The 103,622-nt window shown below is 41.3% G+C and overlaps 1 protein-coding gene across 3 annotated transcripts; it reads left to right on the plus strand.

The window, feature by feature from the left end:
• Window positions 1-16,321: 16,321 nt before the first annotated feature.
• On the plus strand, window positions 16,322-75,458 carry lrrc2 (leucine rich repeat containing 2). 3 transcript variants are annotated; one of them, XR_010020656.1, is made up of 10 exons: window positions 16,322-16,454; window positions 31,423-31,577; window positions 34,006-34,231; window positions 35,726-35,882; window positions 44,977-45,113; window positions 54,863-55,008; window positions 58,811-58,963; window positions 67,058-67,191; window positions 71,981-72,296; window positions 74,652-75,458. XR_010020656.1 is itself a non-coding variant. In XM_063069190.1 (9 exons), the coding sequence occupies exons 2-9, from the start codon at window positions 31,453-31,455 to the stop codon at window positions 72,028-72,030; spliced, it is 1,128 nt and encodes a 375-aa protein (XP_062925260.1). In that variant the 5' UTR covers window positions 16,322-16,454; window positions 31,423-31,452; the 3' UTR covers window positions 72,031-75,456. The 3 variants fall into 3 exon arrangements, 2 of the variants coding, with proteins under 2 accessions (XP_062925260.1, XP_062925261.1); XM_063069190.1 differs by having other exon boundaries at window positions 71,981-75,456; XM_063069191.1 differs by lacking the exon at window positions 31,423-31,577 and having other exon boundaries at window positions 16,347-16,454; window positions 71,981-75,457.
• The last annotated feature ends 28,164 nt before the right edge of the window (window positions 75,459-103,622 follow it).

A 103,622-nucleotide genomic window follows, 5' to 3' on the forward strand; every position in this document is an offset into this window, starting at 1 on the left:
GTGCTGTGCTGCAGGATAAGACCATAAGATATAGGAGCAGAACTAGGCTATTTGACCCATCGAATCTGCTCATCATGACTGATCCTATTTTCTTCTCAGCCCCAATCTCCTTCCTTCTCCCCACATCCCTTATGCTCTGACCAATCAAGAATCTATCAACCTCTGCCTTACATATGCATAAAGACATGGGCTTCACAGATGCCTGTGGCAAAGAATGCCCCAGATTCGCCACCATTTTAAAGAAATTCCTCTTCATCTCTATACTAAAAAGACATCCCTCTATTCTGAGGCTGTGTCCTCTGATCTTAGACTCTCCCACCGTTAGAAACATGCTCTTCACATTCACTCTATTAAGGCTTTTCACTATTTGATAGGTTTGAACAAGGTCACCCCACATTCTTCTGAATTCTAGTGAATACCGGCCCAGAGCCATCAAACACTCTTCATATGACAAGCTATTCAAACCTACAATCAGTTTTGTGAAACTCCGTTGAACTCTCTCCAGTTTCTGCACATCCTTTCTGAGTTAAGTGGCCCAGACCTGCTCACAATACTCCAAGTGAGGCCTCACCAGTGCTTTATAAAGTTTCAGCATTACATCCTTGCTTTTATACTCTCGTCCTCTTGAACTGAATGCTAGCATTGCATTTGCCTTCCTCCCCACAGACTGAACCTGCAAATTAACCATTAGGGAATCCAGCATAAGGACTCCCAGGTCCCTTCGCACCTCAATTTTTTTTGTGTATTTTCTCTCTATTTAGAAAATAGTCAACCCTTTCATTTCTTCTACCAAAGTTCATGAACATACATTTTCCGACGCTGTATTCCATCTGCCATTTCTTTGCCCATTATCCTAATCTGTCTAAATTCTTCTGTAGCCTCTCTACTTCCTCAAAACTACCTGCCCCTCCCCTACCTTCATACCATCTGCAAACTTTGCAACAAAGCCATTAATTCCATCTTCCAAATCATTGACATATAACATAAAAAGAATCGGTCCCAACACAAACTCCTGTGGAACACCACTAGTCACTGCAGCCAGCCAGAAAAGGCTCCCTTTATTCCCACTCTTTGCCTCCTGCCAATCAGCCACTGCTTTATCCATGCTAGAATATTCCCTGTAATACCATGGGCTCATAGCTTGTTGAGCAGCCTGGTGTGATACCTCATCAAAGGCCTTCTTGAAAATCCAAGTACACAACGTCAGTTGATTCTCCTTTGTCTATCCTGCTTGCTATTTCTTCAAAGAATTCCAACAGATTCTTAAGGCAAGATTTTCCATGCTGACGATGGCCTATTTTATCATGTGTCTCCTGCAATTGGCTGAGAAACTTTTGGTAATAGCTACAAGGTAGAAGTACACATTGATCAATCAACTTCTCAGACTATCCATAAATCTTCAGGAAGCAGTTAATTGTATTATATAGTTCAAAGCAGACAGTGAACTCCTAACATTTGGATGCCATTAAATTAGATATAACCTTACAATATGGTTGAAAATGTTTTTGTATTTTTTGTGAGATTTTGTATTCATTACAAATACTTTGAGCTGACTGAAATACCGGCTCAGATATTGAAAGGTCTCCTTCTGCATTGGAAATTTCCATGGTTCCAAGAATATTAAGCATTCCACAACTGGATTTCTTGACATAACTTCCTGTTTGGCTTCCTATCAGTGATAGTGGCTCAGGGAACCAATTACGCAGATTACTGTGCTTAATGCCAAACTTGAACAGCGAAGGAAGCTTATCATTCAAGAGGGCAAATGGATTTGGAAATATGCATTGCAGGCCAAATCAATTGCTGATTTGAAAAAGATTTCTATTGCTGTGCAAGAGAGAATGCATGGTGTGTAATTAAACACTTTTACAGGGTTTTGGTTATGGGATTTCCTACATCAGCCATGAATCCTATTCGAAAAAAATTCTGTCTGATGGAACTGGGATGGCAATTATTTGAATGCATTCATCAGATTAATGCTCAGTACCTGAAGAATAACTAGAACTTCAAATCTTAGGAACCCAGGATTCGCATGACACTACAGATATACAATGCCATTAAAATGATTACATAATCTATCCTATCTCCCTCTATCAACCATCAATGCAACCTAATTCCCAGCCTTCTTCTCACCAATTTATAATCAACAGCATCTCTGGGACTGATCTGCTGGCTTCTGACTTCCCCTGCTGTCTGCTGGATTCAACCCTTGCAGATCAGTTAGGTACTCACCTCCAAATGTGTCTATTAAAACCATTTGTCGATACATCCAAGGCTGATTTGGGTGGCCTTTCTTGTTTCCAAATGCTTCTCCTTTGTCTACTTTGAAAGGTAAAAGTAGCTTCAATATTTTGTCTCAATTATTTTTAAAACGATTGAGGTGATATACTCCCACTCTTTACACAAAGCATTTAGTATCTGCCGCTTTGTTTCCTATTGAAGCTGTTATTATAGTAAAACTTACTTTAATTTAAAAAATTAAATCTATTTGTAAAACATACAAGAAATTCAATACGAAAAATGTCCTTCTCCACATTCATAGTATTACGAAGTCTGTAGATTCATTGTATCCTTAAACCCCAATATTAGATTAGATTATGAGGACACTCAGTCCTCTTTTTATTGTCATTTAGAAACGCATACATGCATTAAGAAATTATACAATGTTTCTCCGGAGTGATATCACAGAAAACAGGACAAACCAAAGACTAACACTGACAGAACCACATATTTATAACATATAGTTACAGCAGTGCAAAGCAATACCATAATTTGATGAAGAACAAACCATGGGCACGGTAAATAAAGTCTCAAAAGTCCCGAGTCGATCGACTCCCGAGTCCCTGATAGCCGGCGGCAAAAGGGAGAAACTCCCTGCCATAAACCTCCAGGCACTGTCAACTTGCCGATGCCTTGGAAGCAGCCGACCACAGCCGACACTGAGTACATCTGTCCAAAAACTTCGAGCTTCTGACCAGCCTCTCCGATACAGCCTCCTGAGCGCCATTCTCTGCCGAGCGCCTTCAACCTCGCCCCGGCTGCTGAAACACGCAACGCCAAGGATTACGGGGCCTTCAGCTCCGGAGATTCCGGTTACCACACAGTAGCAGCAGCAGTGAAGCGGGCATTTCAGAAGTTTTCCGGCTGTTCCCCCGTGCTCTCACGTCTGTCTCCATCAAATCAGAATTGTGCACGGTCCCCTACTTGACAGACAACAGATATCACGCGTGCTGCCGTCGCGCCGCCATCTTCTCCTCCCTCCCGGGAGGAGGGATATTTACAATATTTTGTAAATATATTGTATTTACAAAGCATCAATGCCACCCATGTGATTTCTTTGAACCATATATCCATGAAGTCTCTGAAAGGCTATGACACTGGACCTAGACAGTGATGGCAGGACCTTGGATTGCAGTCCTTCTCCGCCTAGTCTTGGTGTTGGCTTCACCCAGCTTCAGAGCTTCCCACTGCAGGCGGAATGTTCTAGTTGGCAGCATTGTTAGAACAAAGCATTTAATAACTGTAATGAGGAGCTGATGCTGCACACTATATGCCACGGAAAGACAAATCCTCTTCTATGTGGGGTATCCAGAGTAAAGGAATTTTGTCACAATGGACTTAGCTAATTGAAAGGTTGCAAAGATAAGTTAAATCTTCCAGCCTTCAAGCTGATGGGGGTGCTCCCAATATTGCAGGCCCAAACCGGTGCCACAGTCCAGATGAAGTTTTGACCTTGAATATCTTTTGTCCATTTTCCTCCACACAGCTTTTTGTTTTTTTTTGCTCCAGATTCTAGGACCTGCAGTTTCTTGTCATTATATTCTTTCACCAATGTGTGTGTGTTGCTGCAAAGATGAATTTTGTCATTGCTCAATTGAACCACTAGATGGACATCTAGGTAAAATCTGATTAAATACCGAGAAGCGGTTGGTCTCAAAACTGAGTGATCAAGTTGCTTATAACCGTAAATTCAAAGTTAATCTTGAGACAGAAGATAGATTTTAACCGAGTATACTTTGCTCATTCTATCAAAATAAACCACAGTTTCTGTATGAAAAATGGATTGTATTGTAAGTGGTGCAGATGGTGGCACTCTTGGCCATAAGGAGGTTATCAAAATCCATTCCAGAGAGTTGAGCACATTGTCTAGTTTAATATTCTGATGTAGCAGGGAGGGAATATAGGATGTGTAAAGGCACTAATCTTCAAAGGAAATATTAAACTGAACTTCTACTTGTGATATAGGGGAATGCAAAGAAAAACTCCCACAGAAGTATTTCAAGGAAGAACAGTGGAACTCACCCAGTGTGTGGTCAGTAATTGCAAACTTGTTTTAGAGCAATTCTTATCATCATTCACTTTTTATCACAGCTTCTATACTTTGTCTTTACTATTGTAGTCCTAATTTTAAGATGTGACATCCTTTCTGTTTTGATAGGTTAAGTTATTCACATAATTCTATTATTTGATGCACCTAATCTTTACCATATAACCTTTTGTCATGTTGGATGTGATGTGTCCACAGCACGCACTGAACTTATTCCAATCTGAAGTTGTTGCATTAACCGATATTAATGCTTTTTTCTCCTTGTGGTTCTCCCTGAAATGTCGCCTCTAATGTTGGTTGCCCTGTGATGTATATGTGTAAATATAGTATATCATTTCTTCGTTTGCCTTAATCCTGAATATGTAGACTGCAAACTCAACTCTGTGCATCGTCATTCTAGAGCAGGAGTAGTATCCTTTATTAATACAGCTGCTGCTTTCTGTATTTTCTCTAATATTCAGGACAAGCATATTTGCTGTCAGTCTTGGCTCAGAGCTTTCGCTCTTGGTTTAAGCCTCCCCCCCCACCACCCCCGATAAACATTTTGGTGGAGTGCTGCATTATCAAACTGTGTTCAGTGCTACCTTTATTTAGACATCATGTGAGTGAACCAGGAGTTCCAAAGCGGTGTCTGCTTTAATATACTCCTGATGCGAAGTGCCCAGAATGTTATCTTTGTAAAAGTATAAAAGTTCATACCAAACTTCTGATGCAAGTAAATATAATTGTCCCACTATTATACCAATCAGCAAGCAATGCCATTTTGAGTTCATATACTCTCCTAATTCCTTACTGTTAAACAAATGTTCTGTAGCAGAAAAAAGACTCATTCTGCCCCATGACCCGACCACCAAAGTATCTGTCCTATCCATGAGATACATTCATCTTTCATGAATTAACAGCTGACTGATTGCTTCTGGCATTTACCGTAGCTCTATACTCTTTTGGCACCCTCCTCAGTTATTTCAGGTCTTAAAATTCTACAAGACGTCATGTGGTGGATGTTGAGCTGCTGTCTGGCCCTTCCTATTTGGAAGTGTGCAAGCACCCTGTGCTGTGTGAATGAAAGGAAACAGTAAAGGTACTTGAGTATAGGCAATAGGCTCGAGAGTTTGGCAGCAATTGACATCCCTGCAGAACAGTCCCTCAGTTATCCTACTAATCCTTTAAGGACGGATTTCTGAAATGCTCCCTTTTGAACACTAGTGGCCATAGTCATGAAATATTATAACTTTGTGTGACAGTGAGTCGTGTTGCATGGCAGACATCTAAATTTCCACTGCACCTTCAAGATGCTGAGAGGCTTCTGCCTGCGCTTCAATAGAAATGGGGACACTGACATCAAAGACTGGATATGGTCCATAGAGCGTTGCAAGAAAAGAAGGGCTCTGAATTCTGTTCAAGACCTCTGCATATTTCTCCAAATTGAAGCTGGTTTTCAGACAAGCTTCATTACAAATATCCATCAATATTATTCTGTACGTTACCCCATCAGTCTTCTTTTGAATCCTTTTCAATGGCCTCGTAGATAAGTTTCTAATGACTTCCTATAAATGTCGAGCCATGTTAACACTGACTAACTATAATTAGCAGTGAATGTGAAATTAGTCTGTTGCCTATGTTCAGCTGAGGTGCACATCAATCCTGGCAAAGTAATACAATCCTCTTTACAAGCTCTGTTAAATTCTGTATTGTTAAAGCTTGTTCTGACTGAGCCTGACATGTACTCAGAACAGGCAAAAGTTAAGGAAATTATAATCCAGTTCTAACAGTCAGCAAAGCTCTTGAGCTCAATGCTTGCCGTGGTAATTAAATAAAGCAGAAAATGGGGAAGTGGTTGGAGGAAGTGTTACTACTCCTTTGCTGATTTGTGAATTTACTGAATTTACGGATTTTGCTTCCACTATGAAGGGAGACCATGTCTGACTCTGATATTGACAAACGAGGTTTCTATTTTGTGCCCTGTGTTCACTGAATGCAACACACAGGAATTATTATAATTTTTAATTAGAAAACATTTATTTCACATTAGAGAAATGAAGAAAATCCCAATCCGAAAGTGTGAATGCAAATTGAAGATGAAGAACTATACCTTTATCCACGATTTAAGAAAAATGAAAATGGGAAAGCAGAAGATAATAAATTATTAACCTAACATCTGTTGTCAGGAAATTACTAGTCTGCAATTAGGAACAAAGGAGCTGAGTATCTAAGGAAAGTTTCAGCAGTAACATGCCAAAGTTATTGTGATAGCAGTATAATGTAAATCATGCTGAATGAATCTACCTTCATTGACCAAAGGAGTGGACAAGTTTACAGTTGCTATTTATATGGACTTCCAGAAGGTAATTGTTACATCCCCCTTAGAAGTCAAGTCATGCTGGATTCATAGAAATGAGGGGAAATCATTCAAGTGACTGGGATACTGCCCGGACAGTGATTAGGAGCAACACTCAAATCAGCAGAAAGTGATTGCTTAATTCCCGTTGTTGTAAATTAATTTGGCAATGGACCAGAGAGCTACAAACCCAACCTGAGGAGTCATTCTTGCAAATTCAGCCAACACTGCAACACCTAGAAAAGCAAACTAAAATCTAAAAACTCCAGATGTTGGAAATCTGAAATAAGAGCAGAAGGTTCCGGAAATGCTCAGCAAATCAGACAGCATCTGTGGAAAAAGAAAGAGAGTTCCCAGCAGTTACTGCTTTTATAATTTTAAGAATTGCAATGTAGGGGATAGTCTCCTTGGTATGGCTATACTGTAGACCAAGGTTTCTCAACCAGGGTTCCATGAGAGAGCATGATTAAGGAAAATTAAACATCAGTTTTTGAACTTTGCGCTAGCGCACACAGTGGTGGGCAATGACCAAGCAGCCCTGTTAGCAATCTCAGCCTATTACGGCAGTGCACAGTAGGACCGTATTTATTCTCAGTTTTTCTCTTTCTCTTTCAATATTTTTATTAGTTTCTGCATAGAAGAATACAGAGTACAAGAAGATATATAAGTCAAATAGTACCAAATACATTGTATTAAAAATACAGTTACAATCACAAAGCCCTATATTCATAAAAATTAAATTAAATTGTAATATTGAAATATAAAATTCTCATTTTTTAATGTGAGATGGGGAGGCCATCGATGGCTGGTGAGCACTGTAATGCACAGCGGGGACGATGGTAAGCTGATGAGGAGCGTGAAATGGGTTTTCAGAGCTTTGCAAGGACTTGTCCAACTTGGGCTGTGGCATCAGCCTCTCCCTCCTGAATTACCTCCCCCAACTTCCCCTTGCACACTACCGACACATTTATAGGAGTGAACAAACTCTGCCAGTTAGTAGAAAATTGGAAGGAAATTTTCATTCTAAGGACAGTCATGTATGGCAATTTTTGAAGTGGAGGTGTGAGATGGAAGAGAACAATTCTAGGCCTAGGCCTACAGATAACTCTGACAAGGTTAACGATGACAAATTACAATCTTCTGAGTCATTTCACTGCACTAGTGTAACAACAGCCACAAAAGTCTGTCTTTATTTTTACCAAAACTAAAGAAGTTTATTTACACAACAAATTTACAAAGTACAAACATTAAGTATTTACAAGACAGTGAACAAATTCAAATTGAAATATGAGTACTACTGTCTATAAATAGTCGATTCTCTGGGGGCCCAGCACTCCTGGAAATTAGCCACTGTACCCATTGCAACCGCATGTTCTCTCTCCAAGGACAGCCGGGCACGAACGTAACCTCAAAAGAGGGACAGGCAGTCGGCCGTGGCAGAGCCCTCGATTGTCTGCCGCCTAGACCCATGAATAGCCATGTTGGCCAGGCCCAGGAACAAGCCCCCCAATAGATGCTCCTCGCTACCCACCCCCTTCCATACTGGCTGCCCGTACCTGAGAATCGAGGGGCTGAAATGCAATCAGAACCTGAGCAACAGCCCCTTCAGACACTCAATCAGGCACTGCAACCTCTCACATGCCATACCAGTGTGGTACACTAACTCCCTCCAGGCCACAGAATGGACAGGTAGACGGGGTATCAGTGAACCTGCTTAAAGACCTGTTGCACGGGACTGCCCAGTGCGATACCTTCCACCCCAGGTCCCCAATGAACAGGGGAAGGACCCATAATAAAGAGATTTCCACTGGGGACCTCCTCCACTGCCAGATGTAAAACGGATCGGCAAGGTGAGTCTGGTTGGCAGACGAAGCAAAGAAGTGAAAGGTGTGCAGGAGCAGCCCACACAAGAGCATCACAGAGGGGCACGGTGGGCATCCCTGCGAGACAGCTCACATTATGTGGGACACTCCCCACGTGGTATCCTGAGGCCTGGGCCCGATAGGCAATTTCAGCCCATCAGGTGGTGGCCCCTCCACTTCCCCGAGTCTGCTGGGCACCCAGCAGATCCCCCTCGCAGCTAGAGCACCACCTCACCATCTGGATGAGACTAGACCCCATACCCTCAACAGCTCTCAGTAAAAGTGAGGCAGTCTGCTCAAAGCGGCGTGGCTGGAAGCCGCGTGCCCTTCCTGCAGGCAGTGTCCCCGGCGGAGGAAGCTGGTGGCCAGCTCATGCCATCTCGGAGGGTGGTCGCTGTACAGGTATCTCTGCAGGGTCCTGAGACAGAGAGCTGCCAGCTGGGTGTGCACACACACCAATGACTGACCACCCTCCACGAACAGAAAGCTCAGGACCACAGCAGAGACCCAGTGCCTGCTGTTGCCCCAGAAGAAATCCACCAGCCTTTTCTGGGTCCTGGAGACAAAAGTAGTAGGTGGGACTAAAGTAATCAGTTGGTACCACATCTTTACAATTAAAGTTACTTATCAGTGGGTTTTACATGGATTGGTGATCCAAGTTGTCCTATTCCATTGTGTCTAGTCTGTGACAAACAACTTACAAATATAGCAATGGCTCCAGCAAAACTGAAAAGACATTTAACTACAAATCGCAGCCATATGACATATAAAAGTGCTGATTATTTCAAATGGCTATTGGAATCTCAATGTAAACAGTTTAAAGATTTTGAAAATAAAGTCACAGTCAGTTAAAAGATTTCAGGAAGCAAGTGCTTTCATAGTTCTCTCGAGAGTGTTTTTAAAAGACTGTGTGAAAACCTGTCTGACAACATGGATTCGACAGCACAGCAGGTTTGGCAATTGTGCTCGTGAATATGCACGTGTCGGTTAATTATTACAAGGGGTGATTGATAAGTTCGTGGCCTAAGGTAGAAGGGGTCAGTTTTAGAAAACCTAGCACATTTATTTTTCAACATAGTCCCCTCCTGCATTTACACACTTAGTCCAGCAGTCGTGGAACATATGGATCTTGGACCTCCAGAAAGTGTCCACAGCACGGGTGATTGATAAGTTTGTGGCCTAAGGTAGAAGGAGATGAGTTATACAGCTCTTGTTACATGGACATGCAGTTCAACTCTTTGAGTGATTATGCAGAAAGTTTGAAGTTAGCAACTCATCTCCTTCTACCTTAGGCCACAAACTTATCAATCACCCCAATGAGTTATTAACTGATATGTTATTAACTTCAAACTTTCTGCATAATCACTCAAAGAGTTGAACTGCTTGTGCATGTAACAAGAGCTGTATAACTCATTTCCTTCTACCTTAGGACACGAACTTATCAATCACCCCTGCTGTGGACACTTTCTGGAGGTCCAAGATCCGTATGCTCCACAACCGCTGGACTAAGTGTGTAAATGCAGGAGGGGACTATGTTGAAAAATAAATGTGCTAGGTTTTCTAACACGGACTCCTTCTACCTCAGGCTATGAACTTATCAATCATCCCTCATATTTCATTGTGATAGTATTTAACTCCATTCATTCTGTCGTAGTATTTGTCGAGACTTGAGCAAAGCAATGCTCCACTGCCTGCATTCAGCCTTGCTTGAGAAATTGGACTGTCGAGTCAACTGACTCCGAAGACCAGCGGTATTCATTTTATATTTAGTTGTTCTTTTCAGCCGCAGTGTAGGTCTTATTTTGCATTTGAGAGTTTTAGTTAACAGCCCTGTTTGGCCTAGCATTTATTGTTTTAACACTGTTCTCATTAAAGTCTGTGAACTATCTAGGGAGGCCAGACGTCTGGCTTTAGGCCGGACAGTCTGGCTTTTGAACACTCTGTCCTCTGTCCGGCGCCACCTCGAGATGGACGTTCATTTGTCCTCCTTTTTTGGCTCTGCCTAAAAAGCTTATATAAATTACCTCAGATATACTTAAAACAGTGGGAACTGAAAACTATAACAACCGTTAACGTATTTTTATTATATGTAGTTGCCGTTGTCAACAGTGCTGATGACGCAGAGTACGGGTCACGTCAGCACATCCGAGAGGGTCAGTCTGCCCAAGACTGTCACTGCAGTGGAGAGTGGTTGACTTTTTTGTTCTTGTTTCAAGCCCCTAAAGAAATGCCGAAAAGAAAGACTATATTTAACCATGAATGGGCCAAAGAATTTGGATTTATTGCTAAAAGCAGAAAAGGTGACTTTCATCTTTTTTGTACACTATACCGTTGTGATGTGGAGATTGGCAGTAAGGGAGACAGTGCGGTTGAACGACACGCTACCTCAGATAAACATGAAGTTAACACTCGTACTGCTGGTACATCATCATTGTTATCATTTTTCTCCCCAGCTCGATCAACTCAAGATGACAAAATCTTGGCTGCAGAACTGTAGTGTATCATGCTGTGAAGCATCATCAGTCATACAGAAGTGTTGATTGTGGAGTAAAAGTTGACAAAGAAATATACAGTGACTCATTGATAGTATTGATAGTGAAAGGTGTAACATGCAGGAAAATTAAAGCAAGAGCTCTGTGTGAAAATATTCTAGCACCGTATTCTGTACAAAAGCATGTGGAGTATATCAAAGAACATGGCTTGCCCTTTTCAGTAGCAACTGATGCTTCAAACAAAGGTGCAACAAAGTGTTTCCCAATACTTCTGAGATACTTTCATTTTGAGAAGGGAGTGCAAAATGTGTAACTTGACTTTTACAGCGATAACAATGAATCATCAGAGGACATAACAAATCAGCTACTGGTTAAGCTAGAGACGGCAGGTCTGGATCTGAATGAAGTGTCTGCATACACTGCTGACAGTGCAAGTGTAAACTATGGAAAACACAACAGTGTTTATCAAAAACTAAAAATGGCTCAAAAGAACACTACTGCTGCAAATTGTCTGGCCCATATTTTGTACAATGCAACAAGATTTGCTACAGGAAAACTGGAAAATGATGTTGAAAATATTGTGCTCAAAGTGTACAACCATTTCAGCATCTCAGCTAAAAGAACAGCACAGTTAAAGGAATTCTGTGAATTCGTGGACGTTGATAATTGTAATCTGTTACGGCATGTTGTGACTAGATGACTCTCTCTTTTGCCATCTATTGACAGAATACTTAAGTGCTGGGAAGTCCCAAAAAGTTAATTCCAGAGTCTAGGTGAGGAGGAGTGCCCCAAGGTACTGTGGAAGTGCTTTGGAGATGAAGGAAATGCCTGTGTATCGTGAGAGATCTATTTCTTCTTCCTCAGTCACACTCTTAAATTGTTCTCAGACACTATTGAAGCACTAGAAGTCAAGTCATTCAGCATAATTTCAGTACTTAAGCTAATGGCTGAACTAAAAAGCAAACTTGAGAGAAGAGAAAAGGACTGTTTTTTGGCTTTGCAGTGAACACCAAGCTTAGCCAGCTTACCCCTGATGTGTCTAAGAAATGTGAAGCAGACTTCATTGTTTTCTATGAAAGAGTCATAAAGTACTTAAGTGACAGGTATGACTTCTCTGAAAACAGCTTTCATAACAAAAGTGTCAAAATTGAGCCTAATAAGTGCCATACCTTTTGGAGAATTCTGTGATGCAGTCAAAGCTTGTAACCTTCAAGATATTGATATGGATGAATTATGACAAGTATGGGATTGTGGAGGCAATTATCAATACTCCTGAGATGGTAGATAGCCATAGTGAAGAACGTTATCACACATCCCACCTCTGCCGGAAGTCTCCCACAAACTGATGGTGCTACCTCCCTGAAATCAGTTTTTGCAGGGTGGGATGTCTGCGTTATCTCAAGCTGTTTAGTAAATCTGAGGTCTCTTTTACAAACCTGAAGAAGGTGAGTGCTTATATCTTCTCCATTCCATGCAGCAATGCTCACACAGAACAAGTTTTTTCGATGATGACCTCAGCTTGGAGAAACAAGAGAAACCGTCTGCAAGTTGACTCAGTCAAAGCAGAGATCCAAATATGTAAAAACTTCTCAGAAGAGTGCCCAGCCATGTACAAAAAACTCCTGGCCAACAGAAAACTCCTGGAGATGGCAAGTAAAGGGCAGAAATACAAAAAATAGACAGCCATACCTGGCAGTCCATGATAGGCCTAAGTAGGCTACTTCCTTTAGTTTGTGAAGTAAGTTAATTTGGTTAGCATATCTGCTTCAGCAGGAGTAAAAATGAATATTCATTTCTTTCAGTTCTTTATTTATACTGTATGTATGAATGCATGTATGTAATATGCAGAATGATGAATCATTGAATAGGAAAATGGCTCTGGCAGAAAATCACTGATTAATGATGAAATAGCTAGGTTTTTGCTGGATTTATATAGGCAACAAAAAGTATCATTAGAATTTTTGTTTAATGTTTGCATTTGCTGTTTTTACAATATGGTTTAAATTTTATTTAAAAAAATATTTTTTTAAAAAAACACAACTATATATATATTTGGTAACCTATGACCATGTATGCAATGTCCTCCTTTTTGGAAATTTGATAATGGCCACCCTAGAACTATCGACCCACGTCAGTGTCTCTCACTCCGCACTTGGGCCATGTCTGAACTGGGTGACAACCTGGACAAAGAGCACACCAATCTCCTGCTACATACAGAAATCTGGTGACTTAGCAGAGGAAGAGTTATCAACAGTGTGTTTGAGCCGAAAAGTGAATTGCAGGGGTACTTTCAAGAAAACAGTAGGCCAGATTTTGCTGAGTGCTTTGAAGATGGAGAATGGCTGCAGAAACTAGTCTACTTAACAGAGATTTTTCATCATATGAAGCAGTTGAACAAGTCTTTGCAAGGCCCTGGAGAAAATGTTTTGACTTCGAGATTTCTTGAATTTAAAAGAAACTGAATTTTTGGAAAAATCATGTTGCAAAAGGAAATCTTGAATACATTGCTGCTTAGGCTTGAGAGTGAGGAAAGATATCAGAAGGTCTTGAGTCTTATTGAAAATTACCTGGAAGAACTGGAGAACAAAATTGAACAGTATTTTTCCTCCCTTTCAACACAAGTGTATGACTGGGACAGGACCCTTTCTCTGAATCTTCTGCTCAGCCTGAGAACTTGACTTTGAGAGAAGAGGAAGAACTTTGTGAGCTGCAGTCTGATTATGCACTCAAAATGAGATTTACTGACCTGCCCCTGGACAAGTTCTGGATTTTTCTGAAAGAAGGGTATCCAGCCATAAATGGGAAAGCAATGAACAATTTTGCTGCAGTTTTCAACATTTTACTTGTGTGAGCAAGCTTTTTCTTCTTTAACAAACATCAAGAGCAAGGATAGAAATTGTCTCATTTCAGTTGAAGGTGAAATCTATGTGTTCTTATCTCAAGTTCAATGTAGAATTGAGAAATTTATTGTTTGCCTTATGAGTTTTTAAAATTTCTGAAATAGAAAGAAAAAGTAATTTCAAGAAAGGTACGCTAAGCTTAGCTATCTGTTTTTTTTAAAGAAAGAATGGCTAAAAATTCATCTTCTACTCAAAAGTGCATTGACAATTATTTTTAGATTATTATATCTATAACTTACTAATCACGCTAACGTACTGTGAGCTCTAGATATAATCATTTTTATGCAGGAGTTGCCTCAGACCTGAAAATTATTTCAAGGGTTCCTCCAGGGTAAAAAGATTGAGAAAGGCTGTTGTAGACCCTCTAAGTAGGAACATGAGAAGCTGAAATGTCAAAAAATTGCATGTAGTTGTGAGACTAGTAGGATAGTGCTGGTGGGAGATTTCAATTTTCCATGTAGTGACTGGGCTACCGAGAGTCCAAAGGACCTGGATAGGGTGGAATTGATGTGGTGCATCTGAGCCAAATTCCGTAGAGAAGGGCCCAGAGTTCAAGCCTGAAACCCAGGGTCATGTCATTGGCTAATTCAGGGATCAAAGCCCAAACATTGATTGTAAGTCTGGAAGTTGAAGCCTGATCGCCGAAGCCGGGAGATTGGAGACTGGAAGCCTGTCCTGGAGTTGGAGGACTGTTTGTTTGTGTGTGTGGGTGAGAGGGAGGAAAGAGACTTGTTCTGATGTTGCTTGTAGTGTTGTGTTCAACGTTGTTCTGCCGAGCGTTGTGGGCAGGCTATGTTGCCACCGGAGTGTGTGGCAACACTTGTGGGCTTCCCCTGACACATTTCACTGTAGGCTTCATTGGATATGTGATAAATCAGTCTGAATCTGGATCAAAGCTCCGTGAACAAAGCAGTCAGAGCATATGTGTGAGGTAGTATTCATCTTCAGACATCCATAGATCTCAGCGAGGGCAGTGAATGTGGTTTGAGTATTGTGCCTTGATGTTTCAAAGTAAATTGAGCCAGTAAAACCTGGTTAGCCTCTGAGCAGAAATGGGTTACTGTGTCTCATACCATTGAGGCTGAAAATCTTATAACAAATGAATTGGCATGTTCCACTCTCCGCGCCAGAGGAAAATCCAAGATCAAATTCAAATTTAATTATCATTCAATGATACATCGAATGAAACATTGTTCCTCTGGGGCCAAGGTGCAAAACATACCCAGCACATTCAAAATAGTCACACAAAAAAAAAATATAACCCAAGTCCCTAAGCAACGTGTCTCACAAATTGATCGTGCACTTCCAGGCACTGCGCTGACACACGCTATCCAGCCTTTCACTCCACCAATCGAACACTGGAGGCAGCACTGTTGGGAGGGGACAGCCCCAACCAAGCACAGACACCACGCTACACCACCTCTGGTGCCTCCTCTCCTGGACTGCAGCAGCAGGCAAGTCTGCAGCTTGAGGCTTAGTCCTTACTAGAACCAAAGCCACACAGCTCACCCGCCATCTATCGTGCCGCCAAGCAAAGGAACCAGGCCAGCAGCACCTTACATTACTAAATTCCAACAGGGTCTTGTGATAGCAAGAGAAACATCCAAGACAAGCACCCACGGTCCCACGGTTACTCCACATGCTATCTTCTCACACCAAGTCCAGTGCCTTCTTGTAGCAGGCAGCAACACAGTCTGTATCCAAGCCCATTCCTCCACCAACAAGCAGCTCACTGATGGGGCAGACCTGCAGTACCCGAAGTTCTAGGAGCCCAGACATTTACCAAAGAGAAAAGCACCTTCTGTGACCACTGTGTCCAAATGTACTGCTATCTTATCAGAACATGTTAGTGAAAGTAAAACCCCATTAAAAAATAGAGTCAAATTTCATGAAGGGGACAAACACTCCCTGAAAATGAATATAATAGTGCTTACTTTATCACTTTTTTGAAGAGTTGAATAAATACATTAACAAGAGTTGACATTACTCTTTGAGCCAAAATTAATCTAAAAGTTGAAGAGACAAATTTCTCCTCTGGTGAAATTGAAACAAAATGTTGCCAAGTGAGACTTCGGACAGTCACTTACATAGACACCTCAAGCCCCAGAATGCTGGCACAACACTAAGCAATGGTTTCTCACAATGGAGCATCACAAAAGGTATGAAAGGAAGTGGACAAAGATGCCAATTTAATTAGGCCAGTTCCAGATAGGTTACGGCAAGAAAAGACATCAGAAAACAATTGTTCCTCAGTTTGATGTCCACATTTTAGCTGAATGACCTTTGATGTTCTCTGCTTTTATGCACATGTTCTGAATGTTTCATAGAACACATGTATCTGGTATACAGAGTACAGATCACATAAACAGAATACAAAAATAGTACATTACAGCATTGACGGGTAGAGTCACACTGGTCGTTTGGCATCTCTGCAGGGGATGTTTGTCAGAGAACATATAAACACAGGAATACACGAGAAAATTGAACTGAAACAAATAAGTGTGGAACTTTTAGCAAGCAAAGCACTTCAGTTTGGTAAGTGAAAGTCTTACGAGTCAAGTTGATATTACATTTTGTTGTTCAGGATGTCAATGACTTGGGTATGTTCTATTTCATTCCAAGTTTGGCCTAATTCAAGGCATTGAAATATAGCAGATCGTGTTGTGTGCTCAATCAATTATTGAAATCAAGAAAGAGAATTGATATTAATTGAAATGGGATTATCAATTCCCTAGTCTTTATTTTACTTGTTAATTGTATCAGAATTAACCAAAAAAAGGCCTGTGATAGGAATCAGTCTAAACTGAAACTGAAGGAAAATTGGTTGAATCAGATTTACATGTGTTGACTTGAAAAGAATGGAGGAGAAGGCTTTCAATTCTACTGGAATATATTCCACTCCTTTTTTGTTAGATTTTTAATATATTAATTGCACCAAAACAGCTGGACTAAGAGTTCATGGCATTATCCTGGGATATGTGTGCATATCTAGGGAAAGTAATCATATTGCCTCAGAATGTGCATCTGTCTATGCAGTTAATGATAATCTTATAATGAATGAGATCCCAGAGTGGTTACAAGACCTATTACCTCCAAATTTAAGTAATGGTTTCTTTCTACTTTATTTATGTAGAGATGCAGCGCAGAATAGGCCCTTCAAACCTTTCGAGTCACACCACCCAGCAACCCCCTACAACACCGATTTCATCCTAACCTATTTACAGAATAATCTATAACGACCAATTAACCTACCCAGTTAATCAGAGGACTCAGAGGAAACCCACGCATTCCATGGGGAGAACGTACAGAGACTCCTTACAGAGGACGCTGGGATTGAACTCCTAACTCCGACGCCCTGAGCTGTAATAACGTTACGCTAACCACTACACTACTATGGTCAAAACTTTTTTATTCTCTCTTCCTCCCTATATCTTACTCTGTTCACTTGCTGGCGTGCAGTTAGAGAGTTCCATGTGAACAAATGACCTTTCTTTCCAGTGTGCATTGTAAAAGAAAGATTCTGCGTTTGTAGAGCACGTTTCTCAACCCCAAGCAAGGCACAGTTGCATCCATGAGATAAATCATATATTTCTGACTTTGAAGTTGTTGATTAAGTGATGTATAACAGCCAGAAAGAAATCATCTGTCCTTTGAGAAGCAAACCCAAGATTTTTAAGGGGAAGGTTCGTCTTTTGTTTAATGTTTTGTCTGACAGGCAATTCTGCACCACAGCAACACTCTTTTTATTCGTCTGACATGTTAGACCAGATTGCGTGTTTAATTTTCTAAGGTGGAGATTTTGTAGCCAGCTTCCTGGCTGGAGGTATAAACAAAGTTTGCCACTTGTTTGATATGTACTATCAGTGTTAGTAGACCTTTCATTCTCCTGTTATCCAGGGTAAACCATTCTGGTAATCTTCACTGCACGATACGCCAATGCCAGGAGCAGCCTCATCATTTATACATGGTTGTCTTTGTTAACCTCACTATGGCCTTTGATTCTGCCAATCAGAAGGAGCAGTAGAGCATCTCCCTCAAATCTGACTGGCCAAGTAAAAATCACGTCCATCCTATATTTGCTTCGTGGTGGCTTACAAAGTGAGATCCTAACCAAATGGCCCACAGCAGATCAAATATCAGTGCAGAGTAACAGCACGCCTGGTCCTATCATGGCCTCAACTCTCCTGCTATTGTTCATCACCACATCTCACCTCCAACAAGCATTGGTCCTGTTGGGATGATCTACTTGACCAATGAGAAACTATTCACCCTACAAAGCTTCCACTCCCGAGCCAAAGTTATCCAAACCTCAGGAAATGAGCTTCAGTATGCTGACTACACTTGTGCATCTGTGCTTTTGGAGGTGATCCTCAAGTTTCTGTCAACTATTCACTGAAGCAAAGGTGGGAATGGGCCTTACACTATAATATCTGCAAAAAGGTTTTTTAATCCATCTGCCAACTCTTCCACAATAAAAAAGACCCATAATGAGGCTCGGGAAAATGTATGAGAAAAGGGTATTGAAAATCAATATATCAAACCTGATGAAAGCTCATAGACTACAGAGCAGTAGTGGTCCATGTGCTCTGAATGCTTCTGAAACTTTGTCTACTTACAACAGGCTCCTCAAGGTACTGGAGAGATCCAATGACATTGATTCCACAAAATCCTTCAAAATCACTGTCAGCATGTGAACCAGGCTGGCACCCAGTACTCAGACCCTCATTACTCTCATTTGACTTTGTCAGGCAGGTCATACCATCCTTATGCCTGACACCAGACTCCTGATACAGACATTCATTTCCATGTCATGGTAAGACATTTCTAAGTGGACAGAGAAAAGGATGTTCTCATAATCTCCTTTCCTTAGTGAAACATCCCCACTGATTTCTGGAAATCTCTGATCAAAATAGAGGAACATCTTTCACAATGGCAAAATACAGACAGATCTGAATTTCAAAATTTCCCAGTGAAAAGTCCAAATGAATAGCAATGAGCTGAACATTCAAAAAATGTACATTTGGAAAATTACTATTGGCCTTTGCCATTGACATAGCTAACATTCTTCGATCGATGACGAAAGAAATCTTCCGATTTATGTGATTATCCATTTGTGTGCATTTGGGAAACTTTATCAGGGATACATTTGACTGTTTTTTCATGCCTTTCTGTGCAATATAAAATTACTATTAATTTTTGTCCTCTTCCACATCTCCTCCTCCTTAACATTGTTTCTTGCCCTTGCTCTAACGTGACAACTTTCTGATATAGAATGTGCTGATGAAGAAGTGATAGATAGTAGATAGTACTGGATTCAATTGTAACCATTATAACAGTTAAAAAAAAGCAAAAAAAACCCCTGCATTTTCATGATACCGAAAATAAAAATACTCAGTAGACCAGTTAGCAGCTATGAGGACAAGATGGAGTCAACATTTCAGGTCGATGCACTTCCATTGAAATAATTAAAATGGACCTGGAAAATAATATTTATAGGAGTGTGAAGACAGTTGGCTGTCATTTCAGAGACCTTGCACAATGGGTTTATTTCCTCCTTCTGTCCAATCAAATTCATTACGTTTTCTCTACCTTTCATTCTTCTGGTACCGCCACCTTTGGTGCTTCATTTCATTTCCTGAACATCTGTGTCTCCCTCTCTGGGAATAACTATGCACAGATATTTACAACAAGGCTGCAGTGTGTTATATTGGTTTTATATCTTCTCACACTGCCATCAGTAAGAACTCCAATTACTTATTCATGTTTCTCTGAATCTGCCAATATAAATGATACCTCCTAGACTTAAACTTCAAACCACAATTCCTTTTCACACCAATAATATCCCTCTGGTAAAGTATCTCAGTAACTCTCTCCTCTGTTCTTGCACTTCCTTCTCTGTCCGAGCTCCACATTAGTCCCAGCTGTTCACTCCCTTCACCCCATTAGCCTCCACATTTGAGGGATGTTTATTTCCCATTATCCCCACTTGTTGCTAATGTCATCATCAAATAATCTTTCTCTTCTCCCTTCTTTCATCACTTCATGAGATGTTGGTTCTCTGTTCCCTTATCCATAATAGCCACTCCTCTTCTCCAAGGATATCAGGCCAGAGCCTCTTTCTTTCCATAGTTTAAGGACTAAAATGTCCTCTAAGTAAAACAATTTAGTTGTAGTTCTGAATAGTTTTGCCGGACACCTTTATTCTGTGCACAGGTATGATTCTACATTTAATTGTTTGCCATTTCTCCATCCCAAGTCTATGCCAAGCCATCTCTGATCACTCTGATCTGCGTACATCCCATGGCATTGCTTCAGTGCCATGGGCAACAACTGTTCTGCCTTCTGTCAGACACCTTACAATCTTCTAGGTGCGCCACTTATTCTAATAGCATCACAACTTGAGCTTTGCTCTGATTTTCTCTGGAGCCACAGTTGCTGGCAAATCAGAGATGCATTCTGCAGAGCAACATTGAACTGAGGTTTGGGTTGGTATATGGCTGGCATCATGTTGTCTGAATGAATGTGGATATGCATTTAGTCATAGAGTCATAATTATACCACATAGAAACAGGCTCTTTGACCCAACTTGTCCACGATGCTCAAGCTGCCTACCTGAGCTAGTCCCATTTGCTAGTACTTGGCCCTAAGCCCTCTAAATATTTCCTATCCATGTACCTGTCTAAATATCTTTTAAAAGTTGTAATTGTACTTGCATCTACCACTTCCTCTGGTAGCTCCTTCCATGTACCCAACTTTTTGTAAAAGTTATCCCTCATGTCCCTATTAAATCTTTCTCCTTACATCTTAAACATATGCCCTCTTGATTTATCACCCTTTATCCTGGGAAAAAGACCATGACCTTATCCATGTCCATCATGATTTTATACACAATGGTGCTAGAAAGTTTATGAACCCTGTAGAATTTTCTCTATTTCTGCATAAATATGACCTAAAATGTGATCAGATCTTCATATAAGTGGTAAAACTAGATAAAAAGAACCCAATTAAATAAATAACACAAAAACGTTATACTTGTTAATTCATTTATTGAAAAAAATGATTCAATATTACATGTTGGAAAAAAATTTAAAAGAAGAGAGTTTTATCTTCAGCAGTTTGATCGAGGCACAACTGCGCAGGGGCATGGATGTCAGCAAGTTAGTCTGGCAGGAAGAATTTAAAAAGAAGACAGCTTTATAGAGCGTGCGCCAGAGTAGAGGGAGTCAGAGTAGGAGGGCTTTGGCTCAACAGGGCTTCAGTGAAAACGGGTCGAGGCGAGGCAGGTTACTGTGAAGGGTAGGAATAGGAATAGGAAGTATGTCTGTGAAGCTGGTGTCCTGTACTGGGTGTCGGATGTGGCATGTCCGGGAGACTCCCAGCCTCCTGGACAGCCATATCTGTGCCAGGTGTGTCGAGCTGCAGCCCCATTGGGACCGGGTTAGGGAACTGAAGACGCAGCTCGATGACCTTCGTCTGGTCAGGGAAAGTGAGGGAGGTGATAGAGAAGAGCTATAGGCAACAAGTCACACTGGGGCCTCAGGACACAGATAAATAAGTAACAGTCAGGAGAGGGAAGGGCAAGAGTCAGATACTAGAGAGTACCCCAGTGGCTGTCTCCCTTAACAATAAGTACTCCTGTTTGAGTAATGTTGGGGGAGACAACCTACCTAGGGGAAGCAACAGCGGCCGTGCCTCTGTCACAGAGTCTGGCCCTGTGGCTCAGAAGGGTAGGGAAAGGAAGAGGATAGCAGCAATGATAGGGGACTCTATAGTTAGGGGAGCAGACAGGTGATTCTGTGGGCACAGGAAAGAAACATGGATGGTAGTTTGCCTCCCAGGTGTTAGGATTCGGGATGTTTCTGATCGCGTCCATGATATCCTGAAGTGGGAAGGTGAACAGCCAGAGGTTGTGGTACATATTAGTACCAATGACATAGGTAGGAAAAGGGAGGAGGTCCTGAAAATAGACTACAGGGAGTTAGAAAAGAACCTGAGAAGCAGGACATCAAAGGTAGTTATCTCAGGATTACTGCCTGTGCCATGTGACAGTGAGTATAGGAATAGAGTAAAGTGGAGGATTAATGTGTGGCTGAGGGATTGGAGCAGGGGGAAGGGATGCAGATTTCTGGATCACTGGGACCTCTTTTGGGGCAGGTGTAACCTCTAAAATAAGGATGGGTTGCACTTGAATCTGAGGGGGGATAATATCCTGGCAGGGAGGTTTGCTAAGGCTATTGGGGAGAGTTTAAACTGGAATTTCTGGGGGCTAGGAACCGAACTGAAGAGATGGAGGAACAGGCAGTTGGCTCACAAATAGAGAAAGCTCATAGGCAGTGTGAGAGGGAGGATAGGCAGGTGATAGAGAAGATAGAATGATAGAGTGATAGAATCCATCACTCAGACTGATGGTTTGAGATATGTCTATTTTAATGCAAGAAGCATCACGAATAAAGCAATGAGCTAAGAGTGTGGATCAGTACTTGAGCTATCATGTTGTGGCCATTACAGAGACTTGGATGGCTCAGGGGCAGGAATGGCTACTTAGAGTGCCAGGCTTTAGGTGTTTCAGAAAGGACAGGGCAGGAGGCAAAAGAGGTGGGGCCATGGCACTACTGATCAGAGATAGTGTCATGGCTGCAGAAAAGGAAGAAGTCATGGAGGGATCTTCTACTGAGTCTCTGTGGGTGGATGTTAGAAACAGGAGGGGGGTCAATAACTCTACTGGGAGTTTTTTATAGACCACCCAATAGTCACAGGGACATCGAGGAGCAGATAGGGAGACAGATTCTGGAACGGTACAGTAATAACAGGGTTGTCATGATGAGAGATTTTAATTTCCCCAATATTGATTGGCATCTCCCTAGAGCGAAGGGTTTAGATGGGGTGGAGTTTGTTAGGTGTGTTCAGGAAAGTTTCTTGACACAATATGTAGATAAGCCTACAAGAGGAGAGCCTGTACTTGATCTGGTATTGGGAAATGAACCTGGTCAGGGGTCAGATCTCTCAGTGGGAGAGCATTTTGGAGATAGTGATCACAATTCTATCTCCTTTGCTATAGCATTAGAGAGGGATAGGAACAGACAAGTTATGGAAGTGTTTAATTGGAGTAAGGGGAAATATGAAGCTATCAGGCAGGAACTTGGAAACATAAATTGGGAACAGATGTTCTCAGCGAAATGTACAGCAGAAATGTGGCAAATGTTCAGGGGGTATTTGCGTGGCATTCTGCACAGGTATGTTCCAATGAGACCGGGAAAGGATGGTAGGGTACAGGAACTGTGGTGTACAAAGGCAGATGAAAATCTAGTCAAGAAGAAAAGAAAAGCTTATGAAAGGTTCAAAAAACTAGGTAATGATAGAGATCTAGAAAATTATAAGGCTAGCAGGAAGGAGCATGACAATGAAATTAGGAAAGCCAGAAGGGGCCATGAGAAGGTCTTGGCAGACCGGATTAAGGAAAACCCCAATGCATTGTACAAGTATGTGAAGAGCAAGAGGATAAGCAAGAGGAGAGAATAGGACCAATCAAGTATGACAGTGGAAATGTGTGTATGGAACCGGAGGAGGTAGCAGTGGTACTTAATGAATACTTTGCTTCAGTATTCACTACAGGAAAGGACCTTGGCAACCATAGGGATGACTTACAGCAGACTGAAAAGCTTGAGCATATAGACATTAAGGAAAAGGATGTGCTGGAGCTTTTGGAAAGAATCAAGTTGGATAAGTCACCAGGATCGGACGAGCTATACCCCAGGCTAATGTGGGAAGTGAGGGAGGAGATTTCTGAGCCTCTGGCAATGATCTTTGCATCAGCAACGGGGACAGGAGAGGTTCCGGAGGATTGGAGGGTTGCAGATGTTCTTCCCTGATTCAAGAAAGGGAGTAGAAATAGCCCAGGAAATTATAGACCAGTGAGTCTTACCTCAGTGGTTGGTAAGTTGATGGGGAAGATCCTGAGAGGCAGGATTTATGAACATTTGGAGAGGCATATTATGATTAGGAATAGTCAGTATGGCTTTGTTAAAGTCAGGTCGTGCCTTATGAGACTGATTGAATTTTTTGAGAATGTGACTAAACACACTGATGAAGGTAGAGCCGTAGATGTAGTGTATATGGATTTTAGCGAGGCATTTGATAAAGTACCCCATGCAAGGCTAATTGAGAAAGTAAGGAGGCATGGGATCCAAGGAGACATTGCTTTGTGCATCCAGAACTGGCTTGCCTACAGAAGACAAAGTGTGGTTGTAGACAGATCATATTCTGCATGGAGGTTGGTGACCAGTGGTCTGCCTCAGGGATCTGTTCTGGGACCCCTTCTCTTCATGATTTTTATTGGTGACCTGAATGAGGAAGTGGAGGGATGGGTTAGTAAATTTGCTGATGACACAAAGGTTGGGGGTGTTGTGGATACTGTGTAGGGCTGTCAGAGGTTACAGCAGGACATTGATAGAATGCAAAACGGGCTGAAAAGTGGCAGATGGAGTTCAACCCAGATAAGTGTGAGGTGGTTCATTTTGGTAGGTCAAATATGATTGCAGAATATAGTATTAATGGTAAGACTCTTGGCAGTGTGGTGGATCAGAGGGATCTTGGGGTCCAAGTCCATAGGACACTCAAAGCAGCTGCGCAGGTTGACTCTGTAGTTAAGAAGGCATACGGTGTATTGGCCTTCATCAACCATGGGATTGAGTTCAGGAGTTGAGAGGTAATGTTGCAGCTATATAGGACCTTGGTCAGACCCCAATTGGAGTACTGTGCTCAGTTCTGGTTACCTCACTACAGGGACAATGTGGAACCTATAGAAAGGGTGCAGAGGAGATTTACGAGGATGTTGCCTGGATTAGTGAGCATTTCTTATGAGAATAGGTTGAATGAACTTGGCCTTTTCTCCTTGGAGTGACGGAGGATGAGAGGTGACCTGATAGAGGCGTATAAGATGATGAAAGGCATTGATCGTGTGGATAGTCAGAGGCTTTTTCCCAGGGCTAAAATGGCTATCATGAGAGGGCACAGTTTTAAGGTGCTTGGAAGTAGGCACAGAGGGGATGTCAGGGGTAAGTTTTTTTATGCAGAGAGTGCTGAGTGTGTGGAATGGGCTGCTGGTGATGGTGGTGGAGGCGGATACAATAGGGTCTTTTAAGAGACTCCTGGATAGGTACATGGAGCTTCGAAAAATAGAGAGCTATGGGTAACCCAAGGTAATTTCTTTCTTTCTTTCTTTCTTTATTAATCTTTTTATTGATTTAAAAGGAACATAAATACAAACAAGAGGAGAATTATCTCAAATATATATATCAATAACAATACAAACAGAGATTGAGATAGACATTATCAACATCAGACATAGTGTTAAGCTAGTATATAATATATAATAAAAAAGAAAACAGCAATTTTCCTCTTATCAGTTCATGAAGAGGAAAGAAAAATCTTTGAATTTTAAATGAAGAAAAAAAACCACTACACTATACAAAAAAAACAAAACAAAAGGGACTGGGCAGTCCATTCTGAGGATACGACCAAAAAAAAAGACTTTCTGATCAAATCTAAAACTTCAAAAAAAAATGGAAGCGTTCTACATCAAATTAAATGAAAATATTGAATAAAAGGTCGCCAGATTTGCTCAAATTTAAAGGACGTATCAAATGCTCGACTTCTTATTTTCTCTAAACTGAAACAGGACATAATGGAGGAAACCCAATAAAAGACTGTAGGTGGATTAGAATCCTTCCACTTCAATAAAATGGCTCTCCTAGCCAATAAAGTCGAAAAGGCCATCATACGTTGAGCGGAAACAGGAATATTTCCTGCTTCGGAAGGTAATTTCTAAATTAAGTACATGTTCTGCACAGCATTGTGGGCCAAACGGCCTGTATTGTGCTGTAGGTTTTCTACATTTCTGTGTTTCTATATTCACTCGAAAAGTGAAATAGAGAACTAGTTTAAATTTGTTTTGAGGTGAAGCCCCTTTGTTGAATGAGAATAAAAAAAAAATTTAGTTAATATGTTTGCCTTGCAAAAAGTTACGTTGAAGACCAATTGAGGACAATTATAGCAGAGTTGAATAATTTAGCACTGGTGAAAAATCAAATCCGGACCTTCAGTTGCAAGGCTGTATCTCCATGAGTGATCTCCATGTGCTGTAATTTTAAACATTTTTTTTGTTTTGTCACTTGCGTCTTCTGTAACCCCTAAGATATGCTATCACTTTGAAACAAATCCATACAAACTCTAATTTTAAAAAAATGTATACCAACTTTTCATTCAAAAACTTGTTTATGTTTTCCTGGCGATATTACATCCTCTTCTGAAAGGATTAATTTCTTGTTAACTCCATTCAGATATCTGTTCAAATCAACATGGTTATAATAGTGAAGTTGAGATGGTGACCATCAACAACTTGTATACATTTACAGAGATGAAACTGTTTGGCCGATCCAGTCCAGAGCCCCCGTTCACACAAATTCATGCTGGTTAGCAGCTCAGAGTTAACTCCTCAGCAAATCCAGCCAGCCTTAATTTTTGTAATCCAGATTACCCAGATTAACAGCAATGCCGATCCAACTCAGTTCATCATATTCAGCAAAGATCCAGGGTTCAGAATGGATCTTTCCTGCTCAGGCATCAGCTACATGAAGATGACCAAGCCAGAACTCTGAGCAGAAACATTTGGCCAAGGCACTGGTGTTTCTGTCCATTCCATCTTCGTGAGGTCAGCCTGCAAATGAACTGCCAACTGACGAGCTGACATTCACAGAAGAGTATTAACCTTGGGATCGAGTTACAGCTGGAAAGTTAATTGTAGAAATATTCTATCAAATGTTAACAGTTTTACTTGAAAGAGAAACATTAAATATCCTGATATTTATCTTAATTTAAATCATGCATCTCTAAGAAAATGATTTACTATTAAGTATTATTGACCTTACATAGTTCAGAGTTCAAAGTTCAAAGTGAATTTATTACCAAAGAATGTACTGTATATGTTACCATATAGCACCTTGAGATTAATTTTCTTGCAAGGAAAAAGAAATACTACAGAATTATATGAAAAAGCTATACAGTAACAGACAAAATTGAAAAACAACCAAGAGAAGACAAACTGTAAATAGTTTTTTTTACTGAGAATGGGTTGTCAAGAATCCGTGAAAGTGAGTCTATAGTTGGCAGAATCAGTTCAAAGTAGCGGTGAAGGAGGTTATCATGGACAGAAGATTGGCTGACTGGCAGGGAGCAAAGAGTGAGAATAAAGTGGTCCTTCTCTGGTTGGCGGCTGGTGAATAGTAGTGTTCTCCAGCGTTTGGTGTTGGGACCGCTTCTTTTCACATCAGATGTCGTTGACCAGGATGATAGAATTGATGGCTTAGTGATCAAGTTTGAGGATGATACAAAGGTAGGTGGAGGGAGCAGTTGGACTTGGACAGATTAGGAGAATGGGTACAGAAGCGGCTGATGGAATACAGTATAGGGAAGTGTATGGTCATGCACTTTGGTAGAAGGAATAAAGGGATAGACTTTTTTCTAAATGGGGAGAAATTTCAGAAATCAGAGGTTCAAAGGGGTTTGTAGACCTAGTGCAGGAACCCACAAATGTTAGCTCCCAGGTTGAGTCGATAATAAGGAAGGCAAATGCAATGCTAGCAATCATTTCAAGAGGACTAGCATATGAAAGCAAAGGTATAATGTTCAGGCTTTATGAGGTATTGGTCAGAATGCACTTGGAATATGGTGAACAGTTTTGGGTCTCCTTTCTAAGAAAGGATTTGCTGGCATTGGAGTGGGTCCAGAGGAGGCTTACTAGAATGATGAGTGAAAGGGTTAACATATGAGGAGTATTTAGTGGCTCCAGGCCAACGCTTGCTCAAGTTCAAAAGAATGAGGGGGGGGCCTAGATAGAGTGGATGTGGAGAGGATGTTTCCTATAGTGAGGTGTCTAGGACCAGTGGGCACAACCTCAGAATAGAAGTACGTCCCTTTAGAACAGAGATGAGGAGGAAGTTCTTTAGACAGGGGGTGGCGAACCTGTGCATTTCTTTGCCATGGAGGGCTGTGAATATTTAAAGTGGAGGTTGACAAGCTCTTTACTGAGTCAAAGGTGCCTTGAATGTGTCAAAGGTTATAGTGAGAAGAGAGGAAAATAGGGTTGAGAGGGTAGTAAATCAGCGACGATGGAATGGTGGAGCAGACTCAATGGACCAACTGGCCTACTTCTGCTCCCATGTCTTATGGTCTTGTCCATGCCAGTTCAGGAGGCAGATGGTTATAGGGTAATAACAGTTGCTGAACCGAGTGGTGTAAGACCTAAGGCTTCTGTAACCTCCTGCTCAATACCAGTAGCATGAAGAGGGCACGGCTTGGATGTTTTTTGATGATGGGTGCTGCTTTCTTTGGCTGCGCTCCATGTAAATGTACTAATTAGTGCAGTGCCAACACAACCATATGCTTCAGTGATTTTGACTATTAAAGATCTTACAACAGACGTGATGTGGGTGGTCGATGAACCATCATTGATTAGGAGACCTCCCTTCTTTCTGAAAAGTTCCTTGGATATTTTACATCTACTTTCTCCAGGGAAGTCCAAGTGAAGAGCTGCAGATTAATATCCCCCAAACTACACTAATGTATCAGGTTGGCACAGTAGCATAGCAGTTATTAAAATCTATTACAGTGCCAACAACCTAGGTTTAATTCCACTACTCTCTGCAAGAAGTGTGTGTGTTGTCCCCATGATGGTGTGTGTTTCCTCTGGGTGTTCTGCTTTCCTCCGACATTCCAAAGATGTTTGGGTGGGTAGGTTAATTGGTCACACGGGTGTAACAGGCGGCGCGAGCTCAATGGGCCGGAAGGAAAGACCTGTTACTATGCTGTATCTCTAAATATTACACAATTTTGTAAATTCAAATTTAGGTGTTGTGGCTTGGGAATAACAATTTGGTCACAAATTAGGAAGGACTGAGTTATGGGAATTCTATCAGATGAAGCAGCTTAGTATGTTTTCACTGGTTGTTATTGGAAGGGTCAAACACAGTTTTTGGTGACTGTTTTGCAGAATTTTTCCATTCAGTCTGCAAGGACCCTGAGCTTCCAGTTGCCTATCACTTTAATTCTCCATCACATTTCCATTCTCTCCTCTCTGTCTTTGACATTCACACCGTTCAATAGATTAGCTGTAAGCCTGAGGAATGGCATCATTTGACTAGACACATTTGAATCCTCAGAACTTAACATGAAATTGATCATTTCAGGTGTCCAGCCTTTACAATGTGGGAAGTCCTAGTGTTTGGTCAATGACCTGAAATGTCTTCTATTTTTCTTTCTCTTACCCTGTAGATGTTTCCTGGTATGTTCTTTAAATTTCAAGTCTCCAGCATACAAAGTGTTTTGCTTTCCCAAGTTTGTATCTTGCAGTTTCATCATTACTTTCTCCTGCTTCCTCTGTTTTCATTCACCTCCTTCTGCTTAAATCTCCTCTAGGCGTTGTCCACCTGTGATTGAAACCCTTCATTGACACCTCCCAGTCATTTGTGTCATTTAGACTCCCTTGATTCTCCCCCCCCCCACCACCATACATATCTCCCTTGTTCTCTCCAGCCCTTCTTCTCTACAACTTAAACCATATTTTTGATATTTGAATTGTCACGGTTCTATTACATTGAACATGTATCGATCTCCACAGAAGCCTGAACTGCTGAGCATTTTCTGTTTTTAATTTTAGATCTGGGGTTCCCAACCTTTTTTTTTGCCAGGACCCCTACTGTTAACTGTGGGGTCCATGGACCCCAGATTAGGAGCCTCTGTTTTAGATACTGAGGATTTTACCCTATTTTGAATGAATCCAGAATAAGGAGGGATAATCATAAATTTAGCCCATTTGTGAGAGAACAAGGAAGAAATTCATCACAAAAAGAGTAGAAAACTGATTTTTTTCCCCTCATAAATGGCTCAACTGAAGCTTTCATTTCTGAGCTTGAGGGCATTGGAGATCTGGAGCAAATGTAGTTGAGACACAGATGATCCATAATTTACTTTACTAGTGAAAAAGAGTTGAGAAACTGCATTTTTGTTGTAACATTTGTATGTTCCAAAGTCAACGTAGCATACAGATACTAAAAAGAAACGGGTTCCTCAACCCGTGATGACCATGCCAACCAGCAGATACCTACCTATATACAGTAAACCCTATTTACTGCCAACCAGCAAGTACCTATCTATATACAGTAAATCTCATTTACTGCCAACCAGCAGGTACCTATCTATATACAGTAAACCCCATTTACTGCCAGCCAGCAAGTACCTATCTATATACAGTAAATCCCATTTCCTGCCAACCAGCAGGTACCTATCTATGTACAGTAAATGCCATTTACTGCCACTTGATCCGGGGTATGCTTTGGCAATTCAAGTTTGTATACTTCACCTCCATCAGATCCCCCCTCTGCCTCCTCTACCAAGTTCAGCCTATGCAGTTTCTTTTCTGAAACATACTATCCTAGGATGTTGAGTCTCTACTGTATAACTCTATGCTCTTCCATTAGCATGGTGACCAGAACTGTACACAGTCTGGACTCAGGCTTGAACTTACAAAGACAGGTCTACTGATGTGAATGATCATATATGGCTATGTACCCTGGGATAGTACAAAGAGAGCATGACTCAAGGTGGACAACGATAAAGCTATTATTTAACCTGAAAAATTAACTTTGCGTCTATTCCCACAGAAGTGGCCTGACCTGCTGAGTATTTCCAGAAATTCGTAGTTTTATTTCAGTGATTACCACTTTAAAAGTACAAAACAATTTTTAAATGCAAATCAGTCTAACAAATGCCCATAACCATATCTTACCTAATTGTTCTCTGAAGGTAAAATGCTTGTTATAATGTAAATGTGCATTACAAAAACTTGTAAAATAATCAAAACAGTTTTGAACACATGTTGAGCCCAAATCTCTCACTGTTATTCAGGTATAAAACTCTAATCCTTAGGATATAATACAGGAAAAAGTTTGAGAGCCTATGGTGAATATAAAACTTTTGCAGTATTTTATAAGACCTATTTGTCAATGTTGATATTTTGACTTGAAGAGTCCAGAAATTGATTGTCTTAGAGTGAATTTACTTTACAGGTGTAACATTGTTGGAATGATTTCTGATTCATATTGAGCTAAACTTGCAATAGGAATCAGATCATGACTTAAGGTCTCTGTGGTCAAGCTAAGCAAGACTCACCAAGTCATGAACTTTAGTGCGCATCGGGTAATGCAAGATTGGCAGATACTCCAAATGGCAAGACTGCTTTAGGGTAAATACCAGTATGGAGTAGAAAAATCAGAGAAGAAAGGAGAGTTTTTTCAAATACAAATTCTAAGAAGCTAAAGTGACCACTTCAGCGGAGTATGTTTTTGTCATAAATATGTTTAATCACGTTCATGGAAGGGCCTTGCTCCTGATTGCTCACTTGCGTTTGAATCCGAATTGTTCAATCCTTTTCGTATTGTTCTAACTGCAGAGTGTACAGCAACAATTGGAAGACTCCAAAATGGCTCCTGTTGTAGTTGGTTTTGACCTGTCTTCTGTAAGATGTGTTTGGGAAGGAAGAATAAAAAAACATAAAGAGCGGCAAAAAAAAGAGAGGGAAAGGCAGGAGAGAAGTGCATTAGTGAAGTAAGTTCCTTTGGTGGTTTACGTTAAAGTAAACTGTACTGTATTGCTCTTTAAACAATGTTCAAATTCTTTATTAAAATCAATTCAATAGTAACATGGTCATGATCTGCATTGCTAACTAAAAACATATTTTCTGTTTCTCTTTCTTTCCCTGCCCATTTCTGCTTTAAGCACGGATGACTCTCTCAGTTACTCCCTGCTTCATTCATCCCTCTCTACCCATCTCTCTCTGTCCTCTGGCACTTTCCTCTGCAACCAAGGCAGGTGCAACCCCATCATCACCACCTTTCAGGGACCTAAACAGCCTTTCCAGATGAGGTAGATGTACCTCCTCCAATCTGTTCAGTTTTATTCAGTGTTTCTGATATGGCCCCCTCTACATTGTCGAGACCTAGCACAGACTGGGCAACATCTTGGTTGAACATCTGTGCTCAATCCACAGAGGCTCCCAATTGCTAGCCATTACAGTTCCCCTCCCCATTCCCACATTAATCCATAAGTCTCTCGCCTCTTCCAGTGCCAGGGCAAGGCCAACTTGAACTAGGAGAACACCACCTTATTCTACATGGATAGTCTAAATCCAATGACACGAACATTGAATAGTCCAAATTCAAGTAACCCATACTCCTCTGTTCCTTTCTCTCTCCTGATTCACCCAACCTTTCATAATGTCTTCTTTCCATATCCCTACCTCCTACCCCCCCACTATCTGGGTTCATCTGTCTATCATCCATACACACTACCTACTTGGTCCCCTATGCTCACATTCAGCCCCCTGTTACTGTTTCTATTTACCCAGCATCTCTCCCTTATCTGCTTCCATTCATCAACTTCCTTTCTTATCAGATTCCATAATCTATGGCCCTTTGCTATCTCAAGTAATCACCTCCCATCGTCATCTCTACCCTTACCTCCAACAAATGGTTCCACCTGCCTATCACCCTTCCTCAATTGGATCTACCTATCGCTTGCCAGCTCCTGCCTCCCCTCTACACTCTCAGTCCTCAGTGGGGGTCTTGATTTGAAACTTCGACTATCCCCTTTTCCTCCACAGGTGCTGTTCGACTCACTGAGAATCTTATTTTAATCTCTCACTGATGGAAGTTTGAAAGGATTAATGTTTAATTGTTTAAAGCCATTCGCTTACAGATTAAAGGCATTTGTTGAATTATGACGCTATGGAGCTTTCATTAACATATCTTAGACAGAGGAACTATTTTGATTAGATCCCGAAAATGGAGACAGAGCTCATGATGTACAATTGGCCTGTCATCATTCATAAGGTTATAGCGTCAGAGTGACACAACATGAAAATAGGCTCTTAGGCCCAACTCTTCCATGGCAACCATGGTCCCCACCAACCTAGATCTGCCCATGTTTGCTAAATACTGTATCCCTATAAACTACTCCGATCTAAGTACTTATCCAAGTGTCTTTTAGATGTTATGTACATATAGGGGGATCTTATTGAAACCTTTCGAATGTTGAAAGGCCTAGACAGAATAGATGTGGAAAGGATGTTTCCCATGGTGGGGGAGTCTAGGACAAGAGGGCACAGCCTCAGGATAGAGGAGCGTCCATTTAAAACAGAGATGCAGAGACATTTCTTTAGCCAGAAGGTGGTGAATTTCTGGATTTTTTTTTATTACCACAGGCAGCTGTGGAGGCCAGGTCGTTGGGTGTATTTAAGGCAGAGCTTGATAGGTTCTTGATCAGATGCAGCATCAAAGGTTACGGAGAGAAGGCCAGGGAATGGGGCTGAGGAGGAGAAAAAAGGGTCGGCCATGATTGAATGGCAGAGCAGGCTCAATGGGCCAGGTGGCCTAATTCTGCTCCTATGTCTCATGATCTCATATATGTACCATCCTCTGTGTGAAGAAGTTGCTTCTTAGATCCCTTTAAAGTATTTCACCTCTCACCTTAAGTTTATGTTCTCTAGTTTTTAGTTCACCTTCCTGGACAAAAAAAGACTATGTATGTTAGCTCTATCTATACCCCTGGTGACCTCTTCAAGGTCACCCCTCAACCTCCTATGTTCCAATGAATGAAGTCCTTGGCAGCTCAGCCTCTCTCTATAACCTAGACCCTCAAGTCCTGGCAGCATCCTTGTCAATCTTTGCATTCTTTCCAGTTAAATGATGACTTTCCTGTTACAGGATCGCTAAAATTATACCTGTTTTATTACAATGCAGGCTCTAATAGGCGGAGAGGTGAAGGGAATGGAGCTTGTGGCAGGATCAAAAGATAGTCATTTTTCTGTTATTTATGATCAATGTGGCAGCAGTATAACTTGTACTATGCGTGTACACATATGCCACATCAGAACTAATTTGCCAACAGTCACACATCTGTAATTAAGCCTTAAAATTTGCACTAATTTATATAAATAATACAAGACTCAATTTCATTTGATTATCTCTTATTTAAGGATCAATGAGGAATGGACACAGAGACTTGAACGTAGAAGAAGAGCCATTAAGAATTACATTGAGCGGGGTAAAGATGGAAAGAATGGTGAAATGCACATTCAAATGCAACACTTAAAAAGCAAACTTGGAAAGAACACTCAGCTCCTAAATTTTCTGGACTTGACAACAAACACCATAACAAAGGACAAAAGATTTATTTTTGAACTGCAAGGAATGGAATGGAAGGTTTGTGTTGAACAGAATTTACTTCCTATTGAACAGTGGATTGATTTATTTCTGTATCCAGCTACAGAATGGGATGCAATAGAATAGTCAAAAGAAGTTCCAAGTTAAATCAGGATTAAGGCAACTCCAATAATCTGGGTAAACAGAATCCACTGTTTAGTATATATTGGCTGCATAATTTTTCCTTTAACATATGACTATATATGCGCACTTTTCGAGAAATAAGAAATTTGTACCACAGCATCTGTAATCTGTTAGGCAAAGTTTCTACATATGCCATCTGAGTAGAGGGTCTGTTCTGTCTTAATATTGTTGATGCCACATTTTGACTGTGCTGGATAGTAAGACCATAAGGCCATAAGATATAGGAGCATAATTAGGCCATCTGGCCCATTGGGTCTGCTCCACCATTTCATCATGGCAGAATCATTTCCCTCTCAGCCCCAATCCCCACCCCCCCTTCTCCCCATATCCTTCACGTCCTGACTAATCAAGAATCTATCAACCTCGCCCTTAAATATACTTAATGATTTGGCCTCCACAGCCACCTGTGGCGCGAATTCCACAGATTCATCACCCTCTGTCTAAAGAAATTCCCCCTGATTTCCATTCTAAATGGAGATCCCTCTATTCTGAGGATGTGTCTTCTGGTCTTAGACCTGTTCACCGTAGGAAACATCCTTTCCAAATCTACTCTGTCAAGGTCTTTCAACATTCAAAAGGCCTCAATTAGATCCCCTCTCATTCTTCTGAATTCCAGTGATGATGCTTTGAACCATAATCAGACGGTAACAGTAACTGGCCAATGGTTTATTATTGTCTCGTACTGAAATACAGTGAAAAACTTTGTTTTGTGTGACATCCGGGCTGATCATTTCAATATAGGCACATCAATTAATTGTCGAGTACAATGAGAAAAACAATAGTAAAATACAGAATATACTGTTACAGCCACAGAGAAAGTGCCCTGTAGGCAGACATAGGTGCAGGAGCTATGATGTTGTAGATAACGTCCAGACATTTAGCTGAACCACATGGAGTTATTGCATCAATGTCAATTCAGCAATTAACTGTACTTGCATTCTTACTTGGCTTCACAGTTTACTGAAATGATTAGAATATATCCCTTGCTTTCGTTGGCTCAGGTAAGGAGAACAAATTAATGAAGGTGCAACATTAGGGAGACTGTAGTGAGAATGTAGCCATTTAACATTAATTCGGAGTTAGGGGAAATATTCAAATTTAAGGAGTTAAAAATATCATAAAATATTTTTGATATTTTATAAATGTTAACATAACGCACCCTTTAAGAAATAAGGCTACTTACTGGAGAATTATGAGCAGACATAGCTGTCATTTACGGGGCTGGCTATTCCACACAATTAGCACATCATACTGCTTCAAGGAAATGAACCAATTGCATCCAAATCATTGCCAGACAGTTCAGAGGTAGTTTACTTTCTGATGTGATTGTACCTTATGTACCTATGGCAGGAGCTTCCTGATTCCTTAATGGAGAAGACTTATCTCAGAGAGTGGCATATTAAGAAAACAAGCATAGAAATCATTCCATCATTCATTACCATGTTCCAGGATCTGATTGTAATGGATTTATCCCGGAATTGTATCAAGGAGCTTCCAGCTGAAATAGGTAAAAAAAACCACTAACATTTTGCTGAGGAACTGGGTTTGAATCTGTTCTTAAATTCAGGTTTATACATACATGGTAAGTTGGGTGCCTGTCACTTTAAATTATATACTTCTGTGAAGTAAACACTGAAGTTAGTCTATTTATTTATGAATTACTCAAATATAATTCACGCAGGTTGTATAACTAGAGATAGAGTCTGCAGATATTAGAACCTAGAGCAATGAACAGGAACCTGGCTGGTTAAATAGCTTTGGGTTGTGCGGAGTGGGGTGCGTTGGGGAAGGTTTGCTGGGAAGGAAATGGCAGCATTTCAGGTTCAAATCCTGCATCAGGATTGAGTGTGGAGAGTGAAGAGAGCCAGTATAATGAGGAGAAGGGGAGTTGTGAGACTGGGGCCTGTCAGTAAATGGTGGACTGAGGAGGGGTGAAGAATGACGGGGCAGAGGGTGCTCGACAAGGGAGGGAAGGGTGAAGCTGGGAATCACAGGTAGGTGGATGAGGAGGTGGAGCCAACAGTAAAACAGCAGATGGAGACAGGTGGGAGAGAGGAGGGAGGAGGTAGAGACAGCTGCCGCCCCATGATAAGAAGGAATGCAAAGGGCTCGCAGTACGGAAGGTGATAATAGGAACCATTAGGGCAGAGGTGAAGAGCAGATGAAACCAGATAGGTTAGAAAGAAGTCCAGTGGATAAAATATGAGGGTAAGAAATGGGTGGAACAGGGGGATATGGGGATGATGGGGAGCCTGAGAGGAAATGGGAAAGGGGACAAAACAGGAAGATCTGGAGGTAGACTGGGAGGAGAGGGGAAGGGGGTAAACACAGGAGGGAATCATTTCCTGACATTGGAAATTTAATGTCTACAGCATTGGGATATAGATTGGAACGTGAGGTGGAATATGTAGTGTCATTCCTCTAGTCTGCATTGGGCCTCACCCTGGTTGTGGGGAAGAAAGGGGAAAGACAGGTGAGTTGGGTTTAGGAACAGGAAGTGGAGTTGAAAAGGCATGCATCTGGGAGTTTGGGGTGGCCACTGGAGACAGAGTACTGCCACTTTTCAGATTGATTGCCTAGTCTATGCATGGTCTGGCTGATGTGGAGGAAACCACAAGGGAAGAACCAAATGCTATAAACAAGGCTGGAGCAGGGGCATGTGAATCCTTGCTTCTCGTAGGAGGGCTGTTTAGGCCCATGGATGGTTGTGAGGGATCTGCCCATCATCCTTCACCCATCCTCAGTGATCCTTATCTCACAACCTTCCCTTCCCTTCCCCTTCTCCCCTTCTGCCTTCCTCCCTCCACATACTCAGTCCTGATGCTGGGTAACTTTGACCCAAAATATGAACTATTCCTTGGACCTGTTGAGTTCCTCCAGCAGATTATTGAATCAGGTGGCTGGGCTTTTCTCACTTGCCAAGAGAAATACATACTCACTTTTTACATTCTATTCTTTTAATGCAGCAAGGGAAGGAGCATAAAGGAGTCTACAAACAGCTTCCTCAGTGGAGATCTATCTATAATGCCATGCTACCACTAAACAGTAAGGAATAGAGGTCACTAATTTTCTCATGAGTCATTGATGTTAGTTCTCTGCTCCTCTAAAGCAGGCAGGTTTATGTCTGCTTTGAATCAATGTAATTTTATAGAGACCATGAACATGTAGGAATATTTCTATTACTCCCATTTTCAACTTGGTTCTTTCTTGCATTAACCTACCGGAGAGGAGTAAAAGTATCTCCCATAACTGGGTGCAAAAACGAAAAAGAGAGAATACTGAGTGTATTCAGCAGGTTAGACAACACTTTGGAAAGAGAATCATGTATCACGTCAATGCTCCTTTCACTGTGACAGCTGTTTTCCAGGTATCGTTTGGCATTGGATATTTCCTGATTATGTTATAATTGGATATATAGGGTAGGCTCTTAACACCGTTCCTGGTACCAGGCTTTTCCAGACTACTTGCAGAGGATGGAAATTTGTGGAGCAAATCTGTTGGACAATAGATTGAATGAACATAGATGATTGATAGTGAAGATTGGAGGGGGTATTTGGAGTGAGGACTATCAGCTTAGCGGATTTGGAGGGAGAAGGATGGGCAAAGAAATGAATGATAATAGAGGGGTTATTAGTTGCTGGGAATATAACTGGAATACCCAAGGAAATGTCTGTAAAGGTTGTCATGGGCAGAGAGAAGACTTCTGAGGTCCCAAAGAGGTAATTAGGTGGCGAGACGTGTTTGGGGAAAGATGCGGGTGCTCTTATGGAAACGATTGACATCAGAGTATGAGGAGCAGATGCTGAAGAGACGATCTTGGAAGGATGTCTGAGGAGATGATTGTGAAGGATCAAAAAGTTATGACAGAAGGTCAAGGGGAATTTTGAGGAGGGGCTTGTGGAGAAATCAAAGAGGGGCATTAAGACATCAACGAAGGGAAGGGGGTGGGTTTGGATGGGACGTTCCTTGTCCTGACAAATTCCCCTTGTGCAGTATTGGTGGTTAGGGAACTCTGATTTTATATTCAATGAATAGCATCGGATCACAATGACATAGCGTTCCCCTTGTATTTCAGGTGATATAACTCAGTGTTACCCAATGGATACAACCTACTATTACATGGCACAGGTCATTGTACTTCCCCTACGTATACTCATGTAACAAACATCTGCCACCATTCATTAACATGATAATTAAAACATTCACTGACAACAATGTCACCCACCCCCCCCCCCCCACAATTCATCTAACCTTCTCACAGTCAAGTGCACAAATGAATGCTGTGTGAATATAAGAATGGCCAGGCTTTATCCATTACTCAATTTTTATATACTAATCAGATATGCAATTTGCTGCTCCCAGTTCCCATTTGGTTACCTGAATTAGAAAATAGTGATTTTGGAAGTTTATTTATTACATTTCATATACATATAATGCCCTGGTTAAGATTTTTACTGCTATGCTGTATGCATTTCATTTTAGCAGTTCTGTAAGAGCAGTCTGTTCTGCTTTTAGATGTTTGGATTTGAGCTAAAGATAAGGGGCTATGTTGTTCAACTTAGGAATGTTGTGTCAGCCAATCAGAATGGTGGAATTGAGAGAAGGTTCTAGAGTACGCTGGGCTGAGAGGTTTTGGAGACAATACTGGCGTGGGTTGAGGTATCTTTAGCGGGAGCTGGGGGAAGACAGGAGGGAAGGTGGCTGAGGATGCTGTCCCTGTTGCACAAGGTGCTCTGTGCAGATGAATGGCTTCAAGGAGGAAGGACCATCACTCCTGTGGGAGACCCATTTGGTCAAGGTAGATTTCGAGTGACAGTTGGAAGGTGGTGTGTGCTTTCACATAGACCATGAGTCCAGTGCATGGGTTAAAGACAGCTTCAAGATGAGCTCCAACTTATGTGCACACTTGGACAGGATTAACTGTAATGGGTCCATTTTAATTTTTTCCCTTTCTTTTTCCTATTAACTGTTTAGTAAAGTTGACATTTGTAATTATACGTTCTTTATAATTGTATGCAGTGTACGATGTGTTATTTCTTTCCGGTAGCTAATTACATGAGGGCAGTATTTACACATTATTTGCACAGATCGGGGTTCAGGTGGTTGAAATATCCCAACTTCCCAGTTTTGGAGGGACGCAAGTCATACTAACCCTAGGCAGGAACTGGATACTGATTGTGGATGATCAGCCATGATCACAGCGAATGGCGGTGCTGGCTCGAAGGGTCAAATGGCCCACTCCTGCACCTATTGTCTATAGACGTACAGAGTTTGAGAAAGGTGGTTTTCTCACCGCTGAGTCCAGTGGCTGTTAGTGAGGCATCTTTAGAGATGCCTGGTAAAAAGGAGTTTCATACAGTACATGTAAAAGAAAGCAATGAGATTCAGGAGGAATAGTCCTTGTGTAGGATTTAAGGATTTTCCAGTATACTGGCTTTCCATCAAGAAGAAAAATTTCATGGCTAGAATTTCTCCAATATACATTTCTGCATGGTGAAGAGGCACTACTGATCAATATGGTACAAAGCCCTGAGTGTGTGATATCCCATGTGCACAACACTCAGAGTGTTGTGTGTGCTAGAACAGATTTTGCATGAGTAACTATTCATAAAGGAACTTTGTCCATGATCTCCCACCGTTGCATATGTGCAAGTCCATGTGTGCCATGAACAGCCTGCTACTGGAATAAGACATATGGATTCCATTTGTGCTTGAGTTGGCTCCAAATAGCCCAAGGTTCAAGGTTCAAGGTACATTTATTGTCAAAGTATGTATGCAGTATACAACTCAGAGATTTGTCTTCTGTGGTAGCCATTCAAAGAAAAACATTAAAAACCCCCACGCGCAAAAAATATCACGAAGAAGGTCAAATCCCCAACATGCAAAAAACTACAAACAAGTCACACAAACAGAAACAAGAAAGATCGTGTGGAAACATAGAGTATAAGACACAAAATGAAAGAGTCCAAGAAAGCCACAGGCCAATTCATAAATCGCAGACCCAGAACTTCGGTAGCATCCTCCAACATTACGGGAGAGAGAGAGAGAGAGAGAGAGAGACCACCCAGACGCGGGGGCCTTCCCCCAAGAGCAGGGAGCGAGCAACCGTCGCACGCTGGCACCCTCCTCCAGCAGCAGAAAGAGAGAGAGGCTGGCAGATGGCACTGAACACTCACTCACCTTGATGTCTCAACCTTCCTCGATGCTTTAATCGGTGAGATTGGTGAAAAGTGGAGCTGATCATAGGCTCGAGCCTCGTTTCTAAGCTTCCAGGCCTCGTGGCTGTTCACCCCCTGGAATCTGCTCCGAGACAGCAAAGCCCCAGATAGCGCAATCGATCTTCAAGTTGTAGATCACAGGCTCTAACAGTCCCAGAAACACATTTAAAATAGATAGAAGGCGTAGAAGAAGTGAGATAAGCACTTTAGTGGACTATCTGGAAATACTGGAACATTGGAGCAAGTCAGTCCTCGGCAGCAATCCCAACATGCACTCAGTGGCCACTTTATTAGGTACACCAGGAAGGGGAAGAAATACGATCTAAGTGACTTTGATAGGGAATGACTGTTGGTGACAGATGGGCTGGTTTGAGTATCTCAGAAATTGTTCATCTCCTGGGATTTTCAACTGTCTCCAGAGTTTGCAGAGAATGGTGCAAAAAAACAAAAAAAAAATGCAGTGAGCAGCTGTTCAGTGGGTGGAAATGCCTTGTTAATGAGAGAGATCAGAGGAGAATGGCCAAGCTGAGAGGAACTCAAGTAGCCACGTGTTACAACAGTGGCGTGCAGAAGAGCATTTCTGAATGCACAATACATCGAACCTTGAAATAGATGGGCTCCATAGCAGAAGACCACACAGGGTTCTTCAGCTGTACCTAATAAAGTGGCCACTGAGTGGCAGCTGCACATTGAGTTCAGCAGGTTTGCAGTTCTCTGGGGTGCCAATCTTTGATGGATGGTAGGAGAATCATACAGAATGTTCATTTTTCATCTGTTATTCTGTATGGTGAACATTAATGGGACAGTCCCACATGGGGACCTGAAGCCTAATTAAACTCTGGTGAAGAGCAAAGATCTAAATACTTATCCTATTCTACCAGGGGACAGTGAAAAACAAAGAGAAGCAAAAGTTCCTCTTCCTTAATCTTAAGGAACTAATTGTCGCACCACACTCGTATGACCACTTTCCCACGGACCAAGGCTTTTATCCACACGCACAAAACGCTGGATGAACTCAGCAGGTCAGGCAGCATCCACGGAAATGAACAAACAGCCAATGTTTCAGGCCAAACCCCTACTTCAGGACTGGAAAGGAAAGGGGAAGACACCAGAATAAAAAGGTGGAGGAAGGGGAATAAAGATAGCAAGAAGGTGATAGGTGAAGCCAGGTGGGTGGGAAAGGTCAAGGGCTGGAGAAGAAGGAATCTGATAGGAGAGGAGAATGGACCATAGGAGAAAGAGAAGGAGGAGGGGCATCAGGGGGAGGTGATAGGCAGGCAGAGAAGAGGTAAGAGGACAGAGTGGGGAATAGATGAAGAGTGAAGCGGGAGGGAATTTTTTTTTTAACCAGGAAGAGAGATCAATGCATACCACCGGTTGGGGCTATCCAGACAGAATATAAGGTATTGCTCCTCCACCCTGAGGGTGGCACAAGAGGAGGCTATGGGCCGATATGTTGGAACGGGAATCAGAATTAAAATAATGGGCCGCCAGGAAGTTCCGCTTGTGAGGATGGAGCAGAGGTTCTCAACGAAGCGGTCCCCCAATCTACCACGGGTCTCACCAATGTGAAGGGGGCCACATCGGGAGCACTGATAACTAACTGCTTTAGATTACATTCCAAACCACCCAGTTAAGATATATTTATCTTACATTTAAAATCAAGTTTTGTATAGTCAGAGATTAATTAAAATACTTGTGCTGGTTGAATTATAGGGGACAGCATATTGACAGAAAATAAATGTGCAATTACTATTTAGTTCAGATCTTTACTGTGTCCCTTTGATTTTTGTTTTAGAGCTTTCTCTCCAACATGAGCTAATAACAGAATCAATAATTCCCTTTCCCTCAGGCTAAATCTGCCAGCAGTAGATAAATGCAATGTTGCAATACAATGAGGCTATCTATCTCACATTTAATCATTTATGTTTCATTAATATCAGTTAATTAAATACATCATTAATCTAGCAAATCTCCACTATATTGGAATGAAATGCACAGTTGATATATCATCTGAAGTTGAGTATTCCTTTCCTTTTAATAATTTATTTCCCTTTTGCTTTAATTATTGTGTAGATTTTTGATACTTATTTTCTGTAGTCAAGGCATGGCATACTCACTTCTTTAAACCATTGAATTGCTATGATATTTAATTTTACTTACTTGTATATTCTGTACTTGAGTGACCACAAGACATATTTTCCAATCACGAGGTGTATGTAGTGACGCAAATTTATTCATATCTCTTTGTGGCCGAAACACTAACTTATTTAATGAAGATTATTTTTGAACTGACCTTTTAGATACCTGGAATTGTGAAAAGCATTGCACAATTCAAGTATTTTGGGAGCTTTTAGAACAGTTGTTCAATGTGTCACTCAGTTCTAATTATTTAATCTTTGCTTCATCGTGTGTTTATTGACGTCTCTGTTGTAATTCTTATAAGATCAAAGCCAATCTAATATTTTCCACTCTCCCTTCATTCACTCATCAAGCAACACAAGTCAAGTGTGAACACAGCAAGTGCTTCATGTGCAAAGATGCAAGCCACTCTTATTTTGACCACAAAATAAATTTTCCTCTAATTGCAATGTTTTTCATATAAACAAAGTAACGCAAAAATTACTTTCAACCCATGATAGAAATAAAATATTTGATTGTTTATAAAGAATAATAAATTACCATTTTAATGAAGTGTGTAGAAGTGCCTTCAGTCAATATTTATCCCTCACATAAAATCACTGCATAAAACTTTGTGTGGTACTGTGCTGACAGTGAGCTGGGAAGACTGTAGAGAACCTTTAGTTCACTGCAGTGTGCACGGCAGCATGTTCTGGACTCTGAACACTGCAGCACAGAAATCAGGAATATGTTGAGTATACGCAGAACCGACTTTTTGCCCTGTCTCTGGATTCACCACAATCTGAGGGGCCTGAGACACTTCATATCTGTTGCCTCTGCTTTACAGCAGTCATAGCTGGTTCCTCACTGACCTTCCGTTAGAAGGTAAGCTTTTAACATTATTTTTCTTTATTTCATTTTATGCTTATGTTATTAATTAGCTAACAGCAATTTTACATTCCGACATGTCCATCCGTGGCCTCCTCTACTGTCACGATGAGGCCACACTCAGGTGGGAAGAGCAACATGTTATATTCCATCTGGGTAGCTTCCAACCTGATGGCATGAACATCAATTTCTAGAACTTCTGGTAATGGCTCATCCCCCTCCTTCTCTATTCCCCATCCCTTTTTCCCTCTCTCAGCTTATCTCCTTGCCCGCCCATTGCCTCCAGTTGGTTCTCCTCCCCCTTTTTCTTTCTTCCATGGTCTTCTGTCTTCTCCTATCAGACTCCTCCCTCTCCAGCCCTGTATCTCTTTCACCAGTCAACTTCCCAGCTCTTTACCTCAGTCCTCCCCCTCCCAGTTTCACCTATCACCTTGTGTTTCTTTCTCCCCTCCCCGACCAGCTAACTCTGACTCCTCGTCTTTTTTTCTCCCATCCTGCTGAAGGGTCACAGCCTGAAACGTCGACTGTTTACTCTTTTCCATGGATGCTGCCTAGCCTGCTGAGTTCCTCCAGCATTTTTGTGTGTGTCACATACTTTTAAATTTAGATGTAATACATTTGTACATTGTTTTCCAATCTTTTAAGATACTTTTTCAACTTTTCCCAATTGTCTGGTCTTGACTAACATTTACCCTGACAGGGTCCTCTGATGGCACAGGGTTCCATTCCACCATCTGCCAAATGGTCACTGTTTGCTTGCCCAGTGCTCCACACGGAAGAGAATTAGCAGTGCTACCAGGAGCCATGCTGGTGGCTGCAAACACTGAGTTCAGACATGAAGCTGATGTAGGTAGTGACTGCGAGGCGTGGCCCATCAGTGCCCAGCTCACTTTCCTGCCTTGGTCATTGTACTTCATGGGACTTTTCAGAGCCAACTTTGGCTCATACATTCCTGGAATAGTAACTACACTTCATGCAGTACTTTCTCGGATGTAAATCTCTTTAAAATGTCTGAGAATGTTGCGTATCTACCTGAAAGCACGTGGGCATCTCTGAAAGACAGCACCTTAGCATTGCACTGAAATATCAGACTAGAGCTGTGTGCTTCAGTCCTTGGTGTGTCTAAGCCCTCAACCTTTCAACTCAAGGGTGATCATGCTGGTACTCAGTTTGTCACTGACACCAAAGTGTCACATGATGCATGCCTTCTGGTAGGAATGTTGGAATGAAGGGAAGGAATTTGGAAAAGAGAAAAAATACTAAGAGTAAATAAAATTTTGCTGTCTGGTTCTTAGCAGACTTCCCAGTGCAGTACTTTTTTACATTTACACAGATTTAAGGTGCTGAAAGCCAAAATGTCTGGTGTTTTGACAGGCAAGATGACCAAACTGAAAGAGCTAAATGTTAGTTTCAACAAGCTTACGTCCATTCCACCAGAGCTTGGGAACTGTGAGAACCTGGAGAAACTGAATTTAGCAAGTAACCTGAAGCTGGAAGAGCTCCCATTTGAGGTAATACTTTTACATTATGCCTATACATTAACGATCGGTGTGACTCTTAATCATGTCACTGGTATTGTTGAATTCATGCCTGTTGTTTGTTTGCATCTACAGAAGCATTGATTTGTTCAATTGCTCATTTAAAGTGTATCATTGTGGAACTATTCAACTTGGTCAGCATGGTTGAATTGGGCCTGTTTCTGTGCTGTGTAACTTCACAACTTTAGTATTTGTTACTCTGATTTCCAGTGAAACATAAAAACAGGAACTCAAAGATTTAATTAATTGATCTATGCCACATTTATTACCTTCAAAGATGTGTAATTCTCCAAAAATTGGTAAATGGTTCATTATTGTCATAGTACTGAGACACAGAGAAAAATATTATTTCGCATGCCATCCATACAGGCAATTTCAGAGCACAAGTTCATTGAGGTAGTACAAAGGGAAAAGCAATAACAGAATGCAGAATATAGTGCTACAGTTCTTAAAGAGTGAATCGCCGATAGACAATAAGGAGCAAGGCTTTGACAAGGTGAATTGTAAGGTCGAGAATTCAACTTTATCGAACAAGCGGTCTGTCCAAGGGTCTTATAACAGCAGGATAGAGGCCTGTGTGTGTGTGTTTTCAATCGTTTGTATCATCTGCCCAATGGAAGATGGGGTGGTGTGGCAAGGAGATGTTGTCTGGGGTGAGAGACATCTTTGATTATGTTGCCTGCTTTCCAAAGGCAAAGGAAATGCAGACAGAGTCCATGGGGGGGCGGGGAGGTTCGTTTTTGTGATGCAGTCCACAATTCTCTGCAACTCTGTGATCGAATGTGGAAGTTCAATGTCTAAATAAGCACAACAAAATTCAAAAAGAATTAAAATAACTCAAAGCTTTTTAAAACATTTCTAACATTGTTCCAAGTTATTTCCCATTTCCTACCTTTGTATCCTTTCCAAAATTATTTGACATTTGGCCTCTTCCAATTTGCCAACAACACCTTTTTTGAACCTTTCTGATCAGGTCTTCGCTCTGTTCAAAAACTACATTTCCAGTGCAACATAATTAAATCCACAAAATCTTGCTTTTACCCATGTTATTTCTTTTCTTTTATTCTCAAGCATGTATAATTCTCCAATAATCTTAGTGCAGTGGTTTTTTTAACCATGATTATGATCTGTGTTGAGAAGTCTTACTGGTTTCATTTTGTGGACACAGCTCACTCTGGCCGGCTCAATAGATGTGCATTGAAGGGCTCTTGCCAACTACTAACAGCTGAACCTGTCAATACCTGGCAGGATTGAGTGTGTTGGCAAGAGATTTGAGCTCCTTGGAGGTTATTTTTGTAGGATGGCTTTGTTGTGGTATTGAGTGTGTGCGGGTAAGGCGGAAGGAGCTACAGGGTCTGCTCTTAGTTTCATCTGGCATGGAACTTGGAACTGCGACCTGGGGGCATTGGTGGCCTTGCAACTCTCAGACTGGGAGAGGGACTTGTCCAGTGCCTGGGAGGTCGGTGGATGGGATAGGGCTATCTACCAACCTACCAGGCATTACAGGTCCAAATCCTGCATCAGGACTCATCAGTACATCCTGATGCAGGGTTTCAGCCCAAAATGTCAACAACTCCTTTCCTCCCTCAGATACTGATTTACCTATTGAGTTCTTCCAGCAGAGTTTTTGTTTCCCTATGGTTAAAAAGAATCTGCCATCAGATTTCTGAATGGACTTTGAACCCATTAATGCTACCTCGCTACTCTTTTTCTCTTCCTGAACTACTTAAATGATTTAACTCTTTGAATATATACATGCTTCTTATGGTAATTTACATTTTTTAAACAGGTGTAATTCTCCAAAAGTCCTAGAACAGTACTTCTTTAACCATGATTATGATCTGTGTTGAGAAGTCTTACTGGTTTCATCTGCGGACACAGCTCACTCTGCCCTGCTCAATAGATGTGCGTTGAAGGGCTCTTGCCAACTACTAACAGCTGAACCTGTCAGTACCTGGCAGGATTGAGTGTGTCGGCAAGAGCTCTTTGTAGGTTATTTTTGTCGGATAGTTTTGTTGTGGTATTGAGTGTGTGTTGGTGGGACGGAAAGGACTAGAGTTAGTTTCAACTGGCAAGGAATTTGAAACTGGGACCTGGGGACCTCATTGGCCTTGTACTCTCTCAGACAGGGAGGGAGTAGTTGTCCAGTGCCTGGCGGGCTGGTGGATGATACCGGCTGGATGTTGGTGAGTCAGTTATAGGGGTGGGAAGAGACGAGGGAGGGCAGTGGAGAGAGAAAGGAAAGGAGAATTCTAGAGAAAAGGGTGTTGTTAAATTTGGTCCAGAGTGAGTCTGCCTGCAGGAACACACACACCACTATCCTGAGAGCCGGGTTTTCTTGGTTTCAAGTTTGTTTTATCCCGCATTTTCATTTTCACAGCGCAGCATTGACCAGTTTTCTTCCTCCCAAGCCATTAAATACCTGCAAGGACTCATTCAGATGGAATTCTCACTTAGTAAACTGAATCCTCAGTGACATTATCTTCAATAGTTGAAGTGCTGAAGCAGCTGAATGCCCAACAATTGATTATATTAGTGCAAATAATGGTAACTAAGCTGTTGAAACTCTGCAAGGCTGAACACAAGGATAATAGGGTACCAGAACAGGATTGGGAAACCAGGTCATACGTTAACAGAATGGAGACACAAGAAACTGCATATGTTGAGATCTGAAGCAACAAACAGTTTGATGGACGAACTCAGCAGTCAAGCAGTATCTGCAGAAAAAGGGAATTGTTGGCTTTACTGGTCAAAATCCTGCATCAGGACTCGTCAGGGTTTCAGTCCAAAATGTCAATGATAATTCCTTTCCTCCCTCAGATACTGATTTACCCACTGAGTCCTTCCAGCAGATTTTTTGTTTCTCTGTTGTCAAACAGAGTCTGGCATCAGATTTCCGAATGGACATTGAACCCATGAACAATACCTCACTACTTTCATTTTTCTTTTCGCACTACTTGATTAACGTGTTAGATATATATATGTGTGTGTGTGTGTGTGTGTGTGTGTATATATGTGTGTGTGTGTGTGTATATATATATATATATATATATGTATGTATGTGTGTGTTTGTGTGTACATATATATATGTGTGTGTGTGTATATATATATATATATATATACACTAATTGTAATTTACAGCTTTTATTATTAAGGATTGCAATGTAGAGTACTGCATAACTACAAATTTCATGACATGTGCCAGTGATGTTAAATCTGATTCTGATTCTGAAACAGAAAGCAGGTCTTGACAAGAGATGAGCTGTTTTGCTGATGCCCTGATATCAAGAGGATTACGAATCCTTGCACTATATTAATACAGATCATAGGTGTCCATTAAGTATTTTATAAAGGTTCTTCTGTAATATCCAAATGGTAATGGTTCCCTGCAGGGGGCAGTTACATACATTTTCCAAAACCAACATTATATTTGAAAGCAACACACAAAATGCTGGAGGAACTCGGTAGGTCAGGCAGCATCTACGGAAATATTGTTCTGGAAATGTTGCTCTGGAATTCCAGCATCTGTGGAATCTCTTTTGTTTATTACATTCTAAACATGCCTGTCATTTTGGAAAATGTTCTCACCGTTGCAATACATTAATATTGTTTCTGACACTTGTTACCATTATACAAAAAGCAGAAAGAGACACAGAACAGTGTCAGAGTATACATGGGAAGCAACGGAGAAAAAATGGGTATGAGGTACTGTATATGCTTCTGACATCTGTGCCCACAGTACTCAGTGGTAATCACTCCCTTAAATGCAGTGGTGGCAGCGAATCAAAGGGACATCAAAAAAGCCCTGATAGTCTTTCATTGCTTTTCAGACAAATAACTATCCAATGAGTTTTTGAAGGGGCTACTGGCACATTTGCAGAACATTAGAAGAATCCAATGGGTCAAGTTGCATGCATGGAGGCAAAAAAATGTAAGGTGATGCTTTGGATCGAGACACTACAGATTCGAGGGGGTACATAGATGATTTTCAGCATATAACAATGTCTCAACTTAATGCAGTAGATCAGATCAGAAGAGGGGCAAGCACTACCTCACCTGAAACTGCTGATTAGATCCCTGGTTGGGGGTGAGGGGGGAGGTAAGGGGACAGGAACTTCCTTTGGTTGCGAGGGTAAATGCCAGGGAAGGGGAGGGGAGGGCTGGGTGAGGTGGATGAGCAGGCCAGGTGGTCCCAAGGAGACCACTCCTGGTAGCAAGCAGGTAGGTGGGTGAGAGGGAGAGGGGGTTCTGGAGAGAGAAGGGGGAGATGTGACAGGTGGTGGCTGGCACTGGAGTAGATAGAAAGGCCAGGAAGACATTGCGTTGGATGGGGAGGCAGGTGGGGCGAAAGGTGAGGACTAAGGTCAAAATTAGAATCTCAGAATCAGGTTTAATATCATTGGCATATGTTATGAAATGTGTTGTCAGGAAAAAGAACAATCTATTGCTGTTCTTTCTGGGGTGACGGGGAGGGGGTTGTCAGAGCTGACACACAGGAAGTGGGGCTAACGCATGGGAGGGCTCCATCAGCTCAGGTAGATAGGAAGCCACACCTCTGGAAAGGAAGACATCTCAGAAGGCCTGGAGCAGAAAGCCTTGGGTTGACAGCAGATGTGGCAGGGACAAAGAAAAGAGGTGGTATCTTTACAGGAGGTCGGCTGGGAGAAGGTAGCTGTTCAATTCAATATGTTTATAGATTTTAGTGGCTAGTCCACCGTCTGAGTTGGAGATGAAGGTATCCAGAAATTACCAAGGCAATCGTGAGACAGGGTGGAAGCTGGTGACGAAAGTGATGAACTTGATGAGCTCTGCATGAGTCCTGGAGGCTACACCGATACAGGTTTCAATGTAGCAGGGAATGAGTTGGCAGGGTTGTAGGCCTGGGGGGTGGAGTGTGCCGGAATTGGTTTGGAACAAGAGCCGTTCACATAGCCAACAGAAGGACTGTAGCTGGGGCCCATGTGAATGCCCATGGGTACACAGTATGCTTCTATGTAGAAAGTGGGAAGAGTCAAAAGGGAAGGTAAGGGCAAGTTCGGCCCAGCAGATGAGAGTGTTACTGTGCAAGTGCTGGGCAGAAACCGAGCCAGGTTACCTCACTGATCAAACACATAGAAAAGTGAATTTCAACACAGCCTGGCTTCATTTCCAAAAATATTTGCAGGCAACCAAAACATCTGCATCATACCCACACCATCCCTTGTCTCAAGACGAAAGTTGCACTTTTCACTACAACGGGACTCGGATCAACTCTGTACCAAGGCAAAAAAAAAAACAAAATGCAGTTCTGCAGTCTCCAGCCTTTCTCCACCTCCTTCACAGACTCATGTTGATTTATTCACCTCTGAGCTTTATTTTGTAGGTTGTCGTGGTGACAACATTGTTCTCCTTGACTAGGTGTGCCACTGGGATTTGTGCCTGAGTCGAGTGTCCTGCGTTTGACCGACACGTAGAGCTTCTAGCGTCTTTCACTCCTTCACAACTAAGGTGTGTCCACCCTGCAGAGTTTAAGGTGAAACAGAGGAGGGTGCGTCTGATGAGACAGAGTACGTTAGCACATGAACAGGTTGCGTTCTTGATAAAGGTAATCTGTTTTCAGAGGGACATCTCATAATTAGTCTTGGCTGTCGAACCCTAGCATCCAGTCTTTACAGGTCATGTTTTAAATGAAAATGCTGAGCATAGATCGGACATAAATCAGTGCAGACTGCATCCAAAAATATGCATCTGGATACCATGGAGGAGGCAAGTGACAGCAGTGTTGGGTGGATTTACAGAGCTACGGGCTATCATGGTGCATTTGATGTTCACATGTTTGCAAAAGACCTTAAAGGTTTTCACAATGCTCCAACTGGACTGTTCATCCCTGGTTTCCATGTGCTCAATAATAAAATCGAAAGAGCCATTACTCACAGCTCATTGAGGGTGGGGGCAGTAGCGGGGGGACTTCAGTTGCATGAATCTTGAGACAAAAAGAAAATGGTGGATATACACTGCCTGTGGTGAGGGAAACAAATCAGCATTTCAGGTCAGCGACGAGCTTCCGATGTTAATGCGTATTTCTCTCTATTATGGGGCAGTAAGAGAAGAGCATGCCTTAACACATTGGTTTGCTATATCGCCAGACACCTACACACCCCCCACCTCCCAATTTCCCAGTTCCACGCAGTGCCCTACTGCTACCATGATTCCAGATGTGACCAGTCCTGAGGACTGTGGGGTGGTGCATCTTGGGAGATCAGATAGAGGGGTAGGGTATTTACACTAAAAGGTCGGGTGCTAAGAAACATTGATGAACCAAAGAACCTTGGTTGAATCCCAAGTCCATAGTTCTCCAAAAGTGGCAACACTGCGAGATATGGTGCTAAAGCAGTCATGCTTTATTTTATTTAGTGATGCCATGCTGCCCCCATCAACCCCTAATAGACGTGATTAACCCTAACCTAATCATGGGACAAGTTACAATGACCAATTCACCTACCCGGTATGTCTTTGGACTGGAGGAGAAAACCGCAGGACTGTCGGAGGAAATCCACACATTCCACGAGAGGATGTACAGAAGACTCCTTACAGAACGGCGCCAGAACTGAACTCCAAACTCCAGAATGCCCCAGGCTGTAATAGCGTTGTGCTAACCTCTACACTACCGTGATCCTTTTAATGTAACATCTAGAAAGCAGAAAAAGAATGACGATATGCTGTTGTGAATTGGCCGAACCAGAAATAATGCAACTTTGTGCACATTTTTGAATGCCTTGCTGCCCCCTCAGAAAATACGATCCTAGCAGTTCTTTAATGGCATTAAACTATCCCCACTGATATCAGGATTTCAGCATTTGTTTCAGTAGAATTACAATAGGTTCATGTAGAATTATAGCGATCTATTTAAGTCAGACTCAATACAAATTTAAGAGCATGCCCTATAATACACACATCAATAAAAGGAGACAAGGAATAATAAGTTATTTTATGTAAAAGAATTCCCATAACCCACACACCTAAATTGAAAAAGGAAGCAAGGCACCCTCACTACCTAACTGTAATGTCAGCTACTGATAAAGCATTTGTTTTTGTTTACTTTGTATTTTGAATCCTAAGTCAAAGTCATATACAGGAGCACATATATGCACAGGTATAATGAAAAACTTATTTACCAAAGCATCATGGCACATAGCATTAGGTGTGTAACATTGACAAGAAAATCCCAAATTAAACATACTGTGAATTAGACACACATTTTTACAAGAAAGCACACAATTAGAACAAAAAAAATCCCTTTGTAATCCAAAGTGATCCAGTGGTTACCATGTTGGTGTTCTACACGTAGGTAGTGATTAGAGTTGTGAAGCTTTGTTCAAGAATGGGATGATTGAAGGGAAGTAGCTGTTCTTGGACCTGGTTGGTGTGGGACTTTAGGCACAATGTGTTTTAGGGATTTAACCATAAAGCGATTTTAATACAAAATCAATAACTTTGTAAAGAAGCATGGGAATAAAAACCAAAGTAGAGAATACCAAAACACTGACTCAATTTAAGTCAACCTTCAAGCGTTGAATGTACAGATTCCATTAGATTTTGCTGGGTATGATTAGAGTTGTATCATTGCACTGAATTGTTTATTATTAAAATAAAATTTAAGCCAAGATTTTCCTTACAAACACAGCCCACCAGAGTGGTGCAAATAACTTCTTTAGATTCTGGTGAGTTCTGATTACGTCAAGAATTTAAAAAAAGGAATGAAATTATAATGCATCCTGCCCAAAAATACATTTACCCAGGTGTTGTAGATTGCCCCCATCAAATAGGAAGAAATTTTCTTCCTAGCCACCAAAATATTCTGCTTGTTAAAAACATAAGAACATAAGAAATAGGAGCAGGAATAGGTAGACCATCTGGCCCACACTCTGTTATTCAATAAGATCATGGCTGATCTGGCCATGGATTGAGCTACATCTACCTGCCCTTTCCCCATAACTCTTAGTTCCCTATCTATGCAAAAGTCTATCTACCTGAGTCTTAAATATATTTAATGTATTCCCCACTGCGTCCCTGTCCTGGTCTAGGAATACCAATACCCTTGAATGGAATAGCCCACAAAAAGTAATGGATACAGTCCAGGTAAAGCCCTCCATATCACTGAGTGTCCATCTACACGGAGTGGATACAGTCGCAGGAAAGCAGCATCCATCATTGAGGGCTCCCTCCATCCAGGCCATTCTGTCTTCTCACTGCTGCTATCAGGACCCCCCACCACCAGATCCAGAAGCAGTTATTACCCCTCAACCATCAGGCTCTTGAATCAGAGGAAATAACTTTACTCACCCCAACATTGAACTGATTCCATACCCTATGGACAACCTATGGACTCATTTTTAAGGACTCTACAACTCATGTTCTCAATATTTATCCCTTATTTATTATGATTATTACTATTTTTCTCTTCTTTATATTTGCACAGTTTATTGCCTTTGCATATTGGTGCTTGTCTATATTTATTAAGTGTGTTTATATCAATTCTATTATTTTCTTTATATTTACTGTGAACCCATAAGAGAATGAATCTCAGGGTAGTATATGGTGACATATATGTGCTTGATACTAAATTTACTTTAAACTTTGAGAATTCCATACATTCACTACTCTCTGGGAAAAGTAGTTGCTCCTCAACTCCATCATAAATCTATTCCCCAAAATCTTGAGGTTACCCTCCCCCCAGTTCTATTCTCACCCTCCATTTGGAAACAACTGTTCTGCCTTCATCTTATATAACTCTTCCAAAATTAGATATGTTTTTATAAGATCCCCTCTCATTCTTTTAAATACAGTGATTGTAACCCCAGGCAACACATTCTCTCCTCACCGTTAACCCCCTCATACCCCCTCATATTCAGAGCCAACCTTGCAAACCTCTTTTGTAAACATAAAACTTCACAGGAAAATAAGAGTGAAATTAGAGAAGTATTTGCCAGTAGTATTTTTTTTCTTTCATTAACATTTTCTGCCTTGTTGGTGCTGCCCAACCCCCCCCCCATGAATAAATAATAAAAGATTATTAGGAACAGGGGATGACCATGGACACCTCAAGTCTAGTCTGCCAGCAAGTCTAGTTCATAGCTTATCCATTTACCTAACTTTGGTTCATTGTGCTTGGTAGCCCCCACTTAACAAATCTACTTTGGGAAGATGCCAAACTATAGCTTGTGGTAACAGATGGACTCATTATAATAAGCATCTTGACTGTGGTCGCCACTGCTTCGTGTAGCAATTCAGTCCCCAGGGTCTAGTGATATAAATGTACAAGTGTATTTGTGGAAAAGGTGAAAAGAGAACATGAGTAAATGTGAAAAATTGCATTTTGAGGTAAGAGATGACACCAAAAATAAAGGAGGCTCCTGGTTAAAGCAGAAATATTGGCATTTTGACTTGTGAGTTCTGATTCTAGCTTGTACAAAGGCTAACGGTCCTCTTACCCTCAGACAGCTTTGTGGTTCACTTTTCTGTTGCATATATTTTCAAATGTTGTATCGACTCTTCCGGCAACAAAACCCCCATGGAGAAGAAGAGCATGACAATAGGTCTGAGGTTAATTTTTCACCCTAATTTCTAATAAAACGAAGAAAGCTTAATCAATATAAAAAAGCTAAATCTCTGTTCAGTGAGGTACAAGGTTTCAGGTATTAGTTTAATGTGATGTAACATAAGTTGAATTTTGTTTGTTTCAGCTGCGTGATCTGCAGAAACTCAGCCACTTAGATCTGTCCTCGAACCAGTTTCTGAGCATGCCCATTTGTGTTCTTCGGATGTCCAAGCTCAAGAGTCTGGATCTTAGCAGCAATAAACTGAAGGAACTTCCTCAGGATCTGAACAGGTATCTTCTTCACCAGAATCTACGAATGGTGCAAAACGTGAAGTGGCCAAGTATAGGACACAACTTATATTTGCCATATCTTGAAAGAAGATTTTCTCCATGAAATTACCTTCAGTGTAGCTTCAAACCCAGTCCAAATTAAACTAATTGCAGACTCGAGTAAATGAGCAAATCTACTGATTAGCAAGTTTCATATTACCTGCCCTTGGGATTGTAACTACTTACCATTACCCTGGCAGCCATTTCTTCCCACTGGGACCTCTGTACTTGTGCCAAGTTAAACCTGCCACAGGCTCAGCAATCTTGTCCCCCAACATGGGAGGTGAGAATTCAGGGCAAGTATACACCGTCCCAATGGACTCCATGCATTGTTCACCTGCACAGGTTATATTTCCTAGGACAAGCTGTTAACTCCCGAAGAAGGTTACAAATTAGTTGAGTTCAAGTGTCAAATTTATGTTCAGTTAAGTACATTAAATGCTGGCAACTCCCAGAGGATAGCTTATCTCCAGAGTCCAAACTATGCAGATTTGTTTTAAACCCTCTTGCTGAAGTTGTTTGTGAAATCTATCTGGGCAATCTCAACCCAGATTCTAAAAGGCATTTATTTTTTTTCCATTACAGTCAACCTCGTGTCAAATACCCATAATTTTTCTCCCACTGGCAATCTATTCCAAAGAAAACGAGCACCAATCCCTGCAGTGGTCACAAACTTCCAATTAGAAAAACATCCTCCCGCAGCTTGTCTCCTATCATCAGGCTAATTTTGGACAAATTAATTAGTTTGCCTTGTATTCTATGTGCCTCAATGTTTGGGCCAGCACCATGAGAAACCATGTCAAATGCCTTACCACAATCCGTATGTACCACCTTGCCTTTATCAGTTTTTTAAGCTACCTTTTTAACTCAATGACATTAGTGAGATAGGATTTATCCCTTTCCCAGATACACACAAAGCCATTCTGTCCATCTCAGATCAGATCCTATGTTTCCAGATGTACAGAAATACTACCCCTTCAATTTAGAGCTGCAGTGACCCAAGTCAATTCTAATTTCCAGAAAAGTTCTCAGTGGACTTTACACTTTCTGACTGTGACTACCTAGGTTTCCCCTAGAAGCCCTGCTTGCTCCACATCCCAAAGGTGCCTGGGCTGGTAGCTTAATTAGCCACTGTAAGTTGTCCCTAAGTTATAATATGTTCCTCAGAATAGGAGTTATGAAATTACCTCAACTTTCAACTTTCCTGCTGAGCTCCATGCGGAGTCCCATGCTGGACTGTACTTAAGAAAAAGTTCAAAATTCAAAGTAAAATTATTATCGAAGTGCATACAGTATACAACCCTGAGATTCATGTTCTTGCGGGCATTCACAGTAAATGCGAGAAACAAAATAGGAGTAATGAAAGACCACACCCAACAGGATGGACAGATAACAAACTTTGCAAATACAAAAAGAAAGAAAAAGAAAATAATAAAAAAAATTGAGAACATAAGATGAAGAGTCCTTGAAAGTGAGTTCATAGGTTGTGAGAACAGTTCAGTGATGGGTTGAGTGAAGTTTATTGAAGCTGTCCCCTCTGGTTCAGGAGCCTCCTGGTTGAGGGGACATAACTGTTCCTGAACCTGGTGGTGTGGGACCTGAAGCCCCTGTACCTCATTCCCGATAGCAACAGCAAGAAGAGAACATGACCTGGGTGTTGGTGGTATTTGATAATAGATGTTGCATTCCTGAGACAGCACTCTGTGTAGATGTGCTCAATGGTGGGGAAGGTCTTTACCTGTGATAGATTGGGCTGTATCCATTACTTTTTGTAGGCTTTTCTGTTCAAGGGCACTGACATGATGAACTCAGTCAATATACTCTCCACCACACATCTATAGTAGTTTGTCAAAGTTTTAGACAACATGCTGAATCTTCGCAATCTTTTAAGAAAGTAGAGGCACTGCTCTGCTTTCTTTGTAATGGCATTTACGTGCCGGCCCAAGGGCGGATCTTCTGAAATGCTAACACCAAGGAATTTGCTGTCCCACTCTATCTCTGATCCCCTGATGAGGACTGGCTCATGGGTCTCATGTTCCTCCTCCTGAAGTCAATAATCATATTTTTGGTCTTGCTGACATTGAATGAGAGGTTGTTGCTGTGGTACCCCTGACACAATTTTTCAATCTCCCTCCTGTATGCTGATTCGTCACCACCTTTGATTCAACCAATGACAGTGGTGACATCAGCAAACTTAAATATGGCATTGGGGCTGTGCTCAGCCTCACAGACATAAGTGTAAAGCAAGCAGAGCAGGAGATTGAAAAGGTTGGCTAAGTATCCAATTGGTGCAGGATTACTGTGGTCAGATTTATAGGTACCCCCAACACGGTGGGTCGTACATGGGAAGTATCTTCTACTTGCCCATTTTACCACAAAGCATACCGTGGATTTTAAATATGACTCCTTAAGGTCATCGAGTCATAAACTCCTACACCACAGAACCAAATCTAGTGGTCCACCATGATCATACCCACCACTGTAGTTATCAATCCATAGACTTCTCTACCTTGACAATTCAAGTGTATGTGCAGATCCTTTATAGATGTTGTGGGAGTATGTGCCTCTCCCACCTCCTCAGGCAGTACTGTCCAGGTTCCAATCACTCGTTGAGTGAAAAAATTTTCTCCTTTAATTCCCCCACCTTATACTCACGTCTTCATGTTTTAAACACCCTCACCAAATCAAAAAGATCCTTACTATCTATCCCTCTCACAATTCTGTATATCTTTATCAAGTCTCCCATCAGCTCCCTCCATTCCAGAAAAAGCAAATCCAGCATATCCATACACGTGAAATATTCCAGTCCAGGCTAAATCCTGGTGAACCTTCTGTGCACCCTCTTCAGCTCAATTGCATCCTTGCTATAGTATTGCGACCACACAACAGATAAGAATTAGCCAGTGTTTTATAAACTTTGCTTTTGAAATAGCTGTATAAAAGAAGTAAGACAATTAATTTCAAGAACTCTGCTCTCCATTCTGATTCCAGGCCATTTACACAATACAATGTGGCCTGTTGCCACTGGAACAGAACTGTATAATTAGGCCAATAATATTAAAATGAAAATGCATTCATTTACATTTTCTAAAATCCAGTCTTTGTTTTGGATGCAAACTTCTACAAATGTACAGTGGGGAGCATTCTGATTGGCTGCATCGCCATCTGGTATGGGGTGGGGGGGACCACTGCACAGGATCGAAGTAAGTTGCAGAAACTTGTAAAATTAGTCAGCTCCATCATGGGTACCAGCCGCTGTAGAAACCAAGACATCTTCAAGAAGCAGTGCCTTAGAAAGGCGGCGATCATCATTAAAGATCTCCACCAGTCAGCACTTGCTCTCTTCTCATTGTTATGATTGGGAAGGAGGCACACACTCAGTGACTGAGGGACAGCTTCTTCCCCTCTGCCATCCAATTTCTAAATGAACATTGAACCCATGAACACTACCTCAGTACTTCTTGTTTCTGGTTTTTTTTGGTCTTCTTATTTTAACTTCACTATTTAATAGGCATGTATATATTTACAGTAATTCAGTTTTTTGTCTCTATATTTACTTATCATGTATTTCATTGCAACATAGCCATAATGTTAACAAATTTCTTGACATATGCTGGTGATATTAAACCTGATCCTGATTCCGATTATTTAAAAAAATGCTGTAATTGAGGTGAGATGACCAGGCTGTCCATTGGGGTATTCACCGCAATGTAGAGCTGAAGATGACGTTAACATTGTGCATTCTCTCTCACATTCTGCATAGACTCAGTGAACTCCAGTCCCTGTTCCTTCAGAAGAACAAGATGACCTACCTATCCAGAGTCTTGTGTAGAATGCCTAGTCTAAAGATGTTAGTTGTCAGTGGCGATGACATCAAGAACATGCCATCTGCTCTTTTGACGGATCCCAATCTAAAGTAAGTGTGGCATTATAATCTTTGATTTTGTTATTATTAAAAATATTTTCCTTTATTTTCCTTCATTATGTCTCTCCTTAATTACCCTTTTGCTTAAAAGTCAATGGAAGCTGAAAATTTAAGTGATCCATTTCTGTTGTTAGTTATGAGGTACTCCTGCACATTAGCCTGCCAACAGAAGGATGTATGGATTATCCAGAAGAATGCAGATGGATTCAGCTGATTGTTACTTTATGAAGTGCAGAATACTGCTTCATTGGGTGACTGAGTTCATTATTGTTGGTGCACATGATTGAGCAAAGCTTACCAAATGAATAACAAATAATGATAGCAGAAATGACAGAAATTCTCCTACAAGCATGTTAATTATTTGAATTGGGATAAAACAAGACAGCAGCTCCTACATCGAGGCATTCATAAGTCAACAACACTCTACATACTGACTACAGCAAATTGTACCCAAAAATCGTACAAAATATGGTTGAGGGAATCAATACTAACAAGGAGTAGGAGAATAGTTGGAAGCATCAACATAACATGATCGGTAGATTTTAAGAAAGCCATTAGAGGCAAGGAGCAACGTAGATGAACTTAATTGAGGAAGGTGTGGCACAGACTAAAGTTTCTGACACTGGTAATCTAACGGAGGTGCAAGATATGGAGTAAGCTAAAACTAAAAATGTGGATGACACGGAACTTCAAGAGATTTTACTGAAATAGCTTCCATAGTGATTTGAGACTGAACATATGGAGGTTAATACTGGAACAACATTAATTTCAAACAGCTCCTTTAGGAACTAACTTCAAGGTTTAGCAATCTCATATAGTCAAATAGATTTATTGCATTGTTTCTGGCTATGGGTTATGTTTGGACAAATGCATGGCACAGAAAGCACTTGAGTAAAATGATTTATTTAAGTTGTCTTTGCCTTTGTTATTGGCCGCAGAGGAATGTTCAACAGGAGAGTGTATAGCAATTAACAGTTTAATGAAATGAGCAATAAACATACTCTTTACTCACTGGAATAGGGAGTGTAGCTTCAACAAAACCAAACTGAAACTATCTTAAGAGAACAAAAGCTAAGAAAAATTATCACAGGTGGGATGATCAATATTGTAAACCAGTGGAGTGGAGAAAGAAGAATACTTCATTCATATGGATTTAAGAAGATTTTTGGCAGACGATTATTGACGTACATATCTATCATAAATAAAGAGGTACAATATTTCTTACATTCATTTTTACATCTATTTTGTTTTGTCATGATGTGGGTCACAGCAGATTTCTGGCCAGGAGCACAATACAACAGTTTACATGAGTAACTGAAGTTGCATGTAGTTGACCGAAGCGTTGTATTGCTTTTGTAAAGTTCCCAGCTCAGAATTCTTAAGGCATGATCGTCCAAGTGAAATTGTTCAAGTGAGACAGAATTTATAGTTGGTGCCTTTTTGCTAAAAATCCGCTCCTAAATTGTGAGGGGCTTAGAGGAATCTACACAAGGACAGATTGTCTAGCAGTGCAACAATGGTGTACTTCACACCAAAGAAACTAAACTCAAAATGTTATTCTGGGGACCATATTGGGCTCTGGAGTTCCCTGTGGGCTTTCCTGTTCTTGGGATATCTCCATTTTGGCATTTTTAGAAAGTGTTTTTTTTTTGTCACCTGTCCTGCTGTCTTTTTGTGTGGCTCATGGTCAGAATGTTTTAGGATAATGTTCTTTTGGGATATTTTGGAGAATCTAGTTACATTGAAGAAGTTTTTGAAGGAAAGAAATGAAGTATTGATTTAATATTAATACTTTTCAAATACTATACATTTTAGGCCTTCCCAAAGCACATTCTAACTAGTAAAAATAAAATTGGCATGAAGCTACTGTTCTAATATAAGTCTTCCACAAACAGTGATGTTAAATGAGTGATAAATAGAGAAATAATGCCAGGGAAACTCATATATCCAACTGGAAAAAGCAAATATGGCCTCGATTTAATGCCCTACACAAAAATGGAGAATCTTCAAATGTGCAGCACCTCTGTGCTTCTGCAAAGCAGCATAATCCTGGATTTGTGTTCTTAAGGAAGTTTCCAGCAAAATGGATGAAGGCAAGGCAATGGATGTTGTCCACATGGACCTTAGCAAGGCATTTGACAAGGTCTGCATGGGAGGTAGATCAAGAAGGTTCAGCTCAGCATTCGAGATGAGGTGGTAAATAGGATTAGATATTGGCTTTGTAAGCCAACCAGAGAGTGGTAGTAGATGTTTGGCTCTCTGACTGGAGGCCTGTGACTAGTGGAGTGCCACAGGGACCGATGCTGGCTCCATTGTTGTTTGTCATCTATATCAACTATCTGGTTGATAATGTGGTTATCAACAAATTTGTGGATGGCACTAACATTAGAAGTGTAGTGGAGAGCAAGAAAGACTCTAATTGGTTGCAGTGAGTTCTGTACCAGCTGGAAAAATGGACTGAAAGATGGCAGTTGGAATTTAATGCAGACAAGTGCAAGGTGTTGCATTTCGGTAGGACCAATCAGGGTAGGTCTTACACAATGAACGGTAGGGCACTGAGGAGTGTGGTAGAACAAAGGGATCTAGAAATATTGGTCCATAATTCATTGAAAGTAGCATCGCAGGTTTATAGGTTTGTAAAGAAAGCTTTTGGCATATACGCCTTCATAAATCAAAGTATTGAGTACAGGACATTGGATGTTATATGGAAGTTGTATCAGACATTGGTGAAGCTTAATTTGGAGTACTGTGCGCAGTATTGGCCACCTACCTACAGGAAGGATGTAATTAAGTTAGAAGGAGTGCAGAGAAAACTTACAAGGATGTTGCCGGGTCTGGAGGACCTGAGTTATATGAAAAGATTGAATACGTTAGGACTTTATTCCTTGGAACGCAGAATGAATGTTTACAAAATTAAGAGAGACTAGACAACGGGGTGACCTGTTGAGAGAAGGGTAGTGCAGTCTGATATGACTAGAATGAACATTAAATTTTTCTGAATGCTATTGCTATCTCTTTGATTTGGAAATTAAAGAAGAAAAACTCAGTTTATTAAAGAAGAAAGATGAATAACAAGACAAATATGTGACCAGAATGAACATTAAATATCCATGAAGTAAATTTGAAAGCAGCGGGCTTGCTGGTTCAGTTCTGGAATTAAACGTCCGATGTAATGATGGATTTGGCCTTGAATAATCAGAGAGGGATTCCATCGATTCCTAGTTGGAATGACTTCTTTGGCACCAAAGGATGTCATTTGGAAGAGGCAATTGTATTGCCTGATGTTCTTCCTGAACTCATTTGCAATAGGTTCATCATTGCTGTACAAATTGAGGAGTTCATTAAGTAGAGGCTGCAAATTGCCTATCCTGATCTTTCCCTTCATACAGCAAAAATGTGTGGTTTCTCCAGTGAGTAGGAAGGCACGACAGTGAGGGCATACTGTGGTCATTGAACCAACATCAGCAGAAATGTGACAGCGTGCAAGTCGTGCATTTTGCCTTGCTCTTTCTCTGTCGAGGTATTGTCGTCGAAAGCGGCCATTGTCGTCTTCAGCAACTCTCACAATAATTACTCGGTCCCGCACATTCTTGAGTTGATCTTTTCTTTCCTCCTGTCTCTTCCTCTCTCCTCCTTCTCTGCCTGTTTTTGTCATTCTGGAGACACACAGCCCTTTCGTCCTTCGTCTCTTCAACCATTTGTTCTTTCTCTCTGATCCTGGAGTCGTGTGGCCCTGGCCTGATCGGATTCTTGTTCTCTCCTCCGTCAGTGCCTATTGTTGTCATTTTGGAGACGTGCATGCCTCTCCACTCTGTCTCGTCTTCTCTCAACGTTTTTGTCCTGACTCTTTGATCCTGGAGTCGTGCGGCCCTGGCCTCATCCGATTGTTGTTCTCTCCCTCCCCTTGCCGCTTCCCGACGACGTTTGGTGTCATCTCTTGACCATAATGTCCCCTTCTCTTTCCACGTGGCATAATTAGGCTATCCATATATTTTTACCCTAATGCTTGATAGAAGATAGGAAGCAGTAACACCAAAGCCTCCAAGCTGCTGAAGCTGGCCGTACGCATGCGTCAGGCTGTGGCGTCACAGTCTCCATGGAAGATTGAAGTGGCTCTGTGAGCATCGTGAGGCGCAGCTGAGGCTAGCCGTGCGCATGCGTCGGGCTGTGATGTCCCGATTTCCATGATGGCTGATCGGGTCTCGGGTGAAAGGCAGCCTGTTGATTTTTGGCAAATGAGCAATTTTATACAAATATATAACCCTGAACTTTGCCTGCATTCTGTAAGTTAGCGCATTTTAATTCGATTTAGCCAAAAAAGGTGCTGCTGTAATGCACCGTTTGCGCTAATTGGAGGTCACAAACAGACAAACAGGCAGAGTGTCACGTGACTGGCAACAATGCATATAGAAATGAGTCAAGTTTTATAAACAAATAAACATCTATTAAACTCTGCTCCACATTAGTAAAAAGATAAACAAACGAAAACCTTAACCGGAAGTAAACTGCTGTGCAGCCATTTAACAGACCGCCAATCTCAGTACTAGTTCTTAAAGCGGTAAATGCGAACACAGTATTAAAGTTGTAATTTGGAACACAGTTCTTAGAATGGTAAATTTGAAAGTCCAAGAGATTTATACAGTCAATTAGGAGAGACTTTCCTAAAGTAAAGAATTCCTCGAAAACTTGAGGTTACTGCTGATCCCAGCTGGAACCTGCCTTGACTGCAGGATTCACGATGATGGAAATTAAATGGTTTAAAGGAGCTGACCTTTTCCTCTGTAGAATAGACACTGCACAAACTTTTCTGCTTTAGCAGAGGTTATCTCATGCAGATCACTCTTTCTTGAATGAAGATTCAATAATGGTCAATCCTCTCTAATACCGCCGAACGATATCAGCTTTACTTGACTCCTTCAGGTTCCGTACCTTAGTAATGTCTTCACTCTCCAATACTACTGAAAAGGTACACCAACAAAGCTGGCAGCTATTGGTGAAACTGCCAGCCCAACACTTCTGTACCTTACAATAGAAAGTAAAACGCAGTTTTAAAACTAAACTGCGTCATGGGATGAATAGGCAACCTAGCGGAGTATCTGACTGACGATCTAACCGAAAACTAACTGCGTCACCAGGGGCCTCCCCTTTATACCCGTGGTGGACATGTCATCACATGACCTCACATCGGTGGGAAAATTACATCGGGTGACCTCCAAAAGACCATTACATCATGCTCATCAGCTACTCAATTACATCATGGTCATAAGACAGTCACAAGATATCCATGAGGTTTAACACAGAGCATGAGAATTTTAGCAGTATATAGATATAGCAGACATTTTTTTACCGATTTTGGATGGGATCACAACTAGAGGTCATGGGTTAAGGGTAAAAGGTGAAAAGTTTAAGGGGAACATGAGGGGAAACTTTTTCACTCAGAGGGCTGTGAGATTGTGGAATGAGCTGCCAGTGCAAGTGGTGCATGTAAGCTCGAGTTCAACATTTAAGAGAAGTACATGGATGACAGCAGTATGGAGGGCTATGGTCTGATGTAGATCGATGGGAGTAGGCAGTTTAAATGGCTTGGCACAGACTAGGTGGGCCGAAGGGCCTGTTTCTGTGCTGTATTTTCTATGATTCTATGACTCTAATTATTAGAAACGGGAATGTGTCCTAGACCACGTATGCAACATTCATCATCTAAGATCCCCACCATCCATCTCATGCCCTCTTCTCACTACTACCATTGAAGAGGAGGTACAAAAGCCTTAGATCCCACACCACCAGGTTCAAGAACAGCTGATACCCTACAATCATCAGGTTCCTGAAATAGTGTGGATAAATTCATGCACCATTAGTCCGAAATAAAACTGCAATCTAAAGTCTCACTTTCAAGGATTCTTTACAACTCATGATCTCAGTATTATTCTTATTTGCCCAGTTTGCCTTCTTTTGCATATTGATTGCTTGTTACTCTTTGACTGTTTATTTATAGCTCTTCATAAAACTCTATTGAAGTTATTTTTTCCCCCGTAAGTACCTGAAAGAAAATGACTGTCAAGGTAGTATACAACAACATACAGTATATGTACTTTGAAAATAAATTTACTTTGAATTTTCTTTCTGTTAACAATTATCAATCCATGTCAACTAATTCCACATATCCTAACCTTGGTAATCAAACTACTGCCTAAATCCTTCTCAAAATTTAAATATACCATATCCACTGATTCTCCCTCATCTTCTCCTTGACAAATTCTAATTGGTTGTGATTCACTATTTCCTTTTCATAACTCTAAGTTAATTCTGAATAAATCATTTTTCTGACTGAATATCATATCCTTTTGTTTTAAATTCCAGCATTTTCCAAGGAAGGCTAGTAGGTCCATCTTTCCCTGCTTTCTCTCCTCTTCCCTTCTTAAATGGTAGTGTCACATGTGTCACCCTTCAGTTGCCAGAAAAGTCTCAGAATGGAAGATGTTAACTTGTGCATCCATTATCTCCATAACCACCTCTTTCAAAGCTTTGAGATGTACTATACTGTGCAAACATCTTAGGCACGTAAATACAGTATATAGCTAGGGTGCCTGAGACTTTTTCACAGTACTATAGGAATTTTATGTATTACAGTGTACTGCTACCACAAAATAAAACAAATTTCATGACATATGTGAGTGATGATAAACCCAATCCTGATATAGGTCTCTTTTGTAGACTGCAAGTGGGAAGTGGGGAATCATGTTTGGGAAAAAGGGAAGGGAGTGGGAAACACCACAGAGACATTCTGAAATGATCAATAAATCAATTGTTTGGAATCAAATGACCTTATCTGGGATCTCATTGTTGGGTGTGCCTGCACCTGCGCCACAAATTGCCCCAGCACTCTTTCTCTTCCACCTGTCCCAGTCTCCTCCCGTGGTGCTCCACCCTCGCCATTCCCAGCATTTGCCAATGACGCATAATTACTGTGCAAATATCTTAGGCACTCTCGTCAAAGTTTCATGGAAATAGTTATAAAAAAGAAAAGCTACAATTTAATTGAGTAACAAATTATGTATTTAAATGAAATACAGGACAAATTAGAACACTATCAATGCTACCACAGTACTATAAAACTATTTGTTCTTAACAGTTACCGATGGAGGAACTCAGCGTACATTGCCACATTCCTCCAATGGACTGTAAATTAACAAAATCGATGCAGATACCTACTCTAGATAATGGAGTGACGTCATACAATGCTTTTGACGATTGCATTCTCCATATCTTCATTTTCATTGTAACATTCAAGACAATTGTCTATACCTTCAGATTCTTCATAGTTGGTGAAGTAGTGAAATCATTTCATTTTACCTTCCGGCTGTTTCTGGCATGGCTAAGCCTGAACGCTTGAAAACACAATAAGCAAAACAATTCTAAATTGTTTTAGTGCTTATTTCTCACTGATTATCAGTGACAAAAATCACTGTCTTTTGAACACAAGCACACACAACTAGCACTGTTTAAAAACTGTTCACTCTACGTACAGAGTAGTGTCTAACACACATCTGACGGTAGTCAGAAACTGTTCAACAACAGTCTCCTGTCCCAATTAAGTGGCATAGTGTTCCAAATAAACAAATGGCATCCCAGCTATTTCCTTGATTAGCTTTTCTTATTTTAAGAGTTGGCCCAAATTAGCTGCTGTCCCAATTAACTGAAGGCCCAAACTGTGGATTAGCTATTATCCACTGTATACAATCCATACTGAAAGGAGCTACTTGACTATTGAGAGAGTGGAGTACCGCTGATGCTGTGATTTTTAACTGTAATGGTAACATATGGCCCCATCTCCTCTGTTCTTAAGAGTTGTGCTTCAAAATCCCACACCACAAGATTTAGGAGAATTAGAACACAATGAGTTTAGGTGATTTTCATTTCCACTAATACTGCCAATGAAAGAATAATTAAAAGAAAGTGAATTTTCTTATTTTTCATGAGAAAACACTTCATGTTTTGATATTTTTATGAATTAAAATGTCATGAGTAAATCAAATAATGATGAAAACCCAACTAAGGATTATGTATGTTCCTGTCCTTCACCAGATACATTAATCTTCGAGAAAATCCACTTGACAGTATTGGAGATATTTCAATTAGTGAAATATTTGAAGATGATGAATATGAAGAATTTGAAAAAGATTTGATGCACACATACTTTCAGGATTTGGAAGAAAGAGGCAAGTACTCAATTGGTTTTGTTTATTTGTTTATACGTTGGAGTTTTTAGTTTGTGAAACTAGAAAAGTTTAGGTTCTAGCTCAGCAAAATTAGAATGAGTAGGAAAGATGAATAAAAAGTGAGAAGAGATGGTACAGTGGTAGTATCAGCATAATTTGCTTTAAAATATTTCCAGTTGTAAGGGGGAAAGACTAAGCATGTGTTGTTCCATTTTGTTCTTTAGCATGATCTTTCTGAGTGGAGAGTGGAATGTTTGGGAAAGGTTGGTGGGATTGGATTAGGAGGTCACCACACCAAAAGTAGCTACAATCAGAATCAGAATTGAGATCATGTTCAGGTCTATTATCACCGACATGTGACGTGAAATTTATTAACTTAGCAGCAGCAGTTCAATGTAATACGTAATATCAAAGAGTAAAAAATAAAATAATAAGAACAATAAATAAATAAGTAAATCAGTTACAGTATATGTATATTGAATAGATTTAAAACATGCAAAAAACAGAAATACTGTCCTACTAAAAAAAAGTGCTGTAGTGTCCAGAAGTTCAACGTCCACTTAGGAATCAGATGGCAGAGGGGAAGAGCTGTTCCTGAATCGCTGAGTGTGTGCCTTCAGGTTTCTGTACCTCTGACCTGATGGTAACAGTGAGAAAAGGGCATGCCCTGGGTGCTGGAGGTCCTTAATAATGGATGCTGCCTTTCTGAGACCCCGCTCCCTAAAGATATCCTGGGTACTTTGTAGGCTAGTACCCAAGATGGAGCTGACTAGATTTACAACCCTCTGCAGCTTCTTTCGGTCCTGTGCAGTAGCCCCCCCCCCCCCAATACCAGACAGTGATGCAGCCTGTCAGAATGCTCTCTACTGTACAACTATAGAAGTTTACGAGTGTATTTGTTGACATGCCAAATCTCTTCAACCTCCTAATGAAGTAGAGCCACTGTCTTGCCTTCTTTATTACTACATCGATATGTTGGGACCAGGTTAGATCCTCAGAGATCTTGACACCCAGGAACTTGAAACTGCTCACTCTCTCCACTTCTGATCGCTCTATGAGGATTGGTATGTGTTCCTTCGTCTTACCCTTCCGCAAGTCCACAATCAGCTTTCGTCTTACTTGCATTGAATGCCAGGTCTTTGCTGCAGCACCACTCCACTAGTTGGCATATCTTACTCCTGTACGCCCTCTCATCACCACCTGAGATTCTACCAACAATGGTTACACCATGTTACGTACCCCGTAACTGGGTTGCCAAACCAGCAGAAATGGATCACTCAGTTGGAGTCTGGATTACTAGAACTAAGAAAGTTTTATTAAAGAAACAAGCAACACAGTACTCTAATCAAAAGGATAATGAATGCAACAGTTCAGCACTGATAAACATACATGTACACAGAATTCAGATAACAGGATCAATCAAGCTCTATCGTTGTCTAGGGGTAAATGACCAGTTTCAAAGTGACGCAAAGTTCAGTTAAATTTAGTTCAGTTCAGTTCGCAGTAATCGCTGCCATGGGAGATGGACAGTGTGGGGGAAGGAGAGAGAGAGCAAAAACAAATGAATATTCAAAACGGCTTCCACACACAGACCTTCGCAGTCAGCTTTCGGACGAGTCCTTTGTGATGTCATCTGAGGTCACCGACGGTGACCCCTCCGTTTCCAGATACGATCGTTTCCCTGCGTTGAACCTGGCACCCAGGCAAGGGTGGACACACACCAGGTTCCTGCCGATCGTGCCTTTCCACCCTGAGCGTCTAAGGCTTGATCCCGCGATCAGCCGTCCAAAAGCTTCCCACCAACTTGTGAGAGGCACACTGCTTCCAGGGTCTCGTTACCTCGGGTGTCGTGTGTGTGTTGCCTTAGCGAACCTGTCCCTTTTTATCCCCCTGCTGGGGTATTGCCTGTCCATCACTTCAAACAGTTCAGGGTTCAAAGGGGGAGCCGCTCTTGACAGCTTCCTCCTTCTGTTACTCTCTCTCCCGTCCCTTCATTACACATCTCCAAATGCTGCTCCATTGTTTTCCTTATCTCTCTCTCTCTCCTGAAGACAGGTGGCAGACCAACTGCTGATCCCACTGGTGCCAGCACAAGACAGCTAACATCTTAATCTATGTGTACTCTTGTCACAACCATCAGTAAATTTATAGATGGTATTTGAGCTACGCCTAGACACGCAGTCATATGTATATAGAGAGTAGAGCAGTGGGCTAAGCACACACCCCTGAGGTGCACCAGAGTTGATTGTCAGCGAGGAGAAGATATTATCAGCTATCCACACAGATTGTGGTCTTCCAGTTAGGAAGTTGAGGATCCAATTGCAGAGGGAGGTACAGAGGCCTAGGTTCTGCAACTTCTCAATCAGGATTGTGGGAATGAGGGTAATAAATGCTAAGCTATAGTCGATGAACAGCATCCTGACATAGGTGTTTGTGTTGTCCAGTGGTCTAAAGCTGTGTGGAGAGCCATTGAGATTTTGTCTGTTGTTGACCTGTTGTGGTGATAGGCAAATTGCAAAGGGTCCAGGTCCTTGCTGAGGCAGGAGTTCAGTCTAGTCATGTCCAACCTCTCAAAGCATTTCACCATTGTAGATGCTAGTGCTCCCAGGCGATAGTCATTAAGGCAGCTCACGTTATTCTTCTTGGGCACTGGTATAATTGTTGCCTTTTTGAAGCAAGTGGGAACTTCCGCCTGTAGCAATGAGAGGTTGAAAATGTCCTTGAATACTCCCGCTAGTTGGTTGGCACAGGTTTTCAGAGCCTTACTATGTACTCCATCCGGACTTTCCACATTGCGAGGGTTCACTCTCTTTAAAGACAGCCTGAGACAGAGATCACAGGGTCATCAGGGATCTTCACAGCTGTGGTTGTGTTCTCCCTTTCAATACTGTAAGCTGCAATTTAAAAAATGCAAAAGAGGAACAAAGAGGTAAGTGGCTTGCATTTCCCCAATCCAGTCCCTACAATAATAACAAGATTTTTAAAACAATATCTTAACTTTCTCAGATCCAAAGACATATACATTTCTTCTAAAAGAAATTGAATCTGTCTCCCTACTTAAACTTAGTATTTGACTACTATAGTAAATAAAACAATTCACGTTCCAAGCCTTCCCTGGTATTGTTCCCCAACTCTTCCTCCACTACATTGACGACTGCATTAGTTGCTTCATGCAGCAATTTCATCAACTTTGCCTCTAACTTCCACCCTGCACTTAAATTCACTTGGTCCATCTCTGACACCTTCCTCCCCTTTCATGATCTCTCTGTCTCCATCTCTGGAGGTAAACTGTCAACAGACATTTTTTATAAACCTACTGATTCCCACAGTTCACCATACCACTTCCCACCCATCTCCTGTAAAAATGCTATTCCCTTTTCTCAGTTCCTTCACTTCTGCCGCATCTGTTCCCAGGATGTGGCTTTCCTTTCCAGGATATTAGTGATTTCCTCCTTCTTCAAACAATGGGGTTTCCCTCCCTCCACTATTGATGCTGCCCTCACCCGCATCTCCTCCATTTCCTGAACATCCGTGCTCACCCCAACTTCTCACCACCTTAACGGTGATAGAATTCCTCTTGTCCTTACCTACCACCCCATGAGCCGACGCATCCAACACATCCTCCTCCGCAACTTCTGCTATCTCTAAAGAGATTCTACCACTAAACATATTATTACTTACCACCCCCCCCCCACCCTGCTTTCCCCAGGGATTTCTCCGTCCACGATTCCCTTGTCTATACATCCCTCCCCACTAATCTTCCTCCCGGCATGTATCCCTGCAAGCAGCCTAAGTGATACACCTGCCCGTACACCTCCTCCCTCACGTCCATTCAGGGCCCCAAACGGTCCCTCCAGGTGAGGCAACTCTCCACCTGACAATCTGCTGGGCTCGTCTATTGTGTCCCGATGCGGACTCCTCTACATCAGTGAGACCTGTTGTAAATTTGTGGACTGCTTTGTCAAACATCTCCGCTCCACCTTCCAGAAGTAGAATTTCCCAGTGGCCAAACAGTTTAATTCCGATTCCCATTCACATTCCGACATGTTGGTCCATGGCCTCCTCTAGTGCCAAGATGAGGCCACCCTCAGGGTGGAGGAGTAACACTTTACATTCCATCTGGGTAACCTCCAACCTGATGGTATGAAAATCAATGTCTCCTTCCGGTAAAAAAATTACCTCCCCCTCCCCTCTTCCTCTCTTGCAACTCTGGCATTTTATTTCTTCTCATCTGCTTATCACCTCCTTCTGGGTCCCCTGCTCCTTCCTTTTCTTATATGGTCTACCCTCCTTTCCTATCAGATCCTTTTTTCTCCAGCCCTTCTCCTTTCCCACCCACCTAGCTTCACCTATCATCTTCCATCTAGCCTCCTTCCCCTCCTCCCACCTTTTTTTATTCTGGCGTTTTCCCCTTTCCTTTTCAGTCCTGAAGAACGTTGACTGCTCATTCATTTCCATAGATGCTGCCTGACTTGCTGAGTTCCTCCAGCGTTTTGTGTGTGCTATTATATTTTATGAATGGTTTGCCCCGGAGTTTTGAAAAGTCATGTACAAACGTAATTTAATGAGGTTGTTTACATCCCCAGCAGCTGCTGGGAACACTTGACATGTATATTGTTGCAATATTTTATCCCTAGTGCTAGTTGTAACATTTTAATTCATTTATAAAAATTAATTGAAGTCTGGCAGATTCAATAAAAGATTAGTGATCCATTCCATTAGTTTATTTTGTCAGCAAAATTATTACTTGATGATATAAAACAACGCTGTTTTTTTGTTTCAACTGCAGAAACAGCACCAACCTACACAACAAGAGTGTCTCTAAGCCTTCAGCTCTGACAACATTTGGCATCATATTTCACCAATATATGCAAAGGATCTCAATCAAATTTAAGAATGATGATGCTTTGTCCAGAACTTATCTACTGAATTAGAAGCTGCCTTCAAGTGATCTCATCATGCTATTTTAAAAACTGAAGTCAGATTTGTGAAATTGAAATTAGAAAGTAGTTTTATTATAGATATGCTGCTTTTATTTGTGGCACGGTTCAGTAGCTGCCTATAACATGAGCTGTTGATTGGAGTTTCATGACCAAATGTTAAAGGTGAGGAGTATTGACATAATCAAAAGTAATGAAGGGAACTATGACTTGATCTGGATGTCAACAATGTGTATGTATTATAGTAACTTAGATATAACAGAAGATTCTGAAGAAATATGTGCAGTTTCTACAATTTTATTAATCTAAATTCTATTTCTCATTTTATCACAATTGTAATCACAATTAGAAAGTTATTTTACACACATAAGGATTTTTTTCTTCATCTTGTCTATTAGAAACTAGGAGATTTAGATTTGCAGTTGGCCAGTATTCACTAGTTTATTCCTGTTTAACTGAAGAATTAATCAATGTTAAATATATAATAGTATAATTAAGACTCTCCCAGGTATTCCCCAAGCTTCTTCAATGTTTCCACCACCTAAAAACTTGTCAGGTGGAAAAAATATTCTCACCCCTGGTATAACTCCTCTCTTCTCCTGTTGGGGGGAGAAATTTGTCTCTGGTTTGAAGCTCTAAACATATGAGTACATCAGTCACTTGTTGTAGTCACCTCCATATAGGACATTTCATTCAGCTGATGTCAATGGAATGTGCTGGAGGTTAGTACAGCTGGTACCAATACCCTCTCAGCACTAATCACTAGTGGTGACATTCTGCCCTGTGGTCATCAAAGTTAAATTTCTTCAATCACTTAATACATTTTTCAGCTGTCTTAGTGTAAGTTCTCAGCATTTTGATTTTTCTACAAGTTTTCTTTCCCTGTAATGAACAACAATTTGACTTCTGCTCTTAACAAAATGAGCCTGGATAAAACTAACATGGAAGAGGTCTGTCCCAATTGATAATAGAACTGCTGAATAGTGAAGATTAGGGCAGCAGTCCTTATTTATTCAAATAGTTTTCTTCTCTGCATTCTCCTGGAAGCTTTCGGGGAATATAGTTCATGCTAGCAGGAAAAGTTTTAAAAAATGATGGCATCTCTTTTTATTATGCCAAGTGTAGAAATCTCATTTACTGCTGAAGGCAATACAAAAACATTTAATTTACAGCCTGTTCCCAGCATGCATATTGGAATAGCATCACAACAATTGCAATTTGTCAGAAACTCATTGTAATGAGAATTTGTTATCTATATCAACAATCTGGATGTAATGTGGTTAACTGGATCAGCAAATTTGCAAACGACACCAAAATTGGGGGTGTAGTGGACAGCAAAGAAGACTACCAGAGTTTGCAGCGAGATCTGGACCAGGTGCAAAAATGGACTGAAAAATAGCAGATGGAATTTAATGCAGAGAAGTGAGGGGTGTTGCACTTCAGTAGGACCAGTGAAGGTAGGTCTTACACAGTGAAAAACAGGGCACTGAGGAGTGCTGTAGAATAAAGAGATCTGGGAATACAGGTCAATAATTCATTGAAAGTGGCATAATCAATAGATAGGGTTGTAAAGAAAGCTTTTGGCACACTGGTCTTAATAAATCAAAGTATTGAATACTGGAGATGGAATGTTATGTTGAAATTGTATGAGACATTAGTAAGGCTTAATTTGGAGTATTTTGTGCAGTTTGATCACCTGCCTACAGGAAAGATGAAAATAGGGTTGAAAGAGTACAGAGAAAATTTATAAGGATGTTGTCGGGACTGGAAGACCTGAGTTATAAGGAATGACTGAATAGTTAGGACTTTATTTCTTGGAATGTAGAAGATTGAGAGGAGATTTTTCAGAGGTATACAAAATTATGAGGAGTAGGTAGGGTAAATATAAGCAGGCTTTTTTCCACTGAGGTTGGGTGGGACAACACTAGAGATCATAGGTTAAGCGTGAAAGGTGAAAAGTTTAAGGGAAACATGAGGTAAACTTCTTCACTCAGAGGGTTTTGAGGTTGTGGAATGAACTGTCAGTTCAAGTGGTGCATGAGAGCTCAATTTCAGCATTTATGAGAAGTTTGGATAGGTACATGGATGGTAGGGGTATGGAGGGCTATTGTCCCAGTGCAGGTCGATGGGAGAAGGCAGTGTAAATAGTTTGGCATGGACTAGATGGGCCAAGGGGCAGGTTTCTGTGCTGTACTTTTCTATGTCTCTCTGATTCCAAAAATCAGATACTCCGTTTTTTTTTTGCTTTTAGCTTAAGTAGATTGCACACCATGCTAACACACAAATAAGCTAAATTGAATTGATTTTGGCACTATACTTAAATATTGTAAAAATATATTATTCCAGGATAAATGGATTGTTTCAATAAAGGATCTCATTGCTTTAGTTAGTTCACTGTGTGAAGTGATAAGATAAAGAATGTTGTAATTCCACTGAACTGGGGGGGCTCCTTATTGCAAGTAGGGGAGGAGCATTTGCAGAGTTCCCGTTTTGAATTTGCTATCTAATAATCTCTTGCAGAATTTCTTCAGCAGAATATTAGATGTGGATTAGTCCAATCCTGTAGATGTCCAATCACATTTACAGTCCACAATCATTTGAAAAGAACAGCCATTTGAATGAAATATGAGGGTTCTATCATCTGTGGAGCTTAATCCCATTCTCTTCAGGAGAAGAAACATGAGGAAAAATAGAAAAAGTGCAAATTAAATTGCAAAAGATGTCAACCAATGACACATATGCTTGAATATCTTTTACCATTTTGCAAATACTTTCTCTAAAACATGAGCAACTCAGTTTTCGTAATTATATTATTACATTGTAAAATTTATTTTTGCATTTTTTCTTATAATAGTGCACAGAGCTATGATAAATTATGTATTAAAATGAATGATAATTACTTGAAATTACTGATTTGTTGAATGTTAATAAGTGCTGATAAATGCTTATTGCAAAATATCATTAATTCTTATGTACTTAAAATGTAATTATAAACAGAATACTGCCAAGAACTCATATTGTTCTGTGATAATTTTCCATAATTTACTGCTAAGTACTTATGACACATCAAAGCTGTACAGCAATCAATATATGTACTGAATAAGGGGAGTTCTCTTTAGGAAAGTACTAGAAAAGGCTAGAAAAAAGATTGATTGATGAACCAACCAAATTATGCCTGACAATTTTTTCCAGAAAAAATCAGGCAATGAAATCACAATAATGCTCCTCTCTTCCAGAAAGATATTTGTTCAGCAAAGCTGCAAAAAACTTACTGCTGTAAATTATGGCTAAGATTGCTAAGTCCTGTAGGTTGTTGGTACAATACCATAAATTATAGATCACACTTGCTTCTCATATCAGCTGAGCTTAACACAGTATCTTTAATTTGAAGCTTGCAAACAGAAGAATATTTTGTAACATGATGTACTGAAGCTTAAAATGTGTTTTTCAAGAGCAGGACAGCCAATAATGTTAGGCTGAGGATTTCTTCCATCATGCCCTGCATTGCCAGCCTGAGAACTGCAAATACCTTTGCAAAGGATGCAAATCTGAAATAAATACAGAAAATGTTGGAAATATTCTGCAGATCACACCTGTGAAATAAAATTGAGTAAGTATTTCATGTTAATGGCCTATTATCAGAATTTTGAGAAGGTTAACTCACTGAGCATTGGGTATAGAATTGTCATTAACTTCTACTTTACATGCTATTTTAATAAAGAAGGATATGCTTTGCATATTGGGTGCACAGCACAGAAATAGGCTGCACAAAATGCAGGTCAGGCAGCATCTACGGAAATGAATAAACTGTCAATGTTTCGGGCCAAGACCCTTTTTGAGTACTGAGAAAGAAAGGGGGAAATACCAGAATAAAAAAGTGGGCGGAGGGGAAGGAAGCCAGCTGGAAGGTGATAGGTGAAGCCAAGTGGGAGGAAGAGGTCAAGGGCTGGAGAAAAAGGAATCTGGTAGGAGAGGAGAGTGGACCGTAGGAGAAAGGAAAGGAGGAGGGACCCAGGGGAATTAGCAGGCAGGTGATTAAGAGGTAAAGGTCAGAGTGGGGAATAGAGGAGGGAGGAAATTAGGTCACCAGAAGGAGAATACAATATTCAAGCCATCAGCTTGGAGGGTACCAAGATGGAATATAAGGTGTTGCTCCTCCACCCTGAGGTTGACCTCATCTTGGCACGAGAGGAGGCCATGGACCAACATGTTGGAATAGGAATTAAAATGTTTGGCCACTGGGAAGTGAGTTTGCCTTGAATTTCCAGCATCTTCAGATGTTCTTGTGTTACAGAAACAGGAATTTCAGCCTAAATGGCCATGATGGTAGAAGCTTCATTTTTATGCACCCTGCACTTTGGAGAAACCAGCAATACAACAGAACAATAAATGCTGTTTGACTTTGGATAAATTCACTGGCTCTGCTTGTAGGATTGTCAGATGTGTAACAATGATCCCATGGATGATATTACAAAGATCTTTTGGAATGGACCTATGCAACAAATAAGTTGTGAATCCAAATCAGTGGTGGAAGATGTACGCTCTAGAAATTGGGTCCCCATATCAACATCCCATTGACCAAAGAGATCATTGGTTGAGTCATCTGTATTCTATGACTTCAAGAGCAGACTTAGGAATTTTGCAACGAATGAACACTTCCTGTCTCCTTTTTTAAAACTATTTAACACATAGCAAACAAGCGCTTCAGATGCATGTAAAACTATTAGCTGTAAGTTCCCCGGTAAGTGACACAGCAGCTGCTCTGGAAATATATTGTTGTTCCATCATTATCACTGTCTAGATAATACATTAAAGGAGTATCTTCTGTAGCAGTTCAAAAAGGAAGCTCACTGCCACTACCTCAAAGGCAATTAGCATGGAAAATGCTGGCCTTGCCAGTGACTACCAGATCTCAACAAATTAATGTGTAAGAAAAGTACAATGGCAAATGTCAGGAATCCTAGGATTACCGCATTTTGAACAAAGCTTAAGAAGTTCAACAATATCCAAGACAATGCAGTCTACCTGGCTGATACCAAATCCGCCAACCTAAACATTCACCATCCATTTTACACCATTGCCTCAACATGTACTAAATTAACTTGCCAAGGCTCCTACACCAGCATCCTCCAGACAGGGAAATGTGCAACAGAGACACGGGGTTCTCCAAAACGTATCCTGAAAAATTATGTAAATATGGAAGTTAGGAATGCGTATACATGTCTGCCACATAACTTTAAGGATCCAGGTGCCTTAGGCTAGACATTTAAAATTCCTGAGGAAGGGCAGGCATGTGCATGCATCTGTAATGTCCAAATATACATGTTTGTTTCTAGATACTTTTGTTCTTGAACTGCTCCCAAACGTGTGATAATTACCAACCTAAAAGAACCAAGTCGTAGGTGATTGGAACCACACATGTTGGTTCTCCTCCAAGTCATGCACCACCCCGACTTGAGAATGTGTTCCTTCATTGCCACTGGGTTTAAATCCTCATAATCTCTATTTAACAGAATCAGAATCAGGTTTGATATTAGTGGCATATGTTCTGAAATCTGTTGCATTCCGGCAGCAGTACAATGCAAATAATAGAAATAAACTGTGAATTACAGTATATATATAAAATGGTTAAATTAAATAAGCAATGCAAAAATAGAAATAAAAAAGTGATATAGTGTTCATGGGTTCAATGTCCATTTAGAAATCGGGTGGCAGAGGGGAAGAAGCTGTTCCTGAGACATTGAGTGTGTGCCTTCAGGTTTCTGTACCTCATTCCAGATGGTAGCAATGAGAAAAGGGCATGTCCTGGGTGACGGGGTACTTTATTGATGGATGCCACCTTTCTGGGGCATCACTCCTTGAAGATGTACTGGATACCATGGAGGCACTATGAGGATCTAGTGAGGAGCAACAGTCCAAGCAACAGCTCACTCTCATCTACTCAAGATTAATTAGAGGTGGTTAATAAATTCAGGCTTTCCTCTCCCCATTCCCCTCTTGTGTTGTAAACATCAATGATTGGCCAAGATGCAATAAAGAAATACATAAAGGCAATTGTTTAGCGTTTACTGCCAGATTGCACTGATTGTTCAAATAGGGCTGAGAATATTACAAAATTGATATGAAGCTACTTAAATATATGAGAGCATAACACAAATTGAATGCCTCCTGGAAAATGGGACTGGTAAAAAACGAGTGCTATATTAATCCCCCCTATGGCACATAAACATTATGCACTATTGTAAATGTTGTGTAGAACTAAATCTGAGTATTAAATTTAGCACTAAACACTAATAATAGAAAGAGATAGAAAACATAAAATGGACATCATGATTTTTCAATGAAATGTACAATGAGTTACTTCAAAGGATTCAAAGGTTTCAAAGGTACATTTAATGTCAGGGAAATGTATATAATATACATCCTGAAGTGCTTTTTCTTTGCAACCATCCATGAAAACAGAAGAGTGCCCCAAAGAATAAATGATAGTTAAATGTTAAGAACCCCAAATTCCCCCCAGCTCTCCTCCCCCTCCTGCGTAAGAGGCTGGAAGCAACGATCTCCTCTCCCCCCACTGGCAAAAAAAAGCATCAGCAATCCCGCCACCGAGCACTCAAGCATGCAAAGGAACAGCAAAGACACAGGCTTGCAGTACTCCAAAGCCTACGCGTTCACCTGGTATTCGACATACCACAGGTTCTCTCGCTCCCTAATAAGGGAGAAAGAGATGTCTCCATTTTCACAGCGAGAGGGGAAGACATAAAAAAAACTTGCTGGTTTACGAGGTTAAAAGTCTGTTGCATCGCTTTTTCCGAGCTCTGTGCCCAAAGATCTCAGGTCTCTGGGCACACAGCCGAAGATCTTCCGGCTCCCACGACACACCGGTCTGTTGGGACACTGACCTTCGATCCGCCTCTCCAGAGCACCGAGATCCTAGGCTCCAAATGCAAGCCGAACTCTTAAGCCGCACCCTTGGCATGTCGGATAACAGCAAGAGTGGGTCCCATTCCGCAAAGAACAGTGTGTAACTCCAGGTCAGGGTCTTCAAAAGAACCCTGAAAGGGAAAAATAGAGATATTAAAGATGGAAATAGAGGTGTTTCTGAAGATGTAAGCAAAGAAGTTGGCGTTTAGCACCATCTTGACTAAGCTCTGCCCTCCGAATGTTGTTTTCATGTGCACACAATTTCCTAGTATAAAACGACAAATAATTTTTGCACTGTCTCTCCATGGTTTTAGACAGCAATGGATTACAGAAGACCTACTTAACAGTTGGAGTTGGCATTTTGCCTTCTAAACTTATTTAACATTAGGATCATATGTAAATGAGCAAAGAAAGCCCAGGTGTGTAACCTGATGTTCACTTCAATTTATTATACTACATTCTCTGATTTGACCTCCACATTCCACAGATTTTCAGCTTTGCTTTTTGCCTTCCACAGACATCCTGGGATTGAAAACTCGCTGTGTGGAGAAATTTCATTGGATGTTAAATGTGCTGCAATCACACAATGGTGCAGTGTTTGAATGAACAAATTTACTGTGGCACCAGAACAAGTACTGACTGAGATAATAATAGAATTGTTCAGTGACCTATTAAATACTGTTCAAACTATATCGGAGTACTTTTGCAGAGCTTGACTATACCTCTTCCCACCCTGTCTCCGTAAAAATGCTACTCACTTTTATCAGTTCCTTCATCTCCACAGCATCTGCTCCCAGGATGAGGCTTTCCTTTCCAGGACATCTGAGATGTCTTCCTTCTTCAAGGAACAGGGTTTCCATTCCTCCACCGTTGATGCTGCCCTCACCTGTATCTCCTCTATTTCCTGGACATTCGTGCTCACCCCATCTTCCCACTGCCTTAACTGTGATAGTGTTCCTCTTGTCTTTAACTACCACTCCGTGACGTTCCGCATCCAACACATCATCTTCTGCAACTTCCACCATCTGCAAAGCGATCCTACCACCAAACTCATCGTACCTCCCCCACCCCGACCTCTCCACTTTCCACAGGGATCACACCTTCCATGATTCCCTTGTCAATTCGTCCCTCGCTACTAACCTCCCTGCTGCTATTTATTCCTGCAAGCGGTCAAAGTGTTACACCTGCCCACCTCACCTTCTCCCTCACTTCCATTCAGGGCACCAACAATCCTTCCAAGTGAAGCAACACTTCACCTGTGAATCTGCTGGGTTGTCTATTGTGTCCGGTGCTCCCGATGCGGTCTCCTCTACATTGGTGAGACCCATTGTAAACTGGGGGACTGCTTTGTTGTGCACCTTTACTCCATCTGCCAAAAGTGGAACTTCCCAGTGTCCAAACATTTTAATTCTGATTCCCATTCCCGTTCTGACATGTCAGTCCATGGCTTCCTCTTGTGCCAGGGTGGAGGAGCAACACCTTATATTCCATCTGTGTAGCCTCCAACCTGATGTCTCCTTCAGGTGGAAAGATATTCCCTATCCCCTCTTACCCCCTTTTTCTATTCCCCACTCTGGCCTCTTGCCTGTTCTCACCTGCCTATCCCCTCCTCCTTCCTTTCTCCTATGATCCACTCTCCTATCACATTCCTTCCTCTCCAGCCCTTTATCTCTCGACCCACCTGGCTTCACCTATCATCTTCTAGCTTGTCTGCCTACCCCTCCCCCCACCTTTTTATTCTGGCATCTTCCCTCTTCCTTTCCTGTCCTGAAGAAGAGTCTCAGCCCAAAACATTGACCGTTCATTACCATAGGTATTGTATTTGTAAGTAGGTACCGTGCACAATCCTGATTTGATGGAGACAGATGTGAGAGCATGGAGGAACATCTGGAGAAACTTCTGAAATGCCTGCTTCGCTGTCGCTGCTACTGTGCGATCGAGAATCTCCGGAGGGTAAGGCCCCAAGTCCTCGGCTTTGCCTATTGCCTGTTGCCGGGGCCGGGGTCGAAGCGCTCGGCAGAGATGGTGCTCGGTGTCAGAGGGCTGGTCGAAGGCTCGAAGTTTTCGGATGGGCTCAAGGGTCGGCTGTGGTCGGGTGCTTCCAGGGTGCTGCATTGGCAAGTTTGCGGCGCTAGAAGCTCATGGCAGGGAGGGTTTTTTTCCTTCTACCACTTGCATGAGATGACGGAACTTTCGAGAGACTTCGAGACTTTTTTTTTACCATGCCCATGGTCTGTTCTTTATCAAATTACGGTATTGCTTTGCACTGTTGTAACTATATGTTATAATTACGTGGTTTTTGTCAGTTTTTCAGTCTTGGTTTGTCTTGTGTTTCTGTGATATCATTCTGGAGGAACATTGTATCATTTCTTAATGCATGCATTACTAAATGACAATAAAAGAGGACTGTGTGTCCTCATAATCTAATCTAATCAAGATGCCGCCTGACCTGCTGAGTTCCTCCAGCATTTTGTATGTGTTGCTTTGGATTTTCAGCACCTGCAGAATTTCTCGTGTTCAGGGTACTTTTATTTTAACGAAGAAGTTGACAGGTAAATTGTATCTGATAAAACATTTGTAGACAAAATTTGTGAACTAAAAAGTGGACGTAGTACCATGGCTATATATTTTGAAGGATGGGAAGAAGTCCAATTCACTCCAGCCTAACAGTTGCTTTTAGATACAGTTGATGTGGCATTTTGTTTGTGCAAATCACAACCTTTAGCTATATTCAACACCAACATTGTGTTTAATAGAAGGCAAATATAATCTCACCGCCTCTGCTGCTGTGCCAGCAAATTATAAGCTTCATCAAACACAAATCTCCAGTTAAGGTTACATTCCTACACAGACACTCCCATAGATTTTCCGAATCACTTATCTCGATACTAAGGTAACCGCTAGTATCACTTTAAAACATTAATTTTATAGTAACATTATAAGCAGAGTGGTTTTTTAAAATCATCAGATCATTGCATCATTCCTGTGGCCAAAAGAGAATTGTCATTCCAAAAACAATATGTTCTCAACACAATAGCCACAAAGTGATTAAATAAACTTGTTTGATGGCGTCTGTCTCTCATTCAGAATGATATGAGTCCAGTGTACCTCACGACATTTCACAAAACTTAAATTGACGTTGCAGCACTAACAGCATGCTTCATATTGTGGACATACACATGAATCAGCCTTTTAGGCCATTTAAAATGACATTGGTTAGTGCATTCCACTTTGCCCATGGTAACCTTTCTTACCAAATATCTATCCGCCTATGCATTTAAAATATTTAGACTTATCTTTATATTTAGACATTAAAATATTAAAAAGGCAGAGGTGCATTAAAATATTTAGACTTATATTTAAAGATCACCTCATTATTAAATGGGTGAGAAGTGTTTACGTTTATGTTTAAAAAGTGATCCTCTTTTTAGATTATCCCACAAGAGAAAACATCCACTCCACACACACCCTGTCAAGACCTCTCAAGATCTCAAGTATTGTAACCAAGTTTCCTTTTTACTCTTTTAAAGTCCTGCATGGTCAAGTCCAGCATGTTCAATCTTTCCTAGGAAGGCAATCTGTCCATTTAAAGTTCTAGTGAACCTTCTCTGAGCTCCTTCCATCACATGATGTCCTTCCTTTAATGTAGAGACCATTATTCAAAATATGGTTTCATTAATGCACTGCTTAACTGAAGCATAACCTCCTAACCTTCAATGGGACACTCAGATCTTGCTACCTCACAAGCCCTGCAATCTCTCATCATGTAGATAACAAGTTTCCTTTTTTATTTTATGTACAAAGTAGCCAATTCCACAAAATCCAACATCACACATCAATTGTCTGATTTTTGCTAATTCATTTAACCTATCAATATCCCCTTGCAGTTACAATCATATTTCCTACCTGACTTTGTCATTAGCAAAGTTAGTGACCATAAATTCTGCACCTTCATCATCCTTATCTTGTAATGATATTGTAAAATATAACCATTCAGTGTCAAGCCTTTTGGTACATCTCTCATAGTCAGAGATTTTGATATTTGTAGGGGATTCCAAGCCATGCTGCCTCTGCCTTTTTGGTGTACATGCAGGATCCATTGCACTGGAAATGACTGGGTAATGACCCTCAGGTTTTGCCCAATTTGCCTCCCTCAGCCATTACCATCACAATTTAACTAGTTACTAGAGCTGTTAGGGAGGGTTTAAACTAATTTGGCAGGGGGATGAGAACTGGAGTGATAGGGCTGAGAAAGGGGAAAACAAAAATAAATCAAAGATAGCGTGCAACAGATGTGATAGAAAGGACAGGCAGGAGATGAGACATAACCACAGCCAATGGGATGAGTTACAGGGCAATAGAGGCATAAGACCATAAGACCATAAGACAAAGGAGCAGAAGTAGGCCATTCGGCCCATCAAGTCTGCTCCGCCATTTTATCATATCTGATCCATTTTCTCCTATTTAGTCCCACTCCCCTGCCTTCTCACCATAACCTTTGATGCCCTGGCTACTCAGATACCTATCAATCTCTCCCTTAAATACACCCAATGACTTGGCCTCCACTGCTGCCCGTGGCAACAAATTCCATAGATTCACCACCCTCTGACTAAAAAAATTTCTTTGCATTTCTGTTCTGAAAGGGCGCCCTTCAATCCTTAAGTCATGCCCTCTCGTACTAGACTCCCCCCATCATGGAAAACAACTTTGCCGCATCCACTCTGTCCATGCCTTTTAACATTCGAAATGTTTCTATGAGGTCTCCCCTCATTCTTCTAAACTCCAAGGAATACAGTCCAAGAGCAGACAAACGGTCCTCATATGTTAACCCTCTCATTCCCGGAATCATTCTAGTGAATCTTCTCTGTACCATCTCCAACGTCAGCACATCCTTTCTTAAATAAGGAGACCAAAACTGCCCAAGTGAGGTCTCACCAGCGCCTTATAGAGCCTCAACATCACATCCCTGCTCCTATACTCTATTCCTCTAGAAATGAATGCCAACGTTGCATTCGCCTTCTTCACTACTGACTCAACCTGGAGGTTAACTTTAAGGGTATCCTGTACGAGGACTCCCAAGTCCCGTTGCATCTCAGAACTTTGAATTGTGCAGTTAAAACAGAAAGCAACAAATACTGGACTGGAAGTGTTGTGTTTGAATGCACACAGCATAAGAAACAAAATGGACAATCTTGAAATTCAGCTACAGATTGGCAAGTATGACATTGTGGCCATCTCTGAAACTTGACTAAAGGATGGCTGCCATTGGGAGTTGAATGTCGAAGGATATACGGTGTATCGGAAAGATAGGGTAGTAGGCAGAGGGGGTGGTGTGGTCCTGTGTATAAGAAATAATATTAAACCGTTAGAAAGGAATGACATAGGATCGGAAGGTGTAGAGTCTCTATGGGTTGAGTTAAGAAATGGCAAGGGTAAAAGGATGCTAATGGCAGTTGTATACAGACCTCCAAACAGTAGCCGGGATGTGGATTACAAATTACAGCAGGAGATAGAAAAGGCGTGTCAGGACACTAGCAGGAAGGACAGGAGAGCAGCAATGGCTGGAGTTTCTGCGAAAAATGAAGGAAGTACAATACAGATATATTCCAAATAAGAAGAAATTTTTAAATGGAGAAGGACACTACCAGGGCTGACAAGTGAAGTCAGAGCCAAAGTAGAAGCAAAAGAGAGGGCTTACAAGGAAGCCAAAGCTAGTGGGAAGATAGAGGATTGGGAAGCTTTTAAAAACTTGCAGAAGGAAACTAAGAAGGTCATAAGGAAGGAAAAGATGAATTATGAGAGGAAGCTGGCAACTAATATCAAAGAAGATACTAAAAGCTTTTTTAAGTATATAAAGGATAAAAGAGAGTTGAGGGTAGATACAGGACCAATAGAAAATGACATTGGAGATATTGTAATGAGAGACACAGAAATGGCAGAGGAACTGAATGTGTATTTTGCACCAGTCTTCACAGTGGAAGACATTTGCAATATACTGGACATTCTTGAGTGTCAGGGAAGTGAAGTATGTGCAGTGAAAATTACGACTGAGAAGGTGCTCAGGAAGCTTAATGGTCTGAGGGTGGATAAATCTCCTGGACATGATGCAATGCATCCTCGGGTTCTAAAGGAAGTAGCTGGAGAGATTGTGGAGGCATTAACAATGATCTTTCAAGAATTGATAGATTCTGGCATTGTACCGGATGACTGGAAGATTGCAAATGTTACTCCACTATTTAAGAAGGGTGGGAGGCAGCAGAAAGGAAACTATAGACCTGTTAGCCTGACATCAGTGGTTGGATGAGATTACAGATACCTGGAGGCACATGACAAGATAGGCCAAAGCCAGCATGGTTTCCTGAAAGGAAAATCCTGCCTGACTAACCTACTGCAATTTTTTGAGGAAATTACAAGCAGGGTAGACAAAGGAGATACAGTGGATGTAGTGTACTTGGATTTTCAGAAGGCCCTTGACAAGGTGTCACGCATGAGGCTGCTGAGCAAGATAAGAGCCCATGGCATTACAGTGAAGTTACTAGCATGGGTGGAGCACTGGCTGATTGGCAAAAAGCAGAGAGTGGGAATAAACGGATCCTATTCTGGCTGGCTGCCGGTTACCAGTGGAGTTCCACAGGGGTCGGTGTTGGGACCACTGCTTTTTACGATGAACGTCAATGATTTGGACTATGGGATTAATGGTTTCGTGGCTAAAATGCCAATTATGCAAAGAGAGCCCCTTAGATAGGTACATGGAACTTAGAAAAATAGAGGGCTATATGCTAGGGAAATTCTAGCCAGTTTTTAGAGTCGGTCACATGGTCGGCAAAACATTGTGGGCCAAAGGGCCTGTAATGTGCTGTAGATTCTATGTTCATTACACTATGTTCATAAGTGGAGAAGTGGGTAGTGTTGAGGAAACAGAGAGCCTGAAGAGAAGCTTAGATAGTTTAGGGGAATGGGCAAAGAAGTGGCAAATAAAATACAATGTTGGAAATTGTATGGTCATGCACTTTGGTGGAAAAAATAAATGGGCAGTCTATTACTTAGATAGGGAGAGAATTTAAAACACAGAGATGCAAAGGGACTTGGGAGACCTTGTGTAGGATACCCTAAAGGTTAACCTCAGGGTTGAGTTGGTAGTAAAGAAGGCAAATGCAATGTTGGCATTCATTACTAGAGGTATAGAATATAAGAGCAGGGATGTGATGTTGAGGCTGTAAAGCCACTCGTGAGACCACACTTGGAGTATTGTCTGCAGTTTTGGGCTCCTTATTTTAAAAAGGATATACTGATATTGGAGAGGGTTCAGAGAAGATTCACAAGAATGATTCCAGGAATGAAAGAGTTACCATATGAGGAACGTCTGGCAGTTCTTAGGCTTTATTCCCTGGAGTTCAGGAGAATGAGGGAAGGATCTCATAGAAACATTCCGAATGTTAAAAGGCCTGAACAGATTAGATATGGCAAATTTATTTCCCATGGTAGGGGAGTCTAGGACGGGAGGGCACGACTTCAGGATTGAAAGACATCCATTTAGAACAGAGATGCGGAGAAATTACTTTTGGCAGAGGGTGGTAAATCTGTGGAATTTGTTGCCATGAGCAGCTGTGAAAGCCAAGTCATTGGGTGTATTTAAGACAGAGATAGATAGGTTCTTGATCTGCCAGGGCATCAAAGGATATGGGGAGAAGGCAGGGGAATGGGGATGACTGGAAGAATTGGATCAGCACATGATTAAATGGCGGAGCAGACTCGATGGGCCAAACGGCCTACTTCTGCTCCTATATCTTATGGTCTTACAGTTACTCACCTCACTGCTATTTACGGAAGTTTGACAGATGCAAAATCGATGCTGTACTTGCCTACGTAACCAAATGATTAAAATTTGTTATTTTATTTCTGAAGTATTTTGTTCTAAATTATTGAAATTCAGTGTTTCCTATTACTTTCTAAAAACAAATTCTTCTTTACCCTTCACTGTCTTGAACATTTTTTCTTTGCACCTCATCTGTGCATTTATAAATAATTAAGTTTACAATTTTAACATGTAACCATATCTAAAATATACTTGCAGAGTAATACTGAATTATGGTGCATTTCAGGAAAGTATTGCTACGTACCATCAGACCTTAAGATATAGGAACAGAATTGGGCTATTTGGCCCATTGAGCCTTCTCTGCTATTTCATAAGAACATAAGAAATAGGAGCAGGAGTAGGCCATCCGGCCCATCGAGCCCGCCCCACCATTCAATGAGATCATGGCTGATCTGTCCGTAAACTCAGCTCCATCTACCTGCTTTTTCCCCATAACCCTTAATTCCCCATCTATGTAAAAACCTATCTAACTGCTTCTTAAATATATTTAGTGAGGAAGCCTCAGCTGCTTCCCTGGGCAGAGAATTTCACAGATTCACTACTCTTTGGGAAAAACAGTTTCTCCTCATCTCTGTCCTAAATCTTCTCCCCTAAATCTTGAGGTAATGTCCCCTAGTTCTAGTCTCACCTACCAATGGAAATAACTTTCCTACTTCTATCTTATCTATCCCTTTCAAAATTTTGTATGTTTTTATAAGATTCCCTCTCATTCTTCTGATCTCCAGAGAGTATAGTCCCAGGCGACTCAATCTCTCCTCATAGGTTAACCCCTTCATCCCTGGAATCAACCTGGTGAACCTCCTCTGCACTGCCTCCAAAGCCAGTATATCCTTCCTCAAGTATGGAGACCAAAACTGCACACAGTACTCCGGGTGCGGCCTCATCAGTATCCTATACAGTTGCAGCGTGACCTCCCTGCTCTTGAATTCAGCCCCTTTAGCAATGAAGGCCAACATTCCGTTTGCCTTCTTAATAACCTGTTGTACCTGCAAGTCAATTTTTTGCGATTCATGAACAAGCACTCCCAAGTCCTTCTGCACAACAGCATGCTGCAATCTATCACCATTTAAATAATAATCTGCTCTTCTATTATTCCTTCCATAGTGGATGATCTCGCATTTACCAACATTGTATTCCATCTGCCAGACCTTGGCCCACTCACTTACCCTATCTATATCCCTCTGCAGACTCTCCACATCATCTGTACAATTTGCTTTTCCACTCAGTTTAGTGTCATCAGCAAATTTTGCTACGCTACACTCAGTCCCCTCTTCCAAATCATCAATGTAAATGGTAAACAGCTGCGGGCCCAGCACCGACCCCTGCGGCACCCCACTCACCACTGACTGCCAACCGGAGAAACAGCCATTTATACCAACTCGCTGCCTTTTATCAGTTAACCAATCCGCTATCCATGCCAATACACTTCCTCCAACTCCATGCATCCGTACCTTATTTATAAGTCTCTTGTGCGGCACCTAATCGAACACCTTTTGGAAATCCAAGTATATGACATCCACCTGTTCCCCTCTATCCACTGCACTCATTTCATCACATTTAATACATTTCCTTCAACCCCAATCTCTTGTCTTCTCCCAGTATCCCTTCATGCCTGACCAACCAAGAATCTATCAACCTCTGCCTCAAATCTTCAAAAAGACTTGGTCTCTACAGCTACCTGTGGCAACGAATTCCACCGATTCACCACTCTCTGGCTAAAAAAACTCCTCATCATCTCTATTCTAAATGGACTTCCCTCTATTCTGAGGCTGTGTCCTCTGGTCTTAGACTCCCCCACAACATTCAATAGATTTCAATGAGATCCCTTCTCATTGATCTGAATTCCAGAGAGTACAGGCCCAGAGCCATTAAATGCTCTTCGTATGATAAAACTTTCAATCCTGGACATTTACATGTCTGATATGAAGGATTGGAAAGGGCATGCACCATTCAATATTGTCAAACATCTCAAAGAGCTACACGGCATAAAACTAAAAACATAGCACTTGAAGAATTCAGGGATCAAGCAGTATTTGTGGAAGCAATAGGTGTATCTTGATGTTTTTGGTCATGACCCTGCATTAAAACGGAGAGAAAAGAGACAATATTTCCTGTATATAGCAGTAAGAAAGGTGGGACAGGGACTAGATGGAACCAGGCACCTTTTGTTTCTTGTCCAAATTCCAGTGCCCACTGGATCTTTTACCTTTAGCTTCACAATGTACTTTGCAGTGTAGTCACAACTGTGGAGATACAAGCAGCCAATTTTCACACAGCAGGAGTTCATAAGCAGCAATAAGATAATTAATTAGGTGGTGAGGGACAAGTTGGGCTCCTTACTGTCATTCTTGCTCGCAGTCTGAGATGCAAAATTACTAGGTTCAACTGGTAATGAGTAACACATATTTTCAGCACTACTTGCAGTACTCACATTATTTATTATACTTCAGTGGCATGTGCTGGAAAATCAATTCACACAATCCCAAAAATATAGCAATGACAGTTTAAAATTGATCTAATCCAAATTTCTCAGTGTCTTAGTCTCCAAGGGAAATTAATTTCTTTGCTTTTTCGCATGGATTCCACTTTCCCTACCATTACTTTTCCATTTTCAAATTCCACCAAACGATGTCACATATAATGCAACACATAAAATTAGTCTGCAGTCAGATTTTCACTCTTACTGGTTTAAAAAACAATAGTCCTTCTTGACTCAGTATGAACAGGTTTTACTAACTTATGAAATTGTGTTACTTAAAGTGCCAAAATTCAGAGTATTTTTTGTATGCACTGAGAGTTCTGTATAACATTATATGATTTCAAATGCAACCTCACATGTGTGTCTGTATTGCTTTAGCCAAAAAGCTGAGTGTAAAGATAACTGCTAAACCAGAGCAACACACACAAAATGCTGGGGAGACTCAGCAGGTCAGTCGGCAATTATGAAAGGGAATAAACAGTCAATGTTTCAGGCCTAGACCCTTCTTCAGTCAGTCTGATCGGGATTGATGAAGGGTCTTGGCCCAAAATGTCATATGTTTATTCCTTTCCCACAGAAGCTGCTTGACTTGCTGAGTTCCTCCAGAATTTTGTGTGTTACACTGAATTTCCAGCATCTGCAGAACCTCCCGTGTTTAGTATTTCCAAACCAGCCTGCTAATTATGATCTTTGCCATGCCTCAGGATTTTGTGGAGAAAAACCCTATCTATTTTTCCTTGAATTTCAATTTGATCTGCGATCATTTTTATGTAAGCATTTAAAAATTATGTTTTAATTACTGAAAATGTAAATCATAGAATTCCCAGAAGTGAGCTATGAAAAGAAATGTAAAAAAGTTGCAGGTTTCCCCAAAGTGCAGGCATTCATGGACTGTATTTATGTCCTTAAATGACCTCCTTGCAATCTCATACCAGGAAGTGTTGGCTCTTGTCCTGCCAGATCTCCATCATCCCATTTAACAAAGGACACATTTCCTATAATCAGTATTCTCCATCAACCAGTTATGTCACATGCAATCTCATGAAGGCATCTTCCATCCTCTCATCTTCCCCTATTATTTTCCCCTGCCTCCAGTGACCATTGCAGTATCATTTAGTGCAAGCCTCACTGTAACTGGAAGAGCTGGTTGTGACATTTATAGCTGCTGCAATGCATACTAAAAAACGGAGAACTTGCAACCAATAATAGGGAATGCTGAGCTGAAACCAACTGTAAAGGGACATTATAACTAAAGGGACCAGAGCATGTGGTCAGCTTGCATACTATGAGACAGCAGCATATTCGGCTCCCTCCGGATGGGCCGACATACTTTAAGGTGCTCATATTAACAGTACGTCTGCAGGAGATACATAAAGATATCTTCCACCATGATGTGTCATGAGATGATGAAGCTGTCTCCACCAAGATTACGAGGCTACACATTCCACAGATTTCTTTCTGACCAGCACTGTACTATTGACAGTATCCCTTCTGGATGCATCAAGATCTGGTATGGCAATTCAAATTTGCAGGATCGTAAGAAGCTGCAGGGAAAAGTAAACCCTGCCCACTGCATCATGGGTACATCTCACCCCATCATTGGTTGTACCTACCAGAGGCACTGGTAGATACAACAAATTACCGTAATCCTCATCACTGCCTCCGTACTGCAACACTTTGCACTAAAATGGACTCGGTGGGTATTTTTGTTCTAATTGTCTACTTTCTTGTTAAAATTATGTATGATTTACCTTTCATTAGGTTTTTCTTGTGAATGCTGCTTATTTGATGCTATGCTATGTGCTGTTGCAAATAAACTCTTCATTGCATCTGTGCATAAATGTACTTGTAATATGACAATAAACTCAACTTCAAAGATCTGCCACGATTACCCACTGCAGCAAATGCGTAACAGCACATGGAGGGGAAGGAGAAGAAGGGGGATGATGATTAGGAAAAGAAAAATGTACAGAAAACCATGACAGTAGCTCCTTTCTGGCACTGATGACAGACTGCAGTCAAACTGGCAACACTTCAACCAAAAAAATTAACACTACCATCCTCCCTTTAACTCTCACCACCATTTCCTTCTTCTGAAAGTACCAACTATGTCACTTCAATAACTTTCTAGAGAACTTGTCCATAAAACTATCATAGCAACCAAAGAGCAATGAATGACATGCATAAACTATTCATGCCTGTAAAAGACCTTTGTGTTTGTCATGGTGTTCCTGTGCTGTGCTTTCCCAGTGGTGACTACGTGATGTGTGGGAAACTGTTGAGATAGAGTGGAGCTGAGAACTTGGGAACAGCGCATGGCCTAGATTACACGCTATCACCATGGCCGGCAATAGTCTGAGTTAGTTGATAAATACACAACAGCAAGATCACTGTGGAGCTGCAGAGGAAACAAGACAAAGTGTGTCAACTTTAGCAAAGACACCAACTCCATGCTTTCCAAGACTTCTGCCACTTCCCCAGGGCAATGTACCAGCAATCCTGGGATCAGGTTGGAGATCAGATTGCTGGACTGATGTGAAAATCTTATTCAACACTGGTACCCAGCAGTTGAAATTTCTGCTACAGACTCAGGTGTTGGCTAGTTTCTTGTGCTGGATCAGCAAAGCTGACTAACTATCCTGTGTTCAGTCTGTTCCTGTCTCCTACCATTTCACCTTCATTGATTTGAGGCTGAAACTCAAATCTCGGGGGTGATGATCTCTTCACAACATTTTTATATGATGTAACTTGACCTTTTCCGAATCCTTCTTATTAACTTAAAATATATGAATAGAAGAGCGGAGTTGACAACTTTATTGAATGTATTCGATTTAAGATATTCGTCTAGTCTTGTTTTGTTCCGTTTGCTTTTTTTTTAGGTTTAGTATTAGTTTTTTTTGTGTTTTTCTTTGTATTACTTTTTTCTTTTTTATTTCTTTTTTCTCTATGATTAACGATATTAAGAGTTTGGAAATCTATTACACCTGTATTATTTGAAGTCTTTTTTGTACATGTTTAGCAACAATAAGTTTATTCCAATCTCTCTGTATCAATATTGTTATTCAGTTTATAATTTTGGAAAAGTAATAAAAAGATTTAAAAAGAAAGAAGGATGATCTCTTCAAAGCCACAATGTAATACTCACATCCACTCAGGAGTCTTATACACCTGGAACCAAAGATAAACATGCTGAAGGAGATCAACAGTCCAAAGAGAATACGACAACTTTTAAGCTGTAGCTTTTCCCATAATATCTCCTGAGCCAGAAGGAGACTTGGACCTTCCCAGATCAGAACTGCATCTCTCATTACCGGGGAACTCCTTCCACTATCACCGATCCTATCCGCAACTATTCCATAATTTCCTCCAGGTAATTGCCAATTCATTGACTACCTCAGTCCTTCTTCACCAGACTTCAGCTGAGAAAGATGATAGATAATCCTTCTTACATTTATCTGCCCCCAAAAATTTATCATCTTCTGCTGTCTACTCAGCATTGCCATACAAGGTATGATGTTCACCAACAAGTCCACCAGAGACTCAATCCCATAACAGAGTTTGATGGCAGGTGTGTTTACTGATATTTTTAATCTCTCCCTCTCCCATTGTAGAGTGCCCTCCTTCTTCAAATTGTCCACCATTGTCCCTGTACCAAAAAAGACCAAGGTAACATGCCTGAATGACTGGTGTCCTTGAGAGGCTGGTCAAGGATTACATCTGCAGCTTGCTACCACCCAAACTGGACCCCCTACAATTTGTTTACCGACACAACCGATCAACAGATGATGCAATAATCTATCTGAAGAAGGATGCTTGTGTGAGAATGCTGTTCTTGGACTACAATTCAGCATTCAACACCATAGTTCCATCCAGGCTCAACAAGAAGTTCAGAGGCCTCGGCCTTGACACTGCCTTGAGCAGCTGGATCCTGGACTTCCTGTCAGATCGTCAGCAGGTTGTAAGAGTGGGCTCCCTCACCTCCAACTCTCTGACTCTCAATACAGGAGCCCCTCAGGGCTGTGTACTGAGTCCCCTCCTTTACTCCCTGTGTACCCATGACTGTGTCGCCACCCACAGCTCCAATTTGCTAATTAAATTTGCTGACGACATTTCATTCATTGGCCTTATCTCAAACAATAACGAGGTGGCCTACAAGAAGAAGTCATCACCCTGACACAGTGGTGTCAAGAAAACAACCTCTCCCTCAATGTCACAAAAACAAAGGAGCTAATTGTGGATTACAGGAGGAATGGAGATGGGCTAACCCCTATTGACATCAATGGACCTGGGGTTGAGAGGGTAAACAGCTTGAAGTTTCTCAGCATCCACATCACTGAGGACCTCACGTGGTCTGTACACACCAGCTGTCTGGTGAGAAAGGCACAACTGCACCTCTTTCACCTCAGACAGTTGAGGAAGTTTGGTATGGGCCCCCAAATCCTAAGAACTTTCTATAGGGGCACCATTGAGAGCATACTGACTGACTGCATCACTGCCTGGTATGGGAACTGTACCTCCCTTAATCGCAAGACTCTGCAGAGAGTGGTGCAGACAGCCCAGCGCATCTGTAGTTGTGAACTTCCCATGATTCAGGACATTTACAAAGACAGGTATGTAAAAAGGGCCCGTAGGATCATTGAGGACCCAAGTCATCCCAACCACAATCTATTCCAGCTGCTACCATCTGGGAAACGGTACCACAGCATAAAAGCCAGAACTAACAGGCTCCGGGACAGCTTCTTCCACCAAGCCATCAGATTGATGAACTCATGCTGATTTGAGTGTACTCTATATTACATTGACTGTTCTATTTATTATAAATTATTATAAATTTCTATGATTGCATATGCCACATTTAGATGGAGACGTGACATAAAGAGTTTTACTCCTTATGGATGTGAAGGATGTAAGAAATAAAGTCAATTCAATTCAAGCAAAGTTGTATCATTGGATCAAACTTCTCCTTAGTGTTCCTCACTGGAAAACTACACCTCTCTTCCAAGAAGATTTCCACTGGAGTGGAGTTAGTCTACGAATTAAATTGAAAATCCTTAACTTTTGTATCTCCACTCCAAACACAGGATTATCTCAACCTTAGTCATTAAATTATTGTGTGCTGATAAGCCTTCTATAATATGAACATCCAATGGTCAAGTTTTAAGTCAACACTGTAGTCTTCTTTGTTGTGGGAAGGCAAGAACTACAGGTATGTATACAAAATTCTGAGGGGCATAGATCAAAGTTCAAAATTCAAAATAAAATTTATTATCAGAGTACATACACATCACCACATATGTTCCTGAGATTCTTTTTCTGCGGGCAATGCTGAGTTGATAGTGAGAAATTTTTCTCCGTTAAAGACCTTTAAAACCAGGCAGCATCGGTTTAAGTTGAGTGAAAAGGTTAGAAGGAACATAGGTTTTTTTTCACCCAAGGTATGCCAGGAATCTAGAATGCAGTCAGAGTAAGGACTTGAAATGGCAAGATGTTGGTGGCCATGAACCAAGTGCTGGTAAATGGGATTAGTATAGGCGGCCCAAAGTAAAAATCAAAATCAAAGTTGTGTTTATAGACATACACACAAGTATATGTATGAACAACTAGAACGAAAAACTTACTTGCAACACCATCACAGGCTCATAGCATCATATAAGGAGTATTCAGAAGAAAAGTAAAAATTAAGCACACTTTTTATAAGAACATAACTAAAGATTAACAACAAAGGAAGTTAATTTTAGTGCAAAGTGACCAAACTGATTATAGTTTTGCTGAACAGTAGTGATTGTGGGTGTGCCGTTTGGTTAAAGGGAAGTAACTGTTCTTGAACCTGGTGTTGTGGGACGTCAAGCTTCTGTATCTCCTGCCTGATGGAGAGTTGCAAGAAGATGACACGGCCTGGATTGTGGGTATCATTGATGAGGTAGGAGGCATTGCCTTCTGTAGATACTGCTGATGGTAAGGAGAGATATGCCCATGATATATTGGAAAGAGTCCATTATTCTGCAAACACGAGGAATTCTGCAGATGCTGGAAATTCAAGCAACACACATCAAAGTTGCTGGTGAACGCAGCAGGCTAGGCAGCATCTTCGTTAGTCCTGACGAAGGATCTCAGCCCGAAACGTCGACTGTACCTCTTCCTAGAGATGCTGCCTGGCCTGCTGCGTTCACCAGTAACCATTATTCTGCAGCTTCTTTTGTTTCCCACCAAGAAAGCAAATAGATAGAATCATAAAAAAGTACAGCACAGAAACTGGCCCTTTAGCCCATCTAGTCCCAGTACTGGGACCACAGCCCTCCATACCCCTACCATCCATGGACAAGATCTGATATCTTGCCCACATTCTTTCAATTATTGCCAGCTTCTGTCAGAAACCCATGACAATTCTAAGGGAATCTGCCAATTGCCACTTGACTGCAGGTTTCACTATAATTGAATGGAATCCAGCCTACTACTGACATGTGATAAAAACTATCATCCATTCTTTTCATTGATGTTGTCTGATTAGCTAAATATTTCCAGATTGTGTACCTCCAGCAGCTGCAATCATTTTTTGAAATAAGAACAGCAAATTCTTTAAATACTTAGTAGGCCCACTGGTATCTGCACATTGTTCCGGATATCTACTTTACTTCCATCATTTTGTCAGAACCCACTTAGCCCTAAAGTAACATCTAGTGTTCACCAGTATGTGTGAACACCCTGAACAGTGGTTATTGGTATTCTGCAATTTGAAAGGGAGTGTTTTGATTCTACTTGATAATACCTGTGCAACTATTTGCAGCCCAAGTAAAAGTGTTGAAAGAAAAACATAATTAAAGCTTCAGAGCCGTGAAATTTCATCAGAATGAGCTGGGATGTTTTGCTTTCATTCTCCCCGTTCTATGGAAATTGTGTGCAGAGTTTCTGCTTCTTCATATTAGGGCTTTAACATGCTGATATTAAATCAGAAAATGCTGGGCATACTCAGAAAGTCTCAACTTTAGCATGAAACACATGAGCTAATCCAATGACCTTTTCCTCAGAACTAATGAGAGATCATTGACCTGCTTCATTAGTTCTATTTCCCTCTCTAGAGCTGTTGCATACTTGCAGCATATCCTGTAACAGTTTCAGATTTCCAGCAGCACTGACAAGTCCTTGATTGCTTAGATAAGGTGATGGTGAGCAGTCTTCTTCAGTAATTGCAGTTCTCTGGAGAATGCACTCTCATAAAGCATTGATAGAGAGCTCCAGGATTTAAACAACAAGGAGGGACCAGCAACATATTTCCAAAGCAGGATAGTATGAGATTTGGGGGAGAATCTGCAGGTGGTAGCGCTCCCACTGCACCTTCTGCCTTTGTCCTTCTTGATGATAAAGGTTACAGGTTTGGGAGATGCTCTTGGGGTAGCCTAGGCGAATAAGTGCAGGGTATTTTGAAGACAGTACAGAATACTGTGCACCAATGGTAGATGCTTTGAGTGGACAATAGTGCGCTAATCTAGCACAGTGTTTTGACCTGGATAGTTCTGCTCTTCTTGAGAGTTGTTAGCATGGTTTTATCCAGGCAAGTGAAGGACATTCCATTGTACACTAGATTTGTATCTGCTTGGTGGAGGAAAGGCCCTCAGGTGTTGAGAGGTGGGTTGTTTAATGTGGATACCTGGCCTCCGAGCTGCTTGAGCCTGTGGTCAATGGTGTTAAAGAAAAAGAGTTACTAAGATAATTGAAAAGAATATATAATATGCTATTGGTGAAAGCAGCAGGCCTGCTGTGTTCACCAGCAACTTTTATGTGTATTGCTTGAAATTCCACCATCTGCAGATTTCCTCGTGTTTGCGTATAATATTTTATTAGTGTTTATTCATTGCAAATTATATACAATATCCCGGAAATCAATTTTTTTGAGAGTGAGCGAGCGAGAGAGCGCGAGACAGAGAGAGAGAGAGAGCAAGAGAGAGCGACGAGAGAGAGAGCGCGCCATGGCTGAGTGTTCCAAAAAAAGAAAATATAAAACGTCCATCACCCCAGACTACACTAAAGTGTACCCCTGCCTAATAGGGGTCAAAAATAATGACAGTGTTGCTCGCTGCACTGTTTACAACAGTGACTTTTCTATTGTCCACGGTGGGTTAAGACTGTAAAAGACATGTTGAGGTGAGTTTAACAGGTGTCATTCATTCATTAGCATAGCTAACATTATTTAAACTAGCTGTCTAGCTGCTAACGAGCTACTCTATTGCAGACATCTCACCTCTCCCACAAATTGATGGTCTACCTCCGCGAAATGAGTTTTTGCAGGGTGGGATGTCTGGATGTACCACGGAGAGTATTCTCACTGGCTGCATCACTGTCTGGCATAGAGGGCAAATGCACAGGATCGAAAAATAAGGGGCAGAGAGTTGTAAACGTAGTCAGCCCCATCGTCGGCACCGGCCTCCATAGTATCTAGGACATCTTCAAGGAGCGATGCCTCAAAAAGGCGGCGTCCGTCATTATGGATCCTGATCACCCAGGTCGTGCCTTGTTCTCATTGCTACCATCAGGGAGGACGAACAGGAGCCTGAAGTCATGTACTCAGTGATTCAGGAACAGCTTCTTCCCCTCTGCCATCCAATTTCTCAATGGATATTGAACCCATGAAAACTGCTTTACTTATTTTAATTTTTGCACTATTTATTTAATTTAACCATTATATATCACTTACTGTATTTACTTACTGTGATACAGCTTTTCTCTTTTGTTATGTATTGCATTGTACTGCTGCCACAATGACAACAAATTTCGCGACACATGCCGGTGATATTAAACCTGATTCTGATTAAGTAATGATAAATTAACATGTTTTTATCAAATGACACCTTTGCTTTCAAAGCTCTAAAGTCTGCGTTATGGTTTCTTTTACTTGAACCACATTAGCTATATACCCTGACATTTGACCTTTTTCTTGCACGATGATGACTCCCCCACCCCCCACCACCAGCAGCAGCATAATGGTAGTGGGAAAACTCAGAGCTGGCAATGCTGTTAAATATCAAAGATAGGTGGTTGTACTCTGAAATGCTTGGTATGATCATTGCCTGCCAACCTTATACCAGGAATGTTACTTATCAAACTATACCAGTCTTGCTGCATGCAGGGATGGTCTGCTTTATTTGCAACTAGACAATGGGGTGACCCACTGGGGCACCCTTTGAGAGAAGGGTAGTGCAGTCTGATGTGAGCAGAATGAACATTAAATTTTCCTGAATGCTTTTTGTATCACTTTGCTTTGGAAACTTAAGTAGTAAACCTCAGTTTATTAAAGAAGAACGACGTGTAGCAAAGGAAATACAGCTGCTCCTCATTTAACGAAGGACACTTTTGATGGCATCATTTCTGATTTATCTGCCACCCTTGTGCCTCTCGTTGTCATTCTGGAGACGTGCAGCCCTTTCATCCCCTGTCTCTTCAGCTCTTCTGCTGTTTGTTGTTTGTCTCTGATCCTAGAGACGTGCATGCCTCTCCTCCTCTGTCTCTTCTTCTCTCATCTTTTTTTGTCCTGACTCTTTGATCCTGGAGTCGTGCGGCCCTGGCCTCATCCGATTCTTGTTCTCTCCCTCTCCTTGCCGCTTCCCGACGTTTGATGTCATCCCTTGACAATAATGACCCCCATCCCTTTCCACGCAGCATAATTAGGCTGACCATTTTTTTTACCCTAATGCTAGATAGAGGATATGAAGCAGTAACACCAAAGGGTGCTGATTATTCTTGATGATGTGGTTGGTGATCTCCTAAATGGACGTGATATTGTCACCGCCGTCCTTTGACTGTAGCAAAGGGTTTTATGGGTGTCTCGAAGTACGTCATTACAATAAGATTTAATTATCTGTTATTGATGGGTGGCAGTTAGATCTGTCCCAATCCTGCACATTGCTGATGGTGATTAGCAGAATGTGACCCTTTGAAATAGAGCTGCCCTGCCCTTTTACTCCAGTAGGTGTCGCTGCTGAGACTGGCCGTGCGCATGCGTCGGGCTGTCGCATCCCGATTTCCATGATGGCGGATCATCTCTAAGGGTCAAAGTGAGTCTGCTGATTTTGGCGAATGAGCAATTTTATACGAATATCTAACCCTGAACTTTGCCTGCATTCTGTAAGTTAGCACATGTTAATCGATTTAGCCAAAAAAAGTACCATCATAATGCACCATTTGCGCTAATTGGAGGTCACAAACAGACAGAGCATGAGAGTTTTAGTAGTATTCTAGACTAGATAGATAGATAAATCATAAATGTAATTAGTGATTATCCCATATCTGACCCTGCTATGAAAGGACAGTCATTGGTGAAGCAGCTGAAGGAAGTTTAACCAGGGACATTGCCCTACAAATACACTGTAGAGCAGTTTTCTCGGCGCAGCCTCGGTTGATTGATCTCCAGCAACCACAAGCAGCTTCCCTTGTGAGAGGTATGACTCCCGCTACCGGTGAGGGGTATGACTCCCGCTACCGGTGAGGGGCATGGCTCCCGCTACCGGTGAGGGGCATGGCTCCCGTTACCGGTGTCGAGTGACTTCAGTTATCATGCACCTTGGTGACACACCCAGTCAAATGTCTTGATGTCAAGATCAATCACTCTCACCTCACTTTTGGAAATCAACTGTTTTCCCCATCCTTGCTGCAAGGCTGTGACGAGGTCAGGAGCATGGGGGTTGTTGAGAAGCTAAAACTGGGCATTGCTGGGTGAATAAGTGCAGCTTGATAGCACTTTTGCTGAGAGTTTTGCTAATTATTGTGAGTAAACAAAACACCTAGTGAATTGGCTGACTGGATTTGTACTGCCTTTTGTGCAGAGTATATCTTTTCCACATTGTTGGTTAGCTACCAATGTGGCAATTGCAGTCAAATACTTTGACTAATGACTCTTGTTCCAGAGAGCAGGGCCTTCAGTACTACAACTTGGATATTATCTAGTTCCACATCATAGAGCGTGCAGTGATGCATAAACAAAACAGCATCTTCAGCCTACCAAGTCCATGGTGACAATCAAACACCCATCTACAATAAAGCTTCATTAATCCTATTTTATTTGTTCTCCCCACATTCCCATTGACTCCTCCCAGATATAACCACTTACCTATAGACGAGAGACAAGCTACAGTGGCCAATTACCTTTAACACCAACATGTGTGGAATGTGTGTGGAAAACGTGAAGCACTCCAAGGAAATTCACAGTCTCAGGGAGAAAATGCAATCTCCATACAGACATCAGAAGTTTAGACTGAACCACAATCATTGTAGCTGTGAAGCAAAGGCTTTACTGTACCTCTGCCCCACAACTTTAGCTCTACTCAGCGCTGTCAAAGATCAAAATAAATTCATTATCGAAGTACATGTATGTCACCATACACAATCCTGAGATTCATTTTCTTGCTGGCATAAATCCATCGGATAATAACCATAACAGAATCAATGAAAGACCGCAACAACTAAGGTGTTCAGCCAGTGGGCAAAAGACAGCAAAATATGCAAATACAAAAAGAAAGAAATAATAATAATAATAAATAATTAAGCAATAAGTATCGAGAACATGAGATGAAGAGTCCTTGAAAGTGAGTCCATAGAGTTTTGGGAACATTTCAATGATGGGGCAGGTGAAGATGGGTTACGTTATCCCCTTTGGTTCAAGAGCCTGATGGCTGAGGGGTGATTACTCTTCCTGAACCCTCTGGACTTTCTCCCTGATGGCAGTAGTGAGAAGGGAGCATGTCCTGGGTGGTGGTGCTTTCGTGCAAGTGTTTCATGTAAATGTGCTCAATGGAGGGGAGCGCTTCACCTGTGATGGACTGGGCTTCATCCACTACTTCATGTAGGATTTTCCATCGAAAGGCATTGGTGTTTCCATCCCAGGCTGTGATGCAGCCAGTCACTATACTCTCCACTACACATCTATAGAAATTTGTCAAAGTTTTAGATGTCATGCCAAATCTTCGCTAATTCCTAAGGAAGTAGAGACGCTGTCATGCTTTCTTCGTGATCACATTTGCGAGTTGGGCCCAGGACAGGTCCTCTGAAATAATAAAACTGAGGACTTTAAACTTGCTGGCCCTCTCCACCTCTGATCCTCAGATGAGGACTGGCTCTTGGACCTTTGGTTTCATTCTCCTGAAGTCAATAAGCAGCTCCTTGGTCTTGCTGACATTGAATTGAATTGACTTTATATCTTACATCCCTCACATACATGAGGAGTAAAAATCTTTACGTTACATCTCTGAATAAATGTGCAATCTGCACCACTCTCTGCAGAATCCTGCGATTGAGGAAGGTACAGTTCCCATACCAGGCAGTGATGCAGCCAGTCAGGATGCTCTCAACTGTGCTCCTGTAGAAAGTTCTTAGGATTTGAGGGCCTATACCAAATTTCCTCAACCATCTGAGGTGAAACTGGCACGTTGTGCCCTTTTCACCACACAGCTGGTGTGCACAAACCACGAGGTCCTTGGTGATGTGGATGTCGAGGAACTTAAAGCTGTTTACCCTCTCGACCCTAGATCCATTGATGTCAATAGGGGTTAGTCCATCTCTATTCCTCCTGTAATTCACAATCAGATCCTTTGTTTTTGTGACATTGAGGGAGAGGTTGTTTTCTTGACACCACTGTGTCAGAGAGATGACTTCTTCCCTGTAGGTCACCTTGTTATTGTTTGAGATTAGGCCAATCATTGAGTGAGGGGTTGTTGTTATGGCACCACTCAGCCAGAATTTCATTCTCCCTCTTCTGTGCTGATTCATAACCACCTTTGATTAAACTTACGACAGAGGTGTCATCAGCAAACATGAATATCCCATTGGAGCTATGCTTATGCACAGTCATACGCGGAGCACAAGTAGAACAGGGAACTAAGCACGCAAACAACAGGAATTCTGCAGATGCTGGAAATTCAAGCAACACACATCAAAGTTGCTGGTGAATGCAGCAGGCCAGGCAGCATCTGTAGGAAGAGGTGCAGTCGACGTTTCAGGCCGAGACCTTCCTGACGAAGGGTCTCGGCCTGAAACGTCGACTGCACCTCTTCCTACAGATGCTGCCTGGCCTGCTGCGTTCACCAGCAACTTTGATGTGTGTTGCTGTAACTAAGCACGCAGTCTTGTGTGCACCTGTGCTGATGGAGATCACGGAGATGTTGTTGCCCATCCAAACTGAATGGGATCTGCAAGTAAGGAGATCGAGGATCCAATTCCACAAGGATGTATTGCTGTCCAGATGTTCCATGGTCGAGTGAAGAGCCCATGAGATGGCATCTGCTGTTGTACCTGTTGCTCCAGTAGACAAATTGGAGCTGGTCTAAGTCACTTCTGAGGCAGGAGTTTATGTTTCATGACCAAACACTTCTTCACTGTGGATGTAAATGCCGCTGGATAATAGTGGATGCTCTTCGTGGTTTCACCCTTCTGAAGACTGCTCGCCTTCATTGGGAGTTTGTGATGGTTCCTCCAAGTTTTGATGGGTAAAGTGAGCATAGAAGGCATTGAGCTCGTCTGGAAGCAAAGCCCTGCTGTCGCCTATGTCGTTTGATTTTTTAACTGTATAAGAGGTGATAGAATTCAAGCGCTGAAACAACGGTCTTATCGTACTTAGACATCCTGTAACTTTCTTGGTGACCAGAGTCGAATGCTTCTGATCTGAGATCCTCAGAGGAATGCAGATCTCATAGTTTCTCCACGGCTTTTGACTGGGGACGACTCTGAATGACTCTCATAGAGTTATTATCATCATCATCATCAGGTGCCGTGCCCAGTTTGAGCTTTGACTGCCATGGCCCACACACTCCTGTTTCGGGTCAAGTGGATCAATTCATTGGTATTCATTTCCAGTTCTCTGGCTGCTGTCTCCATCATCATTTGTCTTTGTCTTCCTCTTGCTTTCTCCCCTTCAATCTTTCCCATAATTACTGTGCATTCTAACTCCTCTTTCCTAATCACACGTCCAATGAAGTTATGTTGCCTTTTCATGATCTCATACATTATTTCTCTTTTTGTGTTTGCTCTGTTCATGACATCCTCATTAGACATTCGTTTCGTCCATGATATTCTTTCCATCCTCCTCAAAAACCACATCTCTGCTGCTTCAATTCATCTCCTCATGTTACTAGATATTGACCAACATTCTGAGCCATATGACATAACTGGATAAACATAACATCTCAGTACTCTGAGGTGGGTTGTCAGAGTTATACAGAATGGAAAACAA

The sequence above is a fragment of the Mobula hypostoma genome, chromosome 16 (assembly GCF_963921235.1).
Source record: "Mobula hypostoma chromosome 16, sMobHyp1.1, whole genome shotgun sequence".
In the NCBI taxonomy this organism is placed as follows: domain Eukaryota; kingdom Metazoa; phylum Chordata; class Chondrichthyes; order Myliobatiformes; family Myliobatidae; genus Mobula; species Mobula hypostoma.

What these genes read in the sequence shown, in the direction of transcription:
- lrrc2 (XM_063069190.1), top strand. Translation starts at nt 31,453, where the DNA reads ATGGCTCCTGTTGTAGTTGGTTTTGACCTGTCTTCTGTAAGATGTGTT. An exon ending in TGGAAGAGCTCCCATTTGAG is followed by an intron (nt 45,114 to 54,862) that starts GTAATACTTTTA and finishes TGTTTGTTTCAG; the next exon opens with CTGCGTGATCTGCAGAAACT. An exon ending in TCAGGATTTGGAAGAAAGAG is followed by an intron (nt 67,192 to 71,980) that starts GCAAGTACTCAA and finishes TTTCAACTGCAG; the next exon opens with AAACAGCACCAACCTACACA.